The 106,863-nt window shown below is 51.3% G+C and overlaps 10 protein-coding genes across 16 annotated transcripts; 4 read left to right on the top strand and 6 right to left on the bottom strand.

The window, feature by feature from the left end:
• The first annotated feature begins 230 nt into the window (after positions 1-230).
• Positions 231-15,171, top strand: ELOVL1 (ELOVL fatty acid elongase 1). 2 transcript variants are annotated; one of them, XM_086753821.1, is made up of 8 exons: positions 231-249; positions 11,462-11,523; positions 11,877-12,067; positions 12,234-12,314; positions 12,523-12,579; positions 12,909-13,014; positions 13,175-13,311; positions 13,702-15,171. In XM_086753821.1, exons 2-8 carry the CDS (start codon positions 11,478-11,480, stop codon positions 13,954-13,956), a joined length of 873 nt encoding a protein of 290 aa, XP_086609947.1. In that variant the 5' UTR covers positions 231-249; positions 11,462-11,477; the 3' UTR covers positions 13,957-15,171. The 2 variants fall into 2 exon arrangements, with proteins under 2 accessions (XP_086609947.1, XP_086609946.1); XM_086753820.1 differs by lacking the exon at positions 231-249 and adding an exon at positions 10,979-10,997.
• Positions 15,172-18,971: 3,800 nt separating this feature from the next.
• Positions 18,972-24,615, bottom strand: CDC20 (cell division cycle 20). The gene is made up of 11 exons (XM_086753189.1): positions 24,492-24,615; positions 23,961-24,186; positions 23,209-23,354; positions 22,351-22,447; positions 21,679-21,807; positions 21,128-21,324; positions 20,675-20,769; positions 20,094-20,325; positions 19,860-19,985; positions 19,572-19,689; positions 18,972-19,235 (listed from the first exon to the last, which is right to left on the bottom strand). Exons 1-11 carry the CDS (start codon positions 24,537-24,539, stop codon positions 19,057-19,059), a joined length of 1,593 nt encoding a protein of 530 aa, XP_086609315.1. The 5' UTR covers positions 24,540-24,615; the 3' UTR covers positions 18,972-19,056.
• A 145-nt stretch (positions 24,616-24,760) lies between these two features.
• On the bottom strand, positions 24,761-31,381 carry MPL (MPL proto-oncogene, thrombopoietin receptor). 4 transcript variants are annotated; one of them, XM_086753187.1, is made up of 12 exons: positions 30,331-31,381; positions 28,044-28,179; positions 27,524-27,699; positions 27,093-27,334; positions 26,860-27,016; positions 26,586-26,715; positions 26,067-26,242; positions 25,821-25,963; positions 25,507-25,666; positions 25,265-25,352; positions 25,057-25,144; positions 24,761-24,973 (listed from the first exon to the last, which is right to left on the bottom strand). In XM_086753187.1, exons 1-12 carry the CDS (start codon positions 30,905-30,907, stop codon positions 24,782-24,784), a joined length of 2,265 nt encoding a protein of 754 aa, XP_086609313.1. In that variant the 5' UTR covers positions 30,908-31,381; the 3' UTR covers positions 24,761-24,781. The 4 variants fall into 4 exon arrangements, with proteins under 4 accessions (XP_086609313.1, XP_086609314.1, XP_086609311.1 ...); XM_086753188.1 differs by having other exon boundaries at positions 26,067-26,239; XM_086753185.1 differs by having other exon boundaries at positions 26,586-27,016.
• A 142-nt stretch (positions 31,382-31,523) lies between these two features.
• On the bottom strand, positions 31,524-44,597 carry TIE1 (tyrosine kinase with immunoglobulin like and EGF like domains 1). 2 transcript variants are annotated; one of them, XM_086753183.1, is made up of 23 exons: positions 44,474-44,597; positions 43,699-43,986; positions 40,129-40,239; positions 39,886-40,041; positions 39,657-39,788; positions 39,233-39,373; positions 38,915-39,043; positions 38,384-38,529; positions 38,085-38,229; positions 37,668-37,826; positions 37,343-37,480; positions 36,929-37,219; positions 35,861-36,151; positions 35,026-35,339; positions 34,715-34,925; positions 34,454-34,564; positions 34,163-34,353; positions 33,921-34,034; positions 33,686-33,756; positions 33,409-33,449; positions 33,189-33,285; positions 32,836-32,935; positions 31,524-32,577 (listed from the first exon to the last, which is right to left on the bottom strand). In XM_086753183.1, exons 1-23 carry the CDS (start codon positions 44,517-44,519, stop codon positions 32,506-32,508), a joined length of 3,495 nt encoding a protein of 1,164 aa, XP_086609309.1. In that variant the 5' UTR covers positions 44,520-44,597; the 3' UTR covers positions 31,524-32,505. The 2 variants fall into 2 exon arrangements, with proteins under 2 accessions (XP_086609309.1, XP_086609310.1); XM_086753184.1 differs by having other exon boundaries at positions 35,146-35,339.
• A 3,842-nt stretch (positions 44,598-48,439) lies between these two features.
• C8H1orf210 (chromosome 8 C1orf210 homolog) lies at positions 48,440-53,001 on the top strand. Its single transcript, XM_086753722.1, has 4 exons — positions 48,440-48,654; positions 50,398-50,905; positions 51,569-51,715; positions 52,192-53,001. Exons 1-4 carry the CDS (start codon positions 48,568-48,570, stop codon positions 52,554-52,556), a joined length of 1,107 nt encoding a protein of 368 aa, XP_086609848.1. The 5' UTR covers positions 48,440-48,567; the 3' UTR covers positions 52,557-53,001.
• A 3,773-nt stretch (positions 53,002-56,774) lies between these two features.
• Positions 56,775-62,553, bottom strand: TMEM125 (transmembrane protein 125). 2 transcript variants are annotated; one of them, XM_086753739.1, is made up of 2 exons: positions 62,422-62,553; positions 56,775-58,568 (listed from the first exon to the last, which is right to left on the bottom strand). In XM_086753739.1, exon 2 carries the CDS (start codon positions 58,246-58,248, stop codon positions 57,586-57,588), a length of 663 nt encoding a protein of 220 aa, XP_086609865.1. In that variant the 5' UTR covers positions 58,249-58,568; positions 62,422-62,553; the 3' UTR covers positions 56,775-57,585. The 2 variants fall into 2 exon arrangements, with proteins under 2 accessions (XP_086609865.1, XP_086609864.1); XM_086753738.1 differs by lacking the exon at positions 62,422-62,553 and adding an exon at positions 58,725-58,830.
• Positions 62,554-67,019: 4,466 nt separating this feature from the next.
• On the bottom strand, positions 67,020-90,086 carry CFAP57 (cilia and flagella associated protein 57). Its single transcript, XM_086753039.1, has 22 exons — positions 89,816-90,086; positions 89,428-89,744; positions 87,655-87,941; positions 87,279-87,462; positions 86,460-86,612; positions 85,246-85,385; positions 84,385-84,550; positions 83,882-83,995; positions 83,174-83,386; positions 82,367-82,540; positions 81,288-81,449; positions 80,663-80,818; positions 78,482-78,575; positions 77,401-77,591; positions 76,216-76,389; positions 74,936-75,094; positions 74,375-74,518; positions 73,056-73,172; positions 71,942-72,076; positions 71,714-71,857; positions 67,743-67,869; positions 67,020-67,459 (listed from the first exon to the last, which is right to left on the bottom strand). The coding sequence occupies exons 1-22, from the start codon at positions 90,084-90,086 to the stop codon at positions 67,248-67,250; spliced, it is 3,834 nt and encodes a 1,277-aa protein (XP_086609165.1). The 3' UTR covers positions 67,020-67,247.
• EBNA1BP2 (EBNA1 binding protein 2) lies at positions 90,078-94,683 on the top strand. Its single transcript, XM_086753037.1, has 9 exons — positions 90,078-90,156; positions 90,292-90,375; positions 90,656-90,813; positions 91,409-91,532; positions 92,769-92,858; positions 93,115-93,190; positions 93,454-93,544; positions 93,864-94,026; positions 94,402-94,683. Exons 1-9 carry the CDS (start codon positions 90,085-90,087, stop codon positions 94,450-94,452), a joined length of 909 nt encoding a protein of 302 aa, XP_086609163.1. The 5' UTR covers positions 90,078-90,084; the 3' UTR covers positions 94,453-94,683.
• Positions 94,684-94,868: 185 nt separating this feature from the next.
• CFAP144 (cilia and flagella associated protein 144) lies at positions 94,869-98,919 on the bottom strand. The gene is made up of 4 exons (XM_086753038.1): positions 98,787-98,919; positions 97,632-97,691; positions 96,637-96,740; positions 94,869-95,173 (listed from the first exon to the last, which is right to left on the bottom strand). Exons 1-4 carry the CDS (start codon positions 98,917-98,919, stop codon positions 95,072-95,074), a joined length of 399 nt encoding a protein of 132 aa, XP_086609164.1. The 3' UTR covers positions 94,869-95,071.
• Positions 98,920-99,140: 221 nt separating this feature from the next.
• On the top strand, positions 99,141-105,739 carry PIF1 (PIF1 5'-to-3' DNA helicase). Its single transcript, XM_086753321.1, has 12 exons — positions 99,141-99,626; positions 99,713-99,818; positions 99,896-100,021; positions 100,118-100,271; positions 100,836-100,950; positions 101,024-101,130; positions 101,520-101,659; positions 102,331-102,437; positions 103,231-103,318; positions 103,923-104,068; positions 105,064-105,255; positions 105,582-105,739. Exons 1-12 carry the CDS (start codon positions 99,141-99,143, stop codon positions 105,636-105,638), a joined length of 1,824 nt encoding a protein of 607 aa, XP_086609447.1. The 3' UTR covers positions 105,639-105,739.
• Positions 105,740-106,863: the final 1,124 nt, after the last annotated feature.

Below are 106,863 nucleotides of genomic sequence, written 5' to 3'. Positions count from 1 at the left end.
CCCCGCACCGCACCCCCCATCAAAACGTCAGGGCGCTGCGCAGCCCCGACCCTTGAGGCGCTGCCAGGGGGGCGTGGCTACGGATGGGCGGGCGGTGGCGCCAGCTCCGATTGGCCTCGGGGGGCGAGCTCCGCCCTAGAGGGCGGAGCTCACCCCCCGAGGCCAATCGGCAGCCGCGAGGGGGGTAGGGCAGCCATATTTAAGAGCGGGAGCAGCCGTGGTGGCGGGTAGAGCGGGTGCGGCTGTGGGGTGAGTCAGTGTGGCAGTCGGTGTGTTGCGTTGGGGGTGAAAAACCTTGCCGGGGTGGTGGGTGCTGGGACAGGCCCTGGTTAGGGGTGTGGGTGTTTGGTCTTTCCAGGAGTCCTTTTGGATTTTTGGGCTGAGGGGAGAGTTTGGGCAGGGCTTGGGAGGAGGTGTCTGAGGTGGGGTGTGCTGGAAGGGCTTTGGGGGCTGTTTGCTGAAGACTGTTGCAGAGCAGGGGAGTGCTGAGGGGTTTGGCTGATTTGGGATTGAAGCTTTGCCTGGCAGGGGTGGTGGGCCATGCCCTGGTGAGGCCATGTGCTGGCTTGGCACCTGCTAAAGAGGCTGGAGGAGGCTGTGTCCTGTCTGTGTCCCTGTCACTCAGGATGCTCTGAGGGAGGGGAGGAGGGTGGTGCCCCCCTCCCTGAGTGGTGGAGGGATGAGTTTGGGGAGGCTGTGGCCTGATGAGTGTTGCAACATGTGCTTGGCAGGTGGTGAGGCTGGGTGCGGCTGCCATCAGGTAGGAAGGTGCTAGTGGAGGTTGTCACCCCCCTGGAGAGAGGGGTGACTCTGGTAGCAGTGTGGATCTTTGTGACAGGCCAGTGGTGTGTGGGCCCACCTGTGTCAGAGGAAGGAAGATGAGTGGAGTCCAAGTTGAAATCCTTTTTTTTAGAGCAGCAGAATCCTGATGGTGTGAGGAGCTGCAGGGCTTCCTGGAGCCCACAGCTCACAGCCTGGTGCTGCTGTCCCAGAGCCCCTTTGGGTGCCACCCTTCCTGCTGCCAGGCTGCTCTCCTTTGGGGCAGCTGTATGCCAGAACTGTCCTCTCTGTACTGTCCCCATGCGGTGCTTGGGATGCTGTCCCAGCCTGCCAGGAGGAAAGACTGTCTCTCCCTGCTCGGTGTGTGCCAGGGCACAAACAGCTTGGCCCGTGGCCATGCTTGGGGACAGGCTCTTGGCTGTGCTGGGGCTGTCTCCCTGCTGCTGGCAGAGGTGGGCTCTGAGCCCGGGGTTGGTTTCCTCTGCGGGTCGAGATCTGGTGGCTGTACAACTTCAGGGAAGGGGATCACCGCTGCGTGGGGCTGGGGGCGGCGGGTGTGCCTGTTCCCGGCCTGCCCCTCCAGCAGGCAGCAGGGCAGGCCGCGCCCGCGGCTCGCTGGAGGGTGGCTTGACCCCCCCCCTCGGTGCGGAGCCTCCCTGTGGCCAGCAGCCGCCGGGGTGTCACGCAGCGGCCCTTTCCCGCAGCGCCAGGCGGGCGGCAGCCCCGGGCCCGGCCGTGCAGGCCCCGCTGGCGGCAGTGCCGGCGCTCGGCCGGGCCGCGGTACGGCGCTTCCGGGGCCCGGAGTGGCGGTAGGCCCCGGCGGAGCCCCACCCCGAGGCCGTGCCGGGAGCCGCCCGCGCTTCGCGATCCCGGCGTGGGGTGGGGGGTCGGGTCCCTGCCGGGCTCGGCGCTCCCTCCAGCCGGCAGCGGGGCCAGGTGCCTGTGCTGGGGCAGCCGCGCTGGGGGTGGGCACTGCCCGGAGACCCCGGCTGCGCTCGGCTCCCTGACAGCCCCGTCCTGGAGCGGCTGTCGGGCTCGGCCCCGGCTGAGAGCTGCGGGGATGTTGAGTGGCTGAGGACGGCTACTGGGGCAGGGTGAGAGCAGCCTGTGGTGGCCAGAGCGCTTTCTCCTACACAGCCCTCAGCATCAATGTACCATTGAGATGGCTCTTCCCTCCTCCCCGGGCAGGGTGGCAGTACCAGGCCTCCCTCGCTGCTGCGACACAATGTTAGCTTTGAGTGCCGGCTCGTGTAGGTGCTTGGCCTCCCTCTGGCCCTTGCTCTGGAATGCCAGTAGGAGGAGGAGGAGGTCACTGTCACCTTCCTAGTAGCAGCAGTAGCCTGGCTGCAAGCTCACATCTGGTGTGTGGTTGTGCACTGGGGTCTGCACTTGCTGGGCAACTGCAAGTTTTATTAAACCATGGCCAAATGCTCATCTGGCCTTCCACAGGTGGTACTGGACTTAATCTATGGGTCTCTTATGGGGGCCTGTTCCTCTGTTGTAATGAAGGGGCAGCTGGGAAAGCTGCTGCTTTTTGATTTCTGTAACAGGCTAAATGAGACAGTGTAAATACATAGGCATTATGACAGAAGAGGAGGCTTTGGGGGTGGCAATCCATATGCCTCTGTGTCCAGCCTGTTTCCCACAGGGGGACTGTCAAGTACTTTCCCTGTGACTGACCACCTTGGTTCTGGAGTCCTAAGGGCAGGAAGAAGTGGGCCAGTACCCCTTCCTATGCTCAGTGGGCAGGATGGGTTAACACCCAGTACTTTCCCTGCTAATGCATTCCCTCAGAGCATCTCCTCCCCTCTCAGAGGCCAGAATTGCATGTGCAGCAGTTCATCCATCCTGCTGTGCTGCCCCAAATTGACCACCTTCTCTTCTGCCAGAATGCAGCCAGGGCAGATTCCTAGCTGGATGGAGCTGACCTTCCCACCAGACCTGCTGGGCAGCTTCTTGAGGATGATTTGGAGTGTTAAACAGTTTGCTGAGCCCTTGGGACTTGGTTAAGACTGCTGTGTCTTATCTCTTTCCTAGGAAGACCCTCTAGCTCATTAGTGTGAGCTGCTGCTGACAGTCTGCTTGTATGACAAGTAGCATGATGCCAGCTGTTGTAGCATCTACTTGCTGCATCTTGCTGTGGGGAGTAAGCCATGCTGCCCACACAGCCTGGGCCTCTGCGGTTCTGCCTTGCCTCATATTCTCACTTCTGTTTCCTTAAAGTCTGTTAGATATGAGGGGATTATATGGTCCTTTGGGGCAGAAATGTAACATTAGAGAAAGTATTGTTAAAACTGAAGCTAGAGAAGTGAAAACTAGCTCCGACCTAGAGGGTCAGCACCATGTTTTGGAGGTGAAAATAAGTGAGCTTATTCAAGGTGTGTAGTGTCTCCTTTCTCTCCTGGTGGAGGAAAAGCCTGGTATGCCCAGGAAGCTCTGAAGCTGGTATCAGAAGCAGGCTGCAAGCTTGGCTTGGCACTGTCATTGAAGGTTGCAGGTGAACACTTCCCCTTTTCTGCTAGGGTTACAGCACAGTCAACACTGAGGCTGAGATCCTTCTTTTGGGAAGAAGCTTACAGGAGATACTGGGAGTGGTGCCTGTGATGGCCCAAGAGATCTTCTGTGTTTCTATGCTTTTCTATTGGATTTGTACTGGTATGTGCCCTGCTGGCTGTCAGATGGTGGGAGTACTTGGGCTAGAAAGTCTGGTTCTTGCCAGTCAAACAGGTGAGGCAGCCTGGGCTCCTGCAGGGAGGAGCTGCTCCCCAGGAGCCAGGGCTCTTCCCTGCAGAAGTTGGGCTGCTGTTGCTTGGAGATAAGTTGCAGCTGCCAGCTCCTCACCAGCAGGCCTGTGTCTGGATGCTACCTGAGACTTTAGTGGCTTGGGCACTGTGGAGGTGGTAATCAAATCTGATGGTTCTTGATTTTTTTTTTTCTTTAGTGTTTCACAGTGTATTTAATTTCTGGTTGATTCTTGCCTGTAGGATGGATCACAGTGGTAAGCTGTCACTGTGGCAGCAAATTCTCTGGCCTTGCTGCAAGGAGTGCTCTTACTCTGTGGATCAGATCAGCTAGATTGCTCTCATGGTTTGCTTTGTATACAGATTTATATCTCATGCTGCTGCCTCTTAACCCTAAGAGGCTTTCCCTGTCTGTACAGGAGCAGCAGTAGGAGCAACAACCCTGGCTTTGAGTGGTCCACCTACACCTGTGTGGAGATAATCAGGCCTAATGCTTTTAGTGTGTGCAGGGCTGAGAAGCTATTAAGACAGTATCTATTAAGCCTTACACCTCTTGGGATCTGTGGTGCATATACTGTGCTGCTGGGGTCTGACATTTCTAGTATGGCTGGAGAACGTCATTTTCCCTCGTTAGAAGGTGGCTGTGTGACTGCACTGCCTTCTTGGTGCGCAGGGTAGGGAGGCCCAAAGCTGATGTCCTGGTGAGTTCCAGGCAGTGACCCCTTCTCTCAATGAGCAATGACTCTGGGCTCACACTGAGCATCTTAAATGGCTCAGATAGAGCTGTTGAAGGGATTTTAGGAGTCTTTCCTTTCTCCATCTTGATTTGTAGACTTTAAATGTCCATCTTGTCTTGGTGTGCCTGTCCAATTAATGCACAGGCTTGGATGGGACAGAGCACAGTAATCATTACTGTGTAATGATTAGACACTGCCGTGGGAACAGAGGTGAAGCCTTGTAGTGAGGTATTTGCATAATGAGTAAAACCAGAGATGAATGCCCTGGTGCAGTCTGTCCCACCTCCAGATAGGGGTGCTCTGTGTTCCTCTGCTAGAGGGCTTTAGAAGGCTTGACCTATTTCTAGGAGCAGGTGTCAGGAGTCAGCCTTGCTCTGTCTAGCCCTGCCTGCCCTCCTCTGTCACCTGCATAGTTCTGTCCTTCCTGTGTGTGCTCTCCCATGCATGCTGAGGTGGCTGCTGGGTGCCATCACTTCAGAGAGAGCCCAGGCATCTCCACCTCCTTCCCCCCTCACTTAGTGCTGCATGAGAGCAGACACAGCTCAGTGTGGTTAGCTCAGGAAGGAATTACCTTATTTTCCACTTCTGTAGTTATCTCATCATGTTTCTTTCTTCAATTCTTTACTCCTTTGTTCCTTGCTATGTCAGACTTTTTGACAAATGTTGCCTTTTCCCCCCTGACTGCTCTCATCTGTACTGATATCGGTGCCCTGAATATGCAGCCACCAGTGTTGAACGTGATAAGTAGTAAGCCTACTCTAACAGCTTGCCTGATCAGCCCGGGGAGGTGCTGTCCCTGAAAAAACACTGCTGTGCATATAGACCTTTTACTGCAACGTGCTCTTGTGGGACCTTGAAGTCTGATTACCTGCCTTGTTTTTTGTGCAAGGTTACTGGTACCCTATTGCTTGCTCCATCCCCTGAAAGCTTGCAGGGTGCCACACTGACTGCTCAGGCTCTGCAGAGCTTGCCTGCTAATCTAGGAGTCTCCTCTTGCTCTCTCTGCTTCCAACAAGCATGAGAAGGAGAGAGCTTAAACCTTCTGTAGGATGCTATCCAAAGGCCTGAGGGTTTGACAGCCACTGTGTGAGATAGTGATAGGGCATTGACACACACTTGGTGAAGGTGGGGAAACTCCTCCACTCCAGACAGGTCACTTCCTGCCACTTGGAGCCAGTGTGCCTCCTGCACCAATTGCAATGACAGCTCTTGCAAGAGCTGTTGCATATCAAGGGTTTGAGAGCTTGTGTCCCTTCTGTGAGTACAGTCCTCTACTGACTTCAAAGTATGCTGGTGCAGAGCATGCAGTGCCAGGCTGTTAGCCATGTCCTTTGACACTCAGCATGAGGTAGCTAAGCCAGAGGAAGTGACAAATAGATGTGATTCAAGTAGGAAAACTTATCTGGTGGTGTTAGCATGAAGTTTCCTTGTAGACTTTGTAGTTATGTTGTGGGCTGAGAGTTCTGGGACTAGTTGTCCTCAAACCATGATCAGCAGAGAGCCTGTCCTGAGTCATCAGAGCCAAGATGCCAGGCCAGGAGAGCTCTGCTTTTCTGCTTTGCCCTAATCTGCTGGTATGGCTTTCCACACTTCAAACATAGCTGCTACCAGACTGGTCTGGTGTGCTGTCCTGGTTTCAGCTGGGATAGAGTTAACTTTCTTCCTAGTAGCGGGTATAGTGCTGTGTTTTGGATGTAGGATGAGAATGATGTTGATAACACATTAGATGTTTTGGTTGTTGCTAAGTAGTGCTTATACTAAGTCAAGGACTCTTCAGCTTCTCATGTCCTGCCAGGAAGAAGGTTGGAGGTACACAAGAAGCTGGGAGGGGACACAGCTGGGACAGCTGACCCAAGCTGGCCAGAGGGATATTCCATACTGTATGATGTCATGCTCAGCGTATAAACTGGGGGGAGTTGGCTGGGAGGCAGTGATAGCTGCTTGGGGATGGGATGGGTGTCAGTTGGTAGGTGGTGAGTGGTTGCATCAGTAGTTTTTCTTGGGTTTTGTTTCTCTTTTTTTGTTGTTCTTTTCATTACAACTTATTATATTTTACTTAAATAGTCAACCCATGAGTTTTCTTACTTTTACCCTTCTGCCTTTCTCCCCATCCCATGAAGGAGGGTGAGTGACTGTGTGGTGCTTAGTTGCTGGCTGGGATTAAACCATGATGTGTGCCCCGTAAGCTGGTGCACAGGCATCTCTTTAGGTTATGGTTTGGTTTATTTGGTTTTTTTCCTCTTGAGGGGGAAAAATGTGACTTTAATAGAATGTGGGCAGCAGTGCCTTAACTGAATCTTCAGTGGGATGGCTGAAATCATTACCAGTGATGCAGGTGTACTTGCATACAGCTCTCCTGTTAGGTGCTGTCTGCTGCATGTGCTTGAGCTGGTGTCCTGAGATGCTGTGTGTGAAGCAAGTGTACACTGAGTGATTACAGGCCTCTCTCCCTTTTACCTTGGCACACAGCGGCAGCAGAAGGAGGAGATCCAAATCCAGTTTTCTCTGCTTCATGGTAGACTTCAGTCTGAGTGATCTTACTGCAGAGTTCATAAAAAATGGGAGTATGCTACTGCTGCTTGTGTTGTCTCGCCAGACTCCTTCTCCCCTTTGGCTTACTTTGGCTGCCTTGCTGCTCCTGTGTTGTTCAGGGCAAACATGGTTTTGTGCTCCTGATCTTGCTGGATTCACTTGTGTGTAAGCTCAGGAGAGCTTCTCCTGGAGCTGTGACTGACAGCTCTTGGTGATGGTTTGAAATGCCTCTATGCTTACTATGTGCAACCCTGTCTGGGGCTACCAGACCTTGGGTTGGTCAGTCCCACTCTTCCACAGTGACAGTAGCTCTTCCTGAACGACAGTTCTCTATAGCTCTGCTGGAAAACTTGCTCCCTGGGCCCATGGAGCTGTGTGCAGGTCTTGGTGGACCCTGCAATGACTTTTTGGAGCTCCAGAAAACTGGGCCAGTGCTGTTGTGGGGAGCTGGGGAAGAAGATGCCTCTTCCTGGGAGACAGCAGAGCTCAGTTGCATCAGGGAGCAAGTCTTGCTGATGGCTGATAGGTCAGGGATGAGCGTTGGTTTGATCTCTGGCCAGCTGGTTATCTCCTGACCTCTGAGGGTTGCTACTCCCTTGGGAGCCCCACAGGGGTCAGGCCTGCTTTAGCCAGTTCAGCAAGGGCCCTGTGCCAGCTCTCCCTGCGGTGGCAGCTCTGTGGCCACCTACCAGACTGTTTGGTGCTGTCTATAATTAAACTGCTGGGGAGATTAGGGTGGCTTGCCTTCTCACTTATTACAGGACTGATTTCTGACTCGAATGCTGATGGGGTAGGAGTGTTGGGTGTTGGATGGCTGGGGCTGAGTCTGTTGCTTGCAGATGGTGGCTGTGTGGGGAGAGATGTGCCCTGTGAGGCTGTTAACAAAACTAACTGGGTTGAGCTCTGGTCGCTGTTGAAGTTCACAATGCTGTGGTCTGACTGCTCTTGGGATGCTGGGGCTGGTTATAAAGGGCCTTGCTGTTCTTGCTGAAGTTGCACTAATGAGCTGTATAGCTTGTTGGACATAGAGGCTGCATGTTGCTTGGCATAAACAAGTATCTAATCCTTGATGTTGGTTACTCAGGCAGAATGTGGCCTGGTACTCTGGCTTGCAAATAGTGGGAATTTTTTGAGTGGGGAAGTGACACCCTGCTAGTGAGAGGTGGAAGCAGATGTGTTGCAAGGTCTCTAGGTATTGTGCAGGGTGTGTTTGGGCCCCAGGGGTTCCTGATGCTTTGTGGTGCTTGGACCTGTTTGTTTGACTCCTCTTTCACTGTTGAAGGCTCAGCTCTGGGTTCCCCATCTCCTCCCAGTTCCTTGCCCAAGAGGATCACGATCTGGGAGGAATCAGTCTCCCCTGTGCAGAGAAGGCAAATCCATCCACTGAACTGTAAATGTCTGCACTGTGTGATGTGCAGTGTAGCATGGGGGGCAGTAAGAGCAGATGCCAGTCTTGGATGGTGAATGTCTCTTAAAGTGCAGAGGTACATCACGTGCTGATGATGTGCACAGAGGAAATAGCAGGGGTGAGTTCAGGTTCCCAGACACTTGCTGCTCTAGGCTGGAAAATCTCTGCCTGCAGTAGAGAGGCTGGCGTGGAGCTATGGCTCAGGTAGGATGGTGTGTTTGGCATCTTCCTGCTTGGTGAAGGTAATGCTTGGGCCTGCTCTACAACTCCCCCTTTGCAGCTTGACTGCCAACACCCCAAGGCTGATGATGGCCCCTTGGGAATCAGAGGAGGATGAGGCATGCCTGCATCCGCTCACTGAGCGAGGCACACTTCAGCCTCTGTCTAATGCAGGACCATGTAGCATATCAGTGTGGATACCAGGTCTTGCAAAGACCTCAGGGGTTCCCTGGAGATGTTGCTCTGTTAGCTGAATGCAGCAGGATGTTGTTCTGCCTAGGGAAGCTGTGGAAAATGCATATGTCCTCTTTATAATGGCCTGTAGTGTAATCCTGCTCATTCTGCCCTGGTAGAAGTCCTGGTGCTTGCCCAGAGCCCATGTTTGAGACAAGTCCAGTGCCCCTCCCTGTGGCAGGTATGGCTGCAGGAGTGCTGCAGGTGCTGCATGAGGCACAGCAGTAAGAGGAACTTGTTGCTGTTCATACTGGTGGGGACTTCTGTGCTAATGCTGCGTTGAAGTGGGCTTCTCCCACTGCTTGGGGGGGACAGTTGTCTGGGTTCAGAGCTGCTGCCAGAATGATCCTTGTGCAGCCTTTGTCAGGTCTGTCAGGGCAAAACTGCAGTGTGAGTCTTCTTACCTGAAGCCCCCAGTGTCATAGGACCCCAGATTGTTTGGAGCTGGGGTCCTAGTTGTCCAGTAGTGCCGGAGCCTTGCTGGAATCAGAGTCAAAGTAATCTGTAGTGCCTGAGCTCAAGTGTTTCCCTGCAGTGTGAGATGTAGCTTGGACCTAGTGAGTGACTGATACTATCTTCTCATCCTAGCCTGCTGAAAACAGGCAAGTGCTTCGCAGGAGTTTCATCTCTGCTGTGGACCTGTAGTAAGGCTGACTCATCCAGCTCGATAAGATAAACACAGAGCTTGAATAAATCAGGTACCTGTGCTGGGAACTAACTCTTGAGGGCTCCTCAATCTAGCAAATAAAGGTGTAGCTGAATGTAGTGGTTGAGAGCTGAAACTAGACAGACAAGTTTGGAGCTTGCTTTTAGCCATTGAAGCTCAGCAGCTTTCAGGACTTGTACTTACTGCATTTCCCACAGCTGGAGCCTTGGCTGGCTCTCAAGGATGCTATAGTTCTTGTTAGGCTTTTCTGGCCTCTGCTGCACTTGGAGAGTAGAAAATCTTGGCAGTGCCCAGGACCTTAAATATTACTTGTATCACAGTGAGTATTACTTGCTATTAAACCCCTTGAAACCTCAAGTTGGGAAGATGAGCATCCATTCTGCTGCTGGTGCCCCTGAGGTGTGGGGATCAGTCTTGAGTGGGCTTTGCCTTATTGCTGCAGCTGTTTCCAAGATGGCATGAGGAGCCACCTTCTGTGCTTTGTGAAGCACAGCAAAACTTCTTGGGTTCTGTCCCTGGGGTGCATGGCTGTGCAGGCTGCTCTGGAGTCTTGCTTGGAGGAGTAAGTACTGTGGGAGAAGAGGGAGACCTGTTCCACCCCACTGCTGTTAGAGACAAGTTGTGTGGCACTCCTTAGTTTAGAGGAGCACACAGGGTAGGAGCAGGCAGGCACAGAGCCAACACTGTTGCTGCACTGAAGTGATTTGCAGAGAACGGTGAGCCAGGATGGTGTGTGCCAGGCCCTTGTTAAGATTGCTGCCAGTGAAGTCTGTCACATAGGTGCTTGGTGAATACTGCATGCACAGTAGTGTTTGCTGCTGTCCTGCCTGAGTCCCAGCTAGAACAAGGAGCACTTTGCTGAGCAAAGCTGAGGGAGTGATGCTGATGCTGTCTGAGGGCTTGAGGTGGCAGTGGCTGCAGGGTGCTCCCCCAACTGGGACCTTTACTGGGAAGAAGGTTTCTCTGGCTTCAGCCTCCCAGCTGCTGGTCTGGGAAAGGCTGTGTGCTTCCTGGTGGTGACAGCAATAAACCTCCTGGAGAGACTGGATTGGGGACCTGTTTCCTCAGGCCTGTGTGTGGGCAGTGATTCTTGTGCATCTTCCTGGAGGAAGGGGTAGGTGGAGTGTCTGGTAGCAGCCTTGGGGAATTACTCCCTCACAGGTGGGTGAGTCAGGTGAGGCTGGGCTTGTGCACTGCCTCCCTTCATGCTGCTCTGGTGTCCTTTGGGTTGGGCAGAGGCTGGGGAGTGTGGTGAGGGTGTTTCAAACTTGCCTGCAGCAGCAAGAGCCTGAGCCCTTCCTGCTCTTCTGGAGAGTGTCTGGCTGGATCACTGTCTGGTATGTGCTCACAGGCTGAGCAAGTGTGGGGAGTGCCAGTCCTCCCTGTAGCCCTCTATCCTTTTCCTGTGGCTTTCTCCCCTAACTGGGGATACTGTCCTGTGTTTGGAAGGGGACTGGAAGTGTTGTTGCCAAATAGGATGCACCTAGCCTCTGAGGTCCTGGGTTATGGGGTAGAAGCTCTTGTCAGGAGGATTTTGAGCAAGGATGTGGAACCAGGAACTCTGAGACCAGAAACTGGTGTTGGTTTCTGAACTGATAGTTTTCCTTCCTCATGCAGTGGGTCTACCAGTCATGCTGTGTTGCTCCTCGTGGGGATCAGTGGGCAGGAGCCCAAAGCAGGTCAGAAAGGCACTGCTCTGTGGAGAGTGTGGGCTAGCTTTGCATCTCCCTTGCACCTTGGTCAGGCAGAGCAGCGTGCTGGGTGGGTATGGGTGGCAAGGCTGGTGGCAACATCATAGTGATCGTGGGTGATAGTGCTGGAGCCTGTACAGAAGGAGAAAGACTAAGAGGTGGGAGATACAGTGCTAAGGCTGGAAGATTTCCTAGGGTTCTGGCTTGGAAGGACTGGTGATGGGGTTCCCAGCAGAGCTGGGGAGACAGGGCCAAGCTCAGTGAGGAGAAGTGGGGAGTGTGTGGTGCAACGGCAAAGTGGATGCTGGTGTGTAATCAGCTGAGAGCAATGCTGGCCAGATACATCACTGAACCTCAAGCTGTGCTTGAAATTTGCTCATCTGCAGGGCTGTGCTTTGCAGGCTGCCCTACTGGGAAAACATCAACCTGATCTGCTCTTCCTCTCTCCACAGAGATACTGCCACCACCATGGAGGGGATCGTGACCATGTATCAGGACTTCATGAAGAAAGCAGGTGAGTGGCTCTACCCAGCTGCAGGGCTCTGCTCTGGGAGCAGTCTGGGTCTAGCTGCATCCTGCCTCTACCCTGACATAGATGCAGCTCTGGGTTTTTTGGGGGGCTGCCTGATATGAGGCTGTCTTGCCTCAGGGCCTGTGCTCCAGGCTGCCCTGCAGCATGGCTTAAGGCTGTACCTTACTGAGTTAAGCTGGCTCTACCAGCCTGTGCTCCTAAACTGCCCCCATATCTGCACTCCCGTCCTAGGAGAACAAGGTTGCCGTGTCCTTGCCTCTACTCTGGCAGTAGCGTTGCTGGCAGCAGATTGGGGTGAGGATGCTAACTGCTCTGCACCGTGGCTCTCTCTGCAGACCCTCGCATTGCTGACTATCCACTGATGCAGTCCCCGTTCCTTGTGATGGGCATCCTTCTGGCATATGTCTACTTTGTACTATCCTTGGGTCCCCGGCTAATGGCCAACAGAAAACCTTTAAACCTGAAGAAGTTCATGGTGCTATACAACTTCTTTCTGGTGGGACTCTCACTTTACATAGTCTATGAGGTGAGTTGTCAGCAGTAGGCTTTGTGTGTGTATACAAAGCAGTCCATGCAAGCTGCAGGGGTGATGGGCAGCCCTTTTGCGGACTGTTCCCTGCCCTTCTCTGCAGGGCTTGAGAAGTGCAGTGGGTGGTGTGTTGGCCCTCACCCTGATGATGCTCTTGTTGCAGTTCCTGATGGCAGGGTGGCTTACTGGGTACACCTGGCGATGTGACCCTGTGGACTTCTCACAGGATCCCAAGGCCCTCAGGGTGAGTTCTTGTCCCTCTCCTGATAAGTGGGGGTAGCCTTTGTTTAGCATTTGTTTAGAAAGCAAGGTCACAGCTATCTGCCTCTCCTGAGGCAGAAAACTTGCAGTCTCTGGCTCTGTTTCACCCCAGGGTTACTGAATGGAGACCCTTGCTCATGGGGAATGTTCAGGTTGAGGTGGGTCACTAATGTTAACCTGTTCTGTTACAGATGGTCAGTGTTGCTTGGCTCTTTGTCTTCTCCAAGTTCATTGAACTGACAGACACGGTGAGTGAATTACAGAGGAGCCCTTGTCACTGCTTTCTGGGCAGGGAGTTGGGGCCTGGTGTACTTGTGGTACGTACTTTCTTGAGCCCTTCCAGTCTGACCTGGCAGTGCTTCTGTCTGGCCTCGCTGCCAAGGAGGCCACTCTAGGCTGTTGCAGAAGTTACTCTTGGAATATTATAGCTCTAGAAGCTGTGGGGTGACCTAATATGTGGTGGCCATGAGCTGCGAGTGGAAGCATGGCTGAGATCAGACACCATGAAATAGTGGCCCCATCTGCTCTAGCTGCTCTCAGGGCTGCAGGTTTTGATGCTGTTGGGCTCTCATTGCAGGTGATCTTTGTCCTGCGGAAGAAGAATGAACAGGTCACATTCCTGCACCTCTTCCACCACTCTGTTCTACCTTGGAGCTGGTGGTGGGGAGCAAAGTTTGGTCCAGGTAAGATGGAAACTGTGGGAGTGCACAGCTTAAGGAAAGGGTGAGGTTAGCCCCAGCATGCTGAGAAGGGTTTTTCAGCCCTGCTGGGCTCCTAGGAGCTCCTTGTAGTGCTAACTGCTGTGGAGGATTGACTTATCCTAATGAAAATCTGTGTTAACAGGGGGAATGGGCTCATTTCATGCCATGATCAATTCCATGGTGCACGTTGTCATGTACTTCTACTACGGGCTCTCAGCAGCAGGACCTGCCTTTCAGAAGTACCTGTGGTGGAAGAAGCACATCACAGCCATCCAGCTGGTGAGTCTGTGCTGTGGAGCAGAGCATGTGCTCTGCCTCTGATACGACGGGCAGGCCAGCCCCTGTACCTGTGAAAGGTGCAGCCAGCAGCTGTAGTGTCTCTTCTGCAGCTTCTTGCTCTGGGTTTCTAGCAGCCCTGGCCCACTCTGGGCCTCTGATAGCCCTACCAGCCTGGTTAGGGTGTGGGTGCTGCTCAGCCTGCTGCCCCTGGGCTGCAGCTGTGTTGGGAGGGTGAGAGGCATATGCTGCCTTGAGACTTGTATCTGCCCCTTCCATAAGGACCTCTTATATGGACTGGGAAAGGAAGGTCTCACCTAGAAGGAAGGTCTCTAGTGGGATCCCTGATCCTGCTCCAATTAATAACTTGTCCCTGCTCTGACTTGCTCCCAGGCGCAGTTCGTGATTGTCTCTGTCCACATCTCCCAGTATTACTTCATGCCCAGCTGCCAGTACCAGTTCCCCATCTTCATCCACCTCATCTGGATTTATGGGACCATCTTCTTCATCCTGTTCTCCAACTTTTGGTACCAGTCCTACACCAAGGGCAAACGGTTGCCCAGGGTGGCTCAGCAAGCAGTCCAGCACAATGGTAGCAGCATCCATGAGAATGGCACTGTCACCAACGGCAAGGTCAAAGCCAACTAGAGGGCAAGACCCTCCCAGAGCCAATGAGAGCCCCGGGGCAGAGGCAGCTGGGACCTGTTCCCCTGCTCCTGGGTGCCACTAGCCAAGTCAAGTGCCTAAAGACTGTTGTACCCCTGTGCCCAGCCCTGCTGTCCTCTGTCTGCATGTCCAGCCCCTCTGCTCTGAGCAGCCATGGGCAACTTCTCCTGCTCCTGGGAGGGCTTGTGCTGTTTCTTAGTGTTGCTGAGCAGAGAGGCAGCTGCGTGCATCACAGCTGTGGGGCTGCAGTCCCATTCCAGTGTTTCCAAAGGAACTTCCCCCAAGTGCCTACATCTGGCCCTTCTGCCTGGAGGCCATTTCCTTCTGAGTAGGACCAAAAGAAGAGACCGGTCCCTGTCCTGGTGCCCTCTCCTCTTCCCTGTCTCATGAGAGCCTGTGTGGATCAGCAGACTTGTCCCTGGTTGCTTGCTGCTGCCAGCTCAAGCGTGAGCGCTCCTGCTCTACCATGCCTTGTGCCACCTTGTTCCATGCCACAGTGCTGCATGTCCCTCCTGGTCCCTGTGTGCCCAGGTGCGGGGGTCCAGCTTTGGTGTGTCTGTGCTCAGGTGTGGCTGTGGAGAATGTAGGGGCAGTGTGTGTGGGACTTGAGGGCCCACACCTGCCCAGTACAGTACACATGCCCTGTGCCTGGTGCATAGCAGGGGTTGTGACAGCCTGAAATGCCTCCCCCACACAATAAGCCCAGGTTGCCTTGACTTTCTGTGCCTGGGCTGGGTGCTTGGTGTGTGTGTGTTTAGCCACACTTACGTGATCCTGTATGGCAGCTGGTGGCTTGCTCCAGAGTGGGGGAGGCCAAGCTCAGCCTTGCCTTGGACTGATTCCATTCCTGCAAACTCAAGACTTGAGCAATAATTGCCCCTAGAATCAATGCCTGGGCTCTCCAGCTTGGGACCAGCCCTGCTCTGGCCTGGTGTGAGCACAGCGGAGGATGGTTGTAGCATGCCCTGCAGTAGTGTGACAGTGAGCACCTCTTGCCTCTGTGGATCTGACTGGGCCTGGGTGAAGGTGTACTCTGCCTACAGCAGGGTAGTACAGCAGCTCTCCTGGGCCTGGTATCCATCACCTGCTCTGGCTGTAACCAAAACCATGCTGGTGGCCTTGTTGATGAGGTGAAGGAGCCAGGCCCTGTCAGATTGGGCTGCTCTTCTATCACAAATAAACAAACAGAAGGAGAAATGGCTCTGCCCTCTTGTTTTTCCTGGCTTGCTGTGTTCAGAAGCTATTCCAGGTCCTGCCCAGTGTGGTTGTAGGCAGGGCTGGGAGAAGCAGCTGCTGTAGCAAGTTTTTGTGTTGAGGGGAGAGAGAGTGATAGCAGTGTGCTGATGAAGCAGATGGCAAATTATTTCCAAGTGCTTTGGTAGAGAGGTGCTCAGGGCAGGAAATGTGTCAAGGCTCCTGTTGTGAAAGTGGCTCCGCCCTGTGAAAGAATGGCTGGGGTGGAACATGGGTGTGGGCTGGGACCTGGGCCAGCTGCCCAGGAGGAGCTGCTGCTTTTTAGAAATCCTGGGGAGCTGAGGAATGGCAGAGCAGGGAGTAGAGACCCTGGAAACCCAGGTGATGGGGAAGCAGCATTCTTGCTTTCAGCATCTGCTGAAGCCAAAGCTGCTGCCATCTGTGAATGGCCCTGCAGTGTGGATCTGTGCAGGTTGGTCAGAGGGAAAGCTTGTCTTGCAGCCTTGTTCTTGCTACAGAAGTGCATCTTGCCTGGTTGGGCTCTGTCCTCTCTGCCACCTGAGGTAGTCTGGCTTCCCTTCAGCACTGTTGGGATGCAGTGCTGACTTCCCCATCACCTGGTGACTGGGCCCCTCCTGAGTGGAGCGGGCCACCTAGGTGCTGACTCAAGCTTGGGAAGAAGGCTAGGTGGCTGGCTAGGCCAAGTAGGCCTGCAGAAGCTGAGTTTAACTGTAAGTCTGGCTGGGGTGTGGAAAGGCTTTAGTGGGTGTCCAACTGAAGCCATAGGATAGAGCTTTGTGTGAGAGAAAGCTTTGCTGATCCCACGTGAGCTGCTGCAGCCCTCAAACCCATGTTCTGAAATGTAGGAAAACCTCTTCAGAGGTGCTAACTAGTGTGACCAATATGCATGTGGGCTCAGTGCCCTGCTCTGTATGGAGCCCTGAAATGGGATCAGGCTGATGGACTGTGTAGTGTTCTCCCAGTTGTTGCTGCTTCTCTGTGGGTGCAGACTGGCAGAGAGTTCTGGTCCCAGCAGAAGGGTGTGTAACATCAGTTCAGCGCTCTGAAGTCTCCACTTCGGGACTTGTAGGCGTCAGTCTAGCTGAGATGGAGCTTTTCCCATCTGATCTCCTCCTCCCTCCCAGCTGGCTCTCAGTATAGACAGGACTGTCTTTGCTTTTGCCCAAAATAGTAACAATACTTTAAACTACTTATGCGTGGCATTTTAAAGCAAGCTCTTCCCTTTGTGTGCTGTGCTCTCCCTTCCTCCAATTGTTCCTGTTAGCTGTGATCTTTCCATGGGCTGGCCACAGCACTTGGTGGTTTGTACCCTGTCAGGGTTGGTCTAGGCTGCTGCTCTGAACTGAATTCACACCTTATATGGCAGCACTTCCTGGGCCTGCTGGGTCAGTGCCCAGCTCCTTCCTCTGCTCCTCCTTGCTCCAGGGCAGGAGGACCAGTATGGGGCTGAAGGAAGTTAGTACAGTACCATCACCTTGCAGTAGTGATCAGAGGACTTTCAAGGGATGTGTAATGCACAGCTTCTGGGGGTGGGTCTGTGCTAAGAAGAGCAGCAAGATCGGCTCTGAGAAAAACAACCTACTATTACATGGGAGTGAGGACACTACACCAGCTATTGGGCATGTACAGCGTTCCTTCCAGGGTCAGGAACCACCTAGCACATCTCCCAGCATCAGCCTGCAGGCGTGTGGGACAAGGGCTCCTACAACAGCAACACAGCACTGGGGAAGAACCAGAGGGGGCATGTGTGGGTTCCTGCCCCATTAGGTCCAGCTGCTGTCCTGGGATTTGCTTCTGAAGAGGGAGGAAAGATTTCTCATCCTCCCTTGCTCGTCCCAAAGTGGCCAAAGGGAGATGTGCCAATAGCACTGCTGGGAAGGTGCTGGGCTCAGCTGCTGCAAGCTGGTTTTGAGACTGTGCCCCCCCCCCACCCCCTGCCCTGTATCAGCAGTAGGTGTAGAGCTGCTCTGGTAGGTGGGGGGGGTGGGTGTGCACTGGCTGGCTGTGGCACAGTGCAAGTTGGTGCCCGCGCTGCACACTTTTGAAGGCTCCAGCTGGCTTAAAGCTCAGGAGGCAGAACAGGAGCCTGGTGCCAGGTACAGCATGATACTGTGCTGAGAGGAAGGGGAAAACAGTTAATAATCCACCCTCAGCTAATCATGGGCTGATGGGAAGCACAGGCTTTGTTGAGCTGCTGATCAGCTGTGCAGTGTCCCTGGCAGCCCCTGGCTGTCCTGGTGCAGTGGAAGGACAGGCTGGATGGGTCTGGTGCAGCCCCACTGCCTCAGACACCACGGCTCCAACCTACAGAGCAGCGTGGCTCTGCTGGCTCTTGCTCAGGTAAAGGCTCAAATACGCTCCCTGCAACTTGCATGAGTACAATTGAGCCTGGGGAAAAAAAGAAACAAACAAACCATGTTTCCAAGTGCTGGGGAGTCAAGCCCTGCCAAATGTCAGCTGAGCCCTGCTTCCCTGCATGCAGCCTCAGCATGGCACTGGGTCCTGCTCTCAGCAGGAGAGGAGGACAGGGATCAGGGCTGCTGGAAGAGTGCATGATTAAGGGCCATGTACCAAGTTGATGGTGCTTTGAGAGTCACTTGTGTGACATCCAAGCTGGCTGTGGCAATGTAAACTAACCTTTTGTTTTGCATCAGGCTTCATGCCATTGCCAGCCCCTTTCTGGCAATTACAGCTGTTGCTGTGTTTCCAGCCCCTGCTCCCTCCTTTTTTTCCCAGTAGCATTTGGCCCCTAAGTTCAGTACTAAATTCATTGCAAAAATAGCTATTCTACCCTCGCCCTGTAAGAGCAGGCAGTGTTGGCTGCCTGTAACAGAACAAGACTAACTACTGTGTGCAGGCACCACTACAGCTCAGCCACCCAAAAACAAGTCTCCAGCCTGCTCTGGCTGAGGTGATCGCTGCTGGTGGTTGCCTGCCAAGAGGCAGGACACAGCAGAAGCTGGGGATGCAAGACATGCTGTGCTTTTACCTGAGGCTCCTCTGCACCACAGCTGGTACCAAAGCATGCAGCAGCTGGGCAGAGGGCCCTCCCTTAGACAGGGGCTAGTTTAGAGCTGGTTCACTACACTGTGGATGTTGAGGTAAGTCAGGGGGTTCTTCCTTCTAGCCCCACTGTAGGGCTGGAGCCCTGGGAGAGGTTAGTTTTGACTCACTCCCATCAGGGATGGAGGGAAAGGATGTCACCCAGGTGCTAGCCCTTTCTTCTAAAAAGACAGAGCACAGACAGTGATATAGAAGCCCCCTTTGTCCCTTCACACTTCCCTTCCTCTTACCAGAACCAAAACACAACCAGTGTCCAGCTGCAGGCCAGGCTGCTCCATAGTTGTGGTTTATGAAAGTTAAGAGTTGCAAAGAAAGCTGGGGTTTCCTGGTAGAGCTTGTGTAGACTTCTACAGACACAGGCTAGACATTTGCTTCCCTTGGAGAGCAGTTACTGCTGCAAGCAGAGAGCCCCTGTCCAGGCTTTTTCAGTGCTACAGCTTGTCCCCTTGTGGGTACATGCAAGCCACAGCCCCTCTGATGGAACTGCACTTGTGGTCAGCATTGAGATGTGACAGGTGACACAGGTGCCTTTGCTGGGGCAGATACAGAAGTACAGCATCCTTCTCCCAAGACTTCAGGGCTGTGCTAAGCTTAGAGTGCCTGCACACTGGCCTTAAAGAACAAGAGCTCCACCACTTGCCCTGATCCCAAACCTTGGGGAGGAGTGGCTTGGTTCTGCAAGCCACAGCCTTTTCCTCCATCAGACTCCATTAAAAGAGTCAGATTAAAGCAGTTTATTAACATTTAAAATACTGTACAGTGTGTAAGCCAAGTTTCCCCACTCCCCACAACAGCCCTGTGCACTCATCGGATGCCCTGGTGAATGATGCTGCTTTTAGCACTGTTTGCCTTCTCTCTCTCCTTCTTCTTTATGGGGTCCATCTCAAAACAGCGCCAGAGCCGCAGCGTTTCATCAGCAGCTGCTGAGGCCACTGTTGCACCATCAGGGCTTATAGTCATGTTCAAGACTCTGGCTGTGTGACCTGAGGAGGAGGTGTGCAGTGAGGGGTGGGCTAACTACCGCCTGCCCTGGTCCCTCTACAACAATGGCCAAGTTTGCTCCCATATGCCCCATGAGGCCCACCAGCTTGCTTAGCTGTCCCCACACCATGCTGCAGCAGCATGAATTTACACCCTAGGCATGCATTTGGAGCAACAGTGTTTCTTCAGTAGCCCACAGAAGTGCCTCCCTCTAGCAGAATGCTGCTGGACACCTTTTGCATCAGTGATGCTCCAGGCTAGACCCCCAGTCTGCTCAAACCAAGGATTACATCTGCCCCTAGCAGCCTTCCCTTTCCCAGGCAAAGGGCCCAGCCTACCTCGCAGCTCAGTGACCTTGGCCATTGTTGGATACTTCCATATCACCAGCTGATTCTGTGCAAAGCCATGGCCTGAAATGAACTCCTTGTAGTTTGTTGACCACACAATAGAACAGACCTGGGAAGAGACAGTAATGGAGGTAAGACAAGCTGCTTGTGCTGATGCTCACCACCCAGAGATGAACATGGTTCCTTCCTTTCCCATGCCTCTGGGCCTCAGGAGCCAGCAGCTCTGGATAGGTGTCCCACCAGCAGGTGTTTGTCACCAAACTGATGTTCATATCTCACCTGGGAATGGGCATCGACAGCACTGAGGCAGGTGCCAGAACACACATTCCAGATGCGAATGTGTCTGTCACTGGTTCCACCTCCAGTGGCTAGAACATTTGACTGCCATGGACACCATGCCACAGCCTGAAAGAAAGGGTTAATTCTAAGACAAGCAACCTGTGCAGAGCTAGTGCTGCCTGCCTTGCAGACAGATGTGCACCTGCACCTCACCCACAGCAGCCCTGCACTCACCTTGACAGCACCCTGGTGCTGAGTGAAGGTCTGTATGGGAGCAAAGTCTCCACTGTCCCCCTGGGTACACGGCCAGACGTTCACCAGGTTGTCATTGCCACCGCTGGCCAGGTATCGGCCATCTAGAGACCACTTGAGTCCACACACCTCCTGTGTGTGGCCAGCAAGTGTGGCTACGTGATGCTCAGCCACCCTGACATCATGGTGGTGGATGTGGCCAGTCCGTGCCCCACTGCAGAGAGAAGGCTTGCAGGGTCAGGCTGGCACATTTTCACTGAAATACATTTCTGTGCTGTTGCAAGTCTGCCAGACCTGCCACTGGGTTTCAGCTGGTGTTAGCAGCATCACTGGCCTTTTGGCATAAGCAAAGCAGCCACGGAAGCTTTTCACAACTTCAGCACAAACAGTAATAGAGGAGAGAGGTCTTCCCCCCCACAGTCCCAACAGAACAGGCTGAGTAAGAATCCCAAGCCAGGACAGAATCTCCTCTGTGCCATCCCTAACTTGCACCACTCAGATCCAAGGTAGGAATCTGCAACAGCTGGACACTGCCCTTCACCCACCCCGACCCACTGCTTTACCTGGAGAGGATGTAGCTGTTCCAGCTGAGGGACCCCACCCGGGAAGAATGGCTGGTCATATTTCGGAGGCGTTTCCTGTGCTGTATGTCCCAAAGCTAGAGAGGCAGAGCAATAAAGGGGATGAGGAAACCCAGCCATGTTTGCTTTGCCCTAGGAACCTCACTGCACAGGTTCTGGCATTCAACCTTGTCAATCTGGGAGCAGAGATCAATTTTTATCTCACGCCTACAAAACAGAAAGTTAACTCCAGGTGTCAGAAAACCCCAAAACCAAACTCTGCCTTGCTGCTGCAGTTGGTCACTGGCCATGGCTGGGTGTGGGCATTTCCACTCCACACCAGTCAAGACAAGCCAGAGTGCATTTCATCCTTCTTGTGCCAGCCAAGCCTTTGTCCCAAGGCCCCACAGCTCCAGCAATCCCTAGACACACCTCTAGCTTTACTCCTGCACTCACCTGGACCTCAGCATTACTTGTGCCAACAGCAAGGTAGTTTCCTTCTTTAATCCATGACACAGAGGAAATGTAATCATCTGGGTGCTCCATCTGTAGCAGCTGGATAATCTCCCCAGAGGTGTGATTCCACAGATAGACAGAGTTGTCCAGAGCCACCGCCAGGAAGTTTTGAGAGCTCCAGTCGATGAGATTCAGATCTATAAATTGGAAGAGCAATGCAGGTCACATTGGAGAGAGAGCCCTGCCCTTCACCAGTGTGATGCCAGATCTTCCATCTGCACCAGGGCTGTGTGTACACACACAGGTACAGGGCAGCCTTCTGGGTCACCATGGTCAGCTAACAGGGTCAGGTAGCCCTGATCCAAATCACTTACACAGCACTTTGGACCACTGTTCCTATAAAGCTCCACAGGAACACTCCAGAAGTGGTCTGTGTCAGCCTGGGTGCTTAACATACTGAAACAGCCCAGTTAGAGCTGCACTGTCCTAGGAGCCGCACTCCAGTGCGGAATGATCTCAATGCCCAGCACTCAGCATTGCAGCCTACTTACAATAGTCATTGCGGATCTCTGGCGCATCCAGAATCCGGTCTGGCATTGAGGGAATGTATCTGCCATTTTTCCTGCTGGATCCAGGTGTCGTTTTCTGACTGTAGAGCACTTTCAGGTTATTCTGATAGCCTGCATGCAGAGGAACAGATTTGTTAACCTGAGTTACTGTTTCCTCCCAGCTGAGCACTGCTCACCCGACTAGAAATCCCTTCCACTGAAAATTAAGTCCTGAGAGAAGAGACGCACTCAGAAGAGCACAGTGTGCTAACATCACTTGCAGTATTAACTGCTGAACCACAGCGATTCCCTAATTCACAGGAACAAGTTTAACTGTCAAGCACTTTATTTTCTGTATCCTATTATGTTTAGTGAGAGTTAAGTTACGAAGAGCAGCGCAGAGAGTTTGAAGCTTTTGCAGACTTGAGGAAGGTTTGCCACCTGCAGTACAAGTGAGCAACTGGCAGTCATTTAAACTTTTGTAAATATATTCACTGTAGCTCTTACACAGCTCCTCAAACTCAGGAAACCTAAGGAGGGAGACTCCAGTGTGCACAGGAGCTCTGAGGAGAAGCCTGTTGATCTCTCCTGTGTCCGCACACAGGGCCTCTGTTTTGCTGTTGCCCTGCCCAGATCTGTCCAGCTGAGTCACCTCACACAGACCCTGCATCATACCTTCTGGAGCATTCTGTGGCTTTCCACTGAGGCGGAGGATCTTTGCTTCTTCTATATCAAAGCCATTCAGATTTACTGCCCAGGCTTTCTGTTGCTCCTGCAGAGATAAACCATCCTCAGTGAGATGCATTTGAAACACAAAGCCCATGCTGCACTCAAAACTGTGGCTGGCAGAGCATATACCTAAGCTCCCTTCTCCTAGAATCAGGTGTACAGCTGTGCTGTGGGAATCAGCTACAGACAGGCAGCTCAAAGTAGTTTTTCCTCAGACATTGGCACACTGTCCTGCTCCCATTTTCATACACAGGAGTGGCAAATTCCATGTCCCACTGCCAGTGGGAAAAGCCACGGCCAGAAGGGACTAAATGCTTCATAAACAGATTTCAGAACACATCATACGCAGTCCAGAATAGATCCCCATGTAGGCATTGTCCTAGAATAGCTACCACCAGCAGTTTCACTATGCACAGGCTCACAGCTTTGTGTCTCTGTAGCCTGCTATATTTTAAAGCCTCATTAGCCCCAAGTTGAAATTTGGTCCCAGAAGCAACATAGGCTACAGTGAGCAGACACAGAGGTTTAAGTCTCCACATTCTTCCCTGTGCCTCAGGAAACATCCCTACAGAGCAGCTATGCTCATGCTCCTGTGTAGCAGTTGTGTACCTGTTCTATTTGCAGGCCCTACAGCTTCCACCTCAGCCCAGGCTCCTGAAGCCCAGAGCTGGAAGCAATGATGGGGGCTGTCCAGCCCCACATGCCCACCTGATAGAACTTATAGTTTACTTCTTTGTAAAAGGCCAGGAAGGACTGTGTTGGGTAGTGATCACTGTAGTAATTGTAATTTGGCAGCATGCTCACCTTCTTGGTAGGGGACTCCTCAGCAGGGTCATTCTCTTTGGTTAGGAGGAAATTGGCCATCTCCATCTGCATAGTGCTGCGGTTGGGAATGTAGCGATCCCCCCCAGCCTTTGTTGGGGTGCTCTGGATTTTGGATCCTGATTTACCTGCATTCACACATGTAAATATTGTTTTACAGCTATTGAACAGCCTGTATTCAAGCTTTCAAGAGACAGCAAACCCAGCACTCTTACACATCACAGCTACCAGATAAGTTCCAGACAAGCAGGACTCTGAGAGCTCATGCCATCCAGTCACAACTAACTCATTTTTGTGTTTGTCCCCCTCTCCATATAATTGCACTAAGCTCTGGTTAGGGACTGCCAGGAGGCAGCTTCTTGAGCCTAGTGCAACAGTTCCAGAGTTCACAGATAAGAGGAGGATGCAAAAATACCGTTACAGGACATAAAGCAGTCAGCAGACAGCCCTGCCCACACTTGTCCCCACACACAGCTGTGCCAGCAAGGCTCAGCTGGGGGATCAGCAGTTCACCCAGTGCACAGAGCTCTGCCCGCCTCCCGCTGGGGAGGAGAGGGGCGGAGAGGGGCGGGTGGCTCCCAGGAGCCAGGCAGCGTAGCCCACCTCCTCCTGCCTGACCAGCAGGCCACCCGGGACAGCCTGGCACGCAGCCCAGGGCCCTGCGGCTCCAGGCAAGCGGCCCGGGCGACGCTCCCCCGCCAGCCCAACCGATGCCGCCGGTCGCCGCCGCTCACCGGGTGTTCGGGACGGCGTCTTGCTGGAGCTGTGGGAGCGATTGGCCGGCTTCATGGGCGACGGGCCGGCGGCGGGGCTGGGCCCGGGGCCGCCGCTCTCCTTGACCTTGCGCTGCCACCGCGCGGGCGGCGCGTTAGGGATCGGCGTGTCCAGCTTCAGCAGCCCGTGCAGGTCCACCTCGAAGACGAACTGCGCCATGGCGCTGCGGGCGGCGTCAGCGGGGCCCTGCGCAGGGAACGATGGCCGGCTGCAGCCCTCCTCCGCTGGGTTCCCCCTGGGCCGCTCCTCAGGGCATGCCGCACCACGGGGCACTCCCTCCCGCCCCCGGCCCCTCCGCCACGGGTCACTCCTCTCGCCCCCAGCCGCTCCGCTCCACCACAGCGTCCCCCCTCCTCGCCCCAACGGCCCCTTCGCCACTAGGGTCTCTCTCAGCGTCCGCTTCGCCTCAGGGCGCGCCCCCCACCTCCCCGGCCGCCCCTCGGGCTCCCCCCGGGCCCTCCCCGCCCGTCAGCGACCCCACTGCCCCTCACCTCCGCTCCACGGTTGAGGCTCGCGCAGCCCCGACCCGACCGCAGCATTTAAACCCCGCGCGGCCGCTCCGCTCATTGGCCGTTTCAAACCCAACAGCCGCGCGCTGCCATGGCGACCGCCTCGCGCCGCGTCGCGATTGGCGGGGCTCTCCCCGCCGGGCGGTGGCGGGTGCCGGCAATGGGCGGGCGGTTGGGGACCGGGGCCGGAGGGCTGTGCCGCTCCGCTTTCGGCCGGGGCCGGGGCGTCGCGAAGGAGGGAGGAGGCCGGGTGGTTGCGCGTCTCGTTTATGTCAGGGCAGGGGCCGCGGCTCCCAGCCGCTCATGAGCAGGTAGGACTGGTTGGCGATGTCGGTGCTGGGCAGCCGGCCGGCATCGTGCTCCGCCGGCGGGGGAGGGCTCGCCTCCCCCCGCGGGCCGGGCAGCACCTCCAGCAGGCAGGGCAGGACGGCCTCCTCCGGCGGCTGCTTGTAGAAGGCGTTGGCCTGGGGGGACACCGAGGAGGCAGCGGTGAGTGGGGCCCGGGGGGTGGGGCTCAGCCGCGGCGGGCCCCGCCCCGGCCCCTCACCTGGCCGTGCTTGCTGCTCTCCTGGAGGAAGCTGCCCAGTGCGCGGTGCAGGTCGGGGACGGGGGGCCAGAGCTTCTGCCTCACGTTGCTGGGTGCGGGGAAGGGGGCGTCGAAGGACAAACCCCAGCCCTGGGGTGCCCTGATGCCCCCGGGCAGGGGGCACAGGCCGGGTGTGGGCTCCCCCAGCTGCCCCAGGCACAGCCCTTACCTGTAGAGGGAGGGGAAGGTGCACCGCAGCCCCAGGAGCACCCCGGTGAAGAGCAGCGGCACCACCGTGACACTCGGGATGATCCAGCCTGCGTGGGAGGAGCAGCACTGGAACCCACCAGCGTTGAGCCCTTTGCAGCCCTGTCACCCTCTGCCCAGCACTCCCCGTCCCAATTCCAGCACTCCGTCTCCTGCCCTCAGCCATCCTCTGGCCACAGCCTCTGCTCCTGCGTTGCCCCTTACCTGCATCGGCCATGGCGTCAACCACGACAGGTTTGGACCAGGCACTCCAGCTGCCCTGGTACCACGGCCCGCTGGGCTGGGCCCGCACCTGGGCATGGTAGCGGGCGCCTGGCCGTAAGTCCAGGACTTCTTTCCTGGCTGCCCGCGGGACCTGCAGGACCTGCAGGGCAAAGCTGAGCTGGAGACGATGGCTGCTGTGGGACTGCCAAGGGGCAGCGCTGGCGCGCAAGTCTGTCCTGCCTGACCCCATGTGGGCCATGTGCTGGCAGCGGCGCTGGGCAGGGCTGCTCAGGGGAGTCCTGGCCGTGCCATACCTTCCAGTCATGGCTGTTCTCCACAGCATAGCGGACTTGGTATTCCAGCTGCTCTGCCAGCGCCTCCAAGGGCGGCAGCCACTGCAGGCTCAGCTGGCCCTGCAACACCATTGCCTGCACGAGCTGTGGGGCGTCTGTGAGCACTGTTGGGGATGGAGACACGTTGCTGCTGTGGAATGGGACATGGGACATTGTGTCCCCCACCAGCCAGGCATGGGCAGGGGCTGCGGTGGTGCTGGGACCCACCAGCCTGGTGCAGCCAGAAGGGCTCCTTGAAGTAGCTGAGTGTGGGTGGCACATGGGGCCGGGTGATGTTCACCAGGATGGAGATGGCGCTGCCAGACCTGGGCTGGAAGGTGCAGATGTGGGTGCCCTGCATCCCCACGCTCACCTCCTTGCACCGCTGCCACGCATCTTCCCTGCTGAGTGGGGAGCCAGTCAGCCCCACCATGGCAGCCCCGCAGCCCTCGCCTGCTGCCAGTCCTGCTCTGGGGCCACCCTGTCCCCGCAGCCAGCACTGCCTCCCTCCTCCTGCACTGGGCCAGGAAAAACAGCGCTGCCCATAGTCGGACGGGTGGTATGGCCAGGAGTGGTGGTGGTGGGGAGGTACGAGGTCGATGCTGGTAGGGCAGAGCAGAGCACAGGGCCAGGTGGCACAGCGTGGGATGTGGGACACAGCGTGGGATGTGGGACAGAGCAGGGCTGGAGGCCACTGGCATGTGCTGCCCCCCTGCCTGAGTGCCACATCCCCGCTGTGCCTCTTACCTTGTGCCAGCCCCACTTGGAGGTGGCCTGTAGAAGAGCTGGTGGGAGCAGTGGGGCTCTGCAGGGTCCCAGCTCCACTCGCAGCGCACGTGCCGCAGGTCAGGGGTGCTGCAGTGCAGCCCGATGTCTCCTGGGCAGGTGAGAGCCAGGGCAGGGAGGGGGCTGCTTCCCCCTGGCCCCCTCAACCTGCCCCAGGACCCCCACCCCTCACAGCACCAGGCACGGGTGCCTCCCCGCTGTGCCTGGCACCCCGGTGATGGGGATGGCCGCTCACCGGAGGAGCGGGGTGTCTCTGCAGCCACTGCCTGTGACCAGGGCCCCCAGACGCCATCCATGGAGGTGCCGTCGGGCTTGCTGCGCACATGGATGTGGTATCTCACCCCCGGCGACAGGTCCCGGAGGACCACCTGGGTGTTGGCTTGGACCAGCCCCTACGGGAGAGGGGCCAAGCTGGGGAGCTGCTGCAGCCCCCAAATTCCCCTGCCCACCTCTGGCCTCTCTGTGTACCTGCCCTGCTCCTGGGGAGGCTGCAGCTGCCCCGGCTGTGGGTACGTCGGTGCTGATGTCTGGCTGACTGGAAGGGTCCAACGCGGTGCTGCAGGGCATCTCTGGGGAGCTGGCAGGGCAGCACTGCACCTCGTAGAGGAAGAAGTTCAGGTAGTCGGCGAGTGGTGGCTGCCACGACACACAGAGCTGCCCCGCAGCCCCAGCCCAGCGGGCTGTGATGTTCACTGGAGGGGCGATGAGACCTGTGGGGGATGTGCCGGGGTGTTTGCCCTTCTGGGGCAGCCCCCGTCTGGGCACCCCCTGGTCCTGCCGAGGGACACTTGGCATGCAGGGCACAGGGTGTTGCCAGCCCCCACAGCAGGCAGAAGGGCGACTCAGGCCTGGGGACTGTCCTGGTGTCACAGGGGTCTTGCCCAGTGGGAGGGACTCACCCACTGCGTCCACGCTGAGCTCCCGCCAGTACTTGGTCTGGTTGGTGGTGGCATCCAGGACACGGAGGTGGAGCTGGATGAAGAGCCGCACATCCTGTCCAGGGAAGACACAGACATACCGCGTCCCGCCAGCCCTGTGGCGCCACATGGAGACCGCACACGCCGTGGGCAAGTCCCTGAGGAATGAAGAGTGGGGTCCTGCAGCACCCCATGCCTCCTGCCCATGACCAGGCTGGAAGAGAGGGGACCTGGGGCACAGCATTGAGACCTCATTATCACCAGCTCCTTCCCTGTGTCCCCATCCACTGCAGGGCACCATCCCCATGGGACTGAGGGCCAGCCAAGCTCCCAGCCCTGCCCCAGGGTGTGCGGTGGCTGCTGTGTAGCTCCTGTGGGCTCTCTACCATCTTTCCTTGCAGCTGGGAGCCACCAGGATGGTGCGGAGAGCTGTGGCACCCCAACCCTGCTGCTCTCTGGGTGGGCAAGAGGGAGGCTGGGCTGTGTCCCCACCACCTCCTACCTGCTGTACCAGTAGTAGAAGTGGCACATCCTGCTCGCTACCTCCTCCTCCTCCTCATCCCAGAAGCAGGTGAGGTCCTCGAAGGAGCGGGAGAAGCAGAGGATGTCCTCAGGCACCCCTGCGAGCAGCGCAGCGTCTGGGAGGAGTGTGGAGATGAAGAAGCCCCCGGGCACAACAACCTCCCTGCATCCCACCTGTGTCCCCCTGCCCCATGCCCGCTGGCCAGCTTGCCCCTGAGGCCAGGCTGCACAAGCACCAGGGCAGTGTGAGCACGGCCATGGCCATGGCCATAGTGCAGGTGCCCTCCACCAGCCTGGCACAGAGGGAAGGGACATGGCGCACATGCTGGCTGCTGGCTCACACTGGGGTCCTGGCTGGTGACAGGGCTTCCTGCCGGCCAGCCCCACCACTCCCCCCATGCTCAGCACACGGGGTCCTTTGGGACAAACAAACATCCCGAAATAGCCCTGTGGTTGGAGGGGGGCTCAGGGCCCGGCGATCGGGGGGAAGCACCCCTGCCCTGCTCATGCCGGAAGGTGCGCGGAAGTGAGATAAGGAGGAGCAGCGCCCTGGAAGAGGGAACAGGCCTCAGGCTGGCATAGGGGCGTGTGGTCCTCAGCAAGGGGGGTGGGAATGCTCAAACCCCAGCCCAGCGACTGCCTAGGGGGCTGTGGATTTCTCTGCCTCACTCAGCAAGCCACCCTCCCTGTCATTGCAGGGGTGAACCGGAGCATCGCATCCTGCAGGATCTCCATCCCAGGCAGCAGTGGGCACCTGTCCCTGTTGTCAGGGATGAGGGCACAGCCCCAAGATGCAGATGTGCGAAGCACGGGGGCGGCCTTGCTGCCCCCAGCATTGCTCCAGCACTCCCTTCTCCCCCAGTGCCTCTGCCCTGGGATATGCTCCAGCCCTCCTCCTCTTCCTCCTGGGATGTGTCCCCTTCCCCAGGGGCTGCAGGGCCCCTCAACAAAGCCCCTGCCAGTGCCTGGCCCTACTCAATGTGCTGAGTGCATCTGTTCTCCGCTACCCACCCCCTGTGCTGCCAGTTGAGCGCACCCCGGGCAAAGAATAAGGGACAGTCCTCAAATGTCCTCGCCACCTTCTTGGTGTCCCTCTGCTTGCCCTGTCCCTTCCCTTGCCCTGACCGCCCCAGCCCTGTTCCTCCTTTCCCTGCCCTGGGTTGCCTTCCTCCCTAGCCCATGTGCCCTCCCCACAGACCACATCCTCCCCCACCTGCTCTTCCCTTTTTGCACCCTGTTGATCCCCCCCCAGGTCGCACCCTGGCTCTGTCACCCCCTCCAGCTCCCAGCACCAGGGGATGGGGTGGCCAGGTCCCAGCAGCCCGGTGGCACAGGGACCTGTGTCATCGGCAGGAGGCCACACTGGTCCTGTGGGCTACTGGAGCATCTTTGCTGGGCGCAGGCCGTTTCCTAGGAAGGGTGGCCACACAGGTCTGCAGCCCACATCAGCCACGCTCAGGCAGCACTCTGGGCGGTGGGCTCGGGTCAGGGCAATGTCGCAGAGGCTGTGGGCAGAGGGAGGATGAGCCCAACCTCGACCTTACTCCCACTGCCCCTGCGAGGGCGACTCAAAATGTGCTTCCAAGCCTGCCGTGGCCAGACCTGGGGTGGGATTGGAGAGACAAGCAGGAGATCGACAGGATTTTGTTCAGTTAATGCTTTTTATGGTCTTATAGAAGGTGTTAAAAGGGCTGAGGAGGGGCTCAAGGAAAGCATGGACAAGTGTGAAACTGTGAGAAAGCTGGGAATTGGCTCTGCCAGGTGCACGCAGTGAGTCAGGCTGGGGGCAGGTAGCGGCTGAGCCAAGGATGCTTGGCAGGGCAGCAAAGCTGGAGCGGGAGCATTGGGATCAGCCTGGCAGTGCCGCTGCATTACCCGTGGTGCAGAGCTGAGCCACCAGACATTAGCTCGAATTTTGCTCAGACCCTCATCATTGTAACTGCCAGAACTCTTGATGAGCAGGGAGTCTCCCACTATCTGTGTGGGACTGGGAGCCCCAGGCTGCCAACCCAAAAGGGCACCCAGGTGCTGCCAGGTCCTCCCTGTAGAGAGCAGGGATGTCCCTTTGCTCTGGGCACCCCAGCGTGTCCCACGAGTGAGAAAGGTGCTCCATCGCTCACCCTGAACAACCCCCACACCCCCTCCTGGAATGTCCCCTCCCCAACCCTGCAGGTTTTGGCTGCTGTGGGGTGCTCGCTGCCCGCACCCGGCATGCCAGCTCCATTCTGACCCATCCTTTGGGGGAGAAAATGGCCCCAAGGACCTACCTTGGGATGTCACTGGCTCAGGGACTGATGGCGGGCTGTGGAGGCTGAGCAGGACAGCAGGGAGCAGCGAGAGCAGCCAGCCCCGGCGCAGGCAGGCTGCCATCCTGCAACCCGTGTGCCGGGGCCGCACGTGCCGCGCTTGGCCCTTCCCAGCACCCTGGGAGCTGCTGCAGCTCCTCTGGACGGTACCTTTATCTGGGAAGTGGCGGCTGTGCAGCTCAGGAAGCCTGGCTGGAGGCTCCCCCTGCCCCATCGCCGGCACTTCCCTGTGCCCAAAACCACCACACCGCAGCCCCTCCGCCACCGGCCGCAGTGCCAAGAGAGAGAGTGCTCCTATCAGATAGGTGACACGTCCTGCCCTTGTGGCTGCCAGCACGCCGGGAGGCTGGGGTAGGAAGAAAAACAACCCCTGAGAAAGCAGAGAGGCCCCTGTGCAGGGCAGGGCAGGCTGTTGGGGGCTGCAGGCATGTGGGAACGTGGGACATGGGATGGTTGCTTTGGCTCCATCCCACCCTGTTCTGCCTGGCACTGGGATGCACTGGGTCTGCTCTGCACGACCCAGCAACACCATCCCCATGGCTGTGCCGGGAGGAGAGCTGCGGGCACAGGGGACATGGGCAGGGCCCACAGAGGTGCCAGTGGGGCTGGTGGAGGAGCAGGGCCACCATGGTGGGGTCCCGCAGGCATGCACAACCTTGTGCCAATCGACCGCAGCTGCTCAGCACAGGCTGCTGGAGGGGTGTCCCACTCTGCCAGGACGCAGCACCACAGCGCAGGGAGCATCAGCCAGGGCGAGGGGAGCTGCTCACACACGCATCCCCACAGCACCAAGGGTGGGTTGGCTTCTCCTTGCCCTGCAGCTGGAGACAGCACCGTGGACACTGAGGGGAGACGGGAACAGCCAGCAGCAATTTGTCACAGTCAAACCAGTCCCACTTCCTTCTCCATCCGGCTACTGGGCTTTGCCGTCAGGGAGGCAAAAAGCAGAAAGCCCTTGATTTGAGCAGGGCTGGTGATGCTGCCTCAGATGCCGTTCCTGGCCGACAGCGGAGGAGGTGCAGAGGCAGTGGCATGTGTCCGGCTGCCTCCAAGGGCCAGTCCCTCCGGCTGGTTCAGTGGGGACCTCAGTGATGAGGCAGAGAGGCTGCTTACTAACAGCTGCAGTTGATACCAAAGAGCACTGGAGGCCAGAATGGGAAATCAAAATGGTATTGACAGGGTTGAAACACCTGGGGAAAAAAGACTCTTGCCCAGAAGGGGCAAGAGAAGTGGCTGCGCAGAGGAAGGACATAGTCTGTTCTCCCTACCTCTGGGGGACAGGACAAAAAGTCTTACATTGCAGTGGGGGAAGATCCCAGTTGGATATTAAGAAAACCCATTCCCATGGCACGACGAGACCTGAGGCTTGTCTGAGGGTGCTGAGGCATCCCTGGAGATCATCAGAAGACCCCAACAGGGACAGCATTCCAAGGAGTGCCCACCACAGCAGCAGACCATTGGGGCCCTGCATCCTGTTCTCCGGTGCCGTCAGTGTGGCAGAGCTGGGTTGCCATCTTCCCTCCTCTGGACCCGGCTGCCTGTTGCACTATGTTTATTGTCCGTAAGGCAGAGCTGGCACCTCCAAAGGGTTACCGCAGAGCTGGAGGCTGTGTACAGCCAACACTGTCCCTTTGCACCGGCCAGGGTGGCCCCGTCTGGACCCACGCTGGCAGTGATGCTCACAGGCCCGCTGGCACCACTCCAGGCCCAGAGCATGCTGAGAGCTGCGGGCAGGCAGCAGCCCGCTGGGTTGAGCACGCTGGTTTGCTGCTGCCACTGTAACCCCAAAGCTTGGGCATTTGTGTCCATGGGCTCAAGCGGCAGCACCCTGGCTCCTGAGAGAGCCCCTCTCCTGTCCACTCTGCTGCAAACACCCTGCTACTGCTTGCCCTTGGGGGCCACCCTAGCTTTGTCCCCCAGCAGCACGGGGCCGTGTCGATGGCAGCATCACTGCCATCACTGGGAGGGCAGGCAGGGAGGGGATGGCACAGTCCTGCTGCGGGGAAGGCGCTCTCAGGAAGGGGCACTGGTATTTGGCCGCTGGCCTCAGAGTGGGATGAGCAGCCCCTCATCCCCACAGCACTGTCCCAGCAGGCTGGGGCCAGCATTGCCCCTCTGCACGGTGCCAGCGCAGCTTCACGCCTCCTCGGCGGTGGCATCAATCCCAGCGTAGGTGAAGTTCTCGAACAGAGCCATGTTCACGTAGGCCTGTGGGGGAACGCCAGTCAGGAGCTGGTTGTGACAGTGTCCCCATCCACCTCCCATCTCCGCTGACAGGCTGTGCCCTGAGAGGGGGCCATGGGGCTCCCCACACCCAAAAAAGTGATGCTAGGGTTACCCCCATACAAGCTGGGGTCACACAAGTTCTGCTGCTGGATGTCTTCCCCCGAGCCCAAGGGATGCTCCAGCATTTGGACAACCCCCCTGCAGGGCGGGCATCACTCCCGCTGAGCCCTCACCACTCACCTTCCTGGCCTCCAGCATGCGGATGAGCTGCATGGAGATTTGGGCAAAGGGTGGGCGCTCGTAGGGGCGGTCGCGCCAGCACTGCCGCATCAGCTCGTACCTGGGGGCAGAGAGCGGCTCAGCGTGCACAGGGGGAGAGGGAGCAGAAAAGCTGTTTGTGGGAGATGGTGGGAAGCAGGGGGGAAAGTAAAGCCCAGGAAGGTTGCTTGGGGTGTGGGACCCCAGCTCATCCCTCAGCCACAGCACAGAGGGGAACAAGGCAGGAGCTACTGCAAGATGGTGGGAGCCCCATAGGGCAGTGGGGTCAGGAGAACATGGGTGCCACCATCAGCCGGGGCTCTCTGCCCACTTACACCTCGTCATCGCAGTTGCGCGGCTTCTCCATGCGGTAGCCCTGGGGCAGCTTCTCATAGAGCTCAGCACACGTCATCCCGCAGTATGGAGTCCCCCCTGCAGCCAGAGACACACAGCTGGCTGCGGTGGGGACGGTCCCCAGGGTGTTCCCTCTGGGGCTGCAGGAGGACCAGAGCTGCAGGGACTCAAGTGGAGTCAGGGGACACAGAAGAGCCTTACCCAAGCTGACGATCTCCCAGAGCAGGACGCCGAACGACCACCTGAAAGGGCAGGAGGCAAGGTTGTGATGGAGCCCATAGCCATGCCCCGCTGATGGGCACAGGGCGAAGCCCGGAGTGGAGCCGGCAACCAGGGCTTGGGCTGAGGCAGCAGCTCCCCAGGGAGATGCATCAGCATCACCTGCTGCCCTTGCAGCACCCAGAGCAAAATGCCCAGAGGGAGATGGAGGTGGCTGTGGCCATGCTCCAGCCCCAGTGCCCCTGCCTGCAGGACTTACACATCGCTCTTGGTGGTGTACACGCTGTAGTTCAGGGACTCGATGGCCATCCAGCGAACCGGCAAGCGGCCCTGGGGAAACAGAGAGTGACAGTCAGTGGGAGGTGGATGCCCCACAAATGGAGGGCAGCCGTGACCCAGCTGGTCCCAGCACGGTGGTTCATTCCCACTGACAATGGGGGTCCCGCCAACTGTATTGGTGCAGGCCCCATGGAGATGCTTTGCTGCTGCCTCACCATCGTCTTCTTCACATAGACCTCCTCCCCTCTGGAGAGGCCAAAGTCAGCGATCTTGGAGGCCAGGTTTTCTCCCACCAGGATATTCCTGGCTGCCAGGTCCCTGTGAATGAACTGAAAGGGGCCAGCAGTCAGCAGGAGTCACGCTGTCCCTCCTGCTGGCCCCAGGGGTCTTGTGCCTTGATGGGGAGTCCCCAGGCCCCTGGGGGAAGGATGCTCTGAAGGGCTTGCTGGGGAAGTACCTGCTTCTCGCTCAGGTACTGCATCCCTTTGGCCACATCTGAAGCAAACTGGAGGAGCTGCTGGGAGGTGAGGGTGGAGGCAGTGCCATGCTCCTTGGCAAAGGCCGGGTCTGTCTCTAAGACTCGGCTTTTGCGGAGAAAGTCAAGGAGGTTTCCGTAGGGAGCATACTCAATGGCGATATACAGGTAGCCTGGGGGGCAGGAGAATTGGCTCATGGGGCTCTCCCCAGCAAAGAGGAATGCACAGCCAGGCAGGGGCTATGGGGCTGGGGAGAGGGGGACAGCCCTTACCCTTGTTCTCGCAGGCACCCAGCAAGTTGATGATGTTGGGGTGATGGCCCAGTTTGCACAGTACTTCCAGCTCCCCGGCAAAGTCCCGATGGTCGTTCTCCGAAGCAAACTCTGGAAGAAAAGGAGGGATGGACACCTCAGTCCTACAAGGGCCCATCCTCTGCTCCTCTGCCAATTCCTCCTGCCTCTCCTCAGCCCCAAGCATGGCCCAGGATGCAGCTGCGGATCCCAGCCTACCCTGCTGCCTCCCCCCATGCTCACCTTTCAGCATCTTGATGGCTGCGTTCATTTTCAGGCCATCCTTTTTGATCATGGCCCTGATGACCTGCCCAAAGTTGCCCTCCCCGATCATGTCCTCAAACTTGATGTCTTCCCACTCCAGGATAGGGTAGCTGAGGGGCTCGGGCTGCGGCTTGGGCCGGCGTGTCAGGGTCAGGGTCCCCGAGTTGAACTGCAGGATGGTCTCTTCTCCCTGCAGACAGGAGCGGGTGAGGTTAGAGGCACCGGGCACCCCTCTGCCCATGCGGCAGTCCCGGCAGGGCAGGTGTCGTGGGCAAGGGCGGGCTCCGCACCCTCTCCACGTGGAAGTGAGGTCTGGCTGCATCCGGACTGGAGGCTAGAGATCGTGACCTGGATCGGGCTGGGACGTGGGGAGCTGGGGACACGGTCCTGGCGGGGCAGGCAGCACTCACCGAGCCAGATTGGTACGTAAAGGTGCGGCGCCGGTGGAAAAAATTCTTCTTAATGAGGAAAAGCGCCAGGAGGGCAAAGAGGATGGTGAGGCAGGTGACAGACACGGAGCCAACGATGGCCAAGAGCAACTGCTGGTCTATTCCCCCCTGCTCCGTGCTCTGGCTGCCGAGGCTGGGTGGCACGCTCAGCGCTCCTGCCAAAAAGAGGGATGGTCCATGACCGAGCCCTGCCCAGGTCGCATAGGTGGCCAAGCACCAAGATGGCAGCCCTCTCCCAGCATCCTAGAACCCCTCCACCCCTCCACAACCTGAGCCCCTGGTGTCACGGTGGCACAGGAGTGAGGGTGTCACTGCTCAGGCCCTGCCACCAAACTCGCCAGTTGCTGGACCTTCAGCCAGCTCTGGGTCCAGCCAGCAGCTCCTCCCGTGGTGGCTCTGCCCTGCTTCTGTAGCCCCTGGTGCACTGTGTCACCCTCTGGCCAAGGCAGAGCCACTCTGTGGGTGCCGCGCTGTCACCATGCCACCCCTGCCTCATCAGGACTAAGAGTATTAGGATTTCTGAAGACACCCACAAGCATTTTGGGCTTGGGCTGCTGCTTCAGAGCCAGTCTCTGAGGTTACCACGAGCACTTTGGTCCTTCTTTGCTGACCCGGATGCTGAGCCCAAGCTCTAGCAGAGCCGTGAGCCCCCTGCCTGCTGGGACACCCCTCTCACCATCCCCCAAGGTCTTGGCTTTCACGGGCTGGCTCCATTCCCCCGGGACGTGGGAGTTGGCACGGACGCGAAACTGGTAGCTGGTGCTGGTGTTGAGGCCCCCAACGATCTTGGTGGTCTCGGCGCCACTGTCAGTGTCGATCCACTGGGGCTCGCTGGTGCCCCCCACCTGCTGCAGCTCCACGATGTACTTGGTGATGCCGCCGTTGGGGTATTCGGGGACCTGCCAGGAGAGCCTGACGGCAGTGTCGGACACAGACTCTGCTGAGAGTGACCGCGGGGAGGAGGGCCCTGGGAGAAGGAGAGGACAGCGTCAGTCCCAGGACAGGGCTCCTGGCACTGCTGAATGCTGCTGCGAGGACCAGACCCTGTGGATGGCAATGGCAACGAAAGCGGTGTGAGGGACCTCAGGGGCCTCCAGCCCCTGCTTGGAGGAAGTGCAGGAGGATGTGAAGCTGCTCGCAAGGCACAACAGTGAGGTAGGACTGTACCCCCAAATGCTCCTACTCTCAGGGACCGTCAAGATAGATGTCTGTCTAGCCCTTGGGATATTTTCTTTCTTCAACCCTCTCTCATATACAGTGTTCCCACCACCTCTCTGAGCCATCTCCAGCCTGCCCACATGCCCAATCCCAAATCACTGAGTCACACAAAGCTCTTACAAGCACCAAACAGAGAAAACCTCACATCCTCAAAGCCTGAGGCCCACCAGCCCTCCCAACACATACCAGCCAGCACTGAGCCTCACCAAAGCCTTGCGGACTCTTTCCCCCTTGGCTGCCAGAAAGGTTGGTCAGGTTGATGGTCCACCTCCCCATGGTCTCCCACCCACGTGGGGAGCTGCGTGCATGTGTGTGTGCACACACAGGAGGGACTGCAGGTCTCCCCAAGCCCTAGTGACCATGCAGCAAAATTACCAGGCAACAGAGTTAAAGTGAACCAAAAGGAAATAATTTTTTTTCACGTAAAGTATAATTATATCAAGGAACTTGTTGCTACAGGGTGTTGTAAAGGCTGATTTATCACTGTAATTCCCTGTAATAATTCCCTGTGCTCCACTGGACCCACCTTTGCTGTTGATCATGACCTTGTAGAGGTCGGAGGGGGGCCCCAGGCTGGTGCAGTGGTACACCAGCACCTCCAGCCCGTACTCCTTGTTGAACTCCAGGTCCCTGATGCGGGCAGAGAGCACAGAGATGGATGTGATGTTTTTCTCACAGACCAGCCGCTTTGCGGAGTCGAAGAGGTGGACGATGAACCCGTGTGCCGGCTCGTGGTTACTTGGCAGTTTCCAGTTGACGTGAAGTGTGTTTTTCTCCTCTATGGACCAGCCTTCGATCACAGGCTTGACTGTGGGCTCTGTGAACAACAAGGCAGCAAAACTTCATGGCACATCAGCCCTGGGGCTTTGCAGACCCTGCACTGTGCAGGGTTAGGAGTAGGGTCATTGTTAGGGTCAGGGTGAGGGAGATGGAGGCTCACCAAGGCAGTCAGTCACCATGATGGCCTCGGGCCCCTTGCTGCCCTCCCCACCGTCCCCTGGCCGGCTCAGCTGCACCTTGACAATGTAGGCAGTCACTGGCCGGAGGTTCATGAGGGTGATGTTCTCGCTGTTGTCGACTGTCGACCAAGAGGACATGTGAAAGCCATGCCCATGACCCACAATCTGCTCTGCCACTGGCATCCTCCTTGGCATCACCATGGGGATCCCAGAATGGAGACCTCTGCCCATCCCAGACCCCCAGACTACTTGTCCCTTTCAGCCCTGGTTCTACCTGTGCCTCCCACCCCCCCGGCAGATACATACCCACAATAGATGACCACGCTGAGTTGTCGTCCTTGGGCTTGTACAGCAGTTTGACAGAGGTGATGGGTCCATCACCAGAGAAGCAGTCCACAGGTGACACCACGAGCTGGCGGCTCTGCTTGGCCAGCAGCTGAGGAGGGCTCAGGGGTGCTGGTGGCTCTTGGGAAAGAAGGAGGGAATGACACCAGTGGGGCTGGGAGAAATGAGGATGAGAGCGTGGGTACATCCACCACCTTGTGGCTCCTTCCAGCTTTGTCAGGGAACTCTTTTATCACCACCCAAACCTGTCTGCTGGCTCTGCAGCACATGATGGGTAGCACCCAGTCCAGTGTGAGGGGTTTGGAATTGTCACATTGTGCAATCAGCATCCCCCAGCAACCTCGGCTCGTGCCACTCACGCCACCACCCTTTCCTCACCTCGGATGTTGACCTTTACTTTCCGGCTGTCCTGGCCCCCAGTTGTGGAGACTCGGCACTCCCAGAGCCCTGTGTCCGCCTTTGTCAGGCGCTGCACCTGAAACTCGCAGGTGATCTGCCCCGGCTCGATGATGGCTTTGATGAGCTGCGGGCACAGAAGGTGCTGTCAGCCTCCTGGCTCAGCCATCCAGCTCCCCGTGCCAGCCTGGCACTGCCCAGCAGACCAGAGGGGAGATGGGTCTTTCTGAGGGAGCTGGCAATACGGGGATGGTGGTGGGGCAAGGGCACGGGGGCAGCACCTTGAGCATGGTGCCGTCAGCCTTGCGTAGCTCCACGCTTTCACTGACAGGCAGTGGGTTGCCGGTAGCCACGCAGCTGACGATGGGCTCTGAGCCCAGGTTGAACTCCAGCTCCGAGGCCAGTTGGATGATCTGAGGGAACCGATCTGGCACATAGAAGCTGGCATTAGGGCTGGCCCCGTGCCTCCCCAGGCACAAAAGAGGCTGGCACCTTTCTGCAGTCCCATCTGCAGCCAGACCCTGGTGCCAGGGGGCCGGTGCCAGATGCTGTGGTCCAGCCCTGATCCCCATCCCACGTGCTGGGCTCAGCAATGCTCTTGGCATGGCTAATCCCAGGGGGCAGACTAGATGCTCCCCTTGCAGTGCCCTGGTTTCCATAGGGTTGGGGGCTATTTCCACAGGCAAGTGGGGCCGCCGAGCCAGCTTGCAAGGCCAGTAGCCAATGCCCCCCCCAGTCACTGGTGAGGAAGGAGCCAGAGCCCACCCAAGGGTAGGGGACAGAAACCCACTGCAGCCCCACGCCAGCCTCACCTGACTTCTCACAGTGCTGCCCGTGCCAGCCCGCCTGGCAGACACAGCCACTGAAGCGGTTACAGCTGCCCCCATTTCGGCAGGCACATCCCAGGGCGCAGTCGGGGCCATAGTATCCCGGGGGACAGGCTGCAGGAAGAGGAGAGCTTGCTTTTACCCCCAGCCATGGTGTGGGACCTTGAAGGCAGCAGCACTGCTCAGCCCATGCCGACCCTCGGGCTGGCAGAGGTTTGCATGGGTGCCGCTGCTGCTGGAGAGCAGAGCCCAGGAGGAAGCCCGGGCTGGATGGGGAGCCAATGGACGCTCAGGTCCCCGTACCTTGGCTGCAGCGGGAGCCACTCCAGCCCGAGGCGCAGGAGCAGCCGTAGGGGTCCGGCAGGCAGAAGCTCAGCCCCCTGCAGCCCTGGGCTCTCTGACAGGTCTCCTGGCAGTTGCGGCCAAACTGGCCTTCCCTGCAGGCTGGAAAAACAAGCGTGGTGTGCCCTCACCCATGCAGTGCTTGTGCACGGCACAGTGTCAGCTTGGGTGTCCCAAGTCCCGTATCACCACCCCTAGCAGGCACTATCCACCTTCTCCTGCTGAGAAGGTGGATAGTCCAGCCCTGCTCCAGAAACAGGGGGCACTGAGAGCAGGGAGGCACTGAGGATGCACATGGAGTTTCTGGCCATGGTGCAGAGGGTGCAGCGGGGCCCCTATGCAAGCACTGGGCACAGCTCCCGCTGCTGGGCAGCCAGGCACCTACCTCGCTCACAGCGGGTGCCCATGAACCCGGGGGGGCAGATGCATTCGCCAACGTGGTCGTGGCAGACGCCGCCATTCAGGCAGTCGGGACAGTCCTTCTCACAGGATGGTCCCCATTTCTTCGCGGGGCAGGCTGCGGAGAGAGCGGAGGGGGCTCAGGGTGGCACCAGGCTGGTGGACAGGTTAGGGCTGCCTGTCCCAGCATCCCGGGGAGCCAGGGCCCTGCTCACCTCTCACGATCAGGCGGTAGAAGGCACTCCACAGAGGGCTGTCCCCCATGAAGGTGGCACTGTAGACGCCGTTTTCGCTCACGCTGACATTGGGGAGTGTCAGGGTAACGAGATCGCCCTGCACCTCACCCCGGTCTGTGGTCTGGTAGTAGGTGCCTGCAAGGGGGCAAAAGGTGACCAGGGGCCCCACAGCACCCCCAGTATCCCAACCCCAGCCCTGTGCCCACTCTCAGGGCCACTTGCCATTTCTTTTCCACATGACGTCTGTTTCTTTCCTCTTGAGGACCCTGGCAGAGAAGGTGGCCGGCTCGGCAATATTCACAGACTGTGTGGCCTTCACCGGGAAGAGGTGGGCTGCAGAGGAGGAGGACGAGGAGCAGGCTGAGCAGCAGCCACCCTCCAAGGCACTCAGAGCCAAGGGCAGCGCTGGCGTCCCCAGACTAGCCACCCCAGAACACAGCCCTGGCGCAGCCCAGCACCTGTCATGATCCCATGTGGGAGCTGGGACCCCCCTGAGCCTCTGCAGGGACAGGCGCTCCCTTCCTGGCCCCTCCAGCCCCCGTTGGCAGACACCGAGGCGTGGGATTGGGCACCCTGCCCTCTGGCCAGCCTGCCAGCCCCAGCCCAGCGCGGGATGCTGGTGGCGGCAGCCTGGGAGATGACAACTATGACAAATCCACCCCACTTGCTGATGGCTCGGGAGGCGCAGAGCAGCTGCAGGCAGCGACAGCAGGGGCAGGCGAGGGGCGGTGAGAGGAAGCAGGCGTGCGGAGGGCTGCACGCCAGCCCACGGGACCAGTGGCCTTGTCGTGGTTGTTTTCCTGATTTCCCAGATGCTGGGGCGTGCAGCAGCAATGAACTCTCAGAGTGTTAATGTGAGTCAGCCAAGGGCCCAGCTTTGAGAGCAAAAGGGGCTATAAATACGTTAAGGCCTGGGAAACCAAGCCCTGGGCGTGCCAGGACAGACACAAAAGAGGGCACAGGCGGGCACTGACTCAGGGAGCCTGCCAGCACGCCGCCTGGCACACGCTAAGAGCAGCCACGCCAGGTTGGAGCTAAGGCACATCCAGCCCCGAGTCCTGCCCTGGTGAGGCCAGGGGCGGCCAGGAGGAAGCAGCACACGCTACAGACGCCCAGGGAAGAGCACCGCAGGTCACGCGTCCCGGTAATTCCCCAGAATCGCCTCCCACCTGTCTCTCTAGTTGGGATCTTTCTACCGCAGACTTTGCAGTCCCTTGTAAAGTGCACACAGATGCGGCCCCTGTCTCACTCGCTGGAGTGAGAGCCCAACCTGTCCCCTGGGGATCCCCAAACGCAGTGCTTTGCATTGACCTGCACCGAATTTCACCCATCACTCCATCACCACCCCGCAGTGTCTGCAGCCCCTCGCAGAGCTCGTCCATCTCCCCTGGCTCTCCAGGCAGCTCAGGGGCAGCAGCCGGCACTGCTGCTTGTTCAGCTGTTTGAAACCACAACTGGTGGTGCAGGTCCCCGCAGAGACCCTGTGCCACACCGCCGGGGGCTTCCCCACGTGATAACAACCACAAACTCATATTCTTGCTCCCTTTCTTCTAGTCAGTTATTTATCTTTGCATGGATAAATTTATCCCCCTGGTGAAGAGTTGCTCCCACAGACCCTCCGAAAGGGAATTTTCCCAATTTTCTCCAGGAATCCAAGCAGACAGTGTCAACTGGCTGATCCACAGCACCCTCAACGCTGCTGCCCGGAGACCCTCCCACTGCAAACTCATGCTGCCTCTTCCTCAGGTACCACATCACCACAAATTCTGCTCTGCATAACAGTTTCTACTAACTTGCCTGGTTCCAGTTTGGGTTTACAGACCTGTAACTCCTGAACTAGAAATCTTTTAGGAAAGGCTGGTGTCCCCTGGCTCTCCGCTCACCCCCCACAGGCAGCAGCACAGCCCTGCTCATGGCAAGCCCAGCCTGGCCACGTTGCGCCGCTGCCTTTAGCTGTTTATTGCCTGTTTCCTGCTATCAGCGCTGGTTTTAGGCAGATCCCATTAGAAGTTACCCCAGCTTCTCGATAGCGCGCATGGATGCAAAAATAAAAGAATTTTGTTTTTTCTGTGATGGCCTCTCTGGGGCCATTTTAAAAAATAGGTCATTGCCAAGTTTAAACCCTTCCAAAACTGCTCCTTATGACCTTTTTAGTCTGTTTTACTGTGTTTTTACAGCAAATTTTCCAAAGTTTATCATCCTTCCTGTGTTCCTCTTCATGCATGACCTTTTGGGAGACGCCAGCTTTCCTCTAGCAGCACTCCCAATCCACTGCTTCATCACCCTGGCCGGCTTTGGTGCGTTCTTTGGCTGAACAGGAGAGACCATACGCGCTGACCTTCCCAGCGGGTTCTGTACACAGCCCTCCCTCCCCCTGAAAAAATTGTAATATTTTGGTTACTTTTTCCCTTAACCCAGCTTCCAATTATTTTTTTTTTTTCTTCTCCTTCTATAAACTAAACTGAGCAACAGCAGCTTGTTTGGCACTTGGAAAAAAGCCACTTTTTTGGCACTTTTCACTCCCCCAGGAGCTTGGGCCTGGATACTGACCAGCTCCTCCACAGCAGTGTTTTGGCCCGGCGACAGCGACCCAGGAGCAGGGGGGCTACCTGGGACCCCCCACCATGGGATGCCTCATTGTCCCAACAGAACCTCAGAGCTGCCACCTCCCCTGGGACTTATACAGGGGGGCATCTGGGGGTGCAGAGCCCCCTGCCTCACTCCTCAACCCCCCACTGCTGGCCGTGTCCCCCGTGCCATCTCCCATTGCCTCTGCCTTCCTCCCTCAGCGCCTCTGTGCCGTTCTGCTTGCCCAGACTGCCCGGCTCTGATTCCAATAGCACTGCTGCCATTTTTGGGTCTGAGGACGCAGGCTGGTCCCTGCTCCTTGGGAAATGCTCAGACCCTACCGGCAGCCTCTGTTCCCCAGCTTGGAGATACCAGAGCTGCTCAAAACAGTATGCTAAAGCTGCCTTTAGGCAGGGGAACTTGCATCCCCCTTGTCTCATGCTTAGCAAAAGGTCGACTGTTTTAGCCAGAATGTTATAAATAAAAGCCAGACAGCATCCTGAGGCAAACAACTATCACAGAAAATTTCAGTCCTAATAGTTTTGCAGTTCTCAAGCACCGGGGGGAGCGGAGGTCAGGTGGGCAGTGTGGGAGAGCACTGCCCTGAGCAGTATCCCCACTGCGGGCCAGCCTGGGGGGGGCCTTTTGGCTTATATGGCCCAAAATGGGAGCAGAAGACAAGAGCCCAGGACCGCTCTTGGCTGTGGTGTGCCCCAGCAGTGCCTCTCATGGAGAACCCACCGCCGGAGCGGTGATGTGCTGCTGCAGCATGGTGCTCACCAAGTGCCCAGGGAGGCTGCTGGAGACGCTCCTCAGCTCTACCTCCTTCCCGGGAGCCCGTGGCTGGGGCACGAGGCTGGCACAGCTCCCACGGGCTGCCCCCTGCCCTGGTTAATGATTTCCAGACCCACCACCTCCTCCAAGGGCACTCGGCTTCCTCTTGGACCTTGCCCTGCTGCCGGGCACCATTCCCAGCCCAGCCAGCTGCCTGCACTGCTGTCTGTCCCTGCAACCCTCTATGGGGCTTGGCCACACTCCTCCAGCTGAACATCCCTCCCCTGTCCACCCCATGGGAGCGAGCAGACCCCAAACGTAGCCCATGGGTCACAACTGTCCCCTTGCCACACCAGCTGGTGCCAGGATTGCAAAGTACAGGGTAGGTAGCTCCCACGCGGACCCGTCTGGCAGGCGAGGGGCTGCCTGCTGCCCTCCCCAGTTGCTCACCATTGTGGCTGTTGTGCACGTAGACCACCTGGGCCTGCTCGGTCGGGGTGCGCCCCAGGCAGTAGAGGATCCCCACCAGGTCGGCCATGGAGAAGCCCCTGGCCTGGACGTGGTTGCTGCGGTTGCGGTAGTTTTGGAAGCCTGTCTTGGGGTGCGTCATCACGATCTTGTTCTCCCGCTCGATCTGCAGGTAGCTCACATCGCGCTCCCCCATGACACAGGAAAGGAAGAAGTCGGAGTGGGACAGGCTCTGCACATTGGCAATCAGGGTGATGTCCAGAATAGCCCCTGGGGTGGGAGAGATGAGGGTCTGTCATGGTCGGACAGGGCCACCGCTGTCTTAGTGCTGCCTCAGGGCCAGACCCCCTCCCAGATGTCACCCCCTTTCCAGGACGTTTTCCAGGACTCCCACCCCAGCCCAGGAGCTGCACCAGGGCACAGCCATGTCGGGTGCAGACCCATCAGGATGGCATGGTGGGCATTTCCACACTCCTTTTGGAGATCCCCATGGGCTTGGCCCCTTTCCATGAGCCAAACGTGCAGCAGGACGGGGGTCTCGAGGCCCCTCTCCTCCTGCAGCTGCTCGCGCCCCAGCCCCATGCCAGGGAGGGCACTGCTGGCCTCTGAGGTCTCCAAATGGCCGATCACAAAGGGATGTTTTCTCCCTCCAAACCCTGCTCTGATGGCGCCACTGAGCTCCCACAGCTGCCTTGTCCCACCAAGCCTCCCTGGGGCAGGGGCTGCTCCTTAGGGCAGAGGGAAAGGGGTGATTTACCTGCCAGCCGGGGGAGGAGAAGCAGAAGATAGACCTGGAGTCCCATGTCCTTGGAGCGGGTCCCGAATCTGGCAGAGGTCAGAAAATCTCCAGCATGTTCCAGCCACGAGAGTCAGAGCTGGAGGCCACAGCTGCCTAGGAGCTCCATGTAAGCGACAGCTCAGGACCCCTGCTCCCTGCCCGCACCCCCCATTTCACCTCTGCCCTGCTGCTTGGCATCTGGAGCAGCCAGGACCACCTCCTCTGGCTCATAGCCTGGGCACAAGGAAGATGCTCCTGTCCCCGTTTGCTTGGTGGCCACCCAGTTGTTCAGAAGCGGGACTTGGTGGCGAAGAGGTCACTGAGGTCCCCTGCCTGGTGGCAGCTCTCCTGGGGAGCAGGCGCCCACCCCTCCAGGGCTAGGGCTGTGTGCTCAGGACTCCCCAAACCATGCTGAGCCCCTAGCCCAACCAGGAGGTGTCCCGACCTCCCTCCTTGGCCGCTGCGGAGAGGGTCTCATGCCCCAGCCTGCCCAGGCGGCAGCATCCCTGTCCCCTCGGCACAGCCCCGTGGCCGATGGCTGTGGGAAGGGCTCTCTGGAGCAGGGAAAGGAAAGGGGCCAAGGGGCCGCGGCTGGCGGCGGCGGCGGAGCCAAATCCTGTTTCCCATGCGGCGTTTCCTGCTCTCCACCCATTGTTCGGAGACGGCTCTGACTCCAGGAGCCGGTGGGAGCTGCCTCACACAGGCTCTCCTCCAGCAAACGGCATGTGGCAACGCTGAGGCTGTACACACCTCGTGACACCTTGGCCTCCCGCCGCCACGAGCCGAGGCACTGAGGCGCAGCCCCACCTGGGCTCCGTGTTGTGCCAGGGCCTGGCTCACACCTGCAGCAGCCTGTCGCAAGGCCACCGTCCCAGTTGAAAGGGGCTGAGCAGGAGCACAGGCAGGGTGACAAAAAGCCAGCCAGCCTACATGGGAGGAGAGGAGACCCTCCATGTTGCGATGAACTTGTCTGGGACGAAGCAGAAAGCAGCAGAAAGCCTGGCTTTCCCTGAGCACGTTCCCATGCACAGCATTGGCACAGGCTTTGGCACAGCTACGGCACAGCACAGCCCCCCTGCGCCCCCAGTCCCAGAGGTCCCACACCCAGCCCTCCTGCAAGGCTGCCCTGGGCTCGGGTGGGCTCCGGGCTCTTTGCCTGGCAAACAAAAGTCATTCCCTAGGAAATCACCAAAAACTTCACCCGCCAAACCTCACACTGCTTCACAAACCGAGCTGTTCCCATGTGAAAGCCAGGGCTGCCAGAGAACGAGCCTCATGTTTTGGTGTGTCCCGAGCCCATGCCGTATCCGGTCAGAAATCTAAAGCACACATGGAAAGGAAGGGGAAATCGATTCATCACTTCCGACTATTTACAGCGTGCTCTGGGGCCGCGCGGTACCCATGGCGCGCTAAGGGAGGGCTGGCAGCGGGCAGGGGGTCCCCCAGCGCAGCCACTCAGCCACCCCACAACAGGAGGGATGGAGAGGTACCCAAAAATATGGATTCCAGATGCAGCTGCCCCCATTTGCCTGGAAGCCTAAGCACGGTGCTCTGCCACGGGCTGTGCATAGGCGAGGGGCTGGGCAGCCGATGCTGGTCCCTCCTGCTGTGGGTGCCCTCCTGGGGAGCCCCACATCCCCATTTGCCTGGCCAACCCCAAGCTCCTTTGCAAGCGGGTTGGGTCAGGGACTCATCTGTGCACTCAGTACAGCTGGAGAAAGGAGATAGATACACAAATAGATAAATAAATTGCTTTTTCCCCTAGTTCCCTGCCTGTAGAGGCCAGGCACGCTGAGAACCATAATTGCCATCATGCCACCGCGTGTTTACTTGTGCTGTGCCTGGGGAAGCAGCTGGTTCTGCACTCCCCTGGCAGCACACACAGCCACGAGCTGTGATGCTCTCTCTGAAATGCCCTCCGACGCGAGGATCCGCTTGAGGACAGCATGATTTACACAGAGCAAACACGCTTTATGGGAAGGCTTTGCAACTGCAGGCCCTGCAGCGTGCTCCCCCAGCTAGCACAGCACGGCTCTTCTTACTGCCCAAGGGGAACCAGTGCGCTGCTTTGCTGTTTTGGGGAATGGGAGCCATTTGGAGTCAGCTCTCCACGCCAAGTGATGCTCAGGAGATCTCAGGGATTCATCAAGGGATCTGATGCAAGCTGATTTGTCCCCTTGCATTTTTTCCAGGAACACCTGGATAAGAGGTGTCTATCTCTGCAGATCTCTCTGGGACGTTTTGTGGAGAGACCCAACCAGGACCCCACAGCTCCAGTTTAAGTTTATGTATCTCCAGAGGAGGAACTGGGGAGCTGGGTGCAGCTGAGCCCAGCCAAAGGAGCTCGCCGCACTTGTTCTCCTGTAGTACGGAAAGCTCCAGCTGCCCGACCCACAGCACACTGAAAGCACCTGAATTTCTGCTGAATTCACAGATCTCAACTATTTTGCTGAATCACAACAGTCTAAAAAAAAAAGAGTGACAAAAATACCCCTTTTTGTTATCATTCGCACATTCTAATGCACGGCACCACATGCCAGAAACCATAACGCACCGATACGCTTCCTGATAGGAAACACAAACGCCCTGCGAATCCACCGATGGGCCGGGCCGCAGCAGCAACATTTTCTAGCCCTGCTTTTCTGGCTATTTGTTTTCTTTTACGCGCACAGTGGGTCCTGGGGAGGCCCTGCAAGGGCCAGGTTAAGGGCTGCTGCTGCTGCCAGGCATAAGAGCAGCCGGGGAGCGGGGTGGTTGAGCATCCCCAGCCCGGTTGCATCGGCAGGGCAGCTGGGGAGCAGGCAGCTGCTTGGCTGCGTTGGCATCCACCACAGGCTTGCAGGATGAAGGACAGGCTGCTGGGAAGCCCTGTCCCTGAGGATAGGGTGGGACGCGCAGAGCCCCTTGGCAGCTGGGGGAAGTGGGGCCGCCCTGTCCCAGCCGGCGTCGTGGTGGAAACTGCAGAGCCGCAGTGCTCTTGTTGGCAGGCGCCTTCCTGCTGCTGAGTAGGAGCAGGAATGGGGAGCGGGAAGCAGAGAGCAGGGAGCCGGGAAGAGAGCTCAGGGCCCCCTCCTGCTGCAGAGGCAAAGCCGGGAGCGGGCGCTGCCAGCACCTCCCCTGCCCAGGCTGCGGCTCCGGCAGCCCTCACCTGCTCACCCGTCCCAGCACCCATGGGCATGGGAGCATGTCCCACCCGTGTTCCAGCAAACACCTGAAAGATGCTGCCTTGTCATAATTTCCCAGATTTTCACTGACTCCACAGCGTGGCTGGCAGGGAGCACAACTGAGGAGTGGTGGGTCTGAGCAGGGGGTGCTGGAGGTGTTGGGGCACCCCCATCCTCTGGGACCTTCAGAGGAGCCCTGGGGGCTGCTCAGGGAAGTCAACTTTTTATTAGTGACTCCCCGATGCCGGAAAGCTAACACTCCTTAGCCCCTGCTGGGCCCAGGATGCCTCTTTACTGCACATTTTATACACCTTCCCACCTGCATCCCACTGAGATTTTTATTTTCTTACAGGACACTTTCCTGCTGCCTCAGATGCAGTTTCCTCAGCAGAGGCTTCTGCGTGCCCCTTGCCCTGGGTGCATGGAGCTGGGGCACAGTGGCTGGCACCACACCGGGGCTGGGCTCTCTTTGAGCACGGCCGTATAGGGGAGGGTGCCACAGAAATGACCCCCTTCTCTTCTGGCCCCCCAGCACCTCCCGGTGCTCCGTTCCCACTGAGGTGGTCCCCACAGCACCCCACCACCCACCAGGCAAGATGCTGGCAGTCCCCCCGTCACCCGTTGCAGGAGGCGGCGGGTAGGAGTTGGCGAGGCGCGGCTGTTAATGTGTAACTGGTGCTACCACCTTTCACCCGTGCGCGGCCAGTGGGAGGGAGTGGGGCTGTGGCAGCAGCCGGGCTGGGTCCCAGGTGCTGGTGGTCTGCGGGGCCGTGCGGCCGGGGCGTGGGGGCTCAGTGGAGGCCCCAGGTCTTGTGGCGGCGGCCACACCTCGCCTAGCACGGCCGGCTCTGCCGGATTCCCAGCTTTCCCTGAGAGTTGTTTTTCTGCCCAGCAGTTTCCTGGAGCCAAATGGCTCCTGCCTGCCTGCTAGGGGTCTGCAGCCTCCTCTGCGCCTGGTCGGTGGTGATGGGACACCCCTGCAGCCTGGACCACCAGGTAGGGGGGCTGAGGGGGCTCTGGCATGGGCAGCGGCAGGGGCAGGCAGGGCCCACCCCGCTCCTGGTCCTGCCAGCACAGATGGGGTGTCGGCACTGTGTGCCTGGAGGGCAGCGGGTGCCGGCAGGCAGCTCCTGCTCCGCATGGCTTGAAGCACTAGGAGCCATGGCATTTCTGACTCTGGGGGGGGGGTCTCTTGGCTGCGGCCATAACATGGCTGTCCATGAGGGGTGCCGCATGGCGAGCAGCAGCAAGGCACATCCCCGAGGGTCGCCCAGCCGCTCCCTTTTCCCATGCGCAGCGACGCAGTGACTGAGCCAGGTCAGGCCAACCGTGGGGTCAGGATCCCTGAGCGCCTGGTGAGGAGCAGGAAATACAACCAACCCATCCCGCCCGGCCCGGCGTCGCAGCCAGCAGCTTGGCTGGGCCGCGCGGCAGCTGGGAGGAGGCAGGGAAAGCGGCTGTCGCGGGTGGATGGCGCAGCGCAGCGCTGCCCACCGAGCTCTCAGATACGCCCTCAAAATATTGGTGGTGTTTTCCCCAGCATTCTCGAGCCCAGCCCTGCCTGAGCTTGGGACAGGAGCTGTGCCGTGCCCCCACAGCTTGGCCCCGTTCTAACCCCATCCTCCCAGCCCAGGTTTATAAGGGCACAGCTGTTTCTCTAGTGAGCAGGGATGGCAGGAAATTTAGGGGAACAGGAGGACGAAAGGAGAGGTGGTCAAGAGGCAAAGACACGAAAAGGGCGGCAAGCTGGACAGCAGCCAGACCTGGAAACCCGGGACTACGAACGGCAGCAAACTTCCAGTACAGCATCTCTGCCTGTGAGGCCCAAACACGGCATCGAACAGGAGCCCATGACTGCCCAGTCAAGCTGTTAAATTGTCAACCTGCCCTCTGGCAGCTTCAGTTTGGGCAGCTGGCCCTCTCCCACATAAAGCCCAGGCAGGAGTAACACGTGCTGAGGAACGCTCCCCAAAACCAGTTTGAATTTTAGGAGGGAGAAAAGACTATATCCATCCACCTGGGCTGATCGATCCATCCAGCATGCACTGCTGCCTTTTTGGGACAGCGAGTGGTCCGTGGTCTCTTTTATTTACTAGGCTAGAGAGCGCCAGCCTGCGCCAAGCTGCTGTCACTTGCAGTGTATCCTCAGAGACATGGGAGGGCTGGAGGCATGGGTACAGCGTCCTGCACAGGCCCTGGGGAGCAGCTCCTGACACGGGTGCCTGCTGCAGGTGTACACCACTCCGCAGCCTGGCCAGCTGCGGCTGCCTGCCTGCCCTCGCAGTGGGCAGGGGTCTTGCCTGCTTCCCTGCCCCGGCTGGGAGGATGCCCTTGTGTCAGACAAGAGCTCCCAGGCCTGGAGGTGGGGATGTGGGGGAGGAAGAAGAAGGTGTTTTTTGAGCTGAGTCCAGATGGCAACTGCTCTGGAAGAGGGGGGACAGGAAGGTGACATCCTGGTCCTTTCACACCCACCCCCTCTGTCTGGGTGTCCCCCCATGGCTCTCTGCTCCTCCTTCTTCAGTTTGCTGCTCTCAGTCCTGGGCTGTCCTGCTCATCTTTCTCCATTTATCCTGACCCACACCAAACCTGGCAGCTCATGTTTTTTACACCTATTTGTGTCTTTGCTTCTTTAAAGTCTGCAAGGGTAATTAATTAAGACATTTGAATTTCTGGGGAGTCTCAGTCTAGACATCCTCCCCAGCACGGAGAACCCATCTCAGACCGCAGCTCTTTTCCCAGGGATGGGCCGACTGCAGCGGGAAGAGCCTCCTGCGCGCTCCAAGTTCCCTTCCAAGCAACATCACTGGTTTGGATCTCTCCTTCAACTCCTTGGTCATGCCCCATCACGGGACTCTCTTGCTGCATTTCCCTTCCCTGCGCTCCCTCAACATCTCTAGCAATGCCCTGCTGACGCTGGGCCCCGCAGTCTTCTCCAACCTCAGGGCACTGCGTTTGCTGGACCTCAGCAGCTGCAGCATCGCCTACCTCGACACGGACGCTTTCAAAGGCTTGGGAAACTTGCACACACTGCTCCTAAGAAATAACAATCTGCAAGAGCTTGAGGTCCCTTTCTTCCTGCCGCTGAAGGCTCTTTTCCACCTGGACCTGCAGCACAATGCACTGGTTGCTGTGGACACGTTGAGCCTGCAGCTATTGGAGGCAGTCCCGCAGGTCCGACTGGAAGGGAACCCCTGGGTCTGCAACTGCACCGCGCACCCTCTGCAGCGGTGGCTACAGCGCAGGCAAGGTGAGTGCATGGGGCGGGTGGAAGGAGAGGCGTTGGGCAGGAGGAACCCTGGGTGCAGGGGGTCCCGCTCAATCCTTTTGATCCGACCCCTGGGCAGGCTCTCAGATGGCTCTCCAGAAACCTCTCCCACCCTGCTGAGGGACACAGAAGTGAAACGTGTCAGTTCCTCACTTGTGGTTACACGTGGTATCAAAGATTTCTAGGAGCAACAGATAAGATAATTTAGCCACTCTTCTGGGAAAGGGGCTGCATGTACAGTTCAGCCCCTAAATCCACCTCCTACGTGGAGTGACCACATTTTCAAAAGCTGCTGAGCCGTGGCAGCTCCTCCGGTGGAGCCAGATCAGGTTCCAACCCTCTGAGTGCAGCTCCCAGGCAAGAGCAGCCCTGCGACAGTGGGTTTTCTATCAGTGAATTTGGCATTATCCAGCTAAAAGGAGGCTCTTAACCATGGTCACACACTTGCATGGTTCCTTAGTCAGGGAATTTTTTCTTTGCTTGTGCTTTTCAATGTCCTGAGGACCAGTGATGCTGGAGGGCAGAGGCAGGAGCACCTTGCAATGTGTCCCATCAACCCAGGAGGCAAGCAGGAAACACCTTCCCTAAACTGGGGAGGGGATGGGCAAAGATCCCCTGTCCTACCTTAGCCCGTGTGTCTCCCAGCTTTGCAGGTGACCTGTGCATCACCCCCGAGGCTGCAGGGCCAGGAGGTCACAGCTCTGGATTCCCTGGACCTGGGCTGCCAGGTGAAGCAGCGGTTTCCTCGAGGAGTCAGCACGGTGCAGCAGATCACAGTGACCCACAGCAACAGTAAGTTGTGTAGCCATGGGGGCGTCTGTAAGCTCTAGCCCCCTCCCGCCTTCCATCACCCCAGGGGTGACCACAGGTGGGGACCCCTGCTCTGCGCTGCAGTCCCAGGGGCTCAGGCTGCCTGGTCACCACTGGTGCAGTGGCTGGGTGGGGAGGGTGGCCTCAAGCACTGGCTTGGTGGGGAGGATGGCCACCACTTGGAGGTGTTTGCTGGCTTTGCAACAGAGAAGTTAGCAGATGCCACAGAGCCACAGAGAACGCAGACTCCGTGGTGACGGGCACCAGACAGCCATCTGGCAGTTGTCCCCACAGTGCTCATGAGAGAGCTCTCAGTGAAGAGCATTTATATTGCTCCTAACAAAAGCAATCCAGTGCCGGCTGCACGCCGCAGGCATGCATGGGGCTGGCTGCTGAGGAGCGCTGGGTATGCCGCAGGCTGACCCATCATGCCCTAACACGCCTTTCCTGCACCACAGCCACCACACCGCCCTCTGGGAAAGGGGGAAGGAGCTGGCCATACCTGGTGGGCTTCCTGGTGGCAGCAATCGGCATCTCCATCCTGATTGCGCTGGCTGCCAAGTGCAAGCTCTTCCACAAGAACTTCGCCAGCTACCGCCACCGTCCACTGCCTGAAACCAGCTCGATTGGAGGGAGCCCCATGGAGGACGGCAGCGGCTGGGACAGGGGCTCCTCAGGCCAGGGGGACAGCGAGAGCCACCACATGCCTGGTCCTGCTGACCTGCAAGCTGAGGATGACGACGGCTTCATCGAGGACAACTACATCCAGCCAAGCGAGCAGCTGCCGGAGGAAGAGGAGCGGGACGCCCATCTCTCCATCTGAGCCTGCGGCCCAGCCACCACTGCTGTGGCTTCTCATTGTCCCCCCACCTCCACTCCCTTCCTGCCCTTTCCCACCTGCCCTTGGCTTTTGGGCCCACGGGGCTGGGGGCAGAAGGAAAGGAGCAGAGAGGAGGGCAGAGAAGGGGTGGGCTGGGAATGCCGATGGAGGCTGAAGGTAGCCAGTCCCAGGGTGCCCCAGCACGATGCCGGAGGGGCTGCACTGGCACCCGCTGCTGCGCTGCTGGCCCTGCTCGGATGCTGGGGATAAAGGAGATGGTGCCTTTCACGCCTGGGACAGGCTGGAGAGAGGGAAGAGGAGCCTGCCCTGGTGCTCCCTGTGGGGTCTTGGGCACTGGCCCTGCTGCCCCAGGGTGGCAGACCCAGCCCTGCTCTGTCCCTCAGTGTGTTGTCACTCCAGAGTGTGATTAAAGCATGATTTAACCCTGCCTCTGCCTACGATGGTTTGTTGGGGTTCTCCCAGCGGTGCTCCCGGGAGGAGACCCCCAGCCCCACAGCTGGGGTGCGGCTTTTTTTTTTGCATATGCTTTCAAGGACCACAGTTATGTTCCTCGTTAACTGCACCGGTGACAGTACAGATCTGCGGCACAACGACTGCTCTTGTGGAAACAAATCTGTTACCTGATCTGGCACAGGCAGCACAGGTGTGTTGTCACAGGGTTTCTGTGCACGTCTCTCCGTTGTTGCTTCCCGCTGTGTTCCTTCCCGGTTTTCTCTCTTCCCTCTCCAGAAAGACGTGCTAGAAAGGCACTTACCTTTCCCATGTCAGCTCTGCAGAGCTGAGCAAACTCATTGGGAGCGCCGGTTGTGGCGTCAGGCGGGCACGTGCACTGGGGCGGCAGCCCTGTCCCCCGCACGCATTACAGAGTCCTGTCTGTTTATCTAACCATAGAGTTATATGTACATACATTATAATTTTTACATTCCTGTCGTCTTTGTGGTGTGATAAACAGCACGTGAGACATCGGTAACTCCACTTTTTTTCTGCTGTAGTCGGTCATGCCTGCGTGGGTCACGATGGAGTTAAAAGCAGGAAGCAGCAGAGGCATTCGCCCTCCTTAGTAAGTGATTCACAAGTCTAGTACCATCCGGCTGGGAAAATACCCCAGGGCACAGCCCGGTCCTTACCATCCCTGATGACAGCCTGGGAATCTCTGTTACCGTCCCTGATAGCTGGGAATCTCTCCAGTGCTCCGGAGCATGAAGCATCATCAGGGCATTTCTTGCAGCCCTGCCACACGGCTAATTCCCCCATCTCCTTCAAACCTCCATTTCACTGTAAACTGCCTTTTTATTTCTCTGCTTACTAAGTTATTTATAGAGCACAGTGCATACAAAAGTAAATAATACGTGTCAGAGAATGTAAACCAAAGGGGACAACTGGCTCGGGCATTGGATCTGTGATACAGGCCAGTGACTTAAAGCACTTTCCAGAGAGGGAACGGGCAGTTTGACGCCAGGAGGAGGAGGAAAACCTGCTGGCTTGTTTGAGTGGTCTGCCAGTTTCTGCTCTTGAATGCTGTATTTCTAAACTGAGCTTTACTTTTGCAGTTGCTGCCTCATGTTTTGCCTTCTGGGCTCATCTTAACAGCTAGCTGTGAAAACACAATACGTGCTGTCATTTTTGGAAATTTCTAACATCTTTCTGGTAAGATAGGAGACTTAAAACTGAGGACTGAGAAAATGTATTTCAGTTACCTTTTGGAAGGTATTTTATGGGCTTTTCAATATGCTTTTCACTCCCATGAACTCGTGCTAGATGCAGTATGTTACTTTTGGTCTCAGCAATGTCTTAATAGAGACGTCAGAGCTGGGAATACGAGGGGGTCAGAGCCAAAAAGGAGGAGCCTTCTCAAGGAGGTGTCCCCCCAGGAAGCTGCGGAAGGACCGTGGTTGAGGCCAGTGGACGGGAGCAGCAGCAGGTATGCAGGCAGACTGGTTCCGTGCTCGCTGCAGGCAGCATCCGCCGCTGCGAGGCTGGAGGTTTGGCCCTACCGCAGGGCAAAACAGCTTCTCTGTGAACAAACCAGCTGGCACTGACACATTCAGGAGCCTTTGCATGCATCCCGTGAGCTGCTTTCAGGGACACGGCAAGATCTTGCGTTGACAAAGCGGTGGTAAGGAGGACCTCCTATGTCTGGGTCCTTAAGCAGAGGGACAAGTAGGTGCATCTGGAGGTAGGAGTCATACATCGGAAACAAGTACATGCATTTGGGGGGCCTGTGGTGGCATTGCCACGCTAGCTGATGAGCCCAAACCACAGCCGCAAGAGGGACCCTGGGCTGTCGTGAGTTCTGCCCCAAGCTCAGCCTGAGCAGAGCCCAGCTCTGCACAGCCCTGCCACCTCCCGCTCCACAGAAAGGCTGTCACTCAACCATCAGCCTTCCACACAGGCAACTTGTGCAACACTTTATTACATGTTTCAGGGCACAACACAGGAACTGAGAAAGGAAGAAACCCACACTGCTGCTGCAGAGGTGAGCCAGCGGCTGGGGCAGCGCAGGCTAGCCGTCGGGGCAGCCGGACACCCAAACCCCATCCTGAGACAGCCTGCTCGTAGCCGTTAGGTCCTCGGGCTGCTGCCACAGCCCCTTCAGCATCCTTTTGTGGCACAGTTCATGGGCACTTGGGGCACATTTTGAAGGGGCTCTGGAGAGGAGGATTCCCATTGATACACACGCAGCATGGAGCTGTGAGCTGAGCACAGTCATGCATCGTCACAGAAATGACCAGATGTGCAAAACAGCTGGTGTGCAGGCAGCTGCGGCCTGCCCACACGTGCAGGCGGGGGGAGCTGGGAGTAACGGCTAAAGCACTGGTGCAGGCAAAGGCAGTGCATCTTGACGTAACTGCACTTGCACCAACACAGACGTGCAGAGCAGCAGTAACCGTGATGGTGCAAACCTGTCCAGCTCTGGCCTGTCCCTCCCTGTGTGTGCACAGGGGTCCCTGCTGGACTCGGGGTCAAACAGCCCGGAGGGGAAGGACAGCTCTTTGCTTTGCAGAGGGTTTAGCACAGAAGGACCTGAGCTTAGTAACACTCTCTGAACTCCTGGGCAGATTAAGGGAAGTGATGCAGAGAGAGGAGGAAACAGCAGTTTAATAAAATCTACGGATGATGTGAAAGTGGCAGAGGAAAATGTAGAAGTAGTGAAGATCCAGAAAAGAAAAGCCGAAATATGTTCCCATACTTTGGGAAAATAATACAAGGCTTTGGTGGAAGGAAAGCCAACAGGAGCAGGGCAGAGTGGATGAATACAGAAGTGCCCTCACACAATCTGAGTGCATCGGGGCGGTGTGCTTTGGAGCTGCAAAGGGATGAAGTCCTCATCGTCCAGCATATACCTGCTGGGATTCACTGGTGCTGAACTCTGACACTGCCTCCAGGCGTAACACAGACAGCAAGTCGTGCTGGTACTGAGGGAATGAGCTATTGTCCTCTTCCAAATAAATTGGCTATCAGGCACCAAAAAATAATACCTCGATCTTGTTCCATTGCAGAGGGAACTTAGCAAATAATGAGCAAAAATAACAGCTGGGGCAGAGCAGCTCAGGTGAGGGGGAGACAGGAGCACACAGGAAGATGAAGAGGAAGAGAGGACTGCACAAGAGCAGCTTTGCTAGGAGGTTAGGATCTGTGTCTAAGGACAGGGAAATGATGTGCAGGTCTATGGATGAGATTTTTGACAGGTAAATTAGCCTCAAGTCACAGGAAAAGCTCCCCGGGGGTGAGTTTTTAGTCTGCCTCTGGGAGAGGCACCTCAGTGATTGACAACTTGTAGAGATAAAACCACCAAAAATCTCCAGGTAAGGCCCAAGTGGGAGCAGAACTTTTCTGCCCCACAGCAGCTACAGCATTTGTGAGACAAAGAGTGCGGGAATGCCACGGTGCTGGGCAGGCTCCCAGCAGGGACTGGGATGAGCTCCAGCTCTCCTGTGGCAGCAGAGGTGTCTCTGCTTGGGAAACTCCTGTCAGACGAACTCCCTCCTCACACTGGCCTTGCAGGGCAGCAGCCCCAGCCCCAAGATTCAGGCATCCCATCACCATCTCCCAGCAACTGCAGCTTGCTGCTTGTGGCTCTCATGGCTGGAGCGCACTGGTGGGACAGCAGAGCCCCAACACACAATCCAGCACTGATAACCCGTCAGGGCCCTGACACCGACACCCTTTGATCACCCCTATGATAAACCACAGCAGATGGTGGGCTGCGAAAAGGTAATATTGGAACAGATCCTGGCACTGGATCACATTTCATGTGAGGTCCAGCCATCTGGGAGCTCTGGCACACAGAATCCCACACAAATCCCACGCTCCCTCCCACAGACACACAGTTGCTTTCTCCAGAGCAGTCCTTGCAGCCGTACCTCCCCTCAAGTTCCCTTCACTTGAGCTGCAACACAAGGAGTATTTCCTGCCATTCGTCAGCTGCTAGAGGCTCTAATTTGCTTAGGGGTCCTGCAGCCTGGGAGGGAGGGGACACCTGACACAGGGCATCACAGCATGCTCAGTGTGTGCCCACCTTCATGAGCTCAGAGGCACGAAGCGCTGGTGCCAGCTGGGACAGGGGTCTGAGCTGGCAGCTCTGCACAGAGCACAGGGTGGTTTTACACCATCCGCAGGCGCAGCCTCTCCTGCCAGGAGAGCGCACGACACAGCCCTGGGAACTGCAGGAATTAAGCAAATACTGGGGTCCCCAGGGGTACAGGGCAGGCTCACCTTAACTCTGTGACAGAGGTCACAGCCGGTCACAGCCACTGTTGCAGGAAGCAGGAAGCTTTGTAGAGATAAAATGCCAAGCAGGTCAGCGCTGTGCTCCTAATGCAGCAGGTCACAGAGCCTGTCCAGGCGCCCCAAGCCTCTGCTGTGCCATCAGCCTGGGGCAACGCAAATGCCAGTCATCTCCGAAAGAAGCACAAGGCACACCACAACGCTTGCCCTTCCTTGGGGAAAGGCTGGCACAAGCCCTGCTGACAGGCTGTCTCCAGTGAGGCTCAGAGAGGGGTGTCCTGGGTCAAATCAGGTTGGCCATGCTGGAGGTGGGAGGCAGCCGCCTGTTTGCAGCGAGGCGGCCGGAAATGGTGAAGACACGGATCTCGCCGGCCTCCAGGCTCCGAGGAGCAGCCTGGTGGCAGGAGATGCAGAGCAGGTAGAGCAGCAGGCAGAGGAGGATGGCACTGCCAGCAGTCAGAAGGACAACCCCACTGGTGAACATGCTGGCCAGCGGCCGAGCAGGGCTGAGCTGCATGGTCGTGGTGGAGAGGATGGTGAGCACAACCCCGCAGACCACCAGCACCAGGGCGCTGAGCAGCAGCACCAGGCAGTCCGAGAAGCCTCCGCTCTTCAGGAGCTCGATCTGATCCCGGCTGCGGATGCAGTTCATGTCCTGGATTGCAGAGCTCAACAGCTGCTTCAGCAGCACGAGCAGGGCCAGGAGGCAGAGCGTGGTGCCCACGGCCAGCCGCCACTCCCCAGACCGGCTGCTAGTGCTGTACAGCAGGATGATGCCCCCGATCCCGCAGGCCAGGATCAGCACCACTGCCATCCCGTAGCACAGAATGGACTTCTTGGGGTCCTGGAACCACCAGAGCTCCACATGCTCCTCCAAGATATTCCTCTGGATGTGGTCTGCGTCCGCAGGGGTTCGAGGGCTGCTCAGCTCTGCCAGCTCCGGCATGGTGTGCGGCTGTGTGGGGAGGGCACGGTGGGGTGGTTTCACAGATGAATTCTGTGAAATTCACACTTACAGCGAGGTGGAGGGTCAAGGCAGCAGTGGTTGCGAAGGCAGCTGCATTTCTCAAGCGGGGATGCCTCTGTCTTATTCCTTGGAGCCTAGTGGTGTTCCCTTCTGCATATGTGCCACCTGGAGAGCTATGGTCCATGTGCTGGGGCTGAGCCCACCCTCCAGGCAGGGCTGCACGACATGGTGGAGCATCCCCAGAGCAGCACCATAAGGGAACAATCAGGACTGCGTCCTTCCTTTCCTGTGTCTTTCATCTGAAAGAGTCAAGGAGAGAAGATATCATTAAACAGAGACCCTGCTCCCCTCTACCAAACAATCCCCCGCCAAACCCTGGACCTTGGTTGCTCCAGGTTGGCCTGCAAACCTTCCCCGGCTTCCCTCACAAAAACCCCATGTGGTGGAGCACAGACCAGCCATGCACATCTTCGCAGGAGACCTCCATGCAGTGCGTGGACCTCAGTCTGCCTCAAGGGCTAGTCTCCTGCCCCCCCAGCCCCGCTCAGAGGCTACTGGCACATGGCTGCCCGCAGGGCTCTGCCTGCAGCTGGTGCTGGCAACCGGGCAGGGACAGAGCAGAGGCAGGTCCCTCCTGGGATAAAGCCCCATTCACAGCTCCAGCTTCACATGCTCCCTCATCAGCATCAGCCTCTTGTCACCAACTGGCTCTGCTGCCCAGAATGACAGCGGGAGGTGGGGGTCAGGACCAGGGCTTAACCCTTCCACTCCAGTTGCTGGAAGAGCAAGAGCTGCCCTTGCTGCTTGTCCTCAGCCCTGTCCCTACCCCTGCACCACCGGCAGTCCCCCCTCTCAAGCCCCTTACAGAAACATGATAGTTGCTTCTCCAGTGGTCTCAGCATTTCCCTGGAAAGAGCCCCCAAACAGCTGGGACCTGGCACCTCGCGATTTCACTCTTCTCTCTGCTCCAGCTGCTCCCTGAAGCTCTTCACCACTGGCAGGGAGCAGGGGAAGAGCAGCAGTGGCTGTGGGGTGGAGGCAGGCTCTGCGGTGCTGTGCTTAGCTGGGTTCCCCTCAGCATGGAGCTTTGTCTCAACCTGCAGCCTGGCTTCCCAGGCTCATCACCTCCCCAGCATCCTGCCCCTCCTCAATACTTCTCTGGGTACAGTTTTACACCAAGAATTGAAACCACTTGCACTTCTCTCAAGTAACATCCCACCCTGGCACGTGAGTGCTCCAGCTGGTCCCACAGCACCAGAGGGGCCATCCAGCACACCCAAAGCAAGGAGAGGTCCTGGGGAGGACAGCACGGGAGCATCTCGGGTATGGCTGAGCCCTTCAGACACGGGACAGACCCCTGTGACACATGAACTGCCTCCCTGGTCACCTCCCAGACAGGATGACGCACCCTCAGCCATCACGGACACACACACACAAACTGCTCAGAGTCCCACACGAGCCTGTGGTGGGGACAGGAACAGATGCAGATCTCCTGTGTCAGAGCTGTGTCACTTCTCCCTGCTAGAAATGGCTCTCCAGAAGCCCATCAGCCCATGCCAGACACACTCTGTTTAGTTTTGTGCCCTGCTCTGCAGGACACAAAGCTCAGCCTGGGCTCATTACAGACAGGTGGGGACAATTTGTGATCTCCACGCATGGAAGCTCCACACACACTGAGGATCTGTCCTCCCACAGCTCTCCCTGACTTCAGGCACTTGCCACAGGCTGCATCCTCTTATGGATTGCTACCTGTGAATGTTCAAAATCCCTCTCCCCTTGGAGCAAGCTAACGTGGGGTGGGGGGAGAGGGAGGACAATAGTGTGGGGGTGTCCGGACCAGACACTGCCTGACAGTGTCAGGCCAAGCTCCTCCTGAGTCACTCCCCGGCTGTGATGGAGCATGAGGTCACTTTGGACGAGGCTCAGGGCAGGCTGCCAGCTGCCAGCACGTGTCCAGGAAGTCTCTAACCACCGCAGGTTTGCAGGCCCGGGACCCATTGCGCACCGCGCTCTTTCCCTGCACTGGTGCTTGAATTGCCCGGGCAGGGAGTGGGCTGGGACACAAACCCAGGCTCCAGAGGGTACACTTGTCTGGAGGCCCGTGGGAGATCTACAGCTCCTGGCTGGAGCCAGGACAATCAGAAAGCATCAGTTAGAGGGGGAAGAAAAAAAAAAAAAAAGCAAAAAAAAAAGAGCTGTGGTTGAGCATGCTGATTTGTGCCTGCTGGGAACCAGTTTGATTTTGCACGAGGCAGCAGATGCCTCTCATGGTTCGCACAGCCACATGTGCCCAGGACACAAGTCCTTGAGAAGCTGTGGATGTCACAAGTCACTTTCAAAGTAGAGGGGTGAGAAGACATTGAGCCTGGAAACATTTCCCTGGCCTACGCAAAGCAGCTCAGTGCTCAGCACTACTTCCTCCTGCCTTTCCTTCTCCAGGCACAGAGGCGCCTTATCTCCTTACCAGCAAACGGGTGAGTCTAGTAAACAGCAGGTTTGTAGGTTAGGTTGAGATTTTGGACTAAGAAAACACAAACTTGGAGAAGTGCAAGGTCTGCAACCTTCTGCTGCTTGACCAAAATTGAGCACACAAGTTGTGAGTCAAAGTTAGCAAAAACCCCACAACAGCACAAACCAGAATGCAGGAAAATGCGACCAAAAATCAAGCTACAGTACTGCATTTCCATGTTACTTTTTAAAATTTAGCCATTTTAATTTTTATTTGCTCAGAAGAAGGTCAGGGAGCAAAACAAAACAACTGGCTGGAGAACAAAATAAGGTGTGACCTCTACGGGCATTATTTCTTAGTGTTACATTAACATCTATTAAACAAATTCTTTGAGAGGCAGACTTCCACTGAAGTGTGCCTCCATGGTTCCTTGTGTCTGAAAGTGTTCTGGGAATATAATCTTTTCCTCTGTAAGCATTCAAACCTGCTTGGGCTTGTCTAGACTGCGAGGGTTTGTGTCAATAGTGACAATTTTCACTCTTAGAATCACAGAATAATTCAGGTGGGATGGGACCTTGTGAAGTCACCTGGTCCAACCACCTGCTTAAAGAGGAGTTAACCTCAAAGTCAGAGTGAGTAGCTCAAGGCTCCATGCACTCAAGTGCTGGATTCTGCCAAGGAGGGAGGATCCACAGCTCCTCTGGGATCATTACAGTGTTTAACCATCCTCACCACAAACACATTTTTCCTTAAATCTAACTACAGTTTCCCATCACTCAGCATGGGTGCATTGCCTCCCATCCTTCCCTTGCGTACCCCTCAGTAATAATCTGGCTGTCTTTATATTTTAAATCAGAACAGCTCTGTTCTAGGCTGTCACCCACCACTCCTCGGAGAAGCAATGAAACAAGATCTCACAGTAGCTTTGCTGATCTGGTTTCTTGACATTACGCAGCACATCAGTTTGCCCAGATCAGATCAAGAGAAAGGAAGGGACGCGGATCCCTGCTCTGCCATGAGGGAGAAGGAGAGGCTTTCTATAGCACTTGCCCCTTTGGTAGCAGCTATTTGGACTACCTGGTCTCACTGGTCTGGGACAGACCATAACACAGACCCACTGGGAGTTAGCCCATCAGATTAGCTAGTTTGATAACATGTATCACAGGTCATTGATCTCTACAATTTACTTACAACTGAATCCAGTACCTTCAGCATTCCCATCTTTATATGCAAGAGAAAAAGGAGGAGAGGACCAGCCCAGTCACACAATGCTTTCTGACTGAAGGCCACGTCTCAGGAAAACACTGACAGGCTGTCTTTCCCCACTGCTGGCTGGCAGCTGTGGAGGAAGAACAGGAATGCACTGGGAATGCAGGAAAACAAAAACGTTAATGTCTTTCTCTTTTTGTCTTTTTTTTTTTTTTCTCTCACAACACTTAACTGGAATTGGAAGGTCATTACCAACTGGTTTCTGGCCTCTCCTGGCTGCAGGTATGGAGATGCACATCTACCAACTGCCTGGGAATGGTATCTGCATTTATTTGTTTACCTATAGACTTTTTATGTCTGACTGATATCTCGCAGACAGGCCATGGACTGTGTGTTAATTAACACTTTCAGAGCCACACAGAACTCAGCTGTTGAAGTACTCCTCACTTCCCTCCTCTCCCCAAACCCAGGGTACACCACGAGACCTTGCTTACCCACAGTGTTTAGGAGGGGAAGCCTGGGGGTGGGACAGGCTTCTGCAATGTTTCCAGCCTTCAGAAGGGTTTTACGCAACTACGTGGACTTTGTGAGCATCACGGACGCCAGAGGAGGCTGGCAAGATTTGCTGTAAAATAACAATACATAAAAAGATTAACAGGAGCAATCTAGATGAGAGCCAACAGACTCTCACAATCTCTAACAGATTCAAGCCATCTCCTTCCTCTGCTTCTCCAGTCATCAGCTTATTTGTTTCTTAGCCAGGTCTGGCCATAGCCTGTTTGGGATGGACTCTGTACCTCGCGCTACCACTTGTCCAGCCCCACAGAAACCTCTAGTCCAGAGTAGGCATAAATATTTTCCCATCCTTTCATGCAATATTTCCAGCTCCCTAGCAGGCTCAAAGAGAATGAAGCTCATATATCTTGTTTTATGCCTGAGTTACTGCCAATGCACAAAGCAGAAGCTCTGAATGTCGTAGTGTTCAAGGCCCATCTGTGCCCCTAGGAGCAGGGATGCTGCTGCCCTGGGACGTGGGGGAAGGTCATAGAATCATAGAATGGTTTGGGTTGGAAGGGACCTTCAAAGGTCATCTAGTCCAACCCCCCCCAAGCAGCAGGGATATCTCCAACTAGATCAGGTTGCTCAGAGCCCCATCCAACCTGGCCTTGAAGGTCCCCTCTCTTCCCCTGAGAACTCAGGCGCGAGGATAGAGGAACCCTCAGGGAATGGGAGTAATGGGGCTTTCATGTGGCATCTGTCTGTCTCACTCAAAATCCTGGCAAGAAATCCACACTCTTTTGGCTGCTGCATCAGCCACCAATTCCCAATGCTCCTCCTTTCTGGGGCTGCTCACAATTCAAAGCTATGCTGCCTAGTCTGTATCTGGGGAGAGTCCACCCTTTCTACCCTGCCAGAGGGATAATGCTTTCCCAGAAGCGAGCATCCCTCCCACCAGCACTCCTGCCACCAGCATCATTCAGGACATTCTGTGGAAGCCATGGGTGATAGCAGACCATCCCTTCCTTTCACCAAGCCCAGGGGCTCTGGGGTAGAGGTAGTAGAAGGCTTATTTTAACAGGGTCAGCGGGCAGCTCCTTTTTACAGAAATTTAGATAGCTTTGGCACACTCCATTAGAAAGTTCTGTGTTCCCCTTCCTCTCCATATGCATAACAGGGATCCAGCATCCTGACCCCACAGAGCCTGTCCCGATGCACCTCTGCCGAGGGAGGCCTGGGAGCCCCCAAGGAACAAGGAACTCCCGAGCCTTATCTGCCAAGAGGAAACACAACCATGCAAGGAAGAGACGACGTGGAGGTGAGAGGCAGAGGTACGTCTGAAGCAGCCCCCAAACCTGCCAGCAGTGACTGATGAAGTACATCCCTTCCCACACACACACAGCTCCCGGGGAGGAAGGCTCACTCACCTGCCCCAGACGCTGCCCACACGCGACAGCCCAGCACTGTTCCTTGCTCCTGGCTGGCAGCTCCTGGTTTTCCTGGGCTTTCCTTCCACTGGATCGAGCTACTAGGGGAGCTCACGGGGAAAAATCTCTTCCCTTCCTCTGGCAACCGCCTGCCCAGAAGCAGGTGCTCCTACTGGCTCCCCTTCCTGGTGCGGCGCTAGGCTGCGAGTCCTCACCTCTCGCCCGGGCAGGTGCATTCCCCAGCAGGGTGGCGTCTCAGCAAACCTGGCCTTGGAGAGGCTCCAGAGCCGTGCTGGTGTGCAGGCGCTACCCCTCCCTCTGTCCCTGGGCAGGATCTGGCTGCGCACCCATCCTGGAAGGTGGCTCATTTCCTCCCAGCTGGAGGTGAAGGGGTGCCAGAGGCAGGGAGCAGCTCCCAGGCGGCAGGTGAGAGGAAGCCTGCAGCCAGGTTGGCAGTGCTGGGGAAGATTTGACACATTCAGCAAGTATTTGGTATTATGTGGTATTAAATGAAACAGCTCCTGCGCGACTGTACAGGCCAGAGCCATCTGGTCGCATCAGGACTGGAGCTCTGTATGGCATCAGTCCAGGCAGGCACTTAAGTCAGGCAAAATGCCATTGTGCTTTTCAAACTGCAGTGCCATCTCCCCATCACCAGGCAGCTGCAATACCCTCATCCCTGGGAGACAGCAGCATCAGCAGAGTCCACCACGCTGCCGAAGAACTGACTTCCTGGTGATCCAGGGGGAGGAGGAAGGTGAACAATTAGAGAGGGATCAGGGAAACAGAACAGGACTCACTTGAGAGAGGAAGAGGGAAAAAAAGGGAGTATCAGGAATGTTGAAGCCAGTAGGGGAATGGGATTCCTGGACTGAGTGCATGCCCCCTCCTTTGTGGCTAGGCTGAAAGACAGCAGAAGGGATCACTGAGTCTTAGCAGCTGCAAAATCTCTTGCAGATGTAGGAAGAAGGGAACGGGGCTGAACAACAGCTCTTGCCTGACTAATGGAAAGGGAGGCTCAGTTATTAAGTTGCATGCTAATGTTTTAGCAGACTATGAGAAGGGAAGCTTAGGATATGCTAATACAATAGACATGAATTAGCATGACAGCTTCAGGAATTTGACTAAAATCTGACAGATCTTTTGAAACTTGTGAAGTATCACCTGTCCAGTGGTTGTTGTCCTAAACCTAAAACAAGAAATGAGATGTGGTGGATTTCCCTATACAAACATCCTTGAAAAATGAGCTTGCCCCTACCCAGAAGTACCTGTCCTTTAGTTGCGCCAGCTAACAAACACATCATCCAAAGGGAAACCTTATTCAGCTTTAAAGATAGCCATATATTCACTTTAAAAAGTGGGCTGTAACTTTATGAGAGCATGAGATCCTCACCAGCTCCTTTAGAGAGGTATCACAAGGAGCAGCAGACAACGCAGACTCACACCCTGAGAGAATTCAGAAGACTACTAGCATACAAAACCATAATCCAGTGACAACTGAATTCTGAAAACATTTCTACAGCACATGTGTGGGAGATTGACCTTGATCTAGTTTTCCCAGTATAGAAGGGGCCCGTACATCTAGTTTGCTTCCAGCAGGTCTCTGATAAACCTCAGTTGTAACATTCTGTTGTGCCTGACTTTTAATGTTCTCCCTTACAATGTTTTAGCTGCCTCTTAGCCACTAAGATCAAGTTCAAAATTCTCTCGGACCTAGTTTGTGAGCTGTCTACTGAAGCTTCATCCAACAGGCCTTCTATTGCCTTCAAAATCTTCCTAATGAGGGTGACACACAGGCATACTTTTAAGCATATTAATCACCACTTAGAAATCATTCTTCACCTGCATATGCTGCTTCCTCCTTACTAGGACAAGATTCTTCTTCAGAAAGATGGATTCCATTTCTCTAAACCACATCGATTAAAGCAGTGGCTTCTACCACTCAATTTATTCTGACAGAGTGAGGGGAAAATTATACCACATGGGAGTCTAGCAAATTAAAATGGGTGTGTTCTGAAAATTTAAGAGGGAACTAGTTTCTAAAATATTTGCTAATTACATTAATTACATCCTCTTTCTGTACAGGAAGTATCAAGACGATTGGGGGGGGGGGGGGAAGAAAGGGTGTTAAGCTAGCACATTAACAGACCAATCCCATCATAACTTCTTCCTTTTGTTTCTGTGAAACCTATGCTTTATATAGGTTAAAGCTGCAAAATGGAAAAAGTAAGACTAAAGAAACTGGACAAAGCACTCAACTGAAGTCTCCCAGGACACAGGAGCTCGTGGAACCATCTGTTTTGACATGGTGTTAGCCTGGAAATGAGTCTAGTATCCCGCCTTGGCATCACCACCTTCTGCTAATACTAGTATCAGTATGTAGAAAGCACTTGTCACCTCTCCACAATTCAGGATAGGAAATGGAAACAGTAACGTACAGGCTGTTACAATACCATATAGTTCCACATTCAATCAGTAGCTTAAACTTCTGATGTAAGTGAAGTATTCCTCAGTGAGGTACTGTGCTGTGTACTGACAACAAAGGATGAAAAATGTGCTTTTTTTCCTCCTCATTATTAAAGAAATTACTTCCTGCCTTTTTTTATACACAAGTGCTTCGCAGAGTGACTTTTTAGGAAAATTTCATTGAAAAACTGAACTAAAGAGATAGCAGATGTTGGAAAAATGATGAGCAAAGACTAATTTATCAAAGTTATAGGAGAGTTATGACATAAGGTTTGGTCTTTATTCCAGATTTTGGAGTCTGAAACTGGGCTGCCTTTTTGTCCTGCTGAAATGCTTGTAAGAGATGGGACAAACCTCTCCAGACAGGAGGCAGAGGCTTAAGCAAGGGCTCCAGCTCAGGTGTGCTTCACCACTAGTCAAAGGTTGCCCTCACAAGGTAATTGACTTTTAGTCTGTGACTGGATCCCTGCTTGGAATAACACTGACATCTGTCTTAAGTACAGGCAGTCCTTTGTACGGACATAGGCAATTCAATACTGGAAAATAAAAGGCTGATGTTGATTTTTGCCACACAATGACACCAAATTAGAATTCTAGCAGAAAAGGCTTTCAGGGTTTGACCAGCTCTTCTGAACTAGGACACAATGTTTTTCTATGGAAAGGTGTGTACCTGCCCTAGCATGAAGGCACAGAGATCAATCTTGCACTAACACAAATTTATTTTTTTTTTCTCTTGGCTTCTAGGCTTCATGGAAACGGCAGATTCTAGGAAAGTAGAAGGGGGTCAAGGTTGCTGCCTTGTGTTCAGAGCAGTGAGTGCTGCACAAATGCTTCTAGTGGAAGAGTATAGGATCATGGAAGTCTAATCTATGCTGTTGCATTTGATCTTGCCAGGAGAATATAATAATGTAAGGCACCCTTGAACCAGGTCACTGTTGCTGTGTCTTGTGGCTTATTTCCAGATCCAGCTTAGGAAGATTTCCATCTAAAAGAGGCTGAACTGCAAGGACTTGCCCCTTCTTCTGGATTTGGTCTCTCAGGTATTGAATTTCTTGCTGTTGCATTTCTATGATTTTCTCACTTTCCCTCTGTGCATTCAATCTCAGGACAGCTGGGCTGGACAGCAGTGGACTGGAGGGAGCTAGAAGATAAAATCAGAGAGGACAGAGCAGAATAACAGAGGTCCAGCTCACAGTTCTTTGGCATCAGCAAGAAAAGACATATTTCAGGGCTCCAGGAGTAGAGCTAAAATGCAAGACTCTGCAGTATTTATCAGCAGAATCTAACATTACTATGTAACAGGTATCACCAGGTAGACAAGCTGGAACGATATGGAGACAGTAACAGAAGTGTTCACCAAGGACAAAAAGGGCTTCTGGAATGAGTACTGACAATATGGAAAACTTTCAAGAAGCACTATTCACCTGTGTTTTGAACTGCTTCCTTTTTCTTGGTTAATCTTAGTGCTGACTGGAGGTCATGTACCTGGGTGTGGGCCACCTGCAGTTCGTGCCGCAAGTCATTAATTTCCTTAATCAGACTCACATTTTCCTGCAAAAACAATATACCCTGTAAGGAAAAGCACAGGTACTATTTGTCTCAGCAATATGTATTTTCATATCCTTGGGAAGGGCATTGGACAGTATAGAATCTGTATCAACGAGCAGAAGATACAGGGCAATCAGTACAGCACACAACATTTCAGACAAGGCCACAGTAGATTTGACACAAAACATGTCAGTATTCAAAGCAGGTTAGCTCAATAAGCTAATATTTGTTTTGCTTTTCTGGCTACAGCTGCACTCCGAGGTATTATCTTCCTTGCCAATTCCACAGTGAAGCTCAGGTCCCTTCCTGGATTGATCCAGTTAATTCAGGATTAATGTGAAGAATTCCCACTTTTCCCTCCAGTGTGTATAATTCTGCTTTTCATTTGTCACCATGTCTTTTCACTTAAATTATCATACAGATAATCTCCTTGCAGTTCTTCAAAGCCATGTTCATAACATAACTTTCCAACACACTTTCCAAATTATTATGTGTAAAGCGTATGGACACTTTAGATAACTACCGCTAACATGCTGCTACGAGGAAAAGCTGGCCATTTATTCATCTTTTGTTCTTTTTTTTTTTTAGTCAGTTTTCCACCCATGAAAGTTTAATCTTCTAATTTTTATAATAGCCTTCCACAAAGAATCTTGCTGAAGGAATTATGAAAGTGCAGGTGACTGTACTTTACCTGCTGTTTTGACAGATTCAAAGACTTCAGAAGAAACAGTATGGGCTAATACTAGTGAAGGATGATAAGACTGTTGCTCATGATTCAGAAACATGAGCATCATTAATTAAGTATTTCTATTCTGAATTCAAGAGAAGTGGAGTTGAATATTTGCCTCTCACAAAGACAGTGAAATATCTTATTACATCAACAGCTAGTGCAAATGTTAAACAACTGACATCATACCTGAACCAAGAACAACAATGATTTCAGCTATCTAGGGTGGTTTTTTACAAGTTTTGGAACACAGCACCTGGAACCTCATAATAAATAGCAATATTTTAAAAAGATAAATGGCCAAAAGGTATGCTTTGGGTACCCCACATAATATTAATCTCAAGAAATAGGGAACCTACTAAAAAAACAGGAGATAAGAAGAAGGACTAATGACATTTTCTTACGAAAAAGGCATTTTCAAATCTTGATTTTTTAATGATAATTTTGATTGATAAAGATAATTATGTTGCCATAAGTGATTTATGTAAGGTACAGTATTTGATTCCTTGCAGTATACTTATAAAGTATTGGCACCACACAACTGAAAACTGGTTAGTGACAAAGTACAACGTGTACTGCAATTAGCTGTATATAAATACACTCAAGCAGTTCAAGTTGGCAGCAATAACTCAAGGTACATGTATGTGGCAAGATTCTCAGTTCTTCACACTAAGACAAGCACACCAACTGTGCTTTAGTTTCCCCTCTGCTGAAAGTCACTGACTGGAGGAAGATTGTGGAATGTGTTAAGGTCTGAACTTGTTGGGCAAGAACAGTTGTTATTGCAGTGGTTTTGTTGGACTCTAAATGCAGCATGAGTTGGTGAGCTTAGGCAGCCTGCTCTGAAACCATATTTTGTTGACTGCGACTTGTTTAATTCAAGTCTTTAAACAGAGATGAAATTTGACTGCTATGCATTTATCCCAGAGTTTGATTCTGAAAGGAACTCAGGAAGAGGATAACTTCCAAGAATCAGTTAAGGGAATTTTCTTTTGACCAGCTTTCAGAGTTAGGTCATGGCACTTCTGTTTAGGTGTACTTTAGACATGAACACCTCCGTAAGTTCACTCTAAGTGGTTGAATGCTGCTATCAAATTAAGATCTTGCTTTTTGTCTATTAGACAGTATAATCATAGTATGTTGTATGAGGCAATCTGGGCTACGTAGAAGTGTCTCGTTTAGTTTGCTGGGTGCTAAAAGGTTGCTGGTTGACACTGATAATATTTTTCTGCAGAGGCATGCTATCCAGAGAAATCAGCCTTTAATTCAATCTTTGCATTCTGACAGAAAGCCTGCACTGCAATGTAACAATCATGCAATGGATTAAAAGAAATGTTCATGGTAAAACTCTTTGTCATAGGATATTGTGGCAAAGTACCAATGGTTTCAGAAAATGGATTGATCAAATGTATGGAGGATGAGGCCATCAGGTAGAACTGCATACGATGTCTGGATGCAATCTACAGCCTAGGAAGTCCCTACAGTGCTGCCAGAGACAGGTAGGATATATAATAGAAATTATCATCCTACACAAGCTTCAGTTCAAGCAGTGTTACTTTAAGGTTATTCAGTGTGTTTGTTCTTACGTATCCAAGTGACCAAAGAAGCCATTACAAACACAGAAGGCAGGAGGGAAAACAGATAGTCTAACAACAAGTAACTTGCCAATTGGTAAGAAAATTAAAATTATCTTGACAGTTCTAATCATCTGTTGCAGCAGTCACTAGTGAAATATACCTATGAATAGTCACTCAAAGAGGAATGCACAGCTCTGAAAATGTAAGCACAATTGAGGAATAATAGAAATACAGAGCTAGAAGGCCATCAGGACATCATTTACTTTTTCAAAGCAAGCCCTGACAGAAGTTTGTCTAAATAAGTCTTAAAAGACCCCTGTGAAGGACTGGAAGGCCATGATAATTCCTCCTAGCTGTAAAGTCTCATTAATCTACTAGACATCAGAGAACTGCTTTTTCTTTGAAGAAACCAGGCTGCTTAGAACCTTTGATATCTTCACCTTCCAGATGTTTTATTAATTTAGTTTTAATCATCATTTCATGTTAGGCTTACTGTTCCAAGACATCAAGTATTATCATTATGAGCACCATCTGTCACCCCATTCCAGAAAGGCAATTCTTCAGCTTATTTTCTGAAGCCATCTCCTTTTGTGCCAAAAGGAAACATCTAACTCACAGAAGGAGTAAAAGAATTAAAACAGGGCCAGGGAATAAGATGGCTGCTGCCTGGGCCTGAAGAACCACTATGAATAAATAGCAAAGAACAGATGATTTAGGAGGGGACTGAGGTCTAACGATCCTGAGGAAGCAAAATAAAGTAACAATGAAGAAAGGGCTAGTGAGGGGAAAAGGAAATGCTGACTGAGCAGGAGGAGATAATGGTAAGAAGAGACTGTAAAAGAGCTGTCCTCCCAGGATGTTCAGTGTGGGGCTCTCACTCCAGACTAAAACAAATTGGATCTCTGGCCCCAGCAGTCACAAGTTTACCTTGCCCTGTAAAGAACAGGGATTCTGAGCATGAGAACTTGGTATGAATAGGCATACTCATCATGTGTTCCTGAAGTTCCTTGAAAAACCTAGACGTGAAAAGCAGAAAGTTCTCCTGAACTCAGGCCAGTAGGCATGGGACTATGTGGACAAAGAAAGTAAATCTTTTTGTTTTTTTCTTTTTTCCCTCCAAAATAACTTCATAAACATCACTATGCAGCAAGTTCAGCTGGGCACTCAGACACGTGCAAACTATAAATACTATTTGAAATAAAAATTAAATACATTAATTGCTTAAAAAATATCCAGGCAGCAGAGATCTTCTATCTCTTTTTACATTGGGCAGTGACAGACAAATGAAAGTCTCCACAAAACAGCCAGCAATTTTTTATTTTAGCAATCTTGTACTTTCTGTCCAGAAAATTATAGAACTTTAGTAGCTCAATGAATATTTTCCTTGAATGGAAGCACTTGAAAAACCCAGGAATTTCTGGCAAGGAACCAAACCAAAATTGTTTCAAAGTCCTAAAAAACCATAGCAGTAAGGCTACTAAAGCCTCTTTTGTGCAGCTGCTTCCTTTTTCCCTCTACATACCACAAGGAAAAGGCTTATTACCTGCACAATGCGCATGTAAGAAGCTTGGTGGATTTCCTGATCCTTCACCATCTTCTTTTTCAAAGCTGCAAAATTCTTCTCAAGATACTCTTGCTGTCTCTTGTACTCCTGCTGCAAATCTGTGCCTACTGCTCCAGTCTCCACCTGACGGACCACAGCATGTTGCCTCAGTAATTACAGTACCAGATAAATTCATCTGCAAGGAGAAGGCAAAGGGCCCTGACTCACCGTGTCTGGTTGCCGCACATACTTGTTGTAGAGCTCACGGATCCCATCCTTCATTTTTTTTGAATCATGAATGAAGCCCACACAATTATGAAGATCTGTTTTAAATCGTTTGATGAGAGCTTCCATATTTTGCTTCTGTAAGAATGACAGAGGTACATTCTTATTTGGCTCATCAGAGCACTCTATCGTGCAATTTTCTAGAACGTCTAGCAGAACTGGTGAAAGCTCTCATTTACTTTAATTCCACTTAATTATAAAAATATATTTCATTGAAACAACTGCAGGGGATGTGAGCACTACATGTTGAATAGCGGTGATAAGGTTTTGCAGCAATATTAATCCAAGACACTTCCATTAGGTAATGTAAGTGCCAGTATCCTGAGATCTCATCTGAAAACCAGTAGTTTATTGTCATGAATGCTATCCCCCACTGTCCTTTCCCAAACAACCTACATTCTTATTTAGAAACAACAAGCAAACAGTTAATGAGAGAAGGCAAGGGACAAAACACATATCAGACACATGCACAACTCTATGATTTCACATCAAGATTGCCTTCTCGTTCTCACTTGGTTTCTACCAGGCCCCTCTGCCTGCTTCCTCAGTCCTGCTTAGCACTGCCTGCTAAGCTCCTTCACCTTCACTTGAAGTCCCTTTTCCTCCCTCATGTCTGATGTGCTTGTTGTGGAATACAAGGGGTCCTTGTTTTCTCCATTAATAAGCCCACACTCCATTTCATCCTACTAATGCCTATATACCTACAACGTAGGTGGTAGCCTACGTGCTGCTCCTGTTTAGGCCAAGTGTCCCCAGATTTCAAGCTCAGGCAGGAAAGGGTAGTCAGTTAAGCATTTGCGTTACTGCTCTGTTAAACCCGGGAGAATATTTGTTGATTGAACAAACTGACACACAAATAACTGAATTTCGCCAGTATCAGCTCTCTAATCTGTTGCAGGCTTGGAAGGTTTTGCCTTTGTCCCCACTGACCAGAGACTATCTTGGTCCTTGGACACAGTATCCCTGAAATACCTCTTTTCTCAGATTAATGCTTCTACAGTGTTCTGTCTCCACAAACTTCATTATGTAGGACCTGCACAGTGGTTGCACACCATACCTTCTCCCTCTCTCTGTGCCTCTCATAATCAGTTGCCTTTAGTTTCTGTTGCAGTCGTGTGATGCTCAGCTTCAACTGTGTGTTCTCCTTGTGGAATCGTTCCAGCTCCCCCTCCATCTGAAAGGAAGCAGGAGAAGGAAATCAGGACTAAAGAGATACATGAAAAAACAACACATACCAGAAAAACAGAGAGTGGAAATACAGGCTTGAGAGAGTAGACCCCTTTTCAAGTTGAATTACAACACGATAAAAGTCAATTTCGGAACAACACTGCCCTCTGTCAGAATATACAGAAAAAAAACCCAAAAAAAAAAAGGATATTCAACTCCCTTTTGAGTTACAGGCATTTAAGTGATGTGAGGCTCCTTCATTTCCTTAAGCTGAACTGGAGCTTTATTGTTCCATCTGAATAAAAATGGGTGAGATGGAAAATTAACAGTCAATACTGGAAAGAGTAACTGAAACAATAAGAAGAACCCGATACTGAAAAGAAACAAATACATTGAAAAGCTGTGTCTACGTACGTAGAACACAGGGAATAAAAGCAATAAGGGTACTACAGCATTTACTGGCATAAGATAAGATGGTGACCAGAAGAGAACAGGCCCTTCGTTATGCTAGTCTGATGTACATACGAATTGTTCATTAGTTTGCATTTTATTTAAAAGGCTTTTGTTCTGAATAAACAGACTTATGAAAACTAATAGGTCACTGATTAGCTTTGTCACCATAATCCTAATTTGGCTGAGCTAAAGGTACATCTATGGAGAGATCACAGTAAGTTTCTATGATAAATAAGTTGCCTTAATGAATTTGCTCCAAGCTAAGTATGAATACATGGAAATTTTCCACGGATCAGCTGAGGAACAGTAATTTGTCCGCATACCTAACCCCTAAACAGAGTTATGTTTCCATAAACCTGCAACTTTTCTGAGGGAAGTTGTTCACCCTCTCTTCCTCCAGATCAGTAAACACAGTGTCTTGCAAACTCTACAGGGTATGTGGAGGGCAATCACATAATCACATAAGGACAAGATCTGTTTTTAAGCGAATCTGATACTACTTAGAGTATCTAAGAGATACTTAGAGAATTAACTACTGAAATAGGAGCTTAAATAACTTTGTCGACCACTGGTAGCATGTAATAAAAAATTAAATAGCAACTATTGTGCACAAGTATTTTAATTAGCTGTAAAGATATTGCATCAGTGCTGTGTATCCTTGAAAGAAGTCAAGGAATAAACACTGTGGAATCTTGTTATGTCACGTTTGTATTGAAAAGGGCTTAGTAGCAGAGGAGAAATGAGAGTGTTACTCACCCCACAGATCTGTTCCTTCATTGTTTTGATATCATTTTCACGTGACTCTATTTGCTTCTTAAGCTCCTCTATTCTGTAGTCCAGTATAGACTTCAACTTTTCCAGTTCCTGATTTTTCTTTTTTAGGTCATATATATGCTTCTCCTGAGAGAAGTAGGTACAGAGATCTGAATCAGACACAGCACTCTCAAACAGATCCCTAGGTCAAGGCACAAATATGGTTGAGGTAAAATCAGCAGTCACAGATCTAGTGGAAGACTGGAGTTCAGTTGCATATCTGCACAGATTGGATGGGAAGGGCGGGGGCAAATAATGCAGAGATCCCTCTGCAGATCCCAGAACAAAGGATGAAGAACTCAACATTCTAAATTTGAGCTCCCCAAGAAAAGTTTAAAATGTCAGGAAAAAACTAAAATGCAAAACTAAAGATCACAAATCCTTTAAGTTAGAACTGAGTTTCCAGTCATGTGATATTATCCCAAGACAATACTATTAAATTAAATGTCTGTATTAAATTAAGGGAGAGTGACTTTGATCTCAGCCAATTGTCCAGTTTCTCACCTTGTCTTGGATAGTGTCGGCTCTCTCTTGAATCTCTGTCTTCAGTGCCAAGATGTCCTTCTCCAGTGACTTAATGACGCCTTGCAGCTTCTGCTGTTCCTGTCTCATTTCCTTGATGTCCCTGTTTCGCTCCTTGAGCTCCTTCTGCAAGCTGTTCAACTAGGGAGGCAAACAAGTAAGAACTTAAGTGTCTCCAAAAGCTGTGCACAACTTAGCCAACCTACTCTGTAGACAGTGTGAGATAAAGGATATCAAATCAAGATGTAATGAAGGAGCATCACATCACTTAAATACTTGTAACTCAAAAGGGACTCAAATATCCCTTTTTGCATTTTCTGTGTATTCTGCCAGAATACTCACTGTACTAGAAGTAATTGAGGAATTTGCATCCAGAAGAAAGACAGTTATGGATACTACACCCAAGCATGAGCTTCAAATAACACTGAAGCCACGGAAAACTATTTTCAGGTGATCACTTGTCATACATCTCTAAAGATGTCAAAAGTAAACATCTAGTGCCTAGTTCACAGCTCTTGGGTACCCTCAAAATCCCTGCCACAGTACTAAGATCTGCGAAGCCAAGGAGGATCAGAACCAAGGAATGGCACTGGTCAAACTGTGAGGACCCATGAAGCAATTCCTAGTGTCTAAAAGACAGTGGAACTGAAGACAGCACCATGATAATAGAGGGTATGAAGGAAGACAACCTCTCTGTCTCTAGATAGATACTGAAGAAACAGAAGAGAAAAAATGTCCCTCTAACATCCTTAGGCAAACGTAATACCCAGTCAGTAACAGAGCTAAAAGGTTTTATGCCTACTTAAAAATCCTAGGAGTAAACCCCAATAAAAAATGATAATGCATACAAAACACAAAATGTTTATTGCATCAAATGAAGCAGTAGAAGTATTTTTCTAACAAAGCAACGCATTTGATCTTGGAAAAATGAAAAGGTTAATTTCCTTCCCATCATAGGATGAACAATATTATTATTTATAATTTTAAATTATGTAAGATAAAAGAAAGTGTACTAACAAAAACACATCTCGTCTGTTATCTACCTCTAATCATATCAGCAATACAATCAGCATGCAGCTGCATCTTCTGCCCAAATATTCCAAAACCTTCAAATTGACATAAGAAGGGGCTACTATTCTGATATAAAATGCCACATATTTAGAGACTAAACTAAGACTAAACTGACATGCCACTAATCACATTCAGTCCTCGGCTATACATCTCCATGTGCAGGTCTGATCCTATCACAGAATAAGAGATACCCTTTTATTCATGACTCCTATTTCTCCTTTCAGTTCCAGGTTTGATTCCTTTTCTTCCAAAAGCCGTCTCTCATACTTGATTTTGATTTCCAGGATTTCTTGATCTTCATCTTCTTCAATTTGCTTCTTAATTTCTTCATGTGCTTTAAGCTGCTGCTTCATACCCTCCTCTGCCTGCAGTTAAGGAAAGCAAACATTAGAGAAGACAACAGTAAAAGACTAATAAAGAAGAGCAGGATTCTTTATTTGTAACTGTGTTTCTCCTGGTAGGATCTATATTTAGCGGACTCTTCAGTTGTAGCAATATCATTTAAGATAACTTAACTTCTTAGGGGATTAAAGTAATTTTAAAAACTGTTAAGACAAACATAAAAAAAATATTATTAAAGAAAAATTATTCTTCGGGCTTAGACACTTCAAGTTAGGAACCTGGACCACATAACTAGCATCAGCAAACTTGTTCTGGCAGCAGCAAACGCAAACATGAGTAACACTTGAGAATATCTTTTAAAATTGCTGTTTCTAATGCATTAGGACCAACAACCACTCAGGTTTGCATTAGTCTCTGTATGCTTCTCTTCTCATATTCATTCCTCACATTCTTTCCAAATTGGTATTGCAACACAGGGCTGTAAACAGTAATGTTGATAGAATGTATTGACTTCAGATATATAAGCATCAGTTATCTGTCTGACATTTGTCAAGCCAAGTCCTTGACCTCAATGTGCAGGAGTTTTTGAAGTACTCAAGGTATTTATCTTTATACCCCGAATTATGAAGGCAGGAACCTCAGAGACTCAGGAATGGAATGCACCATTTTAGAAATGTTCTCTCTTCACTAGAACAACGTGACTGAATCTTTCTTTCTTTAATTACAGTAAATGTATCATCTAACCCACATTAATAAACAGGAATTCTTGGATCTAGGAGAAAGAGAGGTGAAGTTGAGAATGCCCAACGATATTAATCTTAGCAGGATTCTTACTTGAGGTGTGAGGCCCAGAAAATTTGGTAACTCAGCTGGGTTTTCCTCATTACTATTACACCTGTCAACCTATTTCCCCAAGGTTACAGGCAGATTAGGATCTGCATGGAGGGAGCCAAACTCTCCTCTCCTAGGGAACATTTTATCACAGTTGGAGATAAACTTAGTGAATAATTCAAACTGCAAATCAAATTTCCTACCTCTTCCAGCAGAACAGATTTCTCATTAAGTTTTTCCTCATAATATTCTGTTAACTCCTTCACAGCTCTGCTTTTGCTTTCCTCCAAATTGTGCAATTGTTTCTCATGTTCCTGCTGCATCCTCTGCGATTTCACTTGCAGCTCCTGGTATTTCTCATTTTCCATTAAGAGTTTCTGATTACTGTCACATTCTGGTAACAGGAAACAGATGGAATGGATAAAACTAATAGAAAAGAGAGGTGTATCCTACCCTTCTACTGTCATCAATGTTTTATTCTATACTGTCTTGTGGCAGCTGGTTGCAGTAAGTTACACTAGAAGCACTTTGTCACTTTCTTCACCAGATATACAGGGGTTTTAGAGTTTGTGGCCATACAAAATTTTACATTAGAAAACCATCTCCTGAGTTCCCTGTTCTTCCTTTTACTGACTGCTTTGCTAATAATATCTATTCTAAAGCTGTCATTCACCTTTCTCAGTTGTGTCTCTGAATATTCTGCTACATCCCAACTAGCTGCATTGGGACAGAATGTTGTTCTGTTCTAGCTTGAACAAATCTAAAACCTACACCAAAATCTCCCACTCTGCCATTACAACAAATTAGTAACAATTAATTTAGGCATTCCCTTGGAATGACAACCATGACAGCTGTACAAGTACAGCTGTTACAGAGTACGAGTAGGCAATAAACTCATTTACGGGTGGACTTGCTTTTTTGATACTAATTTGCAGTATTTCTGCTTTATCTTGACTACAAATCTGAGGTCCAGGTATTTTCATTTTGTAGCCTCCTTGCTGAACTATATGACTTCACTATTCTTGTACAGTGAGCTTATAAGATAAATGAAGAAATTGCTAATCTCAAAAACCAAACATCTAAGATACAGTGCCCATGTGCATGTTCTCATCACGGTCGTGTATGTGGTGCAGTTTAGATAAACCTTTGGACTGCAATACCTACATGACATACATGCGTTTTTCCTTGTACTTGTACTCGAGTAATCTCTCCCTGTCACATTACTTGCTATGAATCTAATGCACTTCTCCAGATTCTAGTTACAAACACTTGTTATAGTCTAACCTAGCTGTTGCACCTCCCTGGCCTGTTTATTCATCAGCTCAGACAGTTGAAACTGGTGTTGTAGCTCCTGTTTTTCTTTCTCTGCCTGTAAAATCTGGGAAAAAAAAATAAGAAAAATACATTTTAATTTGAAACTAGGTAAAGTAGTGTCCAAATTGTTTGTGATTTTGATCATGGTGGGGAACACATACACAACAGAATTTATTTTTGAAGTGTCTCATCAAAATTCAGATGCCATGTGTCACTAAGCCAACTTTTTCCAGAGATCAGTTTGTTATGAAAAGTTACAAAACTATGGAAAGCTAAGTGAAAGTAGCAAATGGAGTTCATATAACACAGGGTACTGTATAATCCTAATCTAACCAGAAAATTTTGTGAGCTAAAAAAGCCTCCACTTCTTTCTGTGTGCCTGCTTGAGAAGAATTTGCAGTTCCACAAGTTGTTGTCCAGGTACTAAAGTTCAAGTTCCTTCCTGTCCCACTTTAAGCAACCTTGAGGTCCTAAAACACTGACATTTGCACGGGATGACATAAACCTACGCAAAAGTGAGGTTTGAATGCCATTTGCTTGGAATGTCTGACTACCACTTACAAATGACTTGATCTTCTGAAAAAACACAAAGAACTGGAACAAGAAAATGGGTGAGGAATTTCCCAGAAAAGTTGGGAACTGTACCATAGGTGTAATTTTTTCCACTTTCTTCTCATAACACTGTATGGGCCTTGCATAAGCAGAAATAATCCTTTTGCCTGCTGGATATAACAACTAGAAAGGTTAGCCCCAAGCCTGTTCAAATCTGTCATGCAGTTTAATCTTAACACATACTGATTCTCAGATAGGAAGTACAACCTGCCTGCCTAGAAAACTTTAATTCACCTTACAGGCTTGCATTTGCTTGCAAGCCTGTAATCAACAAGCCTAAAGAAGTTTCAGTGTAGCTGATATTACTATACTGCTACAGTCAAGCGCTACCCATGAAAAGACCCGAAGAACTGCAGAAGAAAACCAGCACAGGTAAAACACAGGTAGAGGAATCTATAACAAGTGAAATAGCTTTCTTGTAAAAAGGTCAAGCTGTACAAAAATGAGGAAAAATAGAAAGGTTAAAACTCAGGTTACTTAAATGCAAAAACCATAATGAGAAAAGCCAAAGAGCCTGAGGAACTACTTGAAGAAAACATTAAAATGAATAATTAAACTTCCCCCAAAAAAAAAAAACAAATCAGAAACTTGCCAGAATATTTGTAGGGCCAAAGGACGAGAAAGGTATAAAAGGAGCGCTTGAAAATGGCAAGAGCATAAAATAATAAAACTGGTAAGTAAGCTTTCACACTGAGTCAAACTGAAAGGGACCATGTACAGCTCAACAAAATAAGCAGTAACAAATCACCAGGACAGGATAATATTAATCCAAAAGCTCAAATGAGGTTGACAAAACTGAATCACGTGATATGCAATCCCTCACTTCAACCTATTTTACCACCAGAGAAATTGCTATTGGATCACCCGCCTTCTAACTCTAAAAAGGGTACAGAAATACAGCAAATTACAGGCCAGAAATCTGGTGTGTGCACCAGACAGATGGACAGAATAGAATTAACAGACATAGATAAATAAGACACTGGGAAGAATTATACTGTTTTTTGCCTTTCAGGGAAGGCTTCATGACCACAGAGAAATCAATAAACACACCAACAGAAGAAATCCAGGGAATGTATTCTACTTCTAATTTCAAAAAGCATACAAAAAACCTTAGCAGATGTTCTTAAAAAAGCTAAGCAGCTAGGGTATAAAGAAGGCAGCATTAAGAAGAATAATTGTTGGATCCTGCAGCAGCTGCAACCTTATATGTTGGGTGGAGCTTTTAAGGTATGGTCCCATTTCTACTTGAGGGTGATACAGCTTACTGATCCTTGGTCACAGGCAGCACTTATTGCTGGAACTGTTCTTATGTGAAGATACTTATTGGCTACCTAGGAGAACTCTTGTATCTCCTTGTACTTGCAAGATACTTGACTCAAAGGTAGCTTCATGCTTTACAAATATCAGTAACATCTTTATTGGAAAGGAATGCTTCATTTTTCAGATGCTTTATGACATTCATACATATACAATGCAAGCTTGAAATCAACTCTTCAGTGAAAGATTTCTTGGTATTTGGTTCTGCAATATGAATCATACCTGGTGTTTGGTTTTAAGGGAGTCTACTTCCTCAGTGAAATTCTCTTCTAATTTCTTTATTTTTTCATTAAAGTACATGTCCTTGAGACGTAGCTGGTAATCTTTTTCTGTCTGTAGTTCTTTCACATGAAGCTGCAGGTCCAGCATTGCCTGACTCTGTTAGGACACGGAGGAGAAGATAGTTTTAACAGCGAGATTATGTGCCATTAGCAAGAGCTTGTTAAGGATGTTTTATTTACATGCATGTATTTATGAAAGACAGAGAATTTTCAGACTGACCCAGAACAAGTTCCAGAAGTAAGGTTCCTTTGTTATCTTACAAGATGGTTTATAGAAATGCAACTTCTGACTTCTCTACTCCATTAAAACTGCTTTCAAGAGATTGAGAAAAGTATTAGAGAAAAGTCTAAACTTTTCTCTGTACTCACTGTTCATACCATGCAGTTTGCATACTAACAACTAGCTGCAGCTACTTGCTGTAACCTCTTTTTATGATGAAAGCAATGCAAGCACTCTTAAAGAGAAGGCCGTATAGGAACAGCTAGTCACAAACATCATGCAAATATAATTCATAAGCTGTATACCAGGAATCCTATGGTTCGGGTTTACAAGTTGCTTCTCCTACCTTCTCTTCTATATCTGATCTCATGATCAGCACTTCCTCAGCATACTCAACTTCCTCTTCCCATTCCAGTATCCCAACTCCTTTATCACACACTTTCCAGATAAATACAGAGCCATCCTCTGAGGCAGTCATCAGAAATAGGTCATCGTTTGTTATGGACATCTTAGAAGGAAGAGACAACAAAGTAATAGTAGAGACGAGGAAGAATGAAGACACAGTTTGATTTTATACTGTATTTTCCACATATTCCCTGTCATTTCTACCACAGAAAGTCAAGAGCGGAAATATTAACATAGCCCCACTACGACATTTTGATTATGTCCTCTGCTCCTGATGCACTCTGGTCCAGACAACAGGAGAAGGAAAAGAAAAGAGCACGTAAAGACACTGGATCTGTTTCTGCTCTCTAAGCTGTAGGAAGATTTTTAAAACTCTGGAACAGAAAATACTTTCTTGACAGTTATAGCACAGACAGGAAATTTATAGGACAATTCCAAAGGTCTCTGGCTTTTTGCTTTAAGCTGCTCCAAGTCAAGGTGCTGTATTTAACAGTGATTTTTAAAATGCCAAAATTATTAACAGTTTTAACAAGACAGAACATATGGCTTCCTGGAGAAAGTGTACTGAAATGTTCCATGGTTGTGGGTTCTACTCACCATATCCCCACCGTTCAGGTGCTGTTCATTAGCCTTTTAGAAATACCCTCTGGTTAGCAGACCAGCACTGCAATCTCTTCTGCTCCTTACCCTGGCAATAGTACTATATATTTATCTCATTCCTCCTTCCATTCTCACAAGAGGTTTTCAAACCTGCACAACTTTATCTTCCTCTTTCTAGAAAGAGCTATATCAAAGTTCTCCACCAAGGATATGCCATGTCACGTATCCTGGTGCAAGCCACTTTATCCACTCACATATATTTCTAGAGATAGGACTTCTATGAATGCTGTAATATTAATTCTCCACATACAGGCTCAACCCTAGTTTTAATATATCATGCTATGAAATGAGAAGGAGAATCAGTTCTCAAGGAGATGTGTGCAGCTAGTACTGCAGAGAAAAAAACGTACTTTATGTTACCTTTGTAACAGCACCTGCATGGGCCTGATACTCGTTGAAATCCTTCGTCAAAGGTAATGGGTATTTCATAGCTCGAATTGTTCCCAGAGAGGTACCAACAAATACCATGTGCCCAGAATGAGAAACAGCTACTGCAGTATAAACAACACCAAAAGCAGGTACTTCATGCCGGATCTAAAAAAAAAAAAAAGAAAAACAAAACCAAAAAAAAAAAACCCATACAAACCTGTCACATTACATTAAGTTCTCCAACAGTATTTGATTACTTATTGCATGAGCAATTGTCATACCTCTGCCTGCAGCAAATAATGTGGTTAAAAGAATCTATGTGCCTATAGGAGTAAAGCCATGAACTTTACTCCTGAGCTTTACGGATATGCACTCTTAAAATTTCAAGTGAAGTTCCACAAGCTGATCACTTCTGAAAGGTGTAATGGTTATCAGATACAATTTACTACTTCTTTGGACAAAAAAAAAAAAACCAAAAAACAAAAAAAGTGCACATAGCCTACAGTGGTAGATGCAACACACTTGTAGTTCAGCAAAACAGTTGATTCAATATTGCCAAGTTAGCTTGCTAGCTGCATTAGAAGATTTCTAGGTAAATCCAAGTAAAATTATAAAAATACAAAACTAAAAAACCCCCCTCAGGTTTCATAGTAAAGGACATAAGAACACAAGAAAAGTGTCAGTAAATATCGCAGCTATCAAAACTAGACTGGATGATAATATGGATGATAAGGAAACCAAAGCACTAGTACCCGCCCCAGAGAACTTAGCAAAATCCCAGATTGCTTGTTAGCTCACCGAAGACTCTGAAATTTCTTTGAGAGTTTGGTCAGCTCCAACAGCAAAGATGATTTTGGCATCAGAAGACAGGGCAATGCTGTTGTAGACACAGGACTTGAGTACACACTCTGACTCCCTTTTACCTGTGAACAAGTTCCACTCATACACAGCACCATGTGTGTCACAGGAGACCAGTTTAGCATCATCTACGCTCCATTTAACTGCATGTATCTGGCAAAGGCAAAACACACCAAGGAGCCTGATATATGTTATGGATATATAGCATGGAGTAATTTTACTGGTAAATCCATGACAACTTTGGAATCATACACCTAAGTTTAACTTAAAAACCACTGGATGTTTCTCAATTAATTCCATTGTAGCATTAAAAAAAATAAATCAGTAAGAACTACTTTATGAATACACTGTCAGGAAAAAGCTCCTTTCAATAATGAGTAGTACATTACTTTTATAATTTATTACTGGGATATTTTTCCTGGGTCAGCTACCTGCCAATCATTCACTTTTAATTTAAAGAGAGACTCTTTAAATATATCTAGTGCATTCATGCATTGAATTCTGACCAAAGAAAGCTAACTTCTGTATGTCTATTTTTAATTTTTGGGCCAATTTCAGATCCAAAATTGTACTTCACCTTTTCAAAATGCATCTTACCAAGTAGTTCATACCTTAATGAGTTGTATCATATAAGATTTGTTTACTAACCTTCCCACTATGCCCTTTTAGGTTATTAATATTCTCAAAGGTGATACTGGAATAAATTTGAATCACATTTTCATTAACTGCAGCAAAAAGATGTCCTCCATTACTGAATGAGCACTACAAAAAAGAACATAACCACTCATAACCATAGATGCAGTGGATAAAAAAATTCATTGAATTCCAATGACATTGTCTAATACAAGAATCCTACATGAAAAGAAAACTCGATGATATAATTAGCCTCTTACTGCTTTCTTAATTGGTGCTTTCCCCTGTAAAATTCAGTCCTTAAGTATTTCTAAGCAAACTACTCCTTCTGCTGCTTCCCAAGTCCACAGTCATGCATCAGCCTCCGGGCTCGTTTTCCAAAAGTCAGAATCCTTTTCTTTATGCTTTAATATCCTAAATCCTACTAGGATTTATTGGAGATGTTTCTATCTTCTGTCATGTTCTTCACCACTCTGCTCCCTATAACTCCCCAATTTCATTTTTGCATCACTCCTTACCTCTCTACACTTTCTCACAGAAAACTCCTTGAAAACATGCATGTCCTCATACAGTAGACTTATAAATCGCAGTTTGTCAGAAAACCCAACCAAACAGAAAAGGCCAGTGGGATGAAGAGATACTGTGTATGCTTCCTCCCAGTATTGCTTGTACAGCTCCAAAGCGCTGAAAGAGAAAACCATTGCGCAGTATGGAATAGTAAAAACTCCCTACGCGCGCTTGACAGGACATTATCTGGCCCAGCAAGGACAACTGCAGCTACAATTTGACTCTGCCTCATCCTTGAGGAAACGTGTTGTCATTCAGTTAAGTAATGATTACACAGATGTTACAGGAAATAAAGGCAAATCTGAACTTTCTGGTTCACAGAGCATGTGTGGAAGGTGCAAGAACAAATTCTTGTTTACTGTAATATAATAAAGAAGGTAGATGAATTGCTGAGTGCAAACCTACACAAACATCTCTTCTGAGATTTGTTTTTCTCCCCTTCTCCCTCCATGAAACCTTAAGAGCTGCAGTCATTTTTGCTTAAGAACTACGGCTATGAAGCATGAGATGGGACAACAGTATCTTATGATAAGGCTGAATGAAACATTTCTGAAGATTTTTTTTTCAAAATACTTGAGAAGTCTGACACAAAAATGGCTTAACAGAAAACCCTTTGGATTCTTTTGGTGCTGGTTTTAAAGGCACTGCATATTCACCCTCCCCAAATCATGTCAGTAAGACAATTTACACCCCACATCACACAAGAATTTTACCAGAACAACACTCTCATTCATAAGAGGTTGCTGTTGTTGCCTGCTAAATACAATATACAAAAAAGCAAGAGGTAATAACAAACAAAAACAATTCTTTACTTGGTCTTGTAATTCCAAATGCGGACAGATCTATCCAAGGAACAAGTAGCAAGAATTGGTTTCCAATTACAGATGTCCAGACCAGTTATTGAAGCAGAATGCAATGGGAAATTCAGATGCACAAAATAAGCTGCCTTCTCCTGAGAAGCAATGAGAACATTAAAAAAAAATAAAAAAATATTTCCCTGCAGGCAGTAAGTCAGTTAAGAAACTTATCATAGCTCTTTGTGTACAAAAATCAAATAGATCTGAGGAAACCACTTAATACTTTCACTGCACCAGCCTGAACATAACAATGCTAAAAACATAACAATGTTAGTATCAGTTTTAACTTTATAATTAATAATCAAGAAAAGTGATGCAGGGAAAATGTAGGCTCCATAGTTCTCATACACTAGTGAGAGCAGAACATAATTGTAAGTGTCCAAAGAAATGCAAGTTAGATACATAAATCAAACTGGATGTGCAAGAATTCAGTTAAGACCTTTTGGTCAGATAGATATTTAAAAATAATCAAGAGCTGAGTGATAAGCAATTTAACCAGGATGTTTAGCTACTACATGCTGGAAGTGAAGGCTGCACGCAGAAAAAGGAGCCGTAACTACAAAACCACTTCCTGTAAAGATCTTTCCATATGCCTGTACACAGGTTAGGCATTTAACTCCATGCAAGTCTATTTCATGATAACACATTTATCTCTTATCTTTGTATTATTTAATTCCTTCAGAGAAGGGAATTTTTTTTCATTACGTTTGCCCTTCACAAAAAGGTTTCACTTCTAACTAGGACTTCAGCAACTAGAGCAACACGAGATTTCCACAGCTGTTTCAGCTTTATCATAGTTGCACTAAAGTTTCTGCATATTACAGTGGAGCATAAACTACTACAGTCACATTAAAAATCTCTCTGTTAAAGCCTTACTTAAATGGTTCAGCAGTGACATGCACCCTTAAATGGTCTTAGCAGTGTCCTCTATCATTCTGTTGAATAACATCAGGTATTCGTATAGAGGGATGATTGACCAAGAGCCTACTGAAATACAGCTCTCAGAGAAGCCTGCAGAGCACTTCATATCATGAGCTTTACAGGTTCAGACACTATTTGATGGATTTTATGAGAATGCATCATAGAAACTGATAGTGAATAGCCTGTGCCATTACAACACACGCCTTACTGGACATAATGGCTGTAGAATATGGTACGATTGCACTCACCTTCATAAGATCTCTGGAGAGCATAGTAAACATGTAAAGCTGACTTTTATTTGTGCTAATGACCATCGTTTCCTCAGAGGGGCTGAAGCATATACATGTAATGTCCTGTCCGCCTGCCTGTTTTGGCACACTGCTGAACAGGTCCTGAGGAAGCTGCACAAGAAGTACATCCCATGGGATATTCCAGGTTTCCATGTTTTCGTAGCAGGCATGCACACACACACACAAACTTTTACTGTAATGCTACTCTAATAAGCATATACATAGCATCAGTAAGACAACTCGGATATTTAATAGTACATAACTACTGCAAGGCAGGGAGTAGGGGTCAAGATAACCTAACAGTTTCTATAGCATTACAGCTGAAAAAAGTACCAGAGGCCATTTCAGGAGTAATTTTAAGTACTGTACTAAACAAAAATGGAAACAGTAGCAGAAAAACATTGAGAAAAAAAACCTAGCAAGTGGCAGAATGAAAACTGCCTGAAAACTGTGACCTCAGAATAACAGTTCTTCGCAGTGTATCATCCAGGTTGATAACAGTCTTATTACAGGCTCTTGTGCATAGGGAAGATTGGATCTTTTAGGCCTAGAGTACGAAGGCTTGACTAGATCATCAGAGTTAAGTGTTCCTATCCAGAGATTGCAGTAAATCAGTGCACATAGCTCACTACAGAACAGTTAGAAATCTTATTAGATTACTTAACAGTAAGAGTGCACAAATCTCATGATCGCTATAACAAATATCTGAATCGGAAGCCCACCCCACCAAAGAGGCCTCTGCTACATAACTGCTTGGAAAAGTTTTTTTCTCCCTACCCAGATTTCTCGACTCTCCTTGTAGACTTCCTTTTCCTTGGTCTTCTCAAACAGAAGAACCACTCCTGGGCTAGATGAACAAGCAAAGCCTTTGGAATAAGCTGCAACTGTAGATATTTGAGGCAAATAATCCTGTTGTGAACCATCATCTTCAGAGGCCAGTCCACAAGAGACATCAGAAGAACTGCAAGCAGGAAATGCGTAGACTTAAGAATAAAGAAGGACAAAACAAAACAAAACAAAAAGTTTATCAGCAGCAATTGAAATATTATAACCTATTCATAAACTGGACAAGAAGGAAATAAGTGAATGGCCTGCAACTAATCTGCATATGCAAGCATAAAACTCTTAGTAGTAGTATTTAACAAAGATTTACCTCTCATATTCTTCTGTTGTTGCATCTTCTTCTAGTTCCCTTGGTGGTTTTTTGTACTCTACACTTGTCTCCCAGTGCAGCTGTCCAGTTTTAAACAAGTTAAGTTTGCCTGTGTCAGTGCCACATATAATTTTCTCCTTGGACAGCCAGGCGTGGCACAAGTAGTTTTGCGGCTCTCCCTTTTGTAAATTAATCTGCTTCAAAGTTCCTTCACTGTACTTAAAAAGTTTAAAAAAGCCATTTCCAGTGATACAAACCTGTGCATTGTCTTGAGGACTAAAGCTCACCTATGGAACAAAAGAGATAAATTATTTTACACAACTGTGTTCACAAATTAGCAAATATTACACCTGTTCTGAAGACTTTCAATACCAGATACAGGAAAACAAACAAGGGAAGAAGGTTCATAGAAATATATAAGAACACAGAAGAGACGAAGAAATAACCATCATAACTACATATTGCAGTTTTCCCCCTTTCAAAACTGTGTATATCAATTTTACATGATGCTACAAATACATTAACTCTGTTAAGCTAAAATACTACCTGAATCACAATGCAATACTGGAGAAATTTGTCTCCACCCTTCAGGATTAAACAACGAAAGTAAGGCCAAAATACATCTTTACTGCTGATTAGCAAGTTTTTCAGATAGCAGGCTTCCTGAAAAGCGGGATCATTCATTCTTAAAGGCCAGGAATGAATTCTGTATTTCAGGCAAACCTTGCCCTTTATGTTTACAAATTAAAATAATTAGGTGTTTATTGGTGAAAACAGTGGAATGGTCATCTCAATACCCAACATGAAGGATAGGAGGGGTAGTTAGACCTCATTTTTCATGCTTAATGGGACTTTAGACAGCAGTTGTCCTTACATTCTCCTCTCTAGGAACTGAGCTCATTAAAGCCAGTAGTTCACCCAACCTCTGCTGGTAGCTGTACTGCAGAAAAAAATGGCAGCTAGGGTACAACCAACTCATGTACTGAAAGCCTCTTACCTCCCTGCAAGACAGATACTAAAAAGGGGCACCCAAAGCAGGACGCAGGAATTGTCTGAGTGCCATCAGCCTGCTCCTAGCCACTCTTTCTGGGCTACTGCTCTGAGCTGCACATAGAACAGACTGCAGGAAGGAATAGGAGTATGCAGAGAGCTTGCAATATGTGTGTTATGCCTATGGAGCACAGCCAATATATTTAATGAGTGTTTCTGCAGGGACATAAGGAACACATTGCATATGCACCGGCCAACTGGATCACAGACCCACCGGATCTATGGCTACATACCATAGATCTCATATGATGTATGAGAATCTCATGTGATATGGACATGAGAATGTCCATAATGGGCCAGAACAAAAGTTCATTCAGCCCAGTGTCCTGTTGCAGCTGATGCCAAGAAATGCCACAGAAACCGTGTATCATTTACAGTGCGGAGCCCTCTCCTCCCTCTTTTGCCCCGGATAGAAGCCATGTCGCCACAGGAAAATGTACCTGTCCAAAATTCCTGCAGACTGAACTTAGGTGCTACCATGCACCCGGTACATGTTGAACTCTATTTGATCCCTTCATTCGTCTTTTTGAAACAGTGCAAGAGGCTCCCAAAGATCTAGTCACTTGCGAATCAAAATGTTAAACATGAGCCCCGGAGACGCCGGCCCAGCTCAGTTCTGGAGGCAGGAGCGCGCCCCCCTGCATCCTGGCAAGGCCGGGAGGAGCCGAACGGGCCCCGGGCTGGCACGGGGGGCGCGGAGCCCCCAAAAGCCGCGGCCGTTACCTGGCAGATGCCGCCGCCCGCGGCCTCGACACGGGCCGCTGCCATCAGCCGCTGCTTCTCCCAGAGCCAGTAGGCGAGGTGCCCCTCGGGAGGGGCCGCGGCGGCCGCCAGGTACTGGCTGTCGGGGGAGAAGGCCAGGGACACCGCCTCCCGCGCCGGCAGCTCGGCGGCGGCCAGCCTGCTCCGCCGCCGCGCCCGCTCCGACGACAGCTCGTAGACCGTCAGGACCGGCTGCTCCGCCACCATCTCCGAGACAGCCAGGAACCGCCGGTCGGGGCTGATGGCCAGCGCATGCACGCCCCGGCTCTTCTCGGTGCCTGCGGGGAGGAGAGGGGTCAGGGCGAGCCGAGGGCGGACTGAGGGGGGCCGGGGCCGGGGTCGGTGCCACCTGGGATGAACTTGTGGTGTTTCTGCTCGAGGTGGAGCCAGAGGCAGCCCGCCCCCGCTGCGTGCAGCACGACCTGGTCCTCCACGAAGCAGACACCGCCGGCGACCCGCGGCCGGCAGCCGAAAACGGCCACGGGCTGCACTGCCGCCGCCGCCGCCATTTTGCTGCTACCGCCGCCGCGGCCGTCGCCGTGGCAACCGCGGCCCCGGCTCTCCCGGAAGCGGCGGCGGGGGCGCGCGCACGCGGCCGGAAGCAGCAGCGGCGGCAGCATGGCGCGGCGAGGGTCCGTCTCCGACTCCGGCTCGGATTCCGACTCCGACTCCTCTCTCTCGGACTCGGAGGTGAGCGCAGGCCCGCGGTGAGGGGGCTGGGGCGCGGGCCCGGCGGTGAGGCTTCCCCCGGCAGCTGCGGGGCAGGGCCGCCCGCTGCCCCCCCATCGCGGCCGGCGGCGCGGCCTGACCGTCCCCTCTCCGCAGCTCCAGGAGGCCTTCTCGAGGGGCGCGCTGAAGCCGGGGCTCAACGTGGTGCTGGAGGAGCGGCCGAAGCGGCGCAACGACACGGTGAGCGCGGCCTTCCTAGGGCGGGGCGGAAGCCCTAGGACGGAGCCCGCGGCCCTCAGCCCCGGAGCGGGGCAGAGGAGCCCCCGCTGGAGCCGGGGCCGCGGGTGCTGCGGCAGGGCAGGGCAGGCCAAGCCTCTGGGGTTCCTGCGCTGCTGTGTTGTTTTGGGGTATCGCCCCAGCGGCCCTGGAGGAGCAGCCCGCGGTGTGACCGGGGCATCCAGGCGGGCCGGCCCTGGGAGGGGGTTCTGTGGTGTTGTACAGGGCTGCGCTTCTTTTCCAGAACGGGCTGAAGCAGTGCCTGTCCGAATTCAGGCAGCAGCTGGCCTGGGTGGAACGGCTGGATGTGACTATGGGCCCGGTCGCGGACCCCATCTCCCAGAGTGCTTCTAACAAGGATGCTGTTGACCCTGAGAATGATTTCCAGAGAGAGATGAGCTTGTAAGTGTCAAAAAGGGAGATTTTTTGTAGGGTGTTGGTTCCGCTGTGTGCATGGAGTCATGTTTCCAGGTGTGCTGCAAACTGCAGTGCTGGCTGTCACTATGGCACTCTTGTATTTTACATTTAATAACTCTGAATGCTTTCCCAAATAATTACAAATTAAGGCTAGTCACAACTTGTCTTGTGACTAGAAATAATTTCCCTTCTCACAGCAGACTTTCATCCTTTGCTGAAAAGTTTGTTTTAAAAGTTCCTTGGTCACAGCACTATGGCTTTAACCCAAGATGTGGATTTTTCTTTGTGGATTTGTTTTGGTGTTATTACAGTTCTTTTGTTTTGCCTTGGCTTTTGTAATCCAACATATAAAACTGTAACTGGAAACTAGATAAATGTGTATGTGCAAGATATAAACGTTCATATGATACTGGCGTCTGCATTGCTTTTAGTAGAATGGAGTGCTGTAGAATGTTGATATCATTCTAGATCAATGCTTGTTAGATCATTTTATCAGCTAGCTTATGTGAGCAGTGTTTCTGTCAGTGCTGTGAGATGACTGGTACCCAGTGACAGAGCTGATGCTGTGTTGTCTGCCTAGTTACCGGCAGGCTCAGGCAGCTGTCCTGGAAGCCCTACCGAGGCTGCGTAAGCTCAAAGTTCCTACTAGAAGGCCAGATGATTACTTTGCAGAGATGGCCAAATCAGACCAACAGATGCAGAAGGTATGTGCAGTGAATAATGGCTTTCTCTCCTGTGTTATGTGTTGGTTTTAGCCTGTGTTAGGGATTAACCTTAAGGTATGATGTACGAATACTTACCTAATGTCTTTGACAAATGCCTGTGACAATGTTTGAAATGTTGTTTGTGAACAGGAAATTTCTTCCTGTTTAGGTATTTCAGTGCAATGTGGAGATTTCCATAACAGCTTGGAACATAAAATTCCAAGAAAAGCATGATTTACATTTTGTCCTGAGCATGTTTAATATTAAAAATAGAGACTTTTTCTCCATACGTTTAACAGTGGTTGTAAATTTGTCTGTGTTTATGCTCTTTGTCCTAGGACTTGCAGTATATAATCACTGTGTTTTGATTCTCTGTGTGTTATTGAATTAATCTGTCACAGGTAGTGAGTTAGATTTGTGTAGGAAATAAGAATTTCACAAACTTGCTTCTTGATTGCAGTCTTTGTTCAAAAAGGTATCCTAATTTTTGTTTTGGAAAAAAGACTGTGTTGTATAAGTTAAACAAACATGAGCTGGAGTCTAATTTGGAGGTTCATGTATGACTTGGTCACCGTTTTGATGGCTGATAGAATCTTGCTAGGGAGGATGAAGATAAATAATCAGCTTGTGCTGAGGCTTAAGTCAATTCTGCACATTACTGTTACCTTCTTTTGCTGGCTGCTGCGTGAAGGACGGAGTTTTTATGTCCTAGTGGAGTCACAGACTGAATCCAGATGATGTATGCTGAAATCTTTGTAATCTCTTGTGATGCGGCATCCTTATAGAAATGTTTGTGAACAAGGAGGGAACAAAAAAGGTATTTTCTATGGCACAGGATTGTTGACTCTTGTTCAGTGTTTTAATAATGACAAGAAAGAAACTTTCAAGTCTTCTACATACACCTGAGTAGTCTGACAAGATGTGACAAGATACTCTTGTTTAGCCGTTCCAGTAGAGACCATTGTAAGGCTTTGTCTTATCTCTGTGTGAGTCTTGTCTTTTTAACCAAATTTTGGCTGCAGATCAGTTCAGGAGTTCCTGTAATAACTGTTCCAGCCTTGAGTTGAAAGAATATTATGCCTTATAAAGCATTGTCTGATTGAGACGCATTCTCATTTTTACACTCATTGATAGTTCACATGTAGTTATTAATTTCAGGACTGCACAGCAATCATAAAATTCTTATGTTTTCTTCTGCGTTATTGATAAATTTTGTTTTTTCTGTCCCCTAATAAGATTCGACAGAAACTTAAGAGTAAACAAGAAGCAATGGAGAGGTCTGAGAAAGCGAAACAGCTCCGTGCAATGAGAAAATATGGCAAGAAGGTGAGGAGGAGCTGCAAAAGGGACCTATCTATGACAAGAATCTAGAGCCTGAATTAGGAGCTTAAAAAGTGAGACCACAGGAGGCTGGCTAAAATATATGGAATCTGTCTAGTCTTCTGTCTAGCTGCTTTGCAGGAAGACAGAGCAAAAGATTAGATACTTTTTTTTCTTTTTTTTTCTTTTTTTCTTTTTTTTTTTTTTTTTAAGGTACGGGACACTATAAGGAACAGCACTAACATTCTGCTTCTCATCTCAGGTGCAAACTGAGATTCTCCAGAGGAGACAAAAAGAGAAAAAAAATATGTTGAATGCAGTCAAGAAGTACCAGAAAGGTAAAGCTAACTTGTCTAAGAGAGCAAATGTGTAATGGGAATAGTGACGTGTGAGCCATGTAAGGCAGTGTGATGTGTGTTGTCAACCTGTAGTGCTGGGCAGTGAGCTTGAAAGGCTGCTGCTTTGCAGAACCATATGCCAGTGGCAGTGAAAATCCTCCCAAGTAGCTGCTCTTCAGTGAGGGTGACTTGTTGCTGTTACTTGCTTAGACTGAAAATTTGTGTTTTCTGTGCCAGTAGATGTTTTATCTTCACTCTTGCAGGTCTCTCGGACAAGCTGGATTTTCTAGATGAAGACCAGACGTCGTCTCAGGGGAATAAAAAAGGCAGTTCAAGTCAACGGATAAAGAAGGGGTGAGACCAGAAAAGAAAGATATTTAAATGCAGAATCTCTGATTTTTTTTCAGTCTTTTAAGGGATCATTTTGTGGAACAGGAAAGCTGTTCTGATTAACGTTCATTAAAATAAGTCCAAAGTGGCTTTCTGTCCCGAGAGAGGAGGAAAGCTGTGGCCAGAATGGAACAAAGACTGAAATGTGCTAATTCCTGTCTATTCAATGAGAGGGGAAAGGTTTATGATGGTTGATGCGAGTCCATCAACAGATACATGTGCTTTGAGAGCTTGTTGTGGAAAGAAATATGAACAGCAATGGTGCTGTTCGGTTGTTTTTCAGACCAAATGCCAAAAGACGATACAAGAATCAGAAGTTTGGCTTTGGTGGGAAGAAGAAGGGCTCAAAGTGGAACACAAAGGAGAGTTTTAATGATGTATCCAGCTTCCGGTCAAAAGTGGCTCACAACAAAGGCCCAGGAAAAGGAGGAAAGAAAGCCCTCAAAGTAAGTAAAATGCTGCATGCAAATGATCCTGGTTGGCTAGGAAAGAAAGGAGAGGGAGAGCTGTTCTGGATCCTGGTCTGGGAGGGAGAGCTGTACATGATGGGTGCCTCCAGCATCTCTAAGTGATAATGCCTGTCTTTGGGAGCTAAGCATAACTTAGTTGCAGACAGAGTTGAGGCTGATGGTTCAGTATCTCAGCAGGGAAACAAGTGGAGGAGTTAGCAAGTACTCTTTGTTGCTACGTGTATCCCAAAATCTCCCTCTCCAGAGGTACTGACAAATATCCTCTCCTTGGTATCATCTCCAAGCTGTAGAGCTAGAACAAAGATCGAGAATATGAAAATAAAGATTTAAATCTGTCCTTTTTCTTTGCAGAAGAGACCTGGAAAGAGAGCAAGGCAGAAAATGAAGAGCCGAGCGCGCTAAGTGGACTGTGTTTCCCAGTGGAGTTCCTCTGTTTCTGTGTGTTGCAAGCTGTGTTTCTGCTGTCATCAAGCAGCCAACCGTGAAGCAAGCTGAATGCTTACAAGGGACAAGAAAAAAAGTCAGTGGAAACTACTGCCTTATCACTAATTTTTTCTTACCATCTGCTTTGTTGAAGGATTGTTTTCTACTTAAACCTTTGGTGTGTGAACACATTAAATAGTTTGCACAGAACTATGTCTAATTTATGTTTAGTTGTGTTATGAGCAGTGGTGGAAGCCTGCCCTGTGTTCCCTTCGTTCTGACAGCTTTTTCCACAATGTCAAAATAAGAAGTCTGAAGCCTGTCATGATGTTGAAGTGTTCTTTAGACTGTTCATATGGATGGATTTGGAAACAGCAGTGAGACAAATGCAGCAATCTTTTATAAATAGGTTTATTTCTGTAACTATTGTTAGGCTGCAAATCTGGACAGACTGAGGTTCTCTTTTCTCTATTCTTGCTATCTTCTCTTACCAGAAATCTACCAGACACCTAATAACAAGCAGAGCCTAACATATTGGATGCCGTTAACTGCTTCTATCTTAAGTTGTGTGGCTTTGCCACTCTACTGCTGCATGTTCTCAGACTGCTCCTCGCCATGACCCCGTGGCAGCTATGTATTTAGTGATCTCAGTCTTCTGGCGTGGGAAATAGAGTCTGCGATCAGTACGGTCCACGTGAATCTGGGAAAGAAAAATGATGAATAGTCATGTGCTTTTACTAGCGTTATTAGTAGCAGTCCCTCCTGAGAAGAGTGATGCATGTATTCTTGCTGCTGAGAAATGCCCAAATGACAGACGAGTAGGGTACCACTTATTTGAGAATATATTGTTCGCTGCTTTGTTACAGTAGAACCTCGTGAAGAAGGAAAACTTAACATATGAAACAGCATCACGAGTCCTGACTCTATAAATCTAACTCACTTCCTTACACGCCAATTCAGTTGCCTCTGTCCTGCCAGCCTAATCCTACCAGCAGTATTGTCGTTTAACCCCAGTTGGCAATTTAGGCCCACAGAGCTGCTCGCTCACCCTCCTCCCCAGGAGGGAAAGGAAAACTCATGTGTTGAGATAGGCAATTTATTAGGACAGCAAAGGAAAATATAATAATAAAAAATATCAATAATAATATATAGTAATAGTAATAATAAAATATATAAATGCAGAATTTCTCACCACCCAACAATCGATGCAGCCATTATGGAATGGAACTGGGAGTGATCTTGGATACTGAGCAAGAGAGCTGCCCACTAGCGAACCCCCCTTCAATACTGAGCTTGACGTTTTTGGTATGGAATACTTTCTTTGTCCAGTTTGGGTCAACTGTACTGGCTATATGCCTCCCGGCTTTTTGCACCTGCACATTAGTAACATCAGTGCATTATTAACAATCTTCATGTACCGGATGCCATACTAAATCCAAAGCAGCTACTTGTTACATGTAACTAGTTTACCTGAAATGTAATATGAAAAGTTGCAGAAGAATATATTATTTTTTTATTTGTATTAGTTTTCTTTGTAACAGGCCAAAATTAATCAAGCCCTCATTTGCCTTTCTCAAACTACTAATCTACAAAGTCAGTCATCGTCACAGCTATTTGTTTGTCAGATAAGATTGATGTCTCAGCTTGTTAATAAGATTTATTTTTCTCCTGTTTATTCACGCTTCCCCAGTAGTATATTCTGCCTTAGGCATACTTAGCTGATTATTAATTTTATGGTTCTGTTTGCAATTTGTTTGAAAGATACTGTACAGCAGCACATTTCTTTTCACAGTACTTATGTATGTCAGTTCGCATTGCTCACTGTGCTGTTTCTCATGGCTGAATGTTTTGATAAACAGCCGTGACTACATATGTGGCATTTGGCAATATGCTTGGGGCTGACTGTCATTGTAGATAATTTTGCATGCATGTTTCTTAGGGGAAGTCTACTATTTCTGTGTTCATAAGCCTATGCCACTGTGAAGAGTCCTCTTGGGTGTAAATTTTTAAAACTTGTTGTCCATGAACAGCTCTGCTCATTCCTAGTCATTCCTGTTTTGCATGTTTGTCACAAATAATTTTCTTGCATTAATATCTTTCAGCATGATAGGCTGAACCTCTTTGAATTGTGAAACGAGCTGAGTCCTTAAGCACTCTACTCACCAAAGGTGTTGTGTTCCAGCCAATTTCTTGGCTTTCAGTTTGTGGCTCTGAATATTTCTTTGTTGGCTCCAGTGCTGCACGGTGAATGAGATTCAGAAACTTGGCTGTTGGTTTAAGAGACACAAATACAAATGAAAAAGTATGTTTAAAAACCAGTCACTCATGGATGTATGTTAGAATAGGACATCCTAACGCTGCTCAGGCAATAGCAAGAAAGCCAAGATTGGAGGCAACCTCTGTGCTTCTGCAAATGATCTTGTAAAAGAATGCAGAGGTGACATTTCTACTCAAATTTATCCTGATGAAGTTTCAAGATTTGCCTGCCTATACTGTCCTGTTAATTCTGTCATCCCTGTCTACTGTATTGCACATCTTACTTTTCTTACACCACATCTAGTATCAACCAGCACTCCACGTTAGCTGTCATCTTCCTCACTTGCCTGAGACCTGCTGCCTTTCCCTCTTTCGGTTTTTCCCCCTGCCCTAATCCTTGACTAAAGCAGGCCAACCTTAACCAAACTTTAAGGTTTTTAGACAAAATTGGCATGTCAGAAATAAGGGAGCAGTTGCTATAAGGGTTCCTGTTATTAGCAAGACTTGGCAGCCATTTCAGCAGTTTATAATATGTGGTGGGTCTGTAGAATCTGCAATGACATGTATGTATAAAACATGTCTCTAGATTTTTTTTTTGTTTTCACCTGAAAGGGGTTTAGATTTTCAAGCAGAATTTTGTAGTATGATAACTAAACCCCAAAATAAAAGCATAATTGCATGAATGCAAGCTTGTACTGATAATGAAAAGTAAAGGGAATGGGCCTTAAAATGGAAAAAAACCTGCCGTATGTTTAACAAATATAATGAATGAGTTTAACTTTCTTATATTGTCACAGGGGTGTTTCTACGTATTTCATCTTTTAGACTAATTGGAATTTTTTAGTCTTGTTTATTAGTAATTTTCTTATGTAATTATTGTAAGCTATTCAGAGATTTCTTACCATCTTCCGGCTCTTCTATATTATCATGCCAAGACATAGGCTTCTTGGTTATCGTGTGAACTGGAAAGAAATTATGCAGGTCAATTACTTTGATGTGAATTTAGCATCACAGCCAGGTATAAGATAGCTATCACTGCAAACGTTCTTTTTGATTATTCTCCAGTCTGGACCCAGCTACTTCACTGAAGTTGTAAAGGAAGAACAGCACATGAGCAGAACACAATGAGTTAGAGTACTGACTAATAGCAACTTCCTAGAAAGGGAAGGGGGTTGAACGTGCTAACGGCCCTTCCACTCCATGCTGCCTCTATTCGCCACAGCCAAGTTCCACCCCACCCAAGTCATGGCCTGCAGAGTGCCAAGTTTCAGGAAATTATTTTCCTTTGGTTTGTTTTTGTTTTACTGTAGGAGCTAGACCTGAAGAAATCTTTTACAATGAGGGTGGTGGAACACTGGAACAGGTTGCCCAGAGAGGTGGTGGATGCCCCATCCCTGGAATCGTTCAAGGCCAGGTTGGACGGGGCTCTGAGCAACCTGATCCGGTTGGAGATGTCCTGGCTCCTTGCAGGGAGGTTGGACCAGATGACCTTTAAAGGTCCCTTCCAATCCAAACCAGTCTATGATTCTATTTAGTATCATAGAATCGTTAGGGTTGGAAGAATTTACATCATCTGTCTACGCCAGCACCGATTATGATAATCTATGACTCTGAACTGGCAGCTAGAAATCAGACCAGGGGCTGGAGAAACACAGGGCAGTGTTGGGGCTCGCTACTCTGTCTTAGCTCTGTGTTGTTTGCTCACGATCTGTGGGTTCCAGATCCTAAATGGTTGTCTCACTTCTACACCTGTCCTAAGGCGCTGTCTAATCTGGGCAAATTGGTTGTGTGTCTGTTCTGGCTTTGAGGGTGCAGACTGGTTCCTTAGGCAGAAGAAAAGCCTGCCAGTTGCTCCTTCGGGGTCTGCAGCTGCTGGCGTTCATGGGTGTAGCTGCTTGTCTCTGAGTCGCAGCCGAGTGCTGCGGGGCCGGGGCCTGGGCCTGCCCCCCACCCCACGGGCCTGCCCCCCACCCCACGCTCGGTGCAAAGCTTCTCTCGCCCTCGGGGCTTCCCTGCCAGTTCTCTGCGGCCGCGGGGCCGCCCGCGCGCCCCCTCACCGCGGTGGAGCGGGTTCACGCCGTACTGCGTGTGCAGCCGCTGGCACCGCAGCTCCTTCCGCACCCGCTCGCACAGGAGCTGGTTCTGCCGCACCGGGTCCAGCCACTCCTTCTCCCCGCTGCCGGCGGCCATGGCTGCGCCGGGCCACGCGGCGTCCCGTAGCCTGGCAACTCCTCACATATCCCCCACGAAGCTCTTGATTGGCCCGGCTGGTGCTCCGCCCCCTCCTCCTGGCACCGGTTCCCTTCCTGCCTCCTATTGGTCGCTGAGTTAAAGCCCCTGGCGCTGATTGGCGGCGGCTGCACGCGCCGGGTTTGAACGGACGGTGGGGCCGCGGCGGTGGCAGCGGCAGGATGCGGGACGCGGAGCTGCGCTGCACCGTGGCCGTGGAGCAGCCGCTGCCGGGGGGACAGGCCCCGCGGCGCCGCGTCTTACGGGGCGCGCTGGTGCTGCTGGGCCGCAACGAGCTGCGGCAGCCGGTGCTGCGGGTGGTCGGCGGCGGCAGCAGCGGGGCAGCCACGGTGCTGAGCTTCGCGCTGGCCGGTGACGCCGTGCGGCTCTTCACGCGATTCGCGGGCGAGGGGCGGGCGGCGGTCCGGGTGGGACCGGGCGGTGCCCAGGTCCTGTTCTCCGACTGCCCCCCGGACGCGCTGCGCCGCTTCCTACGCCTGCTGCGGCTCAAGGTCGCCGCCGGGCCGCGGGGCGCGCTGCGCAGCCCCCGCCTGCTCGACCGGCCGCCGCCGGCCTTCGCCACTATCAGCCCGCTGCAGGAGCGGGACCTGCTGTGCGCCCCCGGCCGCCTCCGCGGCGGCGAGGTGCGGGGGGAGCGCCCGGCGGAGGTGAGTCCCGGGCCGAGGGGGGCGGTCCCGGTGCCGGTCCCGGTTATCGGCCCCGCTCTCACAGCGCGCCGCCGCCTGTCCCGCAGGTGCCCCGCGCAGAGAGGCGGCCCCCGGCGAGGCTCTCGGCGGAGCAGGAGGCGGTGCTGGGCGCCGTGCGGAGCGGGAAGAGCATCTTCTTCACCGGCTGTGCAGGTGAGGGGGCCGGGCGGCTGTCACTAGGTGAAGTCCTCGGGCCTCACCGCTGACCTGCCTCTTCTACCTCCTCCAAGGGACCGGGAAGTCGTTCCTGCTGAAGAGGATCGTGGGCTCCCTCCCTCCGAAGAGCACCTATGCTACAGCCAGCACGGGAGTGGCGGCTTCCCACATTGGTGGCACCACTCTCCATGCCTTTGCAGGTAATGGTCTGCCTGACTCTGGGGGGCTGGGAGCTCTTGCTCCCTCCCCAAAGAGCCAGGAGCTTCCCAAAGCTTTGCTTTCTTCTCCTCTGCCAGGGATCGGTTCTGGGAAGGCACCCCTGGAACAGTGCATTCAGCTGGCAGAGAGGCCTGGGGTGCGCCAGCACTGGCTGGCCTGCCAACACTTAATTATTGATGAGATCTCAATGGTGGATGGCAAGTTCTTTGACAAGCTGGAAGCAGTGGCAAGGTGAGTGACTGTCGGGTCAAACAACTAACAGAAATGAGTTTCCCCAAATTTCCAGGCTGCTCCCTTCCTCTGGTTATGTGAATGGATATAAGGCAACTACTGGCATAGGATTGGAAGGGAACATGAAATCATAGCCAGCATCTGGGCAGGCCTTTATCCTGAGATAAGTTTTGATGGTGTCCCTGCTCCCCAGCTGTGGTTGTTCTGGTTGCTGTTTCCATCTCCGGAGCCAAGTGTTGACTGTAGAGCTGAGTCCAGAGTACAGCTGTCTGTGCTGTGCCCAGCAGTTCTCTCTTGCAGAGAGAAGCAGTTGTAGTATAGCCGCTTCCAAAGAACCAAGACGGGTAATGACACCTAGGGTGGGTAAGCAAAGCAAGCTTAATGTCATGTAATAGCATTGCTTAATTATTTAAGCTCTTCTAACACAGCTGAGGATAATAATCTTTTATTGCAGGTGGTGTATGTTTTGAATGTACTGAGAGACTAAAAGGTGATTTCTGAAACCTGACTATGTCCAGGTCCTGGAGGGCATTCAAAGCTTCTCTTCTCTTCCTTTCATTTCAGGGCAGTCAGAAAACGGGATGAGCCTTTTGGAGGAATTCAACTAATCATCTGTGGGGACTTCTTGCAGCTACCCCCAGTCTGCAAGGCTAATGAGGAAACCAAGTTCTGCTTCCAGGTACAAAACTGTTCCTAAATTCTTTCTCATACTTTAAGTCTGCTGCTTTCTTAACAAGAGTATGATTTGCCAGGCGAAAAGCTGGAGGAAATGCATCCACATAAACATGGAGCTGACTGAAGTGCGGAGACAGACTGACAAGACCTTTGTCTCGCTCCTGAGTGCAGTCCGTTTAGGCAGGTGAGGAGAAACTTGGCTCTTTTTGTAATGCTTGCTCCCTACTGATGGAGCAGAGGAAAGAGCAGTTGTCACTTCTCTGTGCTCTCTCAGGAATGTGTGCCTGGGGGCAATAGCAGGTTTTATATACCTTCCTCTGGTAAGGAAGCACCCTTTCTAGAGTCCCTCACTCCAATTTCTGCTAAGGAATGCAATGGATCCTGAGCTGGCAATGGGCAGGGCAGGGCTGGGGCAGACACTTGCACTGCTCTCCAGCTTTGCGTAATTATCTTTCTCTGTTCTCTCTGGAGGCCTGGGGCTTGCACAGTCTGACCCAGCTGTGCAGAGGTTACTGCTGCTCTAGACCAGTACCCAATCACTTTAAATAATAATCCCTTTTTCCTGGATACCAGGTGCACAGAGGAGGTAACCACACTGTTGATGCAGACTGCTGCTAACAGGTCTGAGCGTGATGGGATCCTGGCTACGCGGCTCTGCACCCATAGAGATGATGTAGAAATAACTAATGAGAGACGCTTGCAGCAGCTATCAGGTGAACTCTTTGGAGGAAGCTGCTGGCTTTGAGGCTGAGCTCTAAGTGGGTGGGATTTGGATACTGTGGTGTCAGAAGGAACTGGTGTTCTGTCATGCACAGCAGCACCGGTCCAAGCTGTGCATGTTGGAGTTGACCTGCCTGGGGAAAAACTTCACAGCTTTTTGCTTAAAAATCCACACTATTACTTCTTTGTGTGTAGTAGACAGTGAGCTCATTGTTTGCTGTGAGATCATTATTGCCTCCATACCCCTGCTTTTTCTTCCTTTAGCATCTCGGAAAGGCTGTGCTCTATCCAGACTTGAATTAAGGGCCACTTAATTTCTGCCTCCCTGTCTGGCCTTGGGATTCTTTCTTGGTCCTCTTTGGAGGTCTGGTGTTGGCAGCAAGAGAAACTGGTCGTATGCTCAAAATGGTGACTGGTTAGTTCCTATGTACTGCTGGACTTTGATTCCTGAGCCTTCTCGTGCTCTGGGAGTTATGCTGGAAAGAGGCAATACTGAGCTTTCTGCTGTTAGATATGACAAGGTTTGTATGAAGATGTCCTACCAGCAGGGTGGAATTAAGAGGAATTGCAGTTAGAAATAAATGCTGATGCTGTATGGTATGTGCAATGCTGTATGGTGTATGTTCAATAGTTGCAATTTGTCACATCTTTCTTTCCTTAACAGGAGAAGTGCACGCTTTTGAGGCTTTGGACAGTGACCCAATGCTAGTGAAGTTAATTGATGCTCAGTGTCCTGTGGGTGGTAGAGTTGAGCTGAAGCTTGGAGCTCAGGTGAGTGTGCATACATATACTTGTGAAAGACCAGCAGATCAAATGGGATAAGAAAAATAAAGGAATAGCAGATAAATGTATAGAGTAGATTAATGTATGGAATGATTATGCCAGGCCAACAGAAGACTTTACTCCAGTCTTTGTATCCTTTCTGCTTGGAATCTTATCTAGACAGAGAATTAGTTTGATTTCAGTGTATGTCCATGTCTCGTGGACAGTGGTGACTGCTATGCTTTTGACCCACCTTTCCAATCGGGTTTAGAAGCTTCCAGGTAGCAGGGAGCACAGGCAGTCCTTGCCTGCAGTCTCAGCTCCAGGTGCAGCAGCCCTCCTGACCTGAAAGAGTACAGCACAGATTGCCAGTTTGCAGGTCTGGGCACCTTGTTGTGCGCTAGGGCTGTCAGAGTGGAAAGGATGCAGGATTGAGCTTAGCAGCAGTACTGTCTGCCTGGGGAAGTTCTTCCTTTGGTGTTCCCAGAACCTATATATGTTTAGGCTGGTTAGTATTTGGGGAAGGGGACTCTGTTCCCTGTATCTGAGCTCACAACTGTGGACAGAAGCAGCTCAAGTGAAGTGTTCAGTGCTGCAGAATGATGTAGTTGAGAAATCTAGGAAGGAAGGGCTGTGAAATAATTTCAATCAATTTGGAGATGGTGCTCTATCCTGCAATAGGATGATGTGGCTGTGGCCATATCGGCCTGCTGTGCTTATGCTTCTTAGATACTAGCTGAGCTGTAGGTGGCTGAACAGGCTGTAAAGCCAATGCACAAGGGATTTTTCTCTTTTTCTGTAGGTGATGCTAGCTAAAAATTTGGATGTATCTCAAGGGCTGGTGAATGGGGCACGAGGAGTTGTTGTAGGATTTGAAAATGAACAGAAGGGTAAGCAAGCTTTTTTTTCTTTGGTTGAGGGAAGAGGGAAAAAAACCAAAACAATTTATCACTGATGACTGACTTGTTAATTTTGTTTACTGCTTTATAATAATTTGAGAGAAAGTAGGGAGGAGCTCTTCTCTGTAGTGAGAGGCTTGGGGCTCTCATGAGCTGTGATGTCATGTGCTGCATCAGCTGCAGCTATTTGTAGGGCCTCTTGTGTTTTGTTTTTCCTTATTCTCTAGATGTGTGTGCTCATTTGCATTTCCTAGCTGTTCTGCTGAAGCAAGTCTTGGTGGTTGGTTGGTTGATTTGTTTTTCCCAGATAACAGTGTTCTGCTATGTGCAATGTGTATCTTTCTCTGCATCTCCACTGATAAATTACCTGACTTTAATTCTCCTGCTTAAGTAGATCCCAAACATAATTTCAGGACATCCTGTTTACTGTGTGTCCATTTAGGTTATTCTTTGGTGTGGGCTTTTCTTTTTTAATGCAGCCCTAAAATTAATGAAAGACTGACATGGGGAAGGAGGAAAAAAAAGTGTTCTTAGACTCCTGGCTGTTGAGTGTCAGGAACACATCCTTATTTCTTTCCTGTTCCCATTCCTGCAGGGCTCCCTAAGGTGAGGTTTCTCTGTGGGGTTACACAGGTCATCAAAATGGAGAAATGGGTCTTCAAAGGACCATCAGGAGTTCAACTGAGTCGTCAACAGTTGCCTTTAAAATTGGCATGGGCCATTTCCATTCACAAGAGTCAGGTGGGTGTTCTTATATCACTGTCTATAGACTCTTACACCATCATAAGCCTCATTTCTTGGGTGAGCTTGCATTGCTGGCAAGACAGGAGGGAAAACTGAAAGGCCCTTGTTGTGGGCAACCTCTAAGATATACATGTCTAGCTGCAGAGAAGGCAGCACCTCTTCTGCTTGTGATGCTTGTCTATACGGTCAAGGATGTGCTAGCAATACTACTGGAGTCTCCATAAGGGTGCTGCCTTCTGCATAGTTGGTGTTAGACTATAAAGCAGCATTATTTACTGCTGTGGGCTGATCAGGGTAGTCTTTCCCTGATAGTCATCAGCATTAGTGATGCTGAGGTTTGCAGTGTACCTGAGGAAACTGCAGGAGTCACAGCTGTGCTCTTTGGGCTGGACTCCCTGTTTGGTGGTGTGTTAGGTTTTTTCAATGTAATAATACAGTTCCTACCTTTCCAGAAGACTTGAATAAATACTTTTCTTGGTATTAGACCTGTGAGTTTGTTTCCATGCCCCTGTTTAAACCAGGCCATGTTGTAAATTCTGCTGCGTCCTGGGATGTCTCTTGGTGCAGACAGGGCTGGCCAGGCCTAACCCAACTCTGTCTCAGATGGTCTGCCTGAGGACTGCTTGAGACTGGCAGCTGCTCCAGCTAATTACTAGGAGTGAAAAAAAAAAACACCAAAACAAACCAGCAGGATTTCTTTCCATGTTGTGCTGATTTTATGTGATTTGTGGATTTTCACACAACAAGACTCACTGGAGTTTGTTAATGGACCCTACTGTCTGCTAGCAATTTCCTGACAGTGGAAAACTGTCCTTTTCTTTCTACCGATTCCCATCTTTTAATCAGTTACGTAGTCAAACAAGAGACTTCCTTTTATTTAATGAAGCCTGTATACCAAGGATGGTACCTCTGAGAGACTCGCAGGACAGATTAGTGTTGATATAGCACAGTATTTTTCTTTGTTCTGTAACAGACTTCTCTGTCTTTGATAGGGCATGTCTTTGGATTGTGTGGAAATCTCCCTGTCTCGTGTCTTTGAAAGTGGGCAGGCTTATGTAGCCCTCTCTCGAGCCCGCAGCCTTGCAGGTCTCCGTGTTCTGGATTTTGATCCAAAAGTAGTGAGAGCTGATCCTTCCGTGTTGCAGTTCTATAGACAGCTGAGACGTCACCAACTTCTAACCCAGGTAAATAAAAGTCCTGTGCTAGCAAAGCCTGCCTTGTGCAACTGGGATGAGAAATGTTTGTGCTGAGACGCTACTTTTTCTTCCTAAGCAAGACCATTCAAATTAAAACTTGTGGCAGGAGAGATAAAACTGCAGAGAGCAAATGTGGTGGGACAGCTGTTGGTGGCAAAATATCTACTGTAGCCTTGGGATTGTATAACAGTACCTGGCCTGTGGGTGAAAAGATGGGTTGGGATTCTTTTATCCTCCTCTTGCAGTAAGGACTGAAGGGGAAGTGGGCACACAATAAATTTTTTTTTTTTTTTTTTACCTCCCCCCACTCCCAGGATTCACTACACACCTGTTCAGGTGCTGATGAGAAGGAGAACTGGAAATGCAGCTGAGAATGCTCTTCTGGCCTCTGTGAGGCATCAGCAGACTGCTGAGTTCCAGCAATCTTGCTGTTGAGTATATTTGAAAACCTAAATAAAGTAAAAGGAATTTTTTTTAGATGTTTGCTTCATTCAGCTGACTCTGGATGTGTAGAAGTATCCCCATCTTGTGCCTCTGAAATTTGGAAGGCTTCTGTAGCCTCTTCCCAGGCCCGCAGCCTTGAATACATCTGTGTCACAGATGCGACTCTAGCAAACAAAATGACTGAACAAGCACGTGCCTGAGGGACCTTCCTAAGGTTCCATCCTGTCTGCCTTGGTTGCATTTTATTCTCCACATAATAGATTGAAACTTGGGTGCCTTTCTTCAAGTATACCACAGTTGAGAGACGGAAGGTGTGTGTCCTCTTTGGATGGATCTGACCTCTTTGCCAGAGCTGCTGACACAAGGGAAAGCAGTGCCCAGTATCTGGAATACCTGGTTGATCTTCCTGCAAGCAAGGAGCTGCCAGGAGCTGGGCTATCACTCTGTAGCAAGTTGAGGTGTTCTTGCCTTCCAGATGCTAAACACCAGGAGGCTTTGTAAACTTCCTCCATAAGCAGAACTGTGAGAGTTACACACTGGCTGTTATGCTGATACATAGCCTTTTTATTAGTCTGTTGCATAAAATAGGATGTGATTTTTATTTTTTAACCTTCCAAGATGAGCTGTCACTGATTAAAAATACGAAGTCCTACATCTTATACCTCTAATCATGGAACTACAACAATAGTGAAGATCCATTACCCCATTAGCAAGAAGGAAGTGAGAGGAGATGGTTGCTGGTGGGAACACCTCTTGTTTAAACACAAGCCTTGCTCAAATGGGAGGGAGTTTCTGCTGGAAATGATGTGTTTGACTAAGGTGGAAGTTGAATGTGCAATAGGGAATAATGGCTAAGGACATGTGAAGTGAGCTGTATCTTCACCTGTTTCAGCAAAAGCAGAGATGAGCAGAACCAATATACTGTCTTTTTGAAATCTTAATAAAGGAGAAGCTTTAGTCTTTATATTTTAGCACACCGCTTAAAGCTTAAGTAACTTGTATATTTTTGAATGTTTAATGTGCAGGAATAATGTGAAATATCAGCTTCTAGCTAGAACTAGTTTCTTGCCAAGGGAGTATCTGTAAGATGAGACCCTTCCCCTTATACTGCCTGGCACTACCTCTGGTCTTTCAGATGCTCCGCATGTGTGT

The sequence above is a fragment of the Chlamydotis macqueenii genome, chromosome 8 (genome assembly GCF_036417535.1).
Source record: "Chlamydotis macqueenii isolate bChlMac1 chromosome 8, bChlMac1.mat, whole genome shotgun sequence".
Classification (NCBI taxonomy): Eukaryota; Metazoa; Chordata; class Aves; order Otidiformes; family Otididae; genus Chlamydotis; species Chlamydotis macqueenii.
This window is presented reverse-complemented; position numbering and strand designations above follow the sequence as displayed.

Bases quoted from the DNA above. Each gene is read 5' to 3' on its own strand.
- ELOVL1 (XM_086753821.1), top strand. From the start codon at position 11,478: ATGGAGGGGATCGTGACCATGTATCAGGACTTCATGAAGAAAGCAG. The intron at 12,580-12,908 runs GTGAGTGAATTA...CTCTCATTGCAG, and splicing joins TCATTGAACTGACAGACACG to GTGATCTTTGTCCTGCGGAA. The intron at 13,312-13,701 runs GTGAGTCTGTGC...ACTTGCTCCCAG, and splicing joins ACATCACAGCCATCCAGCTG to GCGCAGTTCGTGATTGTCTC.
- CDC20 (XM_086753189.1), bottom strand. From the start codon at position 24,539: ATGCTGCGGTCGGGTCGGGGCTGCGCGAGCCTCAACCGTGGAGCGGAG. The intron at 20,326-20,674 runs GTAAAGCAGTGG...TTCTCTCTGCAG, and splicing joins AACAGCTACATCCTCTCCAG to TGGGGCACGGACTGGCCACA. The intron at 19,690-19,859 runs GTGAGATATGAA...GTCTCTTCCCAG, and splicing joins CTGTCGATGCCCATTCCCAG to GTCTGTTCTATTGTGTGGTC.
- MPL (XM_086753185.1), bottom strand. From the start codon at position 30,907: ATGGGGATGGTGTTGCTGGGTCGTGCAGAGCAGACCCAGTGCATCCCA. The intron at 28,180-30,330 runs GTAGGTCCTTGG...CACTCCTCCCAG, and splicing joins TGAGCCAGTGACATCCCAAG to ACGCTGCGCTGCTCGCAGGG. The intron at 25,145-25,264 runs GTAAGGGCTGTG...CCCCGCACCCAG, and splicing joins ACCTTCCCCTCCCTCTACAG to CAACGTGAGGCAGAAGCTCT.
- TIE1 (XM_086753183.1), bottom strand. From the start codon at position 44,519: ATGGGACTCCAGGTCTATCTTCTGCTTCTCCTCCCCCGGCTGGCAG. The intron at 43,987-44,473 runs GTAAATCACCCC...CTCCCACCCCAG, and splicing joins TCTCCTCCCCCGGCTGGCAG to GGGCTATTCTGGACATCACC. The intron at 40,240-43,698 runs GTGAGCAACTGG...CCTCCTCTGCAG, and splicing joins CGTGCACAACAGCCACAATG to CCCACCTCTTCCCGGTGAAG.
- C8H1orf210 (XM_086753722.1), top strand. From the start codon at position 48,568: ATGGCTCCTGCCTGCCTGCTAGGGGTCTGCAGCCTCCTCTGCGCCTGG. The intron at 48,655-50,397 runs GTAGGGGGGCTG...CTCTTTTCCCAG, and splicing joins CCTGCAGCCTGGACCACCAG to GGATGGGCCGACTGCAGCGG. The intron at 51,716-52,191 runs GTAAGTTGTGTA...CCTGCACCACAG, and splicing joins CACAGTGACCCACAGCAACA to CCACCACACCGCCCTCTGGG.
- TMEM125 (XM_086753739.1), bottom strand. From the start codon at position 58,248: ATGCCGGAGCTGGCAGAGCTGAGCAGCCCTCGAACCCCTGCGGACGCA.
- EBNA1BP2 (XM_086753037.1), top strand. From the start codon at position 90,085: ATGGCGCGGCGAGGGTCCGTCTCCGACTCCGGCTCGGATTCCGACTCC. The intron at 92,859-93,114 runs GTGAGGAGGAGC...TTCTCATCTCAG, and splicing joins TGAGAAAATATGGCAAGAAG to GTGCAAACTGAGATTCTCCA. The intron at 93,545-93,863 runs GTGAGACCAGAA...GTTGTTTTTCAG, and splicing joins AGTCAACGGATAAAGAAGGG to ACCAAATGCCAAAAGACGAT.
- CFAP57 (XM_086753039.1), bottom strand. From the start codon at position 90,086: ATGCTGCCGCCGCTGCTGCTTCCGGCCGCGTGCGCGCGCCCCCGCCGC. The intron at 82,541-83,173 runs GTGAGCTAACAA...TTTTTTTTTTAG, and splicing joins AAGAAATTTCAGAGTCTTCG to ATCCGGCATGAAGTACCTGC. The intron at 77,592-78,481 runs GTTAGACTATAA...TCCTGTTACCAG, and splicing joins CAGGGAGGTGCAACAGCTAG to AATGTGACAGTAATCAGAAA.
- CFAP144 (XM_086753038.1), bottom strand. From the start codon at position 98,919: ATGGCCGCCGGCAGCGGGGAGAAGGAGTGGCTGGACCCGGTGCGGCAG. The intron at 96,741-97,631 runs GTAAGAAATCTC...TTAAACCAACAG, and splicing joins TATAGAAGAGCCGGAAGATG to CCAAGTTTCTGAATCTCATT. The intron at 95,174-96,636 runs GTGAGTAGAGTG...TTTCTTTCCCAG, and splicing joins GCTGGAACACAACACCTTTG to ATTCACGTGGACCGTACTGA.
- PIF1 (XM_086753321.1), top strand. From the start codon at position 99,141: ATGCGGGACGCGGAGCTGCGCTGCACCGTGGCCGTGGAGCAGCCGCTG. The intron at 100,951-101,023 runs GTACAAAACTGT...ATGATTTGCCAG, and splicing joins AAACCAAGTTCTGCTTCCAG to GCGAAAAGCTGGAGGAAATG. The intron at 104,069-105,063 runs GTGGGTGTTCTT...TGTCTTTGATAG, and splicing joins TTTCCATTCACAAGAGTCAG to GGCATGTCTTTGGATTGTGT.